Here is a 121,544-nt window from a genome sequence, read left to right as displayed (position 1 = left end):
AAAACTAGAATTGCTGCTTTTTTATGTGGGGTCCTAAGCTAAGGTTTTGAAAAATGACTAGTGATTTTGGATGCCTCAATTTCTGAGCGCCCAACTTGTGATGTCTTAGAGAGGACTGATTTTAAGAAAGTGCTGAGCAACCACTACATTTGAAAATGTAAGACTTTTGTTGCTGAATCTTTGAAACCTGGTAGGTAGTTCATTCATATTAACAATATAAGATCTGATATTACATGAGGCATGGCCTTTCTTTTACCCACTATCTGAGGCAGAGGAAAACCAAACTGTGAACCTGTGTGGCACATTAGTGAGTTAGAGAATGAAACTCAAACAGTGGTTTCAAACTCAATTCAAACCTTGAGTTTGCCCCCAAAATAGATCATTTGGTCTGGAAAGCGGGTCTTGAAAAGTATTTCTAGTGAGGACACTGTCTACAAATACACACAATGCATATTTGTCCTATATAGTAGCATACACATCTGCTTGACCCTCTCACACACATCTCCCTTCCCTGTCCCCCCCCTTGGCACTGACTAAACAGCTGCACAACAACCACAATCTCACCCATCAACACGTACTTCCTCTCACCCACATCACCCCTCCCTGACAGAACCACACAAACATCTATCCACATCCTTACACACACAGAAAAAATCTCAAATAATGGGGAAAATATATGTGTGTACTCTGGGAAATATGTCAAGTATCAGGGGGTAGCCGTGTTAGTCTGTATCTACAAAAACAACAAGGAGTCTGGTGGCACCTTAAAGACTAACAGATTTATTTGGGCATAAGCTTTCGTGAGTAAAAACCTCACTTCTTCGGATGCATCCGAAGAAGTGAGGTTTTTACTCACGAAAGCTTATGCCCAAATAAATCTGTTAGTCTTTAAGGTGCCACCAGACTCCTTGTTGTTTTTGTAGATACAGACTAACACGGCTACCCCCTGATACTTGACATATTTCCCAGAGTACACACATATATTTTCCCCATTATTTGAGATTTTTTCTGTGTGTGTAAGGATGTGGATAGATGTTTGTGTGGTTCTGTCAGGGAGGGGTGATGTGGGTGAGAGGAAGTACGTGTTGATGGGTGAGATTGTGGTTGTTGTGCAGCTGTTTAGTCAGTGCCAAGGGGGGGGACAGGGAAGGGAGATGTGTGTGAGAGGGTCAAGCAGATGTGTATGCTACTATATAGGACAAATATGCATTGTGTGTATTTGTAGACAGTGTCCTCACTAGAAATACTTTTCAAGACCCGCTTTCCAGACCAAATGATCTATTTTGGGGGCAAACTCAAGGTTTGAATTGAGTTTGAAACCACTGTTTGAGTTTCATTCTCTAACTCACTAATGTGCCACACAGGTTCACAGTTTGGTTTTCCTCTGCCTCAGATAGTGGGTAAAAGAAAGGCCATGCCTCATGTAATATCAGATCTTATATTGTTAATATGAATGAACTACCTACCAGGTTTCAAAGATTCAGCAACAAAAGTCTTACATTTTCAAATGTAGTGGTTGCTCAGCACTTTCTTAAAATCAGTCCTCTCTAAGACATCACAAGTTGGGCGCTCAGAAATTGAGGCATCCAAAATCACTAGTCATTTTTCAAAACCTTAGCTTAGGACCCCACATAAAAAAGCAGCAATTCTAGTTTTAAATGAGAAAAACGTTCTCCATTGGTTGTTGGCTTGCCTGTCACACAATCCCACATGCTTTAGGAAATGTGTTAACAATAAAAGAACCTTGACTAATAACTTATACTATCAGGAGTAGTGATGGGAGCTGTCGATTCAGATTCTTCTCTGTAAGTCAGAGAGAAAGTTTTTGGAAGTTTGAAGAAGTTGGGGGTGTAATTGTTCTGCGCTATTATGTTACTGTAGGGGCTACAATAAGTTGTGTGCTCTTTAAATATATAAGAAGGTGCAGTCACTGCCCCAAGAGCACTTGCAATCGAAGACAAGCAGCATATGAAAGGTGAGGGAGAAGGATAAAACCTACAGTCAATATTTTAAAAATAAATATCAGCTCTCCCCACTGGCTCTCTGCCTGGCCATTGCTAGCTGGCAGTTTCTTGTAGGCATCACAGGAGAAGTGGATCCTCTTTTAGGTAATTTCCTCTAACAATCAATATTTCTTGAAGTTCTGGGTTTCTCACACCCCTTGCTTTTTTGTGCCCTTCTACAATCTTATTTCTTGTTCCTCTTTACTGTAAATCCCAACTCTATACCTGGGATTTTCAAAGGAGCCTGAGTTTGGTGCCCAAATCCCATTGACTTTCACTGGGAGTTGGACAGCTAATTCCCTTAGGGCTGTCTGAAAAGCGAGGTGTGCATGCTGATCTGAGCATCTAGCTCTGGATTATGGGTGTCCTGTTGAGGTGCCCACATTCGAAAATTGGAGTTAGTTGCTGTTGAACCTTAAATGGCAATTATGATGCAGTAGCTGGAGACTTGTATGGTAATGATTATATTATTACTGGGGATAATAAAGGACAGATTCTGTTTTTTTTCAAGTTAGATTCCAGGTAACATGGTAATTACTTTTGGATCCACTAAGAGAAATATCAAGAGTTGGCAGAGTTTTTAATTGTGTTTAATATGCATTATGAATTTAGCCCTTCTTTCTGTTCACAAACCAATCCCAGTTTCTTTGAATGGCCGTGTTACTCCTTAGTATTCAGTAAATAGTTTATGCGAATGAATTTCACATTGTAGGCAAACTGTTCATTTGGACCAGTGGTCCCCAACCTTTTTGTGGCCAATAGCACATTCATGTTTTCAGAAGAGTGTGGCGGGCGCCAACAATTTTTCAAGGCTTATTTTGTATTTGTACATTAAATAATACGAAAAACATCATATTTAATATTACATAATATATGAATCCAGAGAGAAGGGAGAAGCCGGAGAGAAGCTGCGAGGCCAGAGAACACCAGCGCCCACAGCCCTGGAGTACTCTGTCCCCAGCAGGCGCGGGACCCCGGCTTCTCTCCCCTGCTGGGCACTAGGCGGGCCCCGCACCTGCCAGGGACCGAAAACACCGGCGCCCACAGCTAGCAGCCCCGGAGTTCTCTGTCCCCGGCAGGCGCGTGGTCGCGGCTTCTCTCCCCTGCTGGGCACTAGGCGGGCCCCGCGCCTGCCGGGAACAGAGAACACCGTGCCCGCAGCTTGAGTTCTCTATCCCCGTCAGGCATGGGGCCGCGGCTTCTCTCCCCTGCTGAGCACTAGGTGGACGCACATAAATGCCCCGGCGGGCGCCATTGCACCCTTGGGCACCGTGTTGGGGGCCACTGATTTGGACTATTTGTTCTGCGATATTTGCAGTGTCACATGGAGTTGTTCCCTGCTGGATGACAGAAATGTTTTACATAGGAGAGTAACAAACTCATTTTCCTATAGGAATTTTTGGATGTGTAATAATTTGTGCTTAAATTCCTGATTAACTTTCAAGATTTGCAAACATTTCAATGGATATCTGCTGGGCTTCTGAATACTCATGAATAACACAATCCTACAAATTATTATTTATTATTTGTATTATGATAGAGCAGGGGTGGGCAAACCTTTTGGCCCGAGGGCCACATCTGGGTATGGAAATTGTATGGCAAGCCATGAATGATCACAAAATTGGGGGTTGGGGTGCGAGGGGGGGTGAGGGCTCGGGCTAGGGTGCGGGCTCTGGGGTGGGGCTGGGGTTGAGGGGTTGGGGTGCAGGAGGGTGCTCCAGGCTGGGACTGAGGGGTTCAGAGGGCAGGAGGGAGATCAGGGCAGGGAGTTGGGGCACAGGAGGGGGTCATGGGTGCAGGCTCCCGGCGGCACTTGCCTCAAGCAGCTCCTAGAAGCAGCGGCATGTCCCTTCTCCAGCTCCTACGCAGAGGCGCGGCCAGGTGGCTCTGCGCGCTGCCCCGTCTTCAGGCGCCGCCCCTGCAGCTCCCATTGGCCATGGTTCCCGGCCAATGGGAGTTGCGGGGATGGCACTTGGGGGGGGACAGCATGCAGAGCCCCCTGGCTGCCCCTATGCATAGGAGCCTGAGGAGGGGCGGACATGCCGCTGCTTCCAGGAGCCGTGTGGAGCGGGGCAATCCCCAGACCCTGCTCCCTGACTGGAGTGCCGGAGCAGGGCAAGCTCTGGACCCCACTCTCCGGTAGGAGCTTGAGGGCCGGATTAAGTAGTGGGCTGTATAAGTAGGGGCATTGCCAGCAGATCGAGGAACGTGATCGTTCCCCTTTATTCGACATTGGTGAGGCCTCATCTGGAATACTGTGTCCAGTTTTGGGCCCCACACTACAAGAAGGATGTGGAAAAATTGGAAAGAGTCCAGTGGAGGGCAACAAAAATGATTAGGGGTCTGGAGCACATGACTTATGAGGAGAGGCTGAGGGAACTGGGATTGTTTAGTCTCCAGAAGAGAAGAATGAGGGGGGATTTGATAGCAGCCTTCAACTACCTGAAGGGGGGTTCCAAAGAGGATGGAGCTCGGCTGTTCTCAGTGGTGGCAGATGACAGAACAAGGAGCAATGGTCTCAAGTTGCAGTGGGGGAGGTCCAGGTTGGATATCAGGAAAAACTATTTCACTAGGAGGGTGGTGAAACACTGGAATGCGTTTCCTAGGGAGGTGGTGGAGTCTCCTTCCTTGGAGGTTTTTAAGGCCCGGCTTGACAAAGCCCTGGCTGGGATGATTTAGCTGGGAATTGGTCCTGCTTTGAGCAGGGGGTTGGACTAGATGACCTCTTGAGGTCCCTTCCAACTCTGATATTCTATGATTCTATGATTAAAACTTCTGGAGGGCCGGATGCAGCCCCTGGGCCACAGTTTGCCTACCCCTGTGATAGAGCCTACTGGTATGTCTACATTGCAATAAAAAAACCTCATAGCTGCACAGACACACTGAGTGGCTTGCTGCCCAGTGAATTTGTTACAGAGCGGGACTGGAAGCATGGGGTGAGATCCTGTCCTATTAAACACAACAGAAGTTTTGCTGTTGACTTCAGTGGAGTCAGTATTTCATCTCCAGTCTCATGAGTGCCAGCCAGTACCTTAACCACCAGATCTTCCTTCCTTATTCAAATAGTAACAAACTAACCTCCCCACTTCTACTTCTGAAAACAATCTTCAGTCACCATTTGTATTTTTCAACCAGTGCTATAATCGGCTAGAAACTTAATTACTATTCAGTTGCTGCATATTTTCCAAAATTAAGTTGCCCTAAAATGAAACAGTAGTCACACAAGATCTTTGGCCATGTAACTGAAAATACTTCCCATTTGTTTTGTTTAATTTTAATTAAAAAAAGAAAAAGTTAGGTTTAAAAAAAAATTCCCAGTCTTACCAGGTCCGCTTGCATGGTTTCCTGTTTCTTTATTTCAAAATTATACAAATGAAAAACGAGCAATAAAAATTACTTTAAAAAGTTGTGGCTGGGGCTCACATTGCAATTACATAATTTCCAAACCACCCTGTAATCACTTTTGTCTCATAACAAAGATCAATTGCATTACTCATCATAGCTGGCTAAATGACATTTGAAATCGCTATCATTTATACATCACTATAGGTTTACATGGCTCTATGAAAACTAATAAAAAATCGACAGCTCCCTACCTACAGGTACTTACACTCATGATTAGAAATAAGCAGAAATAATGCATAAGCAAAATTGCCATTGTCATGACATAAGGTAAATATTGTTTAAGTGAAAAAAACATATAATCAACTTCACACACTGACTGAGTGAAATAAGCATGCTCAAAATATATTGTTATATTTTTATTGGGCACAAGCCATCATGTTATAAGTGTAAAGTGTTTTGTTTTGTTGGACTAGTTTTTTTTCCCCTTTTCCCTTTTATATTCCTCTAAACCAGGGGTAGGCAACCTATGGCATACGTGCCAAAGGCGGCACGCGAGCTGATTTTCAGTGGCACTCATACTGCCTGGGTCCTGGCCACTGGTCCGGGGAGCTCTGCATTTTAATTTAATTTTAAATGAAGCTTCTTAAGCCTTTTAAAAACCTTATTTACTTTACATACATCAATAGTTTAGTTATATATTATAGACTTATAGAAAGAGACCTTCTAAAAATGTTTAAATGAATTACTGGCACGTGAAACCTTAAATCAGAGTGAATAAATGAAGACTCGGCACACCACTTCTGAAAGGTTGCCGACCCCTCCTCTAAACTAAGCTTTCACTGTGGCTTTTGTGAAAGACCGTGCTCAACTTTTGTAATGTTTTGTGAGCTCATTCAGTTGTGTTAGAGACAAATGCTGCATTCTCTGGGGAGGCAGCCATGGTAAGATTTTGTAGGTAGAGTGTATTCAACTCTGACATTTTTTTAAAGCTTTCAAGAGGAAAAAAAATAGTAACCTAAAGTTTAAAATTATTAGTCGTTCTTGGTCTAATTTTATTCTAGAGAGATTTCTATGCTTCATGTGGGTAAAGAGGCTAAGGGAAATAATTGGTATTGTAGGGATCTGAGATAAAGAATTACCTGTATTGATTTTTTAAGGCAATCCTCCTTTAAAACATCACCGACACTTCTTATGGAATATAAATAAGGAATAGACTTCCTGGTCTAGAGATTTCATCCTTCTTTTTTTTTTAATAATAAATTACATCATTTAATGAGTTGATAAAAGCAGGGGTATTGTTGAGAAATCTGGACTGGTCTACTGTTTTCACGTTTCTACATTTGTTCCTTCTCATGGGAGGGTCATGCAGTCAGGTAGAAGGCTTGTTTAGAGATAAGAGATACGGTGCTCTCCAGGAATTTCTGATGCGACAGGATTAGAATCTGAAGGGAAGCTTTGCCTGATTTCAACCGTTGTAGGTTTGAAAATAGAGAATAATAGGGTTCATACTCGTTCTGTGTGAGTATGAAAAAGGGAGCAAGGGGGGGAAAATCAAATGCAAAGAATAGGATGCAAAATGAAGCAATTGTGGGGAGGGGAAGGACACAGAGAAAGGGAGAATGTGTGTGGTAGGAAGATCAGAAAGAGAGGAAGAAGAGAGAGTCAGATTCTAATAGAAAAAGAAGTTGATTCAGTTGTTGATATTTTTCAAAGCTGTCTAGGGGTTTTAGCCACACATATATGGTTTAATCTCCCAGGCAACTAGAGCACACTTTTGTACAGGCTTAATTTTTGGCACGCTTTTCCATCCCAAAACTTAGCATAAATTTCCATTTTAGGGATGAGAAAACTGTTTAAAAAACCCCAAAACAAATAACTTAATGACTGCTACCCCATTAATTGCAACCGCTTGCAGCATAGCAGAGGAATAGCGTAGAAACTTTTGTTGTTTTTAAACACATCATGTGCAGGAGGATTTCCTCCCATAGCAGAGCTGCATCTCTTCACTTTAAATAGTTACAAATATCTATAAGATCTCTTTACTTATATTGAAAATCATGAATTGCAACATGTTCATTTTATCATATGGTGATGATTATCAAATTATTTCTGTCCTCTAAACCCTATTGTGGGTTTTGCAATAACTAGTTTTGGATCTAGAAAGGCTAAATGCAAAAGAAAAAAAGAAATAAAGAAAGATAAAATTGTAAAAACTCAGGAAATTGAAAAGGGAAGTATCTAATCTTTCAAATGGAAATCTCTAAACATTGCAAATCCTGGACGCTTTATGGTATAGATTTATTATTTTTATGACAAGCAATAGTAGATTAAGCTACATATTTAACAAGTAAAGCAGGAGTATGGGACATGTTGCAACACAACTGAGCTAACATTTCTGGTAGAACCTTAGTTCTCAGCATTTTAACTGTATAAACCTAACATTGGGCTAGCTTTTAGGGGTGAGTATTTACATGACTGGGCTTTTAAAATTGAAAAAGGGGGAGAAAATGAAAAAACATGAAATTAGTTGGCTTTACAGAATTTACAGTCCCAATCTGTGGAATTTACATGCTCCTCCAGTTTTGCCCATAGTGATAAAAAGAATCCTATTTGCCATTAGAGCTGGCACTATTTGGACAATTGGTGTGTTTGCTACAGCATATCAAATGTACAGTTCTATGGCATAGGCATTTCTAAAAGATCACTGGTGGTTTAACCACCAGCAAAAATTGCTGCAAACCTGTTTTCTGTGAATATTCTCTCACCTTTTTAACAAACTAACACTTTCCCCTCTTTTGTGTTCCCTTCTATGAACATTCATGTGACTGAATCTTGCTAGCATGAATGCTCACAGAAAACAAATTCCAAACTCAAGCATTCAAACACTTGTGGGACATACATTTTAATTTTGCTTTCCACGAACATCTGCACCAGAAACCTGACTGCAGCAGCTGCACTCCTCCGATGTGTGAACTGTAACAATACCAGGTGACTGAAATTACTAACTGCAGTAAGCAACACAAGCTGAATTTTGGATTTCAAACAATACAGCATTGACAACTCAAGCATTCAAAAATCATGAGTCAAGCCCCAAAAGATCAATATTTTATGAAAATAATAAATGTTGGGTTCTTTTTATTTGCCATTTAGCTTTGAGCTTCCAAGTTACACTTGGGTCACATTTTCCAGTTTTTCTCTGCAACTGTGAGGGCTAGAAACTTATTTTAAATGAAATTTAGGATTCTCCCATAATTTCATGCTTCCAGAAGCTGAAGCTTTAAGAAAAACATCAAATATTGTGAGAATCGTGATAAAACTGTGAGAGCTGACAACACTGGAATGAATAAACAAAATGCACAAAATCAAAAACCTCAACAAATTTTGAATAACAAATACATGTTGAGAAAATCATGACTACTTGGATTTTCCACAAACAAAAAAGAAGATGAACTCAATAAACACATTATTTTTTCTGAATTATTTGCTTCACTCTAATAAGCATTTCTGCTCACAGGCTTCCTGAGTGTGACAAGCTAGTTCTGAATCTGGTGAGTTGCTCTATAGTTTGTAGTTATTTGTGCAGAGCATTGGGATTTTGATTTTAAGCATTTGTGTGTATTTCTCTGTAGGCTAGTTTTAGATCTGCTCAATGTAATTACACGGTAATCTGCAGAACCCTGTAGTTACTCTATAGTTACAGTGTTATATTCCAATTATAACTATATAATTAAAGGAAATTAACATGATATTTTCCTCTGTAACTAGAAGTTCTACCATATTACACTCTCTCACTCATTCTCTCTACCCCTTACACTCTCACACTCTTTTTCTTTTTTTGCCTTCATGCTTTTTTCTGTGGACCTTTTCCCCCCATCATCTCTCCATTGGAAGAAATGTCTCCTTCCAAAGTCCCCGCTCCTCTCAGAATGACAGAGAGCGCCTCCGTTTCCTAATGGCATCCTCCCCATGAATAAAAGTGGACAAAGAGTAGCTGATGCGAGTGTCCAGGGTGTCAGAACTGCTCCCAGTGCTGTGGCCCTTCACGCATGGACACAGGCACTGTGAGATGTTCCTGCGGATATAGCCATCGAAGCAGTAGTAGATGAAAGGGTTGGCACAGCTGTTGGCAAATGCAAAGGGGCTGCTCACTTCCATGCCCGCCTGGGCAAGGACATAAGGAAAGCAGAAAGGTGGCTTCAGGTCCTGGAGCCCAGAGATGATAGCCAGAAGCCTGAAAATGTTGTAGGGAATCCAGGAGAAAACAAAGGCAGCCACTACAATGAAGACAATCTTGATAGATTTCCTCAGCTTTTTGTCATGTTTCCCAGATTTCTGAAAATGCATGCAGAGCTTCTTGGTGATGGAGCAGTAGAAGGTCAAGATGCTCAGCAAGGGGAAAAAGAAGGCCAGAATTAACGTTACCAGTGACACAATCCGTTTAGCAGGTGTGAGCTCCACATCTATGCAGTAAGCCTGGCCATTATATTGCCTGAGTTCTCTGGACAGAAGGGTGGGAAGCCCTAGGAGGCAGGAGAGAATCCAGACACAGATGCAAAGTCCATTAGTGTAGAATCTTGTTCTGACTTTCCTGGCTACAGAGGGGTACATGATGGCCAGGTACCGATCAGCACTCATGCAAGTGAGGAGGAAGATACTGCAATACATGTTGACTGAGATGATGTAGGAACTGCCCTTGCAGAGAAAGGAGCCTGATCTCCAGACCCCCAGCCAGATCTCCTTGTGTACCCAGAGTGGCAATGTGAGGAGGAAAACAAAGTCAGAGGCAGCTAAGTTGAGGATAAAGGTGTCGATCAGCCTGCGGACTCTAAATTTGAAGACCAGGGCTCCCATCAGGATGGAATTGCCGACGATTCCCACCAGGAACACAGTGGTATACAGAATAGGAAGGAAAATGCCCATATATGGCATGTGCAGAGCTTGGCAGTACTCTTCAGGACTCTCAGTGGGAAAGAAATATTCATAGCTATCGTTATAGTTGAAAGGTGTCTCAGACATCTTAAAGAAAAAAAATGATCGAAGCCCGTCTCTGGACGAGCTGACACCACCCTTACTATTATCATCAGAGATAGCAGTGTTGATCTTTCTTCTTTTTTTCGAAAGATCTTAAGAAACATCTTAAAAAAAAAACACACCCCCAGACACACCCCGCACACCCCCTCACACACTTTAATATTCACAATTCTGCATCCCTCTCAGCCAATCATGTAAAGACAAGCAAAAGGAGGGTCTGATTAGTCAAACCCACTCAAGTCAGACGTTCTGTAGGAGTTGATGGGTTGAGTTGTATTTTTTTGTCTAATTGATTTTTATCTGCATTTTGCATTTGACCATGATGCCTTTTAAGGTTGGCTTTTTTTTTTTTAAAGGTTTTGAACTGTTTGGGTAAGGTTTTTTTCTTTCTTTCTCTTTAAGCGGGATATTATTATAGGTGAGAAGGTTTGAGATGATGGAGAGAAACCAGGAAGTGGTTAATACAGCATTATGTTGTTTTCTCTCTCTCTCTCTCTCTCTCCCTCTCTCTTGACTAACTTGTTGTTAGTCTGTTTATATATTTTTCTAAGGCTTGGAGGTTTATACCTTGGCTTATTTTGTCAACTGATTTTCTGGTTACAGTGACTATCACCTATATAAATGTGACTAAGGAAAAGCTGTTTAAAACCCTGCCTTCTCCATTCTGACCTGTAGCAGCAAATCCTGCTATTCCGGCCCTTGGATCTGCACACAGAGTCTTGTCAATGCATATCAGTCCTGACTTGCAGCACTACCTGCTATTCCATTTCTGGATTCCTCTCTGTGTGGCTCAGAGTCAGAAAGGGTCCTTGTTTCCATTTTCTGCTGCAATTTCAAGTCTAAAATTGCTCTTCCTTCCCCATCGCCAGCTCTGCCTAACTACCTCACTCCTGACCTCCAAAATGCCTGTTTATTCCAGTCTTGCCTCCCCCTGGCACTACAAATTCCATGCAGTTCTGGTATGTAGCTCCTATGTTATTCTCTCTTGCTGTCATACTGAAAGCTTTGCTAATTCATTTAATCTCTTATCTGCAACATCTGCTGCTATTCCAATTCCAAGCTACCCCACGTACAGCCCTGTCAGCATTGCTTAGTCTCGATTTAGTCCTTGATTCCAGTACAGCTTTGCCAATGCCAATATTCCTAAACAGCAACACATCTGATTATTCTATTAATCTTTCCAGCCAATAAATCTCAGTTCTGATTTCCAGCCACTCTCCTCTGTCTTCTTCCAACATTCTCCTCCACTCAGCCCTGCAGCTTTAGATCTGCAAACTCCCCAGCTTTTCCAGCCCTGCACCACCACACAACTCTGTCAATGCACCTTAGGCCTGATGACCAGTACCCTCAAATCTGCAGTGGCCCCATGGATTCTGAAATCGTCTTTCAAGAGAAATGGGCTAAGCCTCATAGCTTAGAACATTTAAAATTATAGTGCACAAACTCCACAAAGTATAGTTACAGTGTAGTATCTGTCCTTCCCAGGCACAAGGATAGACTAGATTTATGAATCATCAGTGATCCAGGGAACTTTCCCATTGGTCCACTGAATGAAAGATGTTGAGAGCCAACTGATTTGGGATTTGGTGTTTTTTGGATATGAGATGGTCTGTGAAAAGATCTCTGTTATGAAGTGATCATAGAATAGAAAGGTTTGAGACCCCTTGGACTGAACAAGATAAAAGATCTTTCCCATCTCTTATTTCTGTGATTCTGTGGCACAGTGACTAGAGATGGCTGAAAAATAAGAATAATTTTCACAAAACTTTGTCCCCGTATTTCTTTTAAAAATGTTTAAATTCAGAAGTTTTCAACCAGCTCTAATAGTGAGTTGAGAACTGAGCCAGTTTCATTCATTTCTATTCAAAGGGACTTTTTCCTTCAAAAATCACTTGCAAAATTGTATACCCAGATGGGATGGGATGGGCATTCCTTTCCCTTCAGTCACTGTGTCAGGAAATATGCTAAATTAAAATTAGCTCCACAATAATTCCAGCATGCTAGCAAATACATATGATATATTCCTCTATAGTGTATTTAGAACTAGATTCAGGGGACGCTCATAAATGTATGCAGGGCTCTCTCCCCATCTCTCATCATTAACGATTTAATAGCAGTTTCTCCTTAAGATTAACTTTTTCCACAATGCTCACAAGAAGTGAATCAGTCATAAATATTTAAAAAGACCTTAACTGAGTCATCAAGATATGCATGTGCCCAAATTGAAAAACTACATAGTTGTACCTTTATAGTTTCACACTCCATCTCTTCCCTACAGTTTGTTAAGCACATTTGTTAAGTTAAAAATTAGAGTGTACGCTGTTTGCAACAGGGCTCATTTCTATTTGTTCTGTAGAGTATCTAGCATGCTTTCTGGGTGCTGTTGTGAGTTACCATATTACTAACAATTATTTTACAAATAATTCAGAACATTCACAAGTCCAATGTGAAGTATTATCATAAATAATTAAAAAGTGATCTATAATTGTCAAAAAGGCAGCAAAAAGGTATCTTGAATGTATTAGCCTTGCTTTTGTATTGTGTTGATTCAGTAAGGACTCTTATTCATGTAGGGCCAGATTTTCAGGCACCCACAGCTACAACCAGGTTTTCAATAGAGCTTAGCTCCCATTTATGCACCTAAATTAGGACCAGATTTTTCAAATGTGCTCAGTACTTCTGAGCCACCATTGTGACCAGATCGGTGGCCAGATTTTCAAAACACTCAGCTAAGATCGTTTGAAAATGCAGCCACATGGGAGCTGAAGTCTTCTGAAATCTGGCCCTAAATTCAGTCATTTCTACGCACTAGTTTGAATTAGCACCATTCTCCTTTAATGGTTATATTTTTGCAATGTTCAAAAAGGCATCTTGGGACAATTTTACATACGTTTGTCATGCTTAAAATGTACTAATTGCCTTAGCTATAGAACTAATGTTACCTCAATATTTGCAGTACTGTATTCCCAGTCTTCCCTATGGGAAAAAACAAGGTAATTTAAGGCAAAATTAGGATGCTCTTAAGCATGATGGCTGTAAGTTGAAGTGTAATTGTGTTTCCCCTAAAGCTGCAGCAGCTTTGCAGAAAATAGCGATCATACCAGTTGATTTCCTTGTTCTCATTGGTGAAAGGCTGATAGTACATTTGTGATACTAGCCTTCTGATTCTGTGATAAACTCAGAAATGAGATACATGGCCACACTATCGGCATAGGAAGTCTAAGGCAATATTGATTTTAATTTCTTGAATGCAAATAAAGTTTTCTGTAATCTTAGATTCATGATTCAGCATTTCCAACATCAAGATTTTTAATCGGCTGATAGTCTCTCTATTTATATTTACTTATTAAATGTGCTTTTCTTGTAAATTTACATGTGCCTCAAGCTTTTTGCCCCAGGGTGTTTATATAAAATGAAATAATAAATACATCAAATAAAAAGTGACAGTAATAAACAGTGAGATAATATGAGGGGAACAGAGGTAAATTCAGATATAAAACAGAATGCAATAACTCATAACCGGATACAGTTCAGAAGCCTGCACTAAGGGGAAAAACAGCAGGATCTGCCCACCCATTAAAAAGGAAAGAATTTATAGTCTTGCTGATGCTGATTATGGCAAGTTTGCAGGCACCCAGCTAATACAGATTCCAGCCTGGGGTCTCTTTAACACTTGTCATTGTAATAGCAAGAGGCATGCCAGCTGAGAGGGGTCATTTTCTCTGGTACCAGTTTAGGATACCTGAAATGCTGTTTATGCCAGATGTAGGACATGTTGTCCTCCGTAGGGTCTTGCAACACTGGGGAAACTGTAACACTAGTTAGGGTAAGAACTGCAGGCACTGAGTCAATATATAGGCAAGGGGGTAGTTTTGTGGATGGAGGTGCCAACCAAGGCTATCCTTCTGGATGGTTGTGGCAGATGTAGGGCACGTTCTCCCCCATTGGGTTTCTCTCCTAGTGGAAATTACAGTTGACAACTAGGGTTTGGAAAAACAGAATCAATCTGTTGGGTGGTTGGGTCCTGGGCCACTGATAAAAATAAAGAGGACAGAAGAAACCAACAGTGAGCAGTAAAATCCAAGAGTCTATCTGAAAAATTCTAATGGAGTCTACTGGCGTTTCTACTGTGGTTTAGGGGGATTTGAAATGATGGTCATTAGAGTGGGTTACAATTTTTTAACCAAATGTTTTTAATTAAAAATGCTCTTTTTATATAGATATTTTTTTTTAAATCTATTTTTGCTATTTTTTATAAAACTGTTGTATTAGCCTTCATTATCTTACCATACAAGTATTAACAAATCTTATTCAGAACCTGTATTTTTCTTTAAAAGACCAATTTATGCAAAACTTTTAATCACTATTTATTATAAAAAAATCATTTTTTACTATTTTAAAAATAGCAAATGTTCCAATTTTTTTTTATTTTTAAATACATTTTTAAAAATCTTGCTATGTGGCTAAAATGACCAATCAAATATTATCCAGAGGGGAAAGGGGGAAATAAGAGAAAATGAAAAACAGAGAAGAAAAAAAATTGTTGTCATCCGTGTAATTTTTATGTCATCTTAATGGTGGGATTTGAAAAAATCCCATGTGGATGGGATTTGAAAAAATGTTTCAAAATTTAAAATAAATCCTCTTTAAAAATTTCCATTTAAAAAATGAACAATGCTAAACAAAAATGTTTGAAAATCAATGTTAAAATATTGAAACAAATGTGTGTGAAAACTTTTGTAAAAAATAAAATTCTGCTTCAAATATTATTTTGAAACCAATCTCTCTCTCTCCCCCCCCTTGTCCCCCATTGTCAACAGCTTTCTGGGTCATGTGGACTGTGGAAGGCTTTCCAGCTGGTCAAGAGGTGGAGTTGAATGGGACTGTCCTATGAAAAGCCATTAGAGATGAGGAAAACCAGGATGAAGGGCAGGAAGGACATGCACTTTTGATTGGGCGGGGGGGAGAATTTAAAGATTCTGGTGCTATTCAGCAGGGTTCAGGGCAGGGCATATACACCCTGGCAGAAATCCTGGGGGCATCTGACCTCATGTGCCGCCCCTCCCACCAATCCCACACTGCATCTCTGATGGAGGCTTCTGTTTTAGTTTTGCACAATTGTGTTGGTCAGTTTTGGTTTTGTAAAACCAAAGCTGGGAGTAGTTAGATTCTAGGTTTCTAATCAAAACACACTTTAACATATGGATTCCTTTGCCCATTATAGGCCCCTCATTTAACCTGTGCAGGATGTATAGGAGGGGTGGGGATTTTATTAAATGGGTTGGGGAGGTAATTGTTGTCAACACTTGTGAATTTATTGCTGGTCTCACACACTTTGTTGTTTTCCTTAAAGCCCCAACTCATGCAGCCAGGGCAGTGTGTGAGAATCAGCTTCCATGTGACTGGGGCAGGGAACATCTGGGAGACGTGACATCATCTAAGGAATGTTTTTTAATTATGATTTTTACCATGCTGACTGGTGAGTTGCAGGTGCTCAGCCACACTGGGGGATTGCAGAGGATTTGCTCTCTTTCCTCAGGGGTGAGGAGAAGAGCCAACCAGATGCATGTGAGGAGTCCCTAACTCTGCTTTGCCCAGACACAAATGTAGCTGCTCCCTGCCCCACCAGCACCTAGGGGGCGCACTGCCCAGGCAGTGACAGACTACAACTCCCAGGATGCCGAGCGCTCTGCAGACTACAACTCCCGGGATGCGTTGCGAACAACCCTCCAGGTGAACGACAAGGCCCAGGATGCCCCGCGCCGGGCCCGCCGGGAGCGCCGAGGAGCCAACGGGGCACTACAAGTCCCAGGATGCCCGGCGGCCGGGGGGTGGATGAGCGTCTCTAGGCTGCTCCCTCTCCCCGCGTGGTGCGGGGGTGGGAGACGGAAACGGCAGCGCGGAGTCGGAAGGAGGGAATGAGGAGGTGGACGGTGAGTGCGGGGCGGGGAGGGATATGGGTCGTTGGGGCACGGGGGAGGGGGTAACAGGAGGAGTGCACTGAGGGGGTACATTGGGGGGAGTACAGACAGGGGGCAGGGTGCTGAAGTGGGGGCGGACAAAGGGAGGGCACTGAGGAGGGCTTGGGGGAGGATAGAGTGGGGGGGAGGGAGGACAGAGGGAAGGGCATAGGGGGAAGAGGGATAGCTCAGTGGTTTGAGCATTGGCCTGCTAAATCCAGGTTTGTGAGTTCAATCCTTGAGGGGGCCACTTGGGGATCTGGGGCAAAATCAGTACTTGGTCCTGCCTAGTGAAGGCAGGGGGCTGGACTAGATGACCTTTCAAGGTCCCTTCCAGTTCTAGGAGATGGGATATCTCCATTACTTATTTATTTATTTTAAGAGGGGCGGGGCAGGGCACCCGGGGGGGGGGGGGGAATGGTTTTTTTCCTCTTCTGATGTTTTTGTGCATATTGATTTTTATTCCCTTTTATTTATTTTCACTTTGAGTCACACCCCTTCTCAAATCCCTACAATAATCTTCTCTCAGAGGCTGGTGCCTCTCATGTTTCTCCTTCTACCCTGCCCCCCTGGCCAATTAAGTATAATGAAATACCTCTCAACACCACCATTGCCTTCGCTAGCCGCCTGTGTGAGATAAAGGACACTGTCAGGTTTAAAGTCGTATTCTCTCCTTTTGTTAACTTTCATAAATTTCCTTACTAGCATCACTGATTATCTGAGAAATCATCAGGACAGAATTTGAGGAACTTAACTACTCACTCACTCATTTATGGTTCATGTATCTTGGTCAGTGAAACTGGACTGGCTACTTTCACCTCCTGCTTCCTGGGTGTGAGCATGGTGGTGCAATATTAGGACTACACACAGGAATTTTTGTATTCAAGCAAATGTTTTCATTGACTTTTTTTTTAAATTAACAATTCTGTAAGGTTAGTTATTTAAAATAGAAGTTAAATGGTAGGCTTAAACTACTTCATTTATCAGAGGGGTAGCCATGTTAGTCTGGATCTGTAAAAAGTGACAGTCCTGTGGCACCTTATAGACTAACAGAAGTATTGGAGCATAAGCTGTCGTGGGTGAATACCCTCTTCGTCAGACGCATGTGGTGGGAATTTCCAGAGGCAGGTATAAATTTGCTGGCAAGAATCAGTCTAGAGATAACGAGGTTAGTTCAATCAGGGGAGGATGAGGCCCTCTTCTAGCAGTGGAAGTGTGAACACCAAGGAAGGAGAAATTGCTTTTGTAGTTGGCTATCCATTCGCAGTCTTTGGCTAGCCATTCACAGCATCAGCTCAGGATTAAACAAAGACTGCGAATGGCTAGCCAACTACAAAAGCAATTTCTCCTTCCTTGGTGTTCACACTTCCACTGCTAGAAGAGGGCCTCATCCTCCCCTGATTGAACTAACCTCGTTATCTCTAGACTGATTCTTGCCGGTATATTTATACCTGCCTCTGGAAATACCCACCACATGCGTCTGACGAAGTGGGTATTCACCCACGACAGCTTATGCTCCAATACTTCTGTTAGTCTATAAGGTGCCACAGGGCTCTTTGTTGCTTTTTACCTCATTTATGTCCCTCTAAATAGATCATCATTTGTGAAATGATGGTTTATAAAAGAAAGCTGAATGAATGGAGCCATTAGAGCAGATGGGAAACTTGCACTTCATTTTTCTGCTTGCTACAAAAAAACAAACAAAATGCTCAGTACCTTCGATAAATAAGTTGCTCCACAGTGAACTCAGCACCAGTGATCCCAGGGCAGTTCAGGGGCAGAATTTTAAGCTAGTTTTGAATAACCTCCCTTCCTCTCGTGGTCTTAAAAACAGGGCACTGCTTTTATCCTTATACAGAGGGAGGATCACCACACTGTAAGACTTCTGAAGAAAGTACAAAAGGGTAAATAGGGTATTCTGGGATTTTCCTCCCTCACTTCCAGAAAGAAGCACATTTTGTGTAAATTAGATGCTGCAATGTGAAAGAGGCATACTGATTTTAGTGCAATAGAGGAAACAGGAGAAAGTTGTTAATTGGAGGCTAGGGAAGGGGGGGGGTCAAAGCTAATTTGAGTTCTTTCATTATCTGCCTTCAGTTAAATTCTCTTGAGTGCTATTTTCCTGGATTTTTGGTCCTATGAGATTCAGTGCAGTCTGTCACAAACTCACAGGTCATGCCCACTCTTGGCCCATACAGCCCCCGGAGGGAACCCCCTTCAGTGTGACAGCCCTTCTCAAGGGTCCACTCTCTTTCGGGGGTTAGACCCCTCCACCTCCTGGAACCACACCTCTCTGAGCCCTAGCACACCTGTCTCTCGCCGTGGGCCCCCTCAGGGAGTCCACTCACTCTGGAACCCCGGGGCCTCCACTCTGAGAGGGAATAATGCAACCCTGTTCTCTAGACTGGAGTGACTCTTAGCCAGCGTAAAACAGGAGGGTTTGAGTGTCTGAACACAGCATAGGAAACTCTCAGGGCCCTCAGGCCTGGCCTCCCTCAGCACAGCACATCTAAGTCTCTCCTGCATCCAGGTGGGCTCTGCCTGCTCTCCCTCTCCAGTCCCAAATCCCCGTCCTTTCCAGCTGGGCATCTGATATCACCCCCCCCCCCCCAACCCCCCCCCCTTCCATTGCCTTCCATCCAGGTAAAGAGGGTTGTCTGGACTTCCTCTTCTCTCAGCTATCCTTTGCACCCCACTGGCCAGAACCTGCTGTGACTCCCGAGCTGGGTCACCAGTTGCTGGGGTATCCATTCTCCAGGCCATTGGCTGGGGTCCCAAGTGCCATCGCCAGTCCTCTGTAACAACAAACTCCCTCTCCCATCACCTCATTAAACCAGTAACACCCAGGGAAACTGAGTCCCACCCCCTCTGCATGCAAACCATTGAAAAAACCAAGAGACCCTCCCCCCACTTTGTCACACCGTCACTTTCTGACTGTTTTGTTAACAGGTGTAAAACTAAGGCCCTGATCAATACCCAAGATATTTTTCCCTAGTGTCCTGAGCAAATTTCAGTTAGGGCATTTACGTTCTCCCTATTCCAGTTGGATATATTATTTACTCCTGGGGGCATTCTGCACCAAAAAATTAAAAATTCACACAGTATTTTAAAATTCTGCCTATTTTATTAAAATAACACAATATAATCATGCCAGTTTCAATTATTTTGGTAATTCATTTCAAAATACCCATCAGCAAATATGTCTAATAATACAGATGATAAAGATTCAGGAATGTGTTTTTTACAAATATTCTTTAACAGGAATATTAATATAGAACTTTAAATTAAATACAATACTGAAATGTATTATTCAATTTCCTACACCTACTCAGAAGCAGTGCAAAGGCATGGGAGAGTCAGGAGTAATAGAGGAGCTGAGGGAGAGGGAAGTAATTGCTGGGAAGGAGCCTGGGAGTGAATCTGGAGGGTTGGTGGGTGTTGGTGGGAGACGTATGAAGTGGTTTTTTGGAGGGGGAGGGATTGTTAGGGAGTTGGTGACCCTCCCCCAGGCAGACCCTAGCTAATCCATAGTCTCTCGCATTGTCAGGCATATCTACACATGTTCCAGTGTGTCCCTGCACCCCCACTCAGCCACTCCCCCCTCCCAATGTGTCCCTGAACCCCCCAATCTCCTGCCTCCTTGTGCCCCTGCACCTCCACTCCCATTCAGATCCTGGCTCAATGCTGTCACCCTACTAGTTCCTGTGCCCCCACCTGTCCACTCCCACCCCCCTTGCCCTTTTGAACTTAGTCTATGTGACCCCCACAGCAGCCTTGTTTGCCCTGCGTTGTCTGACCCTGCCCTTATCCAGTACCTCCTCACCTGGTCCCACTGGCAGGGCACTGAGGAAAGCAGCCTTTCCTTCTCCCACTCTGTGACTGGCTGCTCCAGCCTGGAGCTTCCTGCTCTGTCATCTGGCACCACAGCAGACCCTGTTGGGCAACAGTTGTAATTACAGGACCTCCCCAGCAGAATGTATTTTTTGTGGGGTGGGGAGGAAAGCTGCATAGCAGTGCAGAATTCCCCCAGGAGTAATTTCACTTAGAACCCTGCCAGGCTGTGAGGCTGGTTTCACCTCCTCTTTGGCCTTGCATGCTCCTATCTTTCCTATCCGCCAGTCCTACTAAAATGTTTTCGTAAAATTCTCTTCCTTTCTTGTTACTCTGACTGTGACTTTCCCCTTTTTTCAGCTCTCTAGGATGACTTTCCCTTTTCTACTATATGAAATGTAAGCTGCTGCTTGCTGAAAGCTTTCACTCCGTTCTTTACTTGATCACCTCATCCCCAGTTTCATCACATACTGCTGTGAAAATAGCTTTTTTTTTCTTGTGTGCAGTTTCTCCTTCACCTACTCCATTCTTTGGGCATTCTCTCACTTCACTTCTCTTATTGTTGTAATCAGTGTACATCAATCTCCCTTACCTACTTTAATAAAAACACATAAAAACAAAACAATATTTGACAGAGCATTTGTACTTAAGGGTCCATATGCTGCTGTGTTGTTGTGTTTTGTGTCCATCATCCCTTTTTAGACTCTAAGCTCACTTATTACTTCTTGCCACTACCCAAATTGTATAGAACCAAGAACACTGACACACTCAGTGCTACTAAATATACCTTCTGTAAAGCAATTTTAGATCCTTGTGGACAAAAGAGAAAAGTGAGACACATCACTACCAAGCTTTATAAATCGTAATAATTCCCTCCACTCTCCCAGTCACTGTGGGTAGGTCTACACTGCAGTTCGACACCCACAGCTGGCCGGTGCCAGCTCATTCGGTCTCACGGGGCTCGGGCTAAAGGACTGTTTGATTGCGGTGTAGATATTCAGGCTTGAGCTGCAGCCCGAGCTCTGGGACCCTCCCACCTCACAGGGTCCTAGAGCCCAGACTCTAGTCCAAGCCTGAACACCTCCACAACTACACAGCTCCTTAGCCTGAGTCAGTTGTCATTGGCCAGCCCTTCCTATCTTTAAAGCACTTCCTATATGCTTTGGCACATAACTGACAATTTGTAAAGGATTTTATGGTATGACATAAATATTTAAAAGTGTGCATTGTACTCCTCGTGTTCTCTCCCAAGCAGTTATTTTACTGTGTCTGCTTCCTACTCCTACTGAGTCTTGCCTGGGGCTAGAAGCATGACAGTTTCTTTTCTGTAAACGAATGCACCTGTGGTAATTGAGCATGAGTGGATGTCTTTTGCAAATGAAGTTGCATTGGGTGTGGGCATTGTAATGGGCCGGACAGACAAGTGAAGTAGGATTACTGTGGTAGAAGGGACCTTGGTTAATATTTCATCTTAAATGGTCACTGAACACTTGAGCCGTTTATAATCAACTGAAGGTTCAGGATTTGGACGGAAACATTGCTTTTTCGTTGCTGCATGTTGAACAAGAAAAGGAAGAGATGTTGTTATGCATCCAGGGAGGGATTGGTCGATGGATAAAGGGAGCAGTTTATCCCAGCAGGGTCAACCTTGCGTTTGGTCTCGGGGGTTTACCATTATTATTAATTGAACCTCTGAGTTTCTCACCTTTCTCTCCCTCCTCCTCCCCCCCGCAGTTGGAACACTATGATGGATAACCGCTTTGCTACAGCTCTAGTAATTGCCTGCGTGCTCTGCCTCATTTCCACCATTTATATGGCAGCCTCAATCGGTACAGATTTCTGGTATGAGTATCATAGCCCAGCTGGAAATGCCAGCGAACTTGGCAGGAGTATTTTGGAGGAATTCATCAGTATGGACGCAGATGAGAAGACTTATACAGATGCACTGTTCCGGTGCAATGGCACAGTTGGATTGTGGCGGAGATGTATCACTGTTCCCAAAAACTCTCACTGGTATAGCCCACCAGGTAAATTAGTCCATCCTCCAAATAGCATTTTCCTCCACCTTCCCTGTTCCTTCCTGCCTTGAGCTGCAATTTAAGGGTTGGATATCAAACAGTATTTCCTCAAAATGGATCTCTTTTCCAGAAAGCTTCTCTGGTTAATAAACAGTTACAGCAAATATAAAGTTTTAAAGATGCAAAAGGAAAGCCTTATGCAGCTGCTAGTGAGTATTTAGAGAACCAGGATTTGATATGTTAAGGTCTTGTCTACACTTACAGTGGCTCAGCTGCACCGATGCTACCGATGCCAACAGGAGAGCTTCTCCCATCAGTGTAGGTATTCCACCTCACTGAGAGGCGGTAGCTATGTCAACGGGAGAATACCTTCTATTCGCATAGTGCTGTCTACACCGGGTGATGTGGATTTTCCTCACCCATGAGTGATGTAGTTATACCAACATAAGTGGTAGTGTAGACCAAGCCTCAGTTTCATCTTAAAGTGAGTCCAGTGTAATTTGGTTTTTTCTGCACTTTGTTTTCCAATTGAGAGAAATAGCATTGTTGCTTTTTCTTAAAGTTTAAAAAGTGAGAGTAAATATTACTTGCGAAAGTGAAAATGTTATTGTTTCTGACACTTTAAAAAAATTTTTTTTATTGTTTTTCCCACTTTTTTAGAGGAAACATTGTGGTTGAAAAAGTTGGCATTTTCTCAGTTTCTAAATGAAAAATTTTGAATATGCTTAAATTGTGTGTTCCTGAAAATTTTCATTTAGACTGTTTTTATTTTTTTTTTTTTTTTTTTTTTTTGAAAAATGAAAAATTGTCACAACGTTTTCCCATGGAGTCATTTTCAGTGAAACCCCATTTTTAATGAAGGATCTTTTTGATGGAAATTTCAACCAGCTCAACTCAAAAGCATCTTTTAGAACTTCAAAGTGGCGATGGACAAATTTTCAGTGGGAACAAATACCATGAAATATTAAAAAAATTGTTAAAAAAACAGAAATAGAAGTGTTTAAAAAGTGTACTTATGTTCCATGAAATGTTTAACAAGGCATTGAGCTAAACACAGCCGCTTTGTTTGGATATCTAATTTAAAGAATGGAGAGCACTGACCATACAATATTTGGGTATCTTGCATCACATTTATTTCAATCTGTTGTATCAATAAGCGCTGGCGTAGACCTCTAGATTGCCTGGGGGTGCGGCATATTTTAATTTTATGTCACACATTGAAATAAATGCACAATATGTTTATTTTAATAGAATATCAGTATAAAGAAAAAGTTATGGTTGCATAGTTAAGCACTCACTATAATAATTTGGTCAGCACTCACGCATATTAGATACTTTATTTTCAGCTACCACAACAACCTTCCTGAGGTGTCATGTAAGGGATGAGGCAGCTGGCTGTAAAGCTAGCTTGACACACAACTTGAGTGACCTGTATATGCCAGCACAGTTTTTCAATATTCCTCTGATGTAATACTTAATCTCTAGTAAATGCAGTTTACTATTGTAACTCCTAATAATGACTCATTAAAATGAGAGTATGACAAAGTTGTTTATCCTTCTGACAAGGGGACATATTTCTTTCCTGATTTAAGAGCACTGCGAGTGCTGAACTGTGAAGGAGTTATGGTATTTATTGCTTTGGCTGTAAATGTATGATGTGAATTGATCCAGGAAGAAGTGGGATAGGAGGGAGTGGCTAGTCTCTATAAAGATTAACTATTTTTAGGGTGAGAACAGTTCTCAGAAGTAAAGGGATTTCTCATGTAAAAAGAACAGCAGATACTGGATGAAGCAGCATTGTCAAATGAAAATAAGGAATAAAACTGATGGTGGTTATTGCATTTTTCCCCCCCTCCCTCCAGAAACTGATATGGTCAGAAACTGCGTCAGTTTTTCCCTCTCTGATCAATTTGCGGAGAAGTACATGGAGCCTGGGAACCACAATAGTGGTAGTGACCTGAACCGGACCTGTAAGTGCCTTTCACCTCTGGCAGATGTGCGGGATAAAGGAGGCTGGGAAGGAAAAGAAAAGAGGATATTTTCATTTTCAGATTCAATCATTAGTGAGAGAATAAGGAGAGAAGTAACTCTATTTTGATCTGCCCACCTCAGCTAATACTTCATATAATAATCCTGGGTTTTAGTCATGACTTGAAGGCAAGGGTAGGAGATTTGTTTGTTTGCTGTAGGAAAGGATTAATTTAGAGAACATTGTTGTGGGAAAACTCAATAAGTGAACACGCATTCAGGTTCCTCTCTCTCTTTTCACAGGAGGCAGGTTCCTCTCTTCCTAGCTCAGGTTGAAGGTCCCTGATGGCGTAGTGTATGGGAATGAACATAGATGGGCAAGGAGTATGCCAGACACTGACATGTTTTTAACATACCTGTGGATGTCTCTCATACACAGATCTTTGGCGTTTGCAGTTCCTCCTGCCCTTTGTCAGCCTAGGGTTGATGTGCTTTGGGGCTTTGATTGGCCTTTGTGCTTGTGCCTGTCGAAGCCTCTACCCTGCCATTGCCATAGGAATCCTACATTTCCTTGCAGGTAGGTCCTGTTCTGTGCTCCGGTCCCCTCTCTCTCTCCTAGCAGTGTAACTTCCCTGACCGTGTCAGCCAGGGCATCTGTACGGTGAGCTGATTGTCCTTTACTGTTTATTCCCCAGGTCTGTGTACGCTGGGCTCAGTCGGCTGCTACGTAGCTGGAATTGAGCTGCTCCACAAGAAGCTGCACCCACCTGATGAGGTGCAGGGTGAATTTGGCTGGTCCTTCTGCCTAGCTTGTGTATCTGCTCCTTTACAGTTTATGGCAGCTGCCCTCTTCATCTGGGCGGCCCGCACCAACAGGAAGGAATTCACGCTCTTGAAAGCGTACCGTGTAGCATAAATAGGACACTTCATTCATGGCCAGTTGCTGCTTCACAGTATTTTGTTTCAATGTTATAGGCCTTTTCCCATTCATATCCCATCCTTCTTTTGGTCAGGTATTTGCTCCATGCACTGCGTGCTTCTTGCCAGTTGAGTTTCAGTGGTCTGTAGGTTTTGAAGACAAAGACCTCTGGGCCAAATTACCAAACTTGGACAGCTTTCTCTTGCCAGAAGTCTGCAGAATTTTAAGACTTTTATAATATAATTAAAAAAAAATAAAAAATACCCTTTTTGTTTTGTTTGTGGAAATAGTCTTAAGAGCTCATCCCCCTTTTTTAATTATACTACCCTAACTGGACACTCGATCTAAATCTGATCTGAAAAAACTGGAGAGGCATTATGGGAGACAGGATGAATAGGGGAAGAAAAGAGGGAGATGCAGGAGAAGAATGAGAGAACTGCAGAGTGTGAATAATAGAGAATTGGGCACTATGTGTTATGAGATCCCAGCAGGTGATGCACCCTAAGAGCACCAAGCAGAGATGGATGTGCAGAATTGTGTGTAGAAATGTTATAGCTACATCTGTGTTGTTACCTAGTTTTTCTTTCTCTTACTCTCATTAGTTTCTCCTCTCAGCCTCTTCTGACCAGGTTGATGTAATTGGAGCAGTCAGCTGTAGCTTTTGTGCCTGCTGTAAAATAGGACCCCTCCTTTATTGTGTTGAAGGGACAGGCCTCATGCAAGGTTTGGATTTAATTTGGTGTGTGTACATACATACATAAATCTAACTTTTTTTTAAGCTTATTTATTTACCAATGTAGCACACAACAAGCTTTTTAAAAATGTGCTGCTTGTTTCCCACCTTGCCCCACACCTGTTTAAAACACAAATAAACCAGAGTAAAAGCTCAACAGTTTTATCAGAGTTGTTGTGAATTTGATTGAAAAAGGAAATGGCCTGGGACAGATTAATACAATCTTGTCTGGTCACTGTTGTTCATAGTACTCAAGTATGGGAGAGAGATGACCAGTTTCTATACAAAGTTTTTTTTCTCTTTGCCTTAGGGACTCTTTAACAGAGGAAGAGAGTCTAACTAGTTCCCAGTTAGCTCATCCCATATAGAAATCTGCCCTTCAATTGCTCAGAGTCCATTCAGCCTTTGTTGTACGTCTTGGAGGAAAACAAGCCCAACATTCAGAGAGTAAATAATTCTGTTCCCAGTTGGTTAACAAGCTTTAACCCCCCCTTCCTTGCTTGCTGCTGGTTTGATAAAAGAAACATCTAATTGAAAGTGAATTGAGTTGTAACAACTTTCTGAACAAGAGTACCCATCAGGATTGCATTTGCTGACTCAGTGAATCACACAAAACCGGATTCTTCTGTCTCTCTCACCTGTGTAAGTACAGTAATTCCATTTCAATAGAGTTGCTTTGGATTTACACTGGTGTATCTGATAACAGCAGAATTTAGCTCCTGGCCCTTTGTTGGGCAGACAGAATCTTTCTATTACTCTGATCGCAACTGTCAGAGTATGAAGAGATGAAGTTATTTTGTGTTCATTAGAAGAAAGCACTTCAGCAGAAGCAAGTGTAGTATTTAAACATGCGTACACTGATACATCCTGCTGCTTCAAACTGGCATGTGCTGAGTAGCAGTGTGTGTCAGCTAAACATTACAGTGCCTCTCCACCCTTTTGGAATTAATCATTTGAAAGATTTTTGCACACTTGTCTCTATTCAAAGCAAATTATTGTGTAAAGGGATAAATTTTAAAAAATAAAAATGACAGTTGGAAGGACATGCTGATCATGTGCAATACCTTCATCTACTGTGATGCACCAATATCAAACCAACTGCTAATGAGTGCCTGTATATAATTGTGTATACTTCAGCATCCATACTTCTGTCCAAAGGTACCATACACCCAGCATGAGTGTTCACTATGGAGTTGAGAAATGGACAGAACAGGCTTTGGAATTCTGCCAGCCGTCAGCTAAGGCTAGTATCAATTTCCAAAGCCTTTTGCAGCAATAATGTTAACACATAGCACCCATGAAGCACTGCGAGTACTAATAGAACAGCCATTATGGGATATAGAACTAAAAATCTGTGATATAATCACTGTTAGTGCTGTGTTGTAAATTTGGTGCGCTGATCCTTGTGCCTGTAGGGGTGGTGATTTATTATCAGTGCAGGGATCTTTACAAAATGAAAGGAGGGTAGGTATGTCTGTGATACCAGAAAGCTACAATCAACCTGAAATGTCAGTTGATGCATGTTGTTTGGTAGTTCCTTTCCCTCTGTTCCTAAAAGGTCTAGAATGGTGATGCCTCCTTCCTTTCCCAAAATGTCCCAATAGAGTCAATATCTACTCCAAGAGAGCGATGCATTCTTCTGTGCAGAGCTGAGTAACCAGAGAGCTTCTAGTTGCTAGTTCGTGACCTGATCTATGGTGGGGTGGTTTTTTGTTTTTGTTTTTTTTCTCCTCCCCCCGGATATGTTAGTTCCCTTGGTGGGAACTTTTCTCTGGTTGTTTCCTTCCCCTTTCTTCTTAAGAGCTAAGGCATTTGAACCCTTACCGGAACATTTGTCTGCTTGGGTCAAAAGGAAAAAGGAGGTGCTGCTATTCTCCCCCTTTGAAAAAGCAGAGGAGCTGCTATTGCCTAGAAGTCTCTGCCAAGTTCTCTCTCTACTCTTACTTAATAAATGGTTGGTACTGTAGCTCTCAGCTTTCCTGCATCAGGTCCGGGGCAGTGCAGGTTACAGGCAAGCTAGCTTCTTTTGTTTCAACCAGATGATTGTCAAGGTTCTGGATCCTTGATCCCTTTTCAGCCTAAACCATGGCACCCCTCTCTCTTTTTGGAGCCAGACACTTTTCTCCCACCAAGTGTAAAGCTGTAGATGTTTCTCAAATCCTGAAGCACTCTTTTTTTTTTTTTTTTTTTTTTTTGACACTAATGGGGGGTGTCCACCCCACACAAGGCTTGATTGAGTAAATTAGGCCAATTAACCTATAAGCAACACCTGGAGGAAAGCCAAGGAGTGCTAAGGCCTAATTGGCTGAGGAAGTCCAGCTGTGGGAGGAGCTGGGCCAGATTTATAAAGCCAGGAATCTGGCAACAGAAAAGGGCTCCAGGGAAGTAGTCTGCAGTCACTCCCTGGGAGAAGGGAAGTGTGGTTGGGGCTACAGAGGCAGGTAACCTATGGTTATTCCCTGGGAGGTGGGAGTTTGGGCTGCAAACCCAGAGGAGTAAGGAGAGCTAGAAGGTATAGAAGCAGCTCGGGGAGGCAGCAAGGTTCAGGAGGGAACAGATGACTGCTGACTAGTGTCCCTGCCCTGGAACCCCGAGTAGAGGGTGGACCTGGATTCTGCTACCAGCCACTGAGGGAGTGGCACCTGGGGCAGTGAAAGGGAAGGTTGTCTGAGACTGCTGGTGAGAAGACTTTGACTCACCCCCGGAAAGGGAAACAATGTAGCGACCTGGTCTTAGTCACAAAGAGGAGGCTGCGGTTCCTGGGACTAGAGAGGAGAAGAGATGGAGTGCCGAATGGGCTGTTGACCTGGCAGAGCTAATCCCCAGAACCACCACAAGGCAGTGCCATCCACCAGTGAGTAGAGCCCTCAGTCACACACTCATTACTAGGGCCCTACCAAATTCACGGTCCATTTTGCTCAATTTCATGGTCATAGGATTTTTAAAATGTAAATTTTCATTATTTCAGCTATTTAAAGTTGAAATTTCACAGTATTGTAATTTTAGGGGCCCTGACCCAAAAAGGTGTTATGAGGGGATTGCAAGGTTATTGTTGAGGAGTTGCTGCTACCCTTACTTCTGCACTGCCGCTAGTGGTGGCGCTGCCTTCAGAGCTGAGCAGCTGGAGAGTGGCAGCTGCCGGCTGGGCACCCTGCTCTGAAGGCAGAGCCGCCACCACCACCAGCAGAGCAGAAGTAAGGATGGGATGGTATGGTATTGCCACCCTTACTTCTGTGCCGCTGCCTGCAGAGCTGGGCCTTCAGTCAGCAGCAGCCGCCGCTGTCCAGCTGCCCAGCTCTGAAGGCAGCAGCGCAGAAGTAAGGGGGGCATGGTATGGTATGATATGGTATTGCCACCCTTACTTCTGCACTGCTGCTGGCAGGGCACTGCCTTCAGAGCTGGGAGCCAGGCCAACAGCCACCGCTCTCCGGACGCCCAGCTCTAAAGTCAGTGCAGAAGTAAGGGTGGCAATACCATGATTTTCCCCAAAATAACCTTGTGACCCCCCCCCTGCACCTTCCTTTTGGGTCAGGACCCCCAATTTGAGAAATGCTGGTCTCCCCTGTGAAATCTATATAGTATAGGGTTAAAAGCACACAAGACCAGATTTTTATGGTCCGTGATGTTTTTCATGGCTGTGAATTTGGTAGGGTCCTACTCATTACAGTATATAAAAGAGCCCCAAAACCCCAGTTTTTTTTTTTTTTTTTAATATCTACATAGATCTCCGTGCTTTTTAAAAACAAAAACCCAACAATGAAATTAATAAATTCTGAACAACAGAAACTCTAATTCTGTTGCGGGCTCAGGGCCTAAATAAGGTGAAAGAGAGGATACAACTGGAGGAAAAGATAAGGTGGGTGAGTAAAAAGGCAGGCTCTAAAATCTCTGAGCCTGATCAGATGAGATGCTGAGCACTCTTGATTCCTGTTGACTTAACATTAGCACCTCACATGATAGAGCCTAGAGAGAGATGAAAAAGGTAGAAGCTTTGGAGTGGGGGAGAAACTGCTTAATTATATCACTAAAGCACAGGCCAAGAGGAATGGAATTCTGAAGACACTTTAAGATATCTGGAGACACTTAAATAGCATGAAGGCAAAGGAGAGAAAGTAGCCCTGAGGTATTCAGCTGTGTGTTTGTGTTTGTTTATTTGAGAGCAAGCTGACTGAGTACTCTAACCTTTAGCATAGAGGGTAGCTAACTTAGTAAATTTAGTCACAAGTACCTTGCAGAGTTCTGTACCCCCAATGTTTTTCCGTTAGCAACTGAGAAGAAGATACTTTTTGTAACTCTTTGAACACTGGTCGTCTTTTCCTGTCAGCACAGGGAAACCATCAGGAATACAGAATTGCAAGGGGTTAGCAGAGACCTGCACAGAGGAGGGAAGTGGTTAAAATAACAGCATTTAAAAGCAAAGTTTCCCCTTCAGTGAAATAAACTTAAGGAGGGGCACTCAGCGCTGCAGGTGAGAATTAATCTTTATTAATGCAGTCATGCAGAAATTCCCCATCAGTGTTATAGGAGAGAGTGCCAAAAACACCCAACCAGAAGAATCTGTAGATTGCAGATCACTCACAAAAATCTAGAGACCAAGAACATAAAAATCTTGCGAACAAACTCTGTCCCGGCCTTTGATTCTTCTCTACCATTTCTTCATTATTTATCTGTGGAAATAATGGAGAGAAACCAAAATGTATTTAAGATTCAGTAAAGAATAGTGGAACTGTTCCTTGGGGAAATCTATGGGAATTACCAGCTGAATGTCAGCTTCCAAGCACACACTTACAGGTCTTTTGATGTCAGTGTAAATAAATCATTCTTAAAAGCGAAGCTCATCTTTTAATCTACTACTGAATGTGTTAATCATATGACCAAATTGGAAAAAATAAGGCACTTCACCTTAATTGGTAATATTAGATTAACCAGTGGAGATATGATCATTCATATCCTTTTAAGAAATTAGTATTAGAATACGGAGGAGACCTCTGGATCATCAGGTCCATATCTCTTCCAAGGTTTCCCACAGGTTGTTTTCTTGTATTTTGTACCATCTAAGTGTAGATGTCCCAGAGGCATTCACCTTTAGCTTTCCATTTCTGAATTTCACCCTATTATCTTTAGATTTTAAAGACCATACAATCTCAGTGTGAGGCCAGCAATGGCCAGTTCCCTCCTTATCAGTTTTTATATACTGTATTTGTCCGGCACATCTAACACCAAGTTATGCATTGACTCGCAATCTATTTGACCATACTCAGGACAGGTCTACACTAGAAGTGCTACATGGGTGCAGCACCACTGCTGTAGCGCATCTGGTGAAGATGCTGTATGCCAACGGAAGAGCGTCTCCCATCGACATAGCACCGGTGTGTACAGCACTTAGGTCGCTGCATCACTCGGGGTGTCTTTTTCACACCCCTGAGTGATGTAAATTAGATTGAATTAAGGGGTAGTGTAGACCTGCCCTTGGTCAATTCTATGATTTAGAACAATGAGTGTTGAAAACTAGCGTCCTTTAGTATTATGTGAACACATCTGACACCTGTTATTTATCATGACAATCTGAAATGAACATCCATGACTTATTGTCTTTACATTTCAGATTCTCTATTGCCTTAGATGTGTGTTCCCTGCTAGTGTGATTTGTGTATTTCAGCAGATAAAGATAACATTCCCTTTCTTTCATCTACTCATTCTTTTCTCTGTTGAAATAACTACACCTTGGAGTAATGTTTGCTCTTATTATTTGAATTACTGAGGAACTTAGGAGCCCTAGTCATGAACCAGTACTCCATTGTGCTAGATGCTGTACAAACAGAACAAAAAGGTGATTCCCTTCCCCAAGGAGCTTATAATAAGACAAGGGCTCTTGAGGTTTTTACAGCAAGGCACCCAATAGGGGGTGAGGGAAACTAGGATCAGAAGTCATTCTATGAAGTATTGTCACAAAACCCTCTCTTACTGCAAAAATGTTACTTCTTCCTCTATTTTTGAACTGGAGCTTTCAAAACCCCTAACATACATTTCTGCAGCAGTACTAACCTTGGTGGGAAATCAACTCTGTAATTATATAGCTGTACAGACACCACATATGTGGCAGTGAGAGCCACATGATAAACTGCAGAGCCATGTGATAAATTGTACTTATCAGGGAAATTTTTTTTATCAACTTTCTTTCTTCCTTCTCATCCTGTTGAAATGGATGTAGAATATTGGCTCGTGTATCTTACTGTTTGCAAAAATGATACAAAATACAGTGAGTTTATCATTTTATTTACGAAGGAAAAAAACCCTTAATATATTTTCTAACAAACCAATCTCTACAAATCTGTGCCTTTAAAATGGTAAACATATTTTAAAAGTATTTGAAATTGTCACCTAAAGAACAATATTGATTGTACTGTATTCTTTCAGAATTCTTTAATGGCTGGGGATTGCTAAAGCATATATGGTGTTGGGTATTGTGCACATCTTGTTGCTGTACAGCGCATTGGAACAAGATGCAATAAATCTGAGCTCTTGCAAGCACCCAAAGCACTGAGTGATACTGAAAATCACATCAGTCAAGAAGCCTTTCTGTGCCTCTTATCTCCCACAACTGTCTGTATTCTTAATATTAACTCTCTTCACTGTTAGCAGTATTCTATATATTTGAAATAGAACTTCTTGTTGTGTGATGGGCAGAACATTCTAGTAACGTAAATCCTAGTCTGGGACCATTCGCCAACAGTTATGATTTTACATTTACCATCTCTGGACTTAAAGGGTTAAACCATAGAGCTGCTAAAAGAAGAACAGGAGTACTTGTGGCACCTTAGAGACTAACAAATTTATTAGAGCATAAGCTTTCGTAGACTACAGCCCACTTCTTCGGATGCATATAGAGCTGCTAAACTCTCCCATTTCTAGAGCGAACCAGAAAGCCCTGGGAAGGAGAGAGTGGATGTCCTGCTGGAGGGAGCTTCCTGTGCCTGCCCAGCTGCCGGTCCCCTGGAACCTGGTTTCTGAGCCTTAGGCTATGTCTACACCAGGGGTCTCAAACACGCAGCAGCCCAGAGTTCTTCCCTGGGACTCGTGGAGCTCCCCACGCCCCCCCCCTTACTTCCTGTTGCCGCCAAACTCCCTCACCCCTGCCTCCCCGAGTTATCTTCTGTGCCTGTTAAGCTCCCCGTTCGCTGGTCCCCAATGTCTGCCCCCCCCAGTGTCTCTCGGCACCCACTTGCTGCCTCCTCACTGCCCCGGAGCCTGCAGCACACATTGAATCCGCTCCGCTCTGCAGGCTACTGGCTTCCGGCAGGTCCTAGTGTCCCTCTTACTAGGACCAGGACAGGCTGCCCTTCCCCTGCCCTTCTGCCATAGTCCTGAGCCTCTCTCTTCAGTGAGGTGCTGCCACCCTGGAGTCGCTCTGGGTAAGTGGTGCCAGGCCGGAGCCCACACCCCAACCCCCTGTCCGGAGCCCCCTGCCGCACCCTGACCCCCTGCTGCACCTCTCCTGCACCCCACACCCCAATTCCCTGCCCTGAGCTCCCATCACACCCCACACCCCTCCTGCACCGCCTGGGGGCAGAGCTGGGGTGAGGACTTCGGGGGAGGGGTTGGAATGGGGGCAGGGAAGAGGTGGGGTAGGGGCGGGGCCTCATGGAAGGGGTGGAGTGGGGGCGTGGCCGGGGGCAGCAAGGGGTGGGTGTCGGTGATGCGGCCCTCGTGGTCATTTGAGTTTGAGACCCCTGGTCTACACTGTAGCTGGAGCAGGGGTGATTTACCACGAGTGCTGATGGCAGCTGGTGTCCACGAGGGGATGGATCCCTGTCTCTGATGGAAACAGCCTGCTGTGCACAGACCACAAGGGACTTGCTGCACCCACTCTCCGGTGTGCTGACAGTAGGAGCGGTGAGTCTGGGCGAGGCACTTCCATGGGATGGGGAGCAAAAGGAGAAGGGAAATAATCCAGCAGCTGGGCGGGGGGGAGCTCTGTCAGTTTCAGCCAGATCGGGGGTAGCACAGGGAGAGGAGTGACGTGTCTCAGCTGCAGCCCAGCAGGGACCACTTCCCTCCAAAACAGCACATGCAGGGGTCTGTGTAGCTACAGGCCCCTACTAGCCAGCCAGCACAGAGAGTTTGTGGAGGCGTGAAGGTAATCCAGGGCTTGTATAGCAGAGGAAGCTGTGGGTCAGGGCTGAGATGCCATAACAGAGCTGTGAGGGGAACCAGGCCAGCTTCTCTAGCCTCCAACCCAAAAAGCTGGGTGTTCCCTCCCAGACCTAATCCTCTCCTTGCTGTAATGAGCACCAAAAGATAAAATAAGACAGTCAAGCAGGGAGACAGTGTAGGCCTGGTCTATGTTACAGAATTTCCCCCCAATTGAAGCCAGTTGTGAACAGTCACAATAGCTCACCACTCAATGTAGACCAGGACCAATCACACTGAGCATTACATCAGCTAACCATAATTAAGGCCATATCAAATTGCATTCTTCTTCTTGCAGCTGACCATGATTGAACTCCAGGTCTAAGCCCAGTTAGCAGATGTCGTGCTGGACACAGTTTTTCTTGGTCCACACAGATCACATAGTCGTGTTCAGACTTGTGCTAGCTAACTTGGTTTTTCCCATGCATGTTCAAACACAGTAACATTTAGTAGTGAAGACAAGCCCTGAGAGGGCATTTTCTACATTGACTGGGTACGGGTGGCTGGCATTACAGGCTTGGAGGAACATGTAGGTGAGTTGCGGTGGGACCTTTCCGTACTGACTGGGTTTCCTTGTTAATCCTCCGAGAGTCATTTCTTGCTCCTAGAAGTTTACCTGCACAAATAAAAATGCAAATTTACACTGACCTTGATTTAGTCATTGATTAAATCTACAATGTAATCATTGAGAAGACTTTACATTTATTATAGAGACCTGGCTGGATGATACGGGGGGGGGGAGGGGGCTATCTGGCTGGTAGGAGTGTGGACAGTGAGGCACGAGTTGCTCACCAGTGCTCAGCTGGTGCTGCATATCAGCTGTTTGCTGTTTAGTTTCATGGAGGCATTATTTCAAGAGGCTGCAGAACCATCTCCTCAGCCCCTTGAAATGGTGTTTTTTACCTGTTGGAGCTGAGCACTGCATGGTTGGGGGGCTGTACAGAGGATTCCCTTAAATCTACAATTCCCTGGTTAATGGACTTCTTCTCTGGCCTGCTGTTGGAGTCCTGTCATTTATTACCCTGAGTAACTTTAATGTTGATGTGGACAATGACTCTACAAGTGAGATGGTTTGGGCTGTGTTTCCATCAGTATCTGGGTAAAATTCAGTTCCATTTTCCCAGAACTGGAGGGCAAAGTTTCTGCTTTCCATGTTGTGATGGGTTGGATCACAGAAACCTCTTTGGGACTGCCATCTGATGTGCCTAGACTACCTCTGAGCCTGTTTTCCCTGCCAGCTTGGGACTTCAGTACCTTGTCTTGTTTGAACCAGACACGCTTGCCTGCTGCAAATACAGATCCAAGTCTGAACCACATCCCCCACAAGCTGCAGGCTTAACTGAAAACAGCTTAAGAAGTGTTCCTGTCTCCAGCACTCAGATACTCAGCTCCCAATGGGGTCCAAACAAATCTGTTTTATTCTGTATAAAGCTTATGCCCTCTAGAACACTGATAGAGAGATGCACAGCTGTTTGCTCCCCCAAGTATTAATTAATTAATAAGTAAAAAGTGTTTTTATTAAATATAAAAAGTAGGATTTAAGTGGTCCCAAGTAATAACAGACAGAACAAAGTGAATTACCAAGCAAAATAAAGTAAAACACGCAAGTCTAAGCCTAATACAGTAAGAAAACTGAATACAGATAAAATCTCACCCTCAGAGATGTTCCAATAAGCTTCTATCACAGACTGGATGCCTTCCTAGTCTGGGTCCTATCCTTTCCCCTGGTACAGTCCTTGTTCCAGCTCAGGTGGTAGCTAGAGGATTTCTGATGACTGCAGCCCTCTTTGTTCTGTTCCACTCCCTTATATATCTTTCGCACAAGGTGGGAATCCTTTGTCCCTCTCTGGGTTCCCACCTCTCCTTCTAAATGGAAAAGCACCAGGTTAAAGATGGATTCCAGTTCAGTTGACAAGATCACATGTCACTGTAAGATTTCATTACCCACTTGCCAGCGCACAGGTATACAGGAATACTTACAAGTAAACAGATCCATTTACAACCAATTGTCCTAGTTAATGGGAGCCATCAAGATTCCAAGCCACCATTAATGGCCCACACTTTGCATAATTACAATAGGACCTCAGTTATATTTCATATTTCTAGTTTCAGATACAAGAGTGATACATTTATACAAATAGGATTACCACACTCAGTAAATTATAAGCTTTGTAATGATACCTTACAAGAGACCTTTTGAATGAAGCATATTCCAGTTACATTATGTTCACACTCATTAGCCTATTTTCATAACATCAGATGTAGTGCACCGTCACACACGTATCTTTCCAGGGTTGTGGCACTAGCTTTTTTTTGCAGGCAATGAGCTTAGTTATATTTTGATGTGTTGTTGTTTTTTAATCTGTATTTATGTGCACCAAGGAGTTGTGATAGATGCACTGAAAAATAAATATATCCAATAAATAAGTATCTGATTTGTGTAAAGGTTTTCAGTCTCTGAAATGTCACTCACAGGTCCATAAATGATCAGGACATCCCAGATGGTATCAGCTGCAGGATATGACTAGAAGTGTTGACCCAACTATGGGACACTAAGGTATAAATCCAGAGGTTGGGACCAGTGCTGTTCAATATATTAATAAATGATCTGGAAAAAGGGGTAAACAGTGAGGTGGCAAAGTCTGAAGACAATACAAAATTACTCAAGATAGTTAAGTCCAAAGCAGACTGCAAAGAGTTACAAAGGGAGCTTACAAAACTGGGTGATTGGGCAACAAAATGGCAGATGAAATTCAGTGTTGCAAAGTAATGCACATTGGAAAACATAATCCCAACTATGCATATAAAATGAAGGGGTCTAAATTAGCTGTTACCACTCCAGAAAGATCTTGGAGTCACTGTAGATAGTTCTTTGAAAACATCGGCTCAAATTGCTGTGATAGTCGAAAAAGGCAACAGAATGTTAGGAACCATTAAGAAAGGGATAGAAAATAAGACAGGAAATATCATAATGCCACTATATAAATCCATGGTATGCAAACACTTTGAATACTATGTGCAGTTCTGGTTGCCCCATCTCAAAAAAGATATATTAGAATTGGAAAAGGAACAGAGAAGGACAACAAAAATGATTAGGGGTATGGAACAGATTCCATATGAGGAGAGATTAAAAGGATTGAGACTGTTCAGCTTGGAGAAGAGATGACTAAGTAGGGGATATGATGGAGGTCTATAAAATCATAAATGGTGTGGAGCAGGTGAATAAGGAAGTGTTATTTACCCCTTCACATAACAGAAGAACTAGGGGTCACCCAATGAAATCAATAGGCAGCAGGTTTAAAACAAACAAAATGAAATTCATCTTCACACAATGCATGGTCAACCTGTGGAACCCATTGCCAGTGAAGGCCAAAAGTACAACTGGGGTCAAAAAAGAATGAGATAAGTTCATGGAGGATAGGTCTATCAATGGCTATTAGCCAAGATGGTCAGGGATGCACCCCCATGCTCTGGGTGTCCCTAAGCTTCTGACTGCCAGAAGCTGGGACTGGATGACAGGGGATGGATCACTTGATAATTGTCCTGTTCTATTCATTCCCTCTGAAGCATCTGGCACTGACCATTATCAGAAGACAGAATACTGGGCTAGAGGGACCACTGGTTAGACTCAGTATGATCGTTCTATTATTCTGATGTTCTTATTCTCCACCTGGTATATGACTGAGGTATGGAGAGGTGATGACGAGAACACAGACTGTGGAGAAATGGAGTTGGCAGTCAGGACAAGAAGCAGCAGAGTTAATCCTTATGAAATGTAAAAATCCCTGCGCAGCTTGCAGACTCCAAAGGGACTCCTGTCACTGATCAGTTCATCAACATTTTTTATAAATGGAGGGAAACTCCCCATATGCTTTAAAGTGGAGTGAAGGTTGAAGATAAGTAACAGTAATTTAAGGGGAAAATATCTTATAGGAAGAGTAGTAGCAGATTCACATAACTATGATGTATCCAGGGTTGCATGTAGAATATACCGTCCATCTTGAACGGTCCCTGGCAAGTCTTCTTTCTTCAGCAAGAGTCAGTGTGGGAGGATTTGGGCTTTTTAAATTCCTCAATATTGTATCTTCCAACATCTTTCATGGTCAGCCTTATGCCTTACTTCCTTCAACCTCAGCGCTATAGACCTTCTGTAAAAGCATACCTTCTCCAGTATGTTGGATGTGACCCTACCACTGCAGCTGTCTTGTTCTCAACTGGTGCAAGATTGCAAGTTGCTGGGATCATCTAAGTATCTCCTTGTTGGTAACAAAATCAAATTGACAGGTGTTAAGAATACACCATAACTTCTGACACTGAGTACAGTTTAGTTTCCTCTCCTCAGCTCTTTTTTAACAGTCATGTTTCTGATCCATACAACAGGGTTGTCATCAATACCACACAGAATACTTTTATCTCAGTTGTCACACAGACATCTTGTCACCCAAACAGGTCTTTGAAGATGCTGAAATGTCATTGATGCAAGACTGATCTGATGTTTGAGTTCTTTGGTTATAGAACCTTCTGCTGCAACTAACTGCCCAGATAGATAAAACTATTCACTCATTCAATGTTGCCACCCACATGCAGCATTGGTAGGTCATTCATTGCCATCTATATTCAGCATCAGCGGGTCATCTGTTCCTGTTTTATAGGAAGCATGCATAGCTTTGGCTTTATCACCATTGATCTTAAATCCCATAGATTCTGCTTTTTTTTCACAGTTCTAGTATTAGCTGTAGTTGGTCAGTAGTGTCTCCAAGTAAGGCAATATTATCCATATACTTGAGAGCCTCTAAGGATGAATCTTTAAAGATCACACCTTCTACTTTGGCCTCATCAGCTTTGTCATCCATTTGTCCATTAGAACATTAAATAACATAGATAAGAGAATGTGTCCCTGGTGGACCCCTGAATCTCTTGAAAACCAGTCTGTAATACAACCATTGACCCTCACACAGTTAAATATACCATGGCATGGTTCCTCCACTAGGCACACTAAGTCCTCAGGCACCCCAAACTAGCATCACAGTATCCAAAGTGCTGATCCATGCACTGAGTTAAAAGCAGCTGCAAAGTCTATAAATGCATGTTAACTTTCTATTCTCTAGGAGTTTTTCAGTAACATTCCGCAGACCAAATATAGTATGGGTTACAGAATGAACGGTCTGGAAACCACATTGGTTGTCTCTCATTTTTGGGTTGAGACCGTATTTTAGTTAGTTCAGTAATATGTATTGTAAACACCTTCCCTGGACCGACAGCAGCATTATTCACCAATAATTTGAGCAAGTTGACTCCTTTCCTTTTTGAAAAAATGGATGATACAGCTGCTTATCCAGTCTTCTGGCTGTGACCAGTTTCCCAAACTTTCTAGACAACTCTGAAGCCAGTGAACTAAATCCAGGCCTCCACTCTTTAGCAGTTCTGATGAAATAGTGTCAAGACAAGGTGCTTTATCATTTTGTAACTGTTTGACCACAAGCCTCACTTCCTTTAATGTCACTGGCCTGTTTTCTGCTGGATTCATTTTGGATTAAGTTCTCATTTGAATCTTGGTGGCGATCTGTTCATTAATTCACAAAAATGCTCACACCAACGCTTAAATTGTGCATCAGTATCTTGGCAGCATTTCCCATTTTTGTCCTTAACTGGCAGAAAGTGCAAGAATGGATGTCCAGTTAGGACCTTTAAAGTCTCAAATATACATTTGTGCTCATGTGTTTCAGAGGCTTCTTCATTACACTGCACCATGCTATTCCACTATTGATTACAATCATTCTGACTGGCCCACTGCTCATTCTAGACATTTCTTTTCTTCTGTTGCTCATTTCCTCCTCTCTTCACTGACTCTGCTCTGATCTTCCAGTGTGCCCATTTTGCACCATGCCTCTTTTCTTCTTTCCTATAATTTAATGGTATTATCTGTAATCCAACATTACTTTTTCATTCTTCTTAGTCCTAGTGTTTTTTCAACACTCTCAGTGATAGAATTCCAAAATAGATTCTTCCATGATAGACAGCTGGTCACCCAACATAGAATATTTATTGCAAATCACTACCATGTAACTCTTAGCGATCAATTCATCATGAAGCTTATTAACAATGAAGCATTTTGATGCAGCAGATACACATCTTTGGAACTTTATTAAACAGAGGATCCCTATTGCTATTAGGAGTCAATGATCAGATTCTGGAGCAAAATCAGCACTCCCAAATATACGTACATCCTGGATAAGTTTAGTCAAGGGTTTCCGAACTAAAATGTTGCCCAACAGATATTGAAATGTATACTTATGGGAATTCTTGTGCTGAAATCAGGTAGCCATTAAAAGTAGTCCAGGTGTGGAAGCAAATTCTAATAGACACACACCATTATCTGGTTTCTCTTTTGGTAAGCTCTGTAGTCCCAGTACCAGTTCAAATCCAATTCGGCCAGTTCTGGCATTCATATATCCTCAGACAACAATGGATATAAACTGGACATTAGGAAGTTTAACTTGAAATTAGACGAAGGTTTCTAACCATTAGAGGAGTGAAGTTCTGGAACAGCCTTCCAAGGGGAGTAGTGGGGGCAAAAGACATATCTGGCTTCAAGACTAATCTTGATAAGTTTATGGAGGGGATGGTATGATGGGATAGTCTAATTCTGGCAATTAATTGATCTTCGATTATTAGCAGGTAAACATGCCCAATGATCTGTGATGGGATGTTAGATGGGGTGGGATCTGAGTTACAGAGAATTCTTTCCTGAGTGCTGGCTGGTGAGTCTTGCCCACATGCTCAGAGTTTAACTTAAAGGTGCCACAAGACCCTCTGTTGCTTTTTACAGATTCAGACTAACACGGCTACCCCTCTGATACCTGCTGAAATAGCTTCAATGACTCAGTACTCTTCTTTCTGCAGCAATACAGACCCCAGTGCCCCAGAATGGTACTAGGGTGCTGAGCCGACATGCTTGATGAGAGAGAAAGCAATTGTACTGAGGTCCTGAACTCAGGGCCCCCCCAACATCTGTATTAGGGTGAAAAGGGGGGAAGTCCCAGCAAACATGGTGTACTGGGGTGCCAAATTTCTTTCCGTGGGCTTCAGTGCTGCTGAGGGTGTTGTCTTTTTGATGGGATAAGTCCTGGGCATTGAGGGTCATTAGAAATCCCATTGCACTCTTTAAATAGGGTTGCCACCCATCCGGGTTTTACCCAGACAGGCTGGTTTTTGGCTTCTGTGTCCGTGTGCCAAAGAGTTGGGGTATTAATTAACCACACTGTCCTGTGAGTGCTGACACCATTACATTAATATAATCAACTTCTAAGCTACTTCAACTTAATTAAATCAGGTTTATCCGGGATACTGCAAGAAATTGCCATATCTGTCACAATCATGGAACTGCTAGCAATTACCTTGGCGAACTCATGGGGGATGGTGAGGTCCCAGAGGACTGGAGAAGGGCAAACATATTACCCATCTTTAAAAAAGGAACAAAGATGACGTGGAGAATTATAAAACTTCAATAACTGGAAAGATTCTGGAATAAATTACTAAACAATCCATTTGTAAGCACCTACAGAATAATAGGGTTATAAGGAATAGTGAGCATGGATTAGTGAAGAACAAATCATGTCAAACTAACCTATTTTCCTTCTTTGATAGGGTAAGTGGCCTAGCGGATGGAGGGAAGCAGTAGATGTGATATATCTTGATCTTTAGTAAGGCTTTTGACTCAGTCCCACATGGCCTTCTCATAAGCAAACTAGGGAAAATGTGGTCTAGATTAAATAATATAAGACTGGTGCACAACTGGTTGAAAGGCTACTCTAAAAAGTAGTTATCAACGGTCCGCTGTCAAATAGGGAGGGTGTATCTAATGGGGTTTTGCAGAGGTGAGTCCTAGGTTGGCTGCTATTCAATATTTTCATTAATGACTTGGATAATAGAGTGAAGGGTCTGTTTATAAAATTTGCAGATGATACCAAGATGGAAGGGGGCACTTTGGAGGACAGGATTAGAATTCAAAATCACCTTTACAAATTGGAGAATTGGTCTGAAATCAACTAAATGAAATTCAATAAAGACAAGTGCGAAGTGCTACAATTACGAAAGAAAAATCAAATACACAAGCACAAAACGGGGAATAAATAGCTAGGTGGTAGTACTGCTGAAAAAGATCTTGGGGTTACAGTTGGGTTAAATTGAATACGAGTCAACAATGCGATGCAGTTCTGAGGTATATTAACAGGAGTGTCACATGTAAGACATGGGAGGTAATTTTCCCATTCTACTCAGCACTGGTGTGGCCTCCTTTGGAGTAGTGTCCAGTTCTGGATGTCACTTTAGGAAAGATGTGGATAAATTGGAGAGAATCCAGAGAAGATCAAAAAAATGCTAAAAGTTTTAGACAACTTGACCCAAGAGGAAAGGTTAAAAAAAAACCCTGGGCATGTTTAGTCTTGAGAAAAGATGACTGAGGGGGAACCTGATAACAGACTTCAAATATATTAAGGGCTGCTATAAAGAGGACTGTGATCAGTTGTTCTCCATGTCCACTGAAGGTAGGACAAGAAGTAATGGGCTTAATCTGCAACAAGGGAGATTTAGGTTAGATATTGGGCTTGGCATGGGGGAGAGACTTTCTAACTATAAAGATAGTTAAGCACTGTAATAAGCTTCCAGGGGAGGTTGTGGAATCCTTGTCATGGGAGGTTTTTAAGAACAGGTTCCACAAACACCTGTCAGTGGTGGTCTAGGTTTACGTGGTCCTGCCTCAGACTAGAGGGCTGGATTTTATGACGTCTGGAGGTCTCCTCTAGCCCTACATTTCTAGCATTCAATAATAGTTAACAGTCCAGTGGCTAGGGCACTGGGATGGCAGTCAGGAGCACTAGGTTTTATTCCCAGCTTTGCCACTCACCTTGTGTGTGAGCTTGGGCAAGTCATGTCCTCTCTCAGCATCTCTTTCCTCATGTGTGAAGTGGGGATATTTACCCTCCTTTGAAAAGAACTTTGAGCTCCACAGTCAAAAAGCTGCTAGATAAGAGACAACTATTAGAATAAATTAACTTTATTTAGCACCATTGCACACCACTAAGGATAAGGAATCTGTAACTGCACCTGTGGGAACAGGAATAATGGGAAAGGGAAGTTCTGCAGGGCATGATCTGGCCATAAGATACTCTAATCCCTAGACATCATGCACCATAGCCTATCCCATAGCTGGGGTGAATATACAGACTATAATAGTGGTCAGGATATTTCCTCTCTGGCCTTCAGGAAGGATCTGGCAAAGCAGATCAATGCTTCCTCTAATTTTTTCCATCTATGTGCGGAATAAATTTTGTTATGTGCACCAAGGTATGTGTGGATGTGCGCCACCAGTAGAAACAAAAAACCTAGATATAATATATATTTTTTAAAAGTTACCATAGGCATAGGCATAGGAGCCCCCTCGGCAGCCCTCCTATCAGCTCCTCCCCACCCGCCCCCAGCGCCTCCCGCAGATCAGCGCCTCCCCTTCCCTCCCAGCACCTCCTGCCTGCTGCGAACAGCTGTTTCACAGTGTGCAGGAGGCTGGGGGGTGGGGGGCAGAGAAAGGATGTGGTGCACTCAGGGAAGGCGGGCAGAACTGGGCAGGAAGAGGCAGGGCAGGGATGGAGTGGGGGCAGGAAGAGATGGGTAGGGTCTTGGGGAAGAGGTGGAGTGGGGGCGGGCCCTGGGGCAGCCAGGACAGATTAGGCATTTTAGATCTCATTACTCAAAGAATTAAATTTAAGTGGAAGAGAAATAAAAATTATGAAATGCATAGACCAGTTAAAACACTAAAATAACAGACTTTAAAAGAATAAAATTACAGAGAATATATGTGCATTGTAGGAAGCACCAAGAAGTAACAACAACAGTAATACAAGTATGTGTTGGGAGGTGAGTGTGAAAGAGACTGTGTGTGTGTGTATCACAGAGACAGCATGTGTGTGTGTGTGTGCGCGTGTGTGTGTGTGACAGACACAGTGTGTTTGCTATCTTCTGGGGAAGTTTCTGAGAGACACTGTGTGCTGTCCCTTTAAGGCACTCACTGAAAGCTCTCCTGCTTTGTCCTGAGCCCTGTCTCCCCTGCCCCCGCTTTGCAGAGATGGGGTACGTGGGCAGCGGGAGAGAGAGAGAGTGTGTGTGTGTGTGTGTGTGTGTGAGGGAGAGGGAGAGAGAGACTGTGTGAGCTGGCTGCTGGCGAAGTTTCAGAGACAGTGCACTGTCTCTTTAAGAAAGGCACTCACTGCCCGGAGGCTGGAGTCTTCAGACCTCAGACCACAGCAGCTCCAAATCCTGAGCCCGGCTGTCCCTTCTGCCGTACTTTGCGGAGATGGGGTACAGGGGTGAGGAAAGGGGGACACCCTGACATCACCATACTCCCACATCAGCGGGGGGCTCTGCACAGCCAGCAGGAGGGTCCCGGGAGTAGCTGCAGGAGCAATGTGGCTGCAAAGTAGCCTGGGGAGGGGTACATGAACACACGCTGCCGGATGTGCACGCTCTGCTAATCAGCTGCATGGCACTTGAATCTCTCCTGGGCAGCTGCCTAACCACGCAGCTTACAGGGAACACAGAAGCAGATCTCTGATAGGGTGGACTACGTCCGGAGGCCCCCTGCTGGAGGCCTCGTGGCCCTGCCTCAACCCACCCCAAAAAAGAGCAGAGGAGAAGTCCTCCAGGCAGCTCAGAGTGGCTGCTGGGGAAGTAGCCAATCAGAGGGGCTGCTGGAGTGACCAGTAAGGGACAAGGAGGGCTATATAAAAAGGAGCAACAGGAACAGAGCAGTCAGTTGCTGCCTGGAGCTGAAAGAGGGAATACAGGTTCGTGGCTGGGTGGAAGAGCAGCAGGACCATGGACAGCTCAGTGTGGGCAAGACTAAGTCCAGGACGGCTGTGGAAGACTGGGGGAGCTAAGAAGGAGCGCCTTGCTGGCTGCGGGGATCGAGCAAGGACTGAACCTAGAGCCTAGTCAGACCAAACAAAGGTCCTGTGATGGGCCCTGCTGATCTAGGGGCCCAGGGAGGGCTGCCAAAAGGAACACGCCAAATGAGGGTGCTATGGTGGGCCCCTGTTGGACTGTTATAGAAGACAAAGTCTCCAGGGAGGAAGTCTTGGCAGTACAGCTCCATGCCAGGGCCGTGGGGAAAAAAAAGACCATATACCCCAGAAGGTACAGACAGTGTGTGTGCCTCCAGACAGTGTGTGTGACTCAGCCAGAGGACTGAGTCACTGAAGACCTGCCAAAGAAACCATCTGCCAGGGGTGCGCTCATGAGAGGTGGGTACCACCCCATTCCAAAGCAGAGATTGTAGACATATCACTGGCCAAAGGGGGGGCCGCTCATGAGAGGTGAGTGCTCACCCTGTTACAAGATCTTAGAGAAAACATCATTTGTAGGAGGAAGAAAATATTATTTCTTAGAGGTATCATCATCATCATCATATGGTAGAGCATTAAACAAGTTGCCAGCCAGGAGTTCACTCATCTAGAGAAAAATATCATCAAAGGTGAAAAAAGCGTAGTAAAATCTGTTGCCTTCTAAAATATTAGTTAAAACAGAAAGTTTTATTAAATGACAGAATAAAAGATTTCAGATCTTTAAAACCAAATGTGATTGCTCTGTGCTGCAGAGAGCAACATTCCCCAAGGACTCAGCAGGTTGCTTGTTATTGACAAAGAGTGTTAGTGACTGGTATAGCTGAACCCATGTTAAGCACGGTCAGTATAGATTAGGACAATGTTTTCAGCCCCATTTTAGTCTCTGTGGTTTAAGGGCACACATCACGTAGACCTCATCTACATTAGGGCACTCAGTCGACGGTGCTTCATTTGAGTGCATTGCGCAAGTGAGCACTACTGATTGAGTGCATCCAAGCTACTCACTTTAAATCAGTGCAAGGTTTGCACTTGTGTTCACATAAGGCTACCTTATATTGATTCAGTGATATCTTCTTCAGACACGCTACACATTGCTTAGAGCCCAATTTCTTATCAGCACCCAGCATTTTAGGGATCCAAACCAAACTGCAGTGGCACAGTCCTACCAAAAAATACAGCAGCTCTAATACACACGACCAGCTGGGTTGGATTTGAAGGGTTAAACACTGACTAACAACTGCTAAAAGTAGGGTAAAAATTTATTTTTAAAATTGCTGGGAGAGAAGTTATGGTTCTTCTGACCTACAGACTGCATTTGAGGACAGATGGAGTTTAGACTACAGAAAAGGGCCATTCAGCCAATTTTTGGTTCTGCATAAGGGACATGTGCCCCACTGATTACTGCTTTGGAATGATGTTCCTTAGTGGTTACTGCTTTACATAAAAACATAAGAACAGCCACGCTGGGTCACACCAATGGTCCATCTAGCCCAGTATCCTGTCTTCTGAAACTGGCCAATACCAGATGCTTCAGAGGGAATGAATGGAAAAGAGCAATCATCAAGTGATCCATCACCTGTAGTCCATTCCCACTTCTGGCAGTGAGAGGCTAGGAACACCTACAGCATGGGGTTGCATCCCTGACCATCTTGGCCAATCGCCGTTGCTTGAGTGAGTGAGAGTATTTACAACATCATGATTACACACACACACACTCTCCCAAGAGTGTAGAATTTCAGCTGCCATTAATAAAATCCATTTTAACCAACTCTGTGGGCTGATTGTCCCCATATCAATAAAAACGCCTGTTATGTACGCTTCCACACAGACCTACGCGGCAAAAAATATTTATACTTCAAAGCAGCCTGTTCTCAATTAAAGGCAGCACTCTGATGGCTCAGTGACCTTTGCTTTGACTACAGTTAGCAAGCAAATATTTTGAAACAATCAAACAGGGTGGTACTGGTTTACGTAAGAAACTTTTCTTAGGGTGCTGCTGAAATCTGCCTGCATTATGAAAACTAAGGACGATTCTAGCTGACCCATGCAGGCGCATGCAAGGAGCCTTCTGATACTCCCTGCCCCCCAAATGTTTGCACCCCACACTGGGGCTAGCTACAATTGTAGTTCCTGCACTTCACTGCCTGGACCTCCACCTGAAAAGTAGGTGATGATCATAGCACAACTGGGAGATGTTTACTATGCCCCTAGTGTCCTTGCAAAAGGCAAAGGTTAGGTCCAGGGTGCATCTCGCTGTGTGAGACCACTTGGGATAATCCTCATGGTCACCAGGGTGGACAAGAGATCCTGAGCCAGCTTGCTGGAAATGGCTTCCCTGCAGATACTGAAGTCCCCCCAGGCTATGGATGCACGGTATCTGCTTTCCCAATGTTGTGACAATTGAGCCTCTAACTTTTTGCCTGCTTGAGAATTAACCATGAAAAGTAGGTCAAGTTATCTTTAGTAAAAAATGCTATAAACAGTGCAGGCAAACCAGACAGAGAGAGTGAACTAGTCCAAACGAAAAGACCTAGTGATATAACTCAAGGACTGGGTTAAGATCTTCATCAACAAGAAGATGTGGATCTGGAACTTCATGGTAGATATGAGGCTTAATTGGTGGACAAAATAATGAAGGAGTGAATTATGTTGCCCACCTTACCTTCCCCTGCTTTTGGGGGTTCTTAAGAGAAGACTTTGAAACACTGTCATGGCTTCATTTCCTAGCTCGAGTCATCTCAACCCAGCTCATCTCATCTTCCCAACCCCAAGACAGTAGGAGCAGACTAGATAGAAGGACTTTCTTCCTGAGAAGCTATGGCTTGTTCTTGTGGCTGAAGGGTGCATATGGATAGCACTGAAGAAATGAGTTAGCTAGTTAGATCAGTTTAGAACAAATGGGCTGGGTATATATTTTGCTGTGGCATGGCCCAGAATAAACTCAGTTGGTTTATATAGACACTTGCCTTAAATGATATTTCAGTCAGATTTTATAGTTTTATATGTTCAGTGTTAAACAAAAAGGGATTATCTGCAAGGAAAAGCCCCCCCCCTCCACGCCCACACGCACCGTGCTACACCACAGCTATCAAAATCTGAAAGTCCAGGTCACAGAAGCCAGGACTCCGACTTCTCCTGTGAAGCAGCTAGGAGGTTAACTGGGGTCTGTAGGCAAACAGCTTAGAGAAGGAGCACAAGCTTAGAGACTTGTCTGTAAGAGACTGTGCCAGTCTAATTCCCTTCCAGCAGCCCCTCCCTACAGGAATGATATGCAAATAGAGGCACAGAGCCCTGCTGGCAGAAAAAGGGGAAAGGACCGTGCAGCAGGCTCAGCGCACAGGGCACTTGAGATTTCAGAGGAGAGTGTCTTACTTTTGTGTGTTTGTGTATGTATATATAAAACTTTGGAGCAGATATGGGAGCAGCAGCCTAGGAAGAGTGTCATACACACCCACGCCTTGGTTCACCTGGTATACCAGCTGAGAGCAGCTCTGCAGGGACACTTCAGCCACTCAGGCTGAGTGCACAAGACAGTGTTAGAAAGGGAGAGGCATACTGGGCGCTGACAACCCTCTAACTTCCCAATGGGGCTCTGGCTGCTGGTGCTGCTGGTGCTTCAGGCAGGTGAGTACAAATTCTGTACAGCTGCGGTTGCTGGACCCCTGGGAGCACCTATATCTCTGCCACCCTCTTGTTTCTCCCACTCTGTGTGCAGGGCAGCTTCCCCCTTCACTTTGACAGCCCATGTACTGTATTAGCCTTGCCTAGTTTTACTTGCCCAAGGCAAATCATTGGCATTTGGATCAGTGAGTTAACTATCGTTCATTTTCTCATTATCACGGTAAAGGAAGTCCGAGTATATTTTGTGCCTGGGCTGATTCATTTCCATGCTAATTCTGTAAGACTGTAACTGTAGGAACATGTTTTATTTTCTCGTCTAATTTAGAAAGTTTCCGGTTTTATTCTGAAAAGCCTTGTGTGTTGACTTTTCTTCTCTGAAATATTGTTTTCAGTTTCACCCCTTTTCTTTATACCAGTGACTTTTGAGCAAATTGTTTCCAATTCATCTAACATTCAAGAAAAAAAAGGAGTTAAAAACGCAGCTGTATTCTATAGCCCCTAACCACTGAGGTAGCATTAAGGTTTGTGATCATTAGTGCAGTACAGTTCGATTAAGTGCAAAATCCTGTACTAATGCACCATAAAGGCTGACAATTTAAACACCGGAAATAACAGGAAAGTTTAAGTTGTCAGATCCATCTTAACTCAGTCTGATTTCATATACAAAACAGATGAAAGTGCACAGTTAGTAGTTATTGAAAGTACTCCCGATGTGCCATTTGGCTACATTCAGATTGCTGTGGGGTTTCTCCAGCTTTTCCAAGGATCTCACAGCAGTGTTGACTCATTGACACATAAAGAGTCATTTCAATTACTGTTTAGGTTGCTAACTGTACAACTGAATGTATAGTGTGCTTGCAAGGCAAGCAAGTTAGAGCTGACTTCAGAACCATACAGGGATACTAATGTCAAATTGAAATCTAATCAGTTTTCAAAAAAAGAAAAGAAAAAAGAAATAGTAACGTCAGACACTGCACTGCCCCCTGTTGTGTTTTAAATGCAGGGGGAGCGCAGATTCTAAAGCAGCTCACTCAGGATCAGTTCACTGGGGTTCTTTTTGTCCCCCAGGAATAACTGTGATGTTGTTATAGATCATAGTTTCTCAGGGATGTTCTTCCGGGACTGGATGCATATTTCTGAGAAAGAAACAGCCTCCCTCCCATACATGCTGGATATGATCCAGATATAGGTTATCTGGGTGCAAATCCAGAGAAATGTTGCTAATTCCAGTGGAATTACTCTGGATATACCCCAAGGTAACTGAAAGAAGAATCTGTCTCTTACCCCCATTCACTTGGCACTTCTAGCAGGGAAATAGGGTCTTCTCTATGATTCCTAATAACTGAGCTGTTGTTTGCTTCCACCATTTTAAAAAAAATTGAATACTCAGGGTAGTGTTTAGTAAAGAGAAGTTGTTACTTTTTCAGGAATGTGTATTTAATCCCAGAGGGAATGGCATGAGAAACAGTAAGAAGCCTGTGTAAAACACTAACATCAGTGCACGGAATTCCTCCTGAAAAAGGCTGCTATGGTCACCTAAAATGCTGGAAAAGATTCAGTGTGTTGTCTTTTCCTTGATTGTGCTTATGCTGCTGTTGCACTTTTGTCAGAGGGTTCTTGATCATTTTAATGCTTAATATTCTGTTACTTTATGAGGTCGTTTTTTCCTCTGAAGAAATGAACCTCTAACTTTTCAGGACTGGGGAAAGATTCCCATTGACTTCAATGGGCTTTTGAATCAAGTCCTTAGAGAAAGCTACGGCATATGATACACGCAGGGAAGAAGGATTAGAACTGCAGGTTTTAAAAGGAAAGCAATGGTCTTAATAATAGCATCTAGTCCCTACCTCACATGGATGGTTTAGGGGATTAGTCAATGTTTGCACAGCACTTTGAAGATGTCAAGTGTATTCAAACAGCAGGGAATAAGTGGCCAGGCAACTTCAGTCTGGGGTTCTTGGTTCTGAAATATGATCCCACTCTTGAGTGAAGAATGCTGAAAAATCCATCCGTTTATTTTAGCTTTTACCTTAGGGGTGGGTTGAGTGGTTATGAATGGATGGAGAGAGAGAGAGGTGAAAACTGAAGAACAGAGGAGGTGGGTGGAAAGTATGGGAAGGGGCTAATGCTAACTGTTAGTATGATGCACCAGACCAATGGATAGGTGCACTGAGGCATCACAATAAGTGAAAACAGTACTAATTGCTGCTATTGTCATCATCATGTTAGGCACCAAAATCCATATTTAATCATCCAAATAAGAGGCTTGATTTTCAGAGGTGAGTCCTCTGACCTCCCACTGCAGTCTATGAGAGGCGCAACTTTGAATAGGAGGGATACAAGATAGAAATAAGTGTTTCAAATCAGGGTATTGTTTAAAGGCCTGCAACTGAAAAATGGTTTAAGGAGATTGCTTCAAACTATGCAGGCACATTCTCCCTTGCCTTCAGAATAAATCTGAATTTTTTAAGGCCAAAATTAGTGGGGTGGCCCTAAAATAAGGCTTTATAATGGAAGGTGGATATAACCTTTAATATTACCTTAATAAAGCTGCCACCTCTTCAAAATCGGGAATGGAATGTTATTGTATGTACTCAGTGACTGTTAAATGACGCAGGCCTCCCATTGCTGATAAAGGTGTAACTTTACAGTCTGTGTGGCTTGTAGATATTACTATGATACAACACTAATAAGGAATAATAAGGAAAGTGGCAGTGTGTTTGTGCACTGGGCCCAAACGCACAATAAGGCCTAAAATTTGCAGTGGGAATTTGAAAGAAATCAGCAATGAAAATCCTTAAAGGTGTTGTGCAAACCCTGTGTGAAACAACATCCTCTCTTTGCAGTTTGGAAAGGCGCACTGGGGAAAACCCATTCTTTGCATACAAGAGGACTCATTGAATTAGCAGGAGCCATATCCTGTGGCACAGGACGCAATGCTTTGGCGTATCTAGGTTACGGATGCTACTGTGGTCTGGGAGGACGAGGCTGGCCTAAAGATAAAGTGGACTGGTAAGAACATCACTTATATGTCCATGTATACTTCTGGTCTCTCCACTAAATTCTTCCCTCAGTTACATCCATGTATAGGGCTGCCAGGTGTCCAGTTTTCGACCGGAACACCTGGTCGAAAAGGGACCCAGGTGGCTCCAATCAGTACTGCTATCTGGGCTGTTAAAAGTCCAGCTGGCGGCGCAGCGGGGCTGGCATGCTTCCTACCTGGCTCCGCGCAGCTCCCAGAAGTGGCAACATGTCCCTCGGCTCCTAGGTGGAGGGACAGCCATGGGGTCTACTTGCATTGACCCTGCCCCACCCTGAGCGCCAGCTCTGCAGCTCCCATTGGCCAGGAACCACAGCCAATGGGAGCTCAGGGGCGGTGCTTGTGGGTGGAGGCAGTGTACAGAGCCACCTGGCCGCACCTCTCCCTAGGGACATGTTGCCGCTTGTGTGGAGCTGCCTGAGGTAAGCGCCACCCAGAGCCTGCACCCCGAAACCCCTCCCACACTTCAACCTCCTACCCCAGCCCTGAGCCCCCTCCCTCACCCAAACTGCCTCCCAGATCCTGCATCCCAAACCCTGTCTGCACCCCAACACCCTGCCTTGAATCCCCTCCTGCACCCAATCTCCCTCCTAGAGCCTGCACCCCAAGCCTCCTCCTGCGCCTCAAACCCCTGCTCCAGCTCAGAACCCCCTCCTGCACCCTAAACCCCTCATTCCCAGCCCCACCCCAGGGACCACACCCCCAGCTGGAACCCTCACCCCCCTACACCCCAACCCCATTCCCCAGCCTGGATCCCCCTCCCGCACCCTGAACCCCTCATTTCTGGCCCCACCCTGGACCCTGCATCCCCAGTCCAGAGCCCATACCCCCTCCCACACTTCAACCCCCTGCCTCAGCCAGAGCACCCCACACACACACACTCCAAACCCTTCAACCCCAGCCCAGAGCTCCCTCCTGCACCCCAAACTCCTCATCCCCAGACAACGCCCTCACTCCCTCCCGCACCCCAACCCCCTACCCCAGTCCAGTGAAAATGAGCAAGTGAGTGAGGGTGGGGGAGAGCGAGCGACAGAGGGAGGGGGAATGGAGTAAGCAGGGGTGGAGCCTCAGAGAAGGGGAGGAGCCTTGGAGAAGGGGCGGGGCCTCAGGGAAGAGGGGGGAAGGGGCGGGGCAAGCGTGTTCGGTTTTGTGCAATTAGAAAGTTGGCAACCCTATAAAACCCCATTGACCCCTTTACCAAATGCAAACCAAAAGAAAATTAGACCTGGTTTGGGACCAGAAACTTAATTTAAAATGTGGTAACACAGACACCATTGTAAGTGTATGTCGCATGGACATTGACAGCGGTATTGCCCAGCATATTCATGAGGACTTTTAACCTCTGGTGAATGGTGGCAGAGTTCCCTGGAGACAGAGATTCCACTAGGGGACCAGGTTGTGGCCACCCAAAACTGGTGCAACTTCACTTACTGGGGGTAACCAGTATAGTGGGTGGTGCTGACTGAAAAGGGGTCGCACCCAAGGTGAGTGGATGCTTGGCAACACAGGGAAGGGCAGTAGTGGAAACACTGCTTTTCCTCTCCTAAGAGAGAATCCCATATTGGTGCAGGAGCGACTCAAGTTCCTTGCCTTCACCCCACGTCCGTTTACTAGATTAAACCAACAAATGATTTTGGCGGAACAGTATATTGTAATGGGGTAATATTCTCTCCCTTCTCTGGCTTTTGTATTTGTTGAGAAGATGTTGAGCTATTTATTTTCAAAGCAGGAGGCAATGCTCCTATAAACAAGGCCGGCTTTAGGCCGATTGCCCGGAATCGGGCCCCGTGGGTAAGAGGGCCCCGCGCCTTAGGCTTATCCAGGGGTGGTTCTGCTCCGGGGTCTTCGGTGGCGGAGGGAGGTGTTTGTGCTCCGGGGTCTTTGGCGGCATTTCGGCGGTGGGGGGTCCTTCAGTGCCGCGGAAGACGCAGAGCGGACCCCCTGCCGCCGAAGTGCCGCTGAAAACCCGGACCGCGGAATTGGGCCCCACAGGTCCTAAAGCCGGCCCTGCTCCTATTCCACTGCAATACTTTTACTTCTCTTACGCACACTGACTGGCGTATATTTAATTATTTTGTCTGATAGGCTGTGATCCGTCTGAATGCCTGTGAGCTCTGATCCTTTTGCTATAGAAAACTTTTGCCCACGTTGTAGTCCATCTCTGCACCTTCAAGTTAGCCACACAATTCCATCTGCTTATCTAAAATTAATAAGCAGGGTGGCTCTTACACTTACCTTTTTCTTTCTTCAGGAAAGAAGGCAAGTGATATCAGCCCATTTAGTAAATAACTCACTGCGCTTTACCAACATATCCAGGTGTTGCCGGCACTTGCAATTTTTCTATACAGCTTGGCCACGTGGAAATCAATGGGAGTTTTGACATTGACTTCAGAGGGGCCAGAATTTCACCCTAAGTGGCTCAAATCAGGGACCCAACAAGTGAAGGCACCCAAAATTAGTGGCCACTTTTGCAAATTTAAACGTAACCCTTTAACTACAGATATTAATACTCCTTGCCTGCTTTGCTTGGTTCCAGAAAATTATTTTGTAGGCCCCCAGAAATTCTGGGTCAATTCCTCAGCTGATATAAACCAGCTCCGTAGCTCCACTGGATCTGGCCCTAAACATTTTCCTTCTCATATTTGTTGGAGAAATCTTCCGGGTTCCTCTCCCTGATGACGCCGTTACAAAAATCAACACATCATGCCATGTTAGTGACGATGAACACGGCTTTTGCAGTATTTCCCATTGTAAGTATAATGAACACCACAAATACAGTGGTAAAGCCAACTTCCTTGAGCAGTAAATGTTTAAAATGACTCATCCTTTAAACATTTCTGCTTTTGCTACTGACACCATTATAAAATCAGTCATCACTGTCTAAATATTAAAGTAGGTCTAAATATAGACATTTTTTATTCTATAAAAAGGCATATTTTGGAGCAACTCGTTTAAAAATGTTGGTTTCAAACATTGGCTTTGATGTGCTATTCTAGTCATTACATTTCCCCCCGCCTCCTTCCATCCTCTCTGTTCTTACAATGAAATGAACAAGTAGTGCTCATCTCCTGTAGGTAAAGGTCAATAGATTTCCTTCCCCATCGCACTCTGCTGGATGTTTTGTGAATTTCCCAGAACTTCAGATATCGCTGTTTAAGCTCAATGAGCATGCAGAGGACTCGAGTCACAGTCACCTAACTAAGGGCCTGATTCTGTGAGATACTGATTGAAATCAATGGAAGTTAGGAGCCTAAACCCCTTTGAGGATCTGGGCCTATGTGAATGAGCCATCTAGCCTTCTGCAAGACACAAAGAATTAAACAAAAAGGACAGAATCTGTTCCTCTAAAATTGCAAACAGAACCTATTGCCACAGTGACATTCGCTCATTGCACTGTTCTCCTAATCTCTAGTTGTCTTGGGCAAGGAGTTAGCCAGTCAGAGCGGCTTATATCCTTAAGTGCAGGTTTTCTAGCACATACTTTATGAATAAGCAGTTTCCAACTAGTAGAGGTTTGTATTCATCTTTCATTCCTGTTGCCCAGTGCTCAGCCAGCCTGTAATCTTGCTGGCTGACACTGATTGCATTTGGTTCTTCTCATTAGCCCTTTCTTTGCTGTCTCTGTCTGTTTCTCCAGCTCAGCCTACTCTCCTCTTCCCTGTGTTCTGCTCCTTCCTCTCCCTTTCTGCTGTTCTAGCTCCTTCCTTTTCTCTGGCTCCTCACTACTACTCCTTTTCTCTTGTCCTCTGGCTCCTTACTCCCCCTCCTCCTCCTCTCTCTTGTCACTCAGGTCAGGCCCTCCACCAATGGGCTGCTCCTCCTATGCTCACTGCTCCTGAATTACCACTCCTCCTTTCACCTCCACCCACATGGCCAGCACCTCTCACCCATCTGCCGGCTGCTGCTAATTCTTCCCTCCCTCTGATCTTGGCCTCTGAACTTTCAGAAAGAAAACCAGGAACAAGGTGATCTGAAAGTAGGGAATAATTAACCTGTGACTCATCATCACTACTATAAACCCAATAGAACCTTCCTTCTCTGTGTGTTGCATTGTGGGCAGCATACATTGTTTTGCTTAGCCATTAGCAAGTGCTACAGTATCCAATGGGAAAACAGGACCTCAGTCTGAATGTTCTGTTAGGTTTATAATGTAACAGGTGACCGGTCGCATTCTAATGTCCTTTAGGTGTTGGGTTGCTGCTTTTAAATTACGTTTCTAGAATTCTGAATGTAGCGAATAATCTTGTGGTCATCATTGCTGATGTCATACAGGCAAGCTCAGAATAAAACCTGGCATTTATCTGGCAGACAAATCTGTGGGATGAAATTGCTGCTTTACTAAATTGCGAGTGCAGATGGAAGGAAAGCACACTGGGCTAAATTTAGCCCTTGTATAGTCACAGGAGGTAAACGAAGGCTGAGTTTGACCCAATGGGCCTGATTCTCTTCTTGTTTTCACAAGATTTACCTGAGTCTAGCTCCATTGACTTAACTGACAAGAGTTACCCCAGTGTGGGATCCGAATCAGACATGTTATCTTTGCTTCTGATCACTTATGAACATAGGTGCGATGTGTGGCTAGGGCTAGAGGGGGCTCAGCCACCCCTCATCTATCTCGGCCTGCCCAGCTCAGCAGGCAAAGGCCTGCAGCTGGTGGCACCAGGGCCAGGAAGGGGACGGGACGTTGTAGAGGAGGAGCCCTACTGGTCCGGGGACACGTGCATCATGTGACGTGGTGAGCGCCTACGAATACTGGCGAGAGCCAACAGATGGCATGGAAAGCAAGGCCCAACCCTTCAGGAAAGGAGCTGCCACTGCAGGGTGAGCTTGCTCTCCAACCCACCCTCTAGTCCTCCCTTCCACACCAGGCTAGGATAGAGACTAGGACCTACATACGCACCAGAGAGCCGGGCTTGGCACACACACACATCCCACCCCCAGAGAGCACAGTAGTTATTAAGTTTTGCTCATCCTGCCAAATAATATTTTTACCAGCTGTCTATGCTTATGGACTATCCCCATTTCAAAGAAACCCAGCCTTCTGGGCTATCTCTTTTCAAATGACATGTTAGTACTCATGGCCATAATTTTTTTTTTTTTTTTACCATTTTGTTGGGGAAGGGAACAACACCCCAGAGATAAAACCAGCATTAATGATCTCCCCTAGAAGCTGATATCTGTCCCCTAGATGACTCCCCAGTCAACTACAAAGTAAGAAGGTAACAACTCTAGATGAGGAAAGGGGAAGAAGGAGACATGAACCTCTGTCAGATCCCTCACCCATCTGAGCAGATAAATAATACATAATACACATATTTTGTGTGAAATCTCTCTTCTATATAAAATATGATTAATTGTTTGTTTGCTTGGCAGACACAGAGCTAGTTTTAAGAACCAAATAATCAAAGGGAGAGATCTTTTTTCTGTCTTCAGAATATGGCTAGGCGTAAGGTCAGAACATGCATAACTTCTGTGAATGCTCACTGGATCTCGTCCTGTAATTCTGGGCAGGAATTGAACGTCTCATCCCATTGCTCTGAGTCTGGATCACAGCAATTCTGAAATCCACCAAAGAAGCCATATGAGCGGCAAAAAGGGTAGATTAGATCTAGTCTAGTTTAGAGGTTCTTATGCCACACTCATTACTGTAGTGTCTGAGCACCTTGCAGTACTGCATTACGCAAAATGCGACTAACATCTGCCACGTGATGTTGTTCTGGCACCCTCTTGCTAGAGGGAAAATTGTGCGCTGTGGGGTGTTTTGATTTGATTTTGTTTTTTAAATGAGAGAGGGAGAGAGATGTTGCTCTGTATTTATGTTAGAGAGGGCAGAGTCAAAGAAATGCACCTTGCAGTTAGAGCAGAAGGTGGTGAGGTTTGTGATGGCCCTTAGTTCTTGGGCGAGTCCATTGCACAGTCTCAGACTGGCCCTTGAGAAAGTTCTGTCTCCTGCACAGGCTTTACTCTTATTATACAAGTTCCATTGTGCCAGAGGAGCAAAACTATAAATCATGGTCTTCATCTCAGAGCAATAATTGATCTTTTAGATGCCCTGGGCTCAAGCCATTGAGGGCCTTGAAGATAAGGACCAAGACTTGAACTTGATTCAATGTTCTACGGGAAGCCAGTGTACTGAGCGGAGGATAGGCCTGATGTGCTCGCAGTAACCCATGTTGCTGAGTAGATGTGCTGAAACATTCTGTATTAGCTGATATTTCCTACATGCTGAAGGCTTCATGCCCTGGTATATTGCATTGCTGTAATCTAGCCAAGAAGTGACAAAGGCATGAAGTAGAAAATTTCTACCAAACATGAAGTGAGAGGGACAAGAGGGTCCTGACCTGTTACCCTCTGAAATAGAGAGATTCATCACAGAGATGGCTTCTAATTTTTTTTTTTTTTTACCATTTTGTTGGGGGAGGGAACAACACCCCAGAGATAAAACCAGCATTAATGATCTCCCCTAGAAGCTGATATCTGTCCCCTAGATGACTCCCCAGTCAACTACAAAGTAAGAAGGTAACAACTCTAGATGAGGAAAGGGGAAGAAGGAGACATGAACCTCTGTCAGATCCCTCACCCATCTGAGCAGATAAATAATACATAATACACACATTTTGTGTGAAATCTCTCTTCTGAAATGTCCGGATCTAAAAGTAATTACATGGCAGATGCACTTGAAATGCCATATAGGGATCTATACTGTTGCTTGGTGAGGAAAGGGGAAGAAGGAGACATGAATCTCTGTCAGGTACCTTTCTCATAGAGCTGGAAGAGACCCTGAGAGGTCATCAAGTCCAGCCCCCTGCCTTCACTAGCAGGACCAAGTACTGATTTTTGTCCCAGATCCCTAAGTGGCCCCCTCAAGGATTGAACTCACAACTCTGCATTTAGCAGACAAATGCTCAAACCACTGAGCAGCTTGGGACTTAAGTACCCTGTCTTGTTGAGCCAGACATGCTAGCCTGCTACAAACACAGACCCAGATCTGAACCACGTCCCCCAAAAGCTGCAGACGTAATTGAAAATGGCTTAAGAAGTGCTCCTGTCACTCTCACCCAGATACCCAGTTCCCAATGGGGTCCAAACCCCAAATAAATCCATTTTACTCTGTATAAAGCTTATACAGGGTAAACTCATAAATTGTTTGCCCTCTATAACGCTGGTAGAGAGATATGCGCAGCTGTTTGCTCCCCCAGGGATTAATTACTTGCTCTTGGTTAATTAATAAGCAAAAAGTGATTTTATTAAATATAAGAAGTAAGATTTAAGTGGTTCCAAGTAATAACAGACAGAACTAAGTCATTACCAAGCAAAATAAAATAAAACACGCAAGTCTAAGCCCAATAGAGTAGGAAACTAAATGCAGGTAAATCTCACCCTCAGAGATGTTCCAATAAGCTTCTTTGATAGACTAGACTCCTTCCTAGTCTGGGTCCAGCAATCACTCACACCCCCGTAGTTACTGTCCTTTGTTCCAATTTCTTTCAGGCATCTCTTTGGGGTGGAGAGGCTATCTTTTAAGCCAGTGGAAGACAAAATGAAGGTGTTTCCAGGGCCTTATATAGTCTTTCTCTGGTGGGTGGAAACCCCTTTGTTCTCCTGTGTAAAATTCCCTCAACAAGATGGAGTTTGCAGCCACCTGGGCAAGTCACATGTCTATGAATGATTCAGCTTTTTGCAGGCCAACACCATTGTTTACATGTTAGTTTGAACATTCCCAGGAAAGCTCAGATGTGGATTGGCGTCTCCCAGAGTCCACTGTGAGTTAAGTGTTTCTTGATTGGGTACTTACTGAGAATAGTCCTTTCTCAAGAAGCTTTCTTCACTTAGAATCAAACAAGTACTTAGCCAATATTCATAACTTCAAATACAAAAATGATACACCCATGCAGACAGCATAATCATAACCAGGAAACTACAACCTTCCCATAGACACCCCACTTGGCCTCCTTTGTATAAGAACTGGTGCAACCATAGGACCCTGGTTGCAACAATGATCTGTACGGTCACAGTTTATGTCAATAATGTCACATTTACAGCTGGGTTCTTCTCAGGGTCCTGATCTAGTTCCACATTCTGAACAGCATTTGACAAAATGAGTGGAGGGAATTTTGTTCCTCTGTAAATATTTGTATTTATGACTCAGCGGCTGAGAAAACGAGTGGAGAGAATCTATACCCACATGAGTGGAGTGGCTAACAACAAGTGATTTATTTATCCACAGCCCAAGTATGGCGCAATGCAAACAGCTCCACTTTTAATTCCATTTCCATTGTTCAGATAAACCTCTCCAGCATTTCCTGGCATTAAATCATTCTTCCCTTTTATTTGTATTGAGTCAGCCATAACACCTCCCTGGACCAGTAAGGACTGCTGTGCTCTAGGTTAAAGCAGTTGACTTGCCCTAAGGAGAATGCATGCAGTGTTTGCATCACTAATCTCCATTGGGGGTTATGTGAGGGAGGGCAGCTGTTAGCGGCTGCATTAGAGAAAGGCTAGTGGAGGCTGTCACGGGCCCTTGCCTTGGCTTACCATAGAGTTAGCTCAGTTCTATTTAACTCACCCTCCAAACTCACTGCTCTTAGCCCTGCCCCTCCTTCCTAGCTCAGTAATACCTGACCCTGCACTTGTAGGTGCAGGAAATCCCCTTGGAGGGGAGCATTTATTCTGGCTGGGTCCAGCTCCTGTGCTCCCTGGATCTCTCAACACCGAGGGCTTTCGCCTGTGAATTTGCTGCAGTGACCCTTGGCTGGCCACTTTACTTTCTGAGCTGAGCAATTCTATGGTAAATAGCCCATTGGCTGGCCCACCCAGCACCTTTCCCCCTTTATCCCTGTTTTACCCTTACTGGGATGACCTGGAGCTGAGCTGGGCTGGGCTGTGGTCTCACTGGGTCATCACGATGTCTGGGCCTATCCCTGTCCCTCTGACCCTGTATTTTCCCTTTCTCCTTTCCTGCCAGCACCTCAGGATCTCGTGGACACATTCCCCTCTGCTAGCGCGGCAGCCTCTTGGAGGGGTTCACACAGAGGCCTTCACAGTGCCCCTCGGGAGCTGTTTTAAGGGTTGTGTGTCCCTCATTTCCCCATGATGTCAGCCTACACCAGCTCCACTCATTGATTAATACAATTGCTCTTTTGTGCCCTTAGCTTCACCAGCTCCTTCTGGGTGCAGCCATTGGACTGGCCAGTGCCATTTCATCTCTGGCTGCAGAGGCTGCAGCTCTAGTCATTGTAGCAATGTCCCTGCGTCACCGGCAACGATGACCAAATATAAAAACACCTCATGCTAGAATCTTTCCCAACAAATTTTATTGCAAATTGTCAGCATAAAATCCCAAACCAAGCCAATTATCCTGCAAAATGTGGAGTCCTCAGGAGACTAAACTGTCCTTAGCAACAGCCAGAAAACAGGCAGGACCAAGGTGCCACCAGAGCCTGAGGACCCTGTCGTGAGAGGAAGCTGGTGTTTGTGTGATAGACCCAGGTGATCCTAGCAGATGAACCTACTCGATGTTGCAGAGGAAGGTGAAAAACCTACAAGGTTTGTGCCAATCTGACCTGGAGGAAAAGTCCTTCAGACCCCAAATCTGGCCATCAGTTTAATGCTGAGCCTGTGAACAAAGATCACACAGCTAATCCACATCTGAGTTCAGAAGATTTGTAGTTATTGTCTCAGACCATTGGTCCATTTGGGCTTGTGTCCTGCCTCCAGCTGTGACTAGGATCTGATGCTTCAGAGGAAAGAGAAAAAAAAAACAGATAGTTCATTCAGCCAGTTGTGAATTGGGGGGGGGGGGAATCCTTCCTGACCCCAGCAGAAAATCAGCTGAAGCTCTAAAGCATGAAACTGGATTCCCCTAATTATCTTACCAACGTGGATACAAGTGTGAACATTGTGTGGAGAAAAATAAGGTGTGGACATGGTGGATAGAGGAAGTAGAGGGATGGGGGAAGATTGTATTGTCTCTGGGGAATGTTTGTGGGTTTCTCCTCTTTACTTTGCACGTTCCTCAGGGCAGAGAAGTAGGTTATCCATGTTCTGTGAACTGTAATGCTAGTAAAAATACTGTCTCTAGCTCGGTAAATATGCATTGTGCTTTAGAGAACCTAGAAAAATCAAGTCCCCGCCACAAAAAACTCACAATACCAAATAGCACAAGATAAACACTCTGACTTCCTGCTTCTTTGTGAGCTGTGGATGCTGGTCAGGCTTTTCAAACTGCTCTTTGCTAATGGGCTCCAGTCTTTTGCTGCAGAGCTCTGCCTTCCCTCCCCCTCTGTAGGTTGGCGACGCTTGCGCATTGTGAGACCTATGGAGAGAAGTTGCATTATTACTGCAGCCCTGCTGTGTTCCCTGAGATTGTGCAACTACAACCTTGACGGTGATGTGCTCCCCCCGGGGTGCCACCTGGATCTGGGGGTACCACTGAGCCCTCTGATTCACCAGCTTGGGCTCCTTCTGATACTGTGCTGCCGCGACAAGCTGCAAAGCCCTCCAAGCTTGCACTTTCACCAGCATTCAGACAGGTAGGGGGACACCCAGCTGCAGTTACATGCTGGCTCTAACCATCAGCTTAGGACCCCAGAGCAGTACCATCCCACCCTGGTCAAATCTGGCCAGTATATGGGTTTAACACCCGGTCCGCCTCTCCCTCACTGTGAAGATGACCATGCACACTTGGTCACTTGTGGTAACCAAGCTGAGATTTTCCCCAGACACGCTCACTGGTTTCGATTAAAACATAAAACTACAAAAGGATAGATTAAGTGATTATAAGTGATAGCAAACAGATCATGGCAGATTACTTAGTAAATAAACAAAACCGTAAACTGAGCCTAACATACTAGATGGTAGGATATGAATTAGCAAATTCTCACCCTGAGTGATAAACAGGCTGGCAGATTCTTAAGGCACAAGCTGCCTTGGCTTTGCAGCTTGGGTCTCCCAGGTTGTCATAGACAGTCTAGAAATCCCTCTAGCCTGGGACCACCACTTCCCCCCTGTTCAGTCTTTGTTCCTCTGGTATTTCTAGGTGTGTTGTTATAGGGAGAGTGAGGTCCTCCCATGATGTCATTTCCCCACCTTTTATATCTTCTTCCCTCTTGCTGGAAAGCTCTTTTGCTGTGTCCTGGGTCAAACAGTTCCCATTGTGCAGTGCTATCTCTGAGAGATGTCTATTGTACACAGTTCCTAGGGTAATCCTTGTGCTTGTGTGCATTTCCTCAGTGAGCCATTAACATTGTTTGGCCTTTTTACTGTTGTACCTGAAAGGCTGCTTGTGGGTGTTTTCAACCTCACATGTTTCAGTAACACATACATAGCCAAATTTCATAGATGAATAGCACATACAATCCAACGAGATTTTTTGCCTTCGTCTGCAGTGTGGGACACGGGTCACTTGCTGGTGGATTCTCTGCACCTTGAAATCTTTAAACCATATTTGAGGACTTCAATAGCTCAGACATAGGTGAGGGGTTTGATACAGGAGTTGGTAGGTGAGATTCTGTGGCCTGCATTGTGCAGGAGGTCAGACTAGACGATCATAATGGTCCCTTCTGACCTTAAAGTCTATGATTCTATGATTACTATCTAGCAGATCAAGACTTTTAGAATGATATCTCACAAGGCATACTTTGTACAAAACATACCCTAATTACATGACAGTGGTGAATATTAGGGTGCCAGGGTGTCACAGTGACATTTGGCCTAAATTGCACCAAGTTCAGTGGTGCTGCTGCAGAGGGCCTGTGTCACCTTTGTACAGTAGCCAGGGGTCCAACGTTGCATTTTCTGCCTGTGCCCTGTAGCTGGCCATTGCTTTCCAGCTTTCCCCACAAGGGGAGTTAGTAGGATTGTGGTGCTTACTCCCTGCACTGTTCCAGGGAACTAGGCAGCAGGAGGTAGGGGAGACACAGAGGGAGTCCAGCTTGCAGTCAGGGAATGCGGAATGGGGGGTAGGCTGTGGGAGAAGAATGCCTGGACAACAGTGACAAAGGGACCAAAGAGATGAGCCGCAGAATCCCTCTCCCTTTCTGAGCCAGGCCACTTGGAAACTATAGCAATAGCCGGATCCAGGACAAGTGGAATAGTGCCCCTGGAGAACATGGCAGGAGACAGGTGCAGGGATGGGGCTGGGCCCCTGGAGGTCATGGGGATCCTGTTCATTACTGAAGATATTTATGAATGAAGTTTACACCCAAGAGTATTTTTTATCCTGACCCTGAAAATACTCATGGACCAAAGGCCCCTCAGTGTATATTTCTTGCAGTGATTATTTCTGACACTGGATTTCTTTGCTCTGTTCTCCCGGCTGCCAAGCTCCTCTCCCTGACTTCACAGGCCTTTTCTGGTGCCTCCCTTACTGGTTTATTCCAATTGTTCTCAGTATTAGTATATTTCCCCCATGTTTCAGCTAAGTGTTTGTCTCCTTAGCTTCAAGACATTGCTCCTGATTCTGCCACCATGCAGGGCTGTGAGAAATCCCTGTTCTCACTTATACTGTTCCCTGGAAGACACTTACAAGCAACGTCCTGTCCCCTCACACCCTTAGGACCCAATCCAAAATGCACTGGAGTCAACAGAAACACTTCCATTGACTTCAGTGAGCTTTGGATCAGACCCTTAGTTCCAAACCAGTCTCGTATTTTCTCTCAAGCAGCATCATTTCAGCCAGTATAGTCTGAAGGGGGCCTGGAGCAAATTCCTGGATCTAAAGACCCCCAAGCTCTGTGGAGGTTTGGAATCTGAGCCAGGATCTGGCTTGGAATATCAAAGCTCTTCCTCCCCCCGACCCATCCCCTGTAACGGATCAAACCCATACCTGAGATCCAGACACTGGGGCCTTTGAAATCTAGATCTGAATTTAGCACCTCGGCCCTTTCTCTATATATTTTATTACAGATACATCAGTCAGTGACCGCTCAGGGAGACCTGGGAGCCTCCTCTTTCTGCCTTACACAAACAGGCAGAGGAAGTGAGCACAGACCAGTTGGGAATGGGCAGCCATCCCCATTAACCCATGCTAAGTACCGTCCTGAGACTCGTTGTACTTACTTATTGGAAGATCAGGTGCTTTGCTGACAGCCCGCAATGCCTTGCTGTGTTGTTATCACTGTATCAATTAAAGATGGGCCTGAACCAAAACCTTGGAATCCAGCATCCCCATTCTTTGGGGTCAAAGTTCAGGTTGGGATCCAAATCTTTTTGCTCAGACCCATCTCTATCAGTGACAGAGCCTGGCTGGGAACGCCCTGGTGGAATTGAGAGAACTGACACTGAGGGGCAAGGACTGGCTCTGACAGAACATAGTGGAGAGATGAAGTCATCAGCATTGTGACTCCCATAATGATCTCACCCACTCTGATCTGCTGCTGACCAATGAGATCACTGTATTTCAATTGATCTCACAATCAAGATGTAGAGTAGTAGGAGGAAATGAAGCAGGTCCCTTCCCTTCTCCTCCTCTCCCTCTCCCAGGCTTGAGAGGCCCAGCTCCTCCTCATTGCCGACTAGTGAAGTGCGGACTCACCGGGCAGGGACATGGGAAGAGGGAGCAGCAGGAGGAGCTGGTGTCTGGCTGGGGAGATCCTGGGGCTCCCAGTGTTTTCTGCCAGTGGGTGGAACAAGAAAGGTGACAGATGGGGTAGAAGAGATGCCCAGCTGGGAGTCAGTCCCCTGTTCACCTCCTCTCCTCACTCAGCTGGCTCCCCAAACCCTATTGGGAAGAGGGGAAAAGGGACAGACTCCTGACTGCCTTCCCTGCCCTGCAGGGGAGAGGGGATGAAGTAGAGCAGATTAATAATCTGTGACTGATAGAGACTCTGCTGAAATGTCCTGATCTAAAATACAAGCATTGTCATGGAAGGTGTCACATTTCACCTTGTAGTATTTTGGCCCTGACTAATGGCCTGCTTGGCCGTTGCCGTAAGATAGAGCAGCTCTTGGGCTGAGAATACTTGGTGCGTGTAGTGCTCTGGCCCTACTCCGCTTCCCCATTTCCTGAAGTATGCCTCCTAAACCAGGAGTGCAAAGGAGTCTGGCCTAGAGCCATTCCGCCAGCTCTATACCGATTAGGAAAGCTTCTTACACTGGAGATGTTCCCCACGGTGGGAGATCCACTGCCCTTGAGCAAAAGAGAATCAGGCCCACATCCTGGACTAAGCAGTCACAGAAAGAAGTGTTGATGACACACGTTCATAAGCACCTGCTGTAAGTGTACACGAGAAAGGGCAGCACAGCCTAGTGGCACTCCTCTGTTTGCTCCATTAGCATCTGCAGAATATTAATAACAAACTCTGAAGGGTTTTGCTTTTCACTGTAATGATCAAACACTTGTCTGAACAATAGAGAATTTCCCCTCCAGCCTAGGGAAATACCCGTGCAAATAGAGTCATAAATAGTTTTGTGTGACCACATAGTTCCTGCTGCATACTGGGAAATGCCCTGAGAAAAGCCCACAGAAAGTAACAGACACAACTCAATCTCTTTGTTGCGGAAAGGTGTTGCCACAAGCATGACTGCTGCTATGACAAGGCAGAGCGGGAAGGCTGCAGCCCCAAGATGCTGAGATACGAATGGACTTGTGAACGCAATGCTGTGGTGTGCGGTAAGGAAACGACTCCACTTTCCTTGTGTGTTTTAGATTTATTCCATTCCCTTTACATTAGGAGCCACTTCTATTTAAATTCGTTTTGCTTGGGCACTGCAAATGGAACAGGAGCATTTAAAAAATATTTTCTAAAACGATGATTCTCTCTCCGTGGCCTCAACTCCTTCCAAACTCCTTTAATCCCTTCCCTCCAGATCTTCACCTATGGAGGGACTATTTTGATGTAGCTAGTCAAGTTCAACCCCAAATGTGGGGGGCGGGGGTAGTAGCTACAGTCAGGTAAAACTACCTGTGCTTTGTCTCCACTTTGATTTGACTTTGGGTTAGCTATCTTGATAACACACCTATTTTTTTCTGTGAAAAAATAACCATAGTGTGGCTGTGAGGCACAGCCATAAGTGCACCAAAGACAGGTGTGAATGTTGGGTGAGGATGCACTGATTCATGGTCCCTACAGTCACACAACAAACATGAGTTAAATAGAACTGAGCTAACTCTATGGTAAGCCAAGGCAAGGGCCCGTGACAGCCCTCACTAGCCCTTCTCTAATGCAGCAGCTAACAGCTGCCCTCCCTCACATAACCCCCAATGGAGATTAGTGATGCAAACATTGCATGCATTCTCCTTAGGGCAAGTCAACTGCCCTAACCTAGAGCACAGTAGTCCTTACTGGTCCAGGGAGGTGTTATGGCTGACTCAATACAAATAAAAGGGAAGAATGATTTAATGCCAGGAAATGCTGGAGAGGTTTATCTGAACAATGGAAAGGAAAATTAAAAGTGGAGCTGTTTGCATTGCCCAATGTGGTGGGGAGGGATAGCTCAGTGGTTTGGCCTGCTAAACCTAGGGTTGTGAGTTTAATCCTTGAGGGGACCTTTTAGGGATCTGGGGCAAAAATCTGTCTGGGGATTTGAGCAGGGGGTTGGACTAGACAACCTCCTGAGGTCCCTTCCAACCCTGATGTTCTATGATACTTGAGCTGTGGGTTAATAATTCACTTGTTGTCAGCCACTGAGTCATAAATACAAATATTTACAGAGGAACAAAATGGAAACTCCTTTTACAGTGGGACTTATTTTTTCCCCTTTTGCTGCTACCGTGCAATTTTGTTTGCTGAACGAAAAATGGAGATACCATTTTCTTCCATTCAAACATGCTTCACAATGTGATTTGCTCTGTCTTCTTCCCATCTGCGTGTGAGAATCGCATTCCGTAAACACTCAAAATGTATGAAATACTGCAAGCTGCAAGGCAGGCTTAAAGGTATGAGTCCGCTCTCGCGGCAATAAGTGCCAAGCCAAACTGCTCTAAGCACAATAAACTGATGATGTTGGGCATGCTGCAGAGAGAACTTGAGAAGGGGGGGCAAGGCAAAAATAGAAAATTTTGAGGTGGGGCTCCCTCACTCTCTCCTGTTGGTGTGGCACTCTGGATAACTGAAAGTCATTGGAACCCAAGAGTGAGAGAACCCAAGCATGAGAACGACTCTGAGCATTCACCCAGGATGCAGGAGACCCAGACTCCAGGCCTCCTACTCCAAGTACTCATTAAGTATTTATCTACAGTGGAAAAGTTTCAACAGCAGAGACTGAGGGAACACCCACCCCCAACACAATAGTGCAGCAGTTAGAGCATTTATGTGAGAGGTTTCAAATCCCTTCACCTCATTAGATGGAAGGGGGACATAAACTGAGGGTCACCCACATCCCAGGTGAGTGCCCTAGCCAGAGGGCTAAAAGTTATGAGGAAGCTGCTCCCCATCCCCACTTCTTGCAAAAAATGCCTTATGTGCCCACCTCCAAAGAGGGTTCACAGCTGAGAGTGGCTAGCAGCAGAGATAGGTGCCAATCTACACGAGATGGGCTTAGACAGCTTGTGGCACCTATTTCTCTACATTCATTGTATCAGGAGCCTGGGTGCCTAACTCAGGCTTTGGAGAGTGCAATGTGTTCCTGTGATTTTCTAGGTGCCTAAAAGTTTGGTGATGTGAACTGGGTGTCACAGCACCTACATACCTTTGTGATTCTAGGCCTAAGTTTTTACTGAGTTTTATTCTGTACCCTGCAAAGCCAGGAGAGCTCTGGAAGAGGAAGCAGGGTTCCACTCCTCCTTGAGCACCATCAATGGAATTGCTTACTAAGTTCCAACCAGTTATGCCTGTGCAAACCTGTCAACAACAAAGGGGCTATACAGGGGGCCCTTGAAAGTCTAATTTGGCCTGCAGATCCTTTATGACAGGGGTGGGCAAACTACAGCCCGGGGGCTGCATCCGGCCCTTCAGACATTTTAGTCTGGCCCTCAAGCTCCTGCCGGGGAGCGGGGTTGAGGGCTTACCCCACTCCATGTATGCTGTGGCTCCATGCGGCTCCTGGAAGCAGCGGCATGTCCCCCCTCTGGCTCCTATGCATAGGGGCAGCCAGGGGGCTCTGCACGCTGCCCCCACCAAGCGCCATGCCTGCAGCTCCCATTGGCTGGGAACTGCGGCCAATGGGAGCTGTAGGGGTGACACCTGCAGATGGGGCAGCGCGCAGAGCCGCCTGGCCGCGCCGCCATATAGGAGCCGGATGGGGGACATGCCGCTGCTTCTGGGAGCTACTTGAGGTAAGCACCGCCAGGAGCCTGCACCTCTGACCCCCTTCCGTGCCCCAACCTCCTGCCCCAGCCCTGATCCCCCTCCTGCACCCCCAACCCCTCATCCCCAGCCCCATCCCAGAGCCCACATCCCCAACCGGAGCCCTCACCCCCCCCTACACCAACCTCCAGCCCAGAGCCCGCTCTTGCAGCCTGAACTCCTAGTTTCTGGCCCCATTCCACAGCCTGCACCCCCAGCCAGAGCCCGCACCCCAAACCCCAATTTCATGAGCATTTATGGCCCGCCATACAATTTCCATACCCAGATGTGGCCGTTGGGCCAAAAAGTTTGCCCACCCCTGCTTTATAACCAGTTATGGTGTTTCTGAGAAGAAAAGAACTCAACTTGATTCTCAAATGCATGTTGAATTTCCAGGGCTGAGAGATGAGTAAAACACCTTCTTGTAAACGGATTCACCTTTCAGAACAGAAGCAAAGTTTAATATATGCAGCTTTTTGAGAAGTGGTGGAAGAAGAGGAGTAACCACATTACAGATGCTTATAATAAGTACAAAGTGAAAGGCTGGTTAAAAAAAGATTTAGGTGCAAATTTTCAAAAAGGGTTACTGAATTTGGGTGAAAACTGAGGCACTTAACCCTCATGACCACTTAGGAAGATGAGTTGAACATGTATTCAGTGGGTATCATATGGTGGGCATCGTTTTCTAGACACTGCCAATTTGCCGCTAGCTATTACTGTCTGATGCTCTGGGTCCGATTTGAACTGTTCACCCTCTCTTGTCATTTTCTTTTTCAGATACACTGACAGATAGATGCCAAAAAATGGTGTGCCAATGTGACCAAGAAGCAGCCAAGTGTTGGGGAACAGCCTCTTATAACCCACACTACGTCCTCTGGCCAGATTTCTTATGTGGACAGTCTACTCCCACGTGTCATGTTAGTTAGATATTGGGGGACAAGACTAATCTTCTGGAGACATTTTTCTAATTTCTAAGCTACTGTAATAAAATTGTTCATCTTTGATCAAGACTGATAGTGGTGTTTAGAGAATTTCTGGCAGCCTGGGGATGGTGGGGAGGAGAAAAGGATTGGTTAGGCACCTCCTCGGTCTTTGGAATTAAGGATCAACCCACCTCCTTAGTTGGGGAGGGCCAAAGACATCCAATAGCATACCACAGCAATGCCACACTGCAGTTATAGATAGAAAGAAAAAGTGTCAACAGCAGCCACTGGCATGCTGTCCTTTCACATTGCCTTACATTGAGTCCCCATATGTTTTGGAAAGCACAGGGATGCTCTATTTGGCTGTCTTTAATTAATTCCCACTGATGGCTACACTGTCCATCAAAGCCCCAAAATGGCCCGTTCTGGAAGTGCAGAAGTCATACTTTAAGTATGGGGGCTTCTGGAGATGGGTAGACAGGCATCCTCATTTTCTCTGTCATGGGGGACAAGCTGCCAAAGGGCATGGTCACTTCTGTTTGTAAAGGAACCTGGACTCCTGGCAGGAACCGTAGTCAGGGCAAGAACTGAACATTTATCAGATTTTTGTCTCTCTAAAAGTCCTGACCAACAGTCTCTTCTTTTTGTCATCTCACTTCACACAGCTGGGAACACCTCTGAGAAGAACCTCAGAGGTGAGAAGAGAGTCACATTTTTCTTTTTCTGTTGTAGGGGCAGTAACCATTCATGGCTTCTACCCATAGGCTCATCAAATCCTGGACACACCAGAGTGTATAGTTCCACTGCTTCACATTTTAGGCTCTGATCTGCTTCTGTCCTGTACAGATCTTAGCTTATCCCACTTTCTCTGCTGTATATGATTGCCTTCAGAAATATTAAATCATGCAGCTGAGGTTGTAGACAGCATTATTCATGTTAAAGCAATCAATTCCACCTCATGTAAAAGTTTCTCATTCTACTACTCTTAGTTGTGTCCTTTATTTTTGGGTCTCTATCCCATGTTTGAGTCATAGCACCAGAGAATGGACATGATGTCAGCTTAATCTCATCATCCAACATGAGACTGGGTGGAACTGCAGTGTGGTAGGTGACTAGTCATGAAGGTTTTAGCAGAGTGTGATAGCCTGCGTACCACAAGAGAGACCCAATTGTGTGACTGGAGCCTGCCCAGAGATGAGGGCCTGGGAATTTGTGCCTGAGGTGAAAATGTGGTCTCTTTACATGAGAGACCTTTAGGAGCGTCAGCGTGCATGTATAAAGGGTGAGATTTTCAAAAGTGCTCCACATGGGCCTAACTCTGCTTCCACTGAAGTCAATGATGAAATGCCCATTGACTTCAATAGGAGTGAAGTTAGGCCAATGTCCAGTGCTGTTGAAAATCCCACACAGAATCCCTACTGTGTTCCAGGGAACTCACTTGACCTCAGAGGACAGACCTTAACCTGGGAGATTTCCTGGAGCCTCTGAAAAGCCCTTGGCTAAATTACTCCCAGGCTTTGTTGAAGGTTCAAACTCAATCTGGAATGTTTCTGGACCACTGTAAGAGTATTAATGTTGCCTTTAATTATCTTATTTTGTTAAAGGCTTGAAATCCCTTTGTTTTCTGCCTAATAAATCCCCTGGGTGTGTAAAATCAACCCTCAAGAGTACTTCAATTCCTTTGGCCAGTGTATTGTAAAATGGCTCTTCCTCTACCTCTACATTCCTTCATTACAAGAGCTCACCATGACAACCAAGTCAACAGAACAAGGTAAACTATACTGGGTGGTGCTGATAGGTTAGAACATTGACTTTCCTTGATCCCCTGGAAGGAATGTATTCAGGACAAACAATATGAGGGTAACAGTTAGCAATTGGTGAGATTGAGTATTTCACTCATCCATCAGTCTCTGTTGAAACAGGTGCCAGGTTTTATGCAAGAATTTTGTAGCTGAAAATGCGAGGGCACTACCTTTTAAAACAAGCAACAATGCAAGGAAAGATCCAGGATGATGTATAAGAAATACACCTATTCTTCCAAGATACGTTGTCAGGTTAACCAGGACTATAGCTAATAATAAGGTTAACCTCTTATAAAAGGCTGTTTTGGTCTATGCCAGTGGTTCTCAACCGGGGCCCCCTCGGAGGCTGTGAGCAGGTTTCAGGGGGTCCACCAACCAGGGCAGCATTAGACTCGCTGGAGCCCAGGGCAGAAAGCTGAAGCCCCACTGCATGGGGCTGAAGCCTGGGGCCCTGAGCCCTGCCACCTGGGACTGAAACTGAAGCCTGAGCAGTGTAGCTTTGTGCGGGCCCCATGGCATGGGGGCCCCAGGCAATTGCCCTGCTTGCTACCCCCTAATGCCAGCCCTGGCTTTTATATGCAGAAAAACAGTTGTTGTGACACAGGTGGGCTGTGGAGTTTTTATAGCATGTTGCAGGGGAAAGAAAAAGGTTGAGAACCCCTGGCGCATGCTATCTGAGGCAGTTGACCATACTACTGTGTATGTAAAGGCAACAGTAAAGAGTCAGCATGTACTGAAAGCAGGAATGTGTACTGAAGCAAACATTTTTATTATAGCTATAGACAGCACACATAGATAGCTCAAAAAACTGCCCCTTTTGGTTCACAGAATGTGACAAGTTATGACACACATGGAAGAAACTGTTTAGTCTTCTGGTATTTTCTGTAACCATGCAGCTCAAGTTATGCTGTGCAGGAAGGAAGAGAGAACAAGTGAGCGATGCGGATATAATACAACACAACCAAGTATCCTACAACTGCAAAACTGTCATAGGCGTTGTAGAAACAAATGTGTTAGTGAAGTCTACCCATTCATGTGGTTTGGAATGCAAAGTCTTGAAGCAAAAGGGGCTATCACTTGGGTTGCTATTCCTAGAATCAGATAGAGGACTTAGGCTAGGGGTGGCCAACCTGTGGCTCCGGAGCCACATGTGGCTTTTCAGAAGTTAATATGCGGCTCCTTGTATAGGCACCAACTCTGGGGCTGGAGCTACAGGCACCAACTTTCTAATGTGCCGGGGAGTGCTCACTGCTCAACCCCTGGCTCTGCCATGGGTCCTGCCCCTGCTCTACCCCTTCCCGCCCCTTCCCCTCAGCCTGCACTGCCCTTGCTCCTCCCCCCTCCCCCCCCAGCCTCCTGCACGCCAGGAAACAGCTGATCAGGAGGTGCAGGGAGGGAGGGAGAGGTGCTGATCAGCAGGGCTGCCGGTGGGTGGGAGGCGCTGGGAGCAGGGTGGGGGAGCTGATGGAGGGCTGCTGATGTATTACTGTGGCTCTTTGGCAGGACCGGCTCCAGGGTTTTGGCCGCCCCAAGCAGCCAAAACAAAACAAAACAAACAAATAAACAAAAATAGCTGTGATCGCGATCTGCGGCGGCAATTCGGCAGGCGGTCCTTCACTCCCAGGCGGAGTGAGGGGCCGTCCGCCGAATTGCCGCCGAATACCTGGACCTGCCGCCCCTCTCTGGAGCGGCCGCCCCAAGCACCTGCTTGAGAAGCTGGTGCCTGGAGCCGGCCCTGCTCTTTGGCAATGTAAGTTGGTAAATTCTGGCTCCTTCTCAGGCTCAGGTTGGCAACCCCTGACTTAGGCAGCCAAGGTGGTAATTAATATTCAATAGAGTGGAATGAAACAGAGCAGTGTGCGGACTGCGAGCCCTTTCTAGGACTGACCATAAGGTGGCAGCACTGCTTTAGAGGAAGAGGTGTGTATGTGTGTGAGTGCGTTAGAGGAAGAGGAGTGTGTGTGTGTGTGTGCACATCACTTTGGAGGAAGGTGTGTGTGTGTGAGTGAGTGAGTGAGTGCATTGCTTTGAAGGCAGGTGTGTGTGAGTGGCCATGGCCAGACTTCAGAAGTGCTCAGAATCAACAATTGGCCAGATTTTCAAAAGAGCTCAGCTTCCATTTGGCCAAATAAATAAGTTTTTCAAAGGTGCTCAGCTCCCATTATGACACTTAGCTAAGCACTTTTGAAAAATCTGGCCACTTCTTTTGTCGCCTAAACAGGAGTGAGCAGCTTTGAAAATTTGGCCCTCTGTATCGCTGGGATCTTTGCAGCCACTGGGAGAAAATCCATGTAAGGTCTTAAAGAGTGAGGGTAAGAATGGTGGCTCAGACCGAAGGGGGCAGGGGAAGGGATTGAAGACAACTCAGTATTTCTGAACGGTCTGTGTCTGTTCAATGTGTACCTTTGTGTGGGAGTTTGCGGGCAAGGCAATCCTTCCAAGTTTTTTGCAGGTAAATGTTGTGCTGTGTCCACACAGGCTGTTACATCCAGCGTAGGTTTGTCTGAAAAACAGACACAGACTTACATCTGTCTTGGTCACTGGATTTCACCAGGACTGTCCAGCTATCCTGTTCCTTGCATGATCCCTGCCCAGTCTGTGACTGCTAAGTGGCTAAATCTACAGGAGTTCTAAAGGTACTTTGGACACATGTAACATGTTGTCTGTGTTTTATGAGACGCTCATATTTTTATAGTAACTGATCCGAGAATTCACTGTCTCCTCCATACCTTGGTGAGGTGCTTGTTTTATGCACAGGAGACACTTCCTCAACCGAGGAGTTAGAACTATAATCAGAACCACCAAGCCTCCTATACCGGCTGCCACAACCCCGATGATTGTTCCAATGGATTCTTCTATGCCAAACAACCCTGAGGAAAGAGGCACAGTGACACAAGACATATTACATGGAGCTATATGCCCATGGAGGATAGTACACAGGAGAAGTTACTGATTTCTACAGTATCTTGCCGAGGATGCTGCCTACTGTGTTACAAATTATATGGATTTCTTGATGGGCAAGAAACTGCAGGTCTCTACAGCAGAAAGAGAGAGTATAGTCCACTGCAGATCATGTGGATTTATTTCAGCATAGGCAGGAAGCAGCAATACACTATGGGGACTGAAGACAGTGTATTGCACACTGATTTGTTTCAGTGCAGGGCTGTAGGCTGTACTATGCTGTGAGGTGATAGTGAATTATGAATCAGGCTGCATTTATAGGGATCTCCCCTGTATTCTTCACGCACTCGTAAGGTATGAGCAAACAGTAAAGAATACTTTACAATATTCTGAGTATTGTAACTTTTCTGCAACTTTCCAAAGGAGACAGCACCAAAGAGGGGTAAGATCTGAAGATGTTTGTTTCTCACTGGGACATGGGGGCCTCCACCACCACTTGACAGGTAGGTAGAGATGTGACAATTCCACATTCTTTGGGATCATTACATCCTGAGGTTCTGGGTCAGAATTCACTGGAACTGAGTACTGCTTGGGGGACATAGAAGGTTTCTGATCTGGGGAGGGTGGTAGAATGGAGAAACAGCAAGAGGAAGTATGTCTTTAGGAGGAAGGAAGTGAATGGGAGAACAGGTCAGGGATCAGCAGAGTGTGGCCAGACCAGACTTAAAATGGCATTTTATCTTTACATCTGAAATGCAATAATTTCCCCAACAAAACTGCCAGATTGATGCACAATCAGACCTAGGTCAGGTATTCATTACATCCCTGTTTGCTGATTAACTTACCAGGCACTAGAAAATGTGGACAACATTGTTCACTGTGATGGCTGCAGGACAGATACTGAGGTCCTTACTCAGTTTTAAATAAGTCCTCAATTAGGAAAGCTCCCACTGACATCAATGGGAGTTGTCTGAGTAAAAAAAACTAGACCTCAGAATTTGGCCGTGATTCATCATTTCTTAAGTTAATTCCATTGACCCACTCATCTGCTTAAAATTAAGCATCCTTTGCAGAATAGTGATAGGGTTACTCCCCATGTGCTAAGATAAGCACCTGTTTGAATGCTTTGCTGAATCAGGGCCTACATGCAGAGGAGGCAGCTTATCAGCAGGTGTCACTAGTTTAAAGGCCTTTGCAATGGACCTCTTTTACAACCATGTAAAATGGGACAGAAGGAAAGCAAAGTGCTGGAAGAATTTGTCTGAAAGGACAGTCAGAAGGGCATGGAATAGAGGAAAAGGAATTGCTTAAGGGAGATACAAGAATAAAGGAATTAAAGCGAGTTAAGGCGAATATTAGGCTGAGCTTCAGGAAAAAAGTCTTAATATGAGATCTATTACAATGTACAAAAACCTCCTATGAAAGGTGAGGAAATGCCAAAACTAGTGTGGGCATAGCCAAGAGAATATATTATGGGGAACAACCCTGAAGCTTGATACACAGTTTGGCCAAGAGGTGGACTAGTCAATATAATAGATCTTTTCCACCTCTAAAGTTCTGATTTATTTAGATCAGTTTTAGGAGGACCAAGTTTTGTGGTAAATAATGTCCATTGTGAGTTAGATTTCTCTCAGGGCATGTCTACATTTTGCACTGGATCAACGGGCAGCAATCGATCCAGTGGGGGGTTGATTTATCACGTCTTGTCTAGACGCGATAAATCAACCGCCGAACGCTCTCCTGTCGACTCGGGTACTCCACCGGAGTGAGACGCATAGGAGGAGTCGACGGGGGAGCATCAACCATCAACTTACCACAGTGAAGATACCGTGGTAAGTAGATCTAAGTACTTCAACTTCAGCTACATTATTCACGAAGCTGAAGTTGTGTAACTTAGATTGATACCCTCACCCGCAATGTAGACCAGGCCTCATTCTCTGGTCCCTTTCATTCAAGCTTATTGCTGAACTGATGCATTCCACTGCCCCAGAAAGATGGAAAAGCAGCTACATTGGTCATGAAGCACATCTTGTGGGGATGACGTGTTAATGAAGCTATCAAAACAAACAATGTGAGATTTCACCAGACAAAGGCCAAGATCTTCTGAGAGGCATGCACTATACTGTCACAGTTATTTTACCAATTAGTATCAGCTCCAGACCTCCTCTTCCATCTACTAGTGCACAAACCAACTTCAAGGGGGGAAAAAGAAGAATTGAAATGAACAGAAAATATTACCTAGTGCTCTCCTGATCCTGAGCTTTGTACCACTCCCCATCACCTCCTTCCCACTGGACAGCGTCACCTGGCAGAAATAAATGCCGTGATCACTGGCTGTCACATTGAGGATAGTCAGGGAGGCATCTCCTTGGGATAAGTTCCCATGTATGAAAGCCCTGGAGTAGTTTGTCAAGACAGTCACATTGTTCTCCAGTAGGTCCCTCTGCCCCTTTTCATCCACTTTGTACCACTTCACTGTCAGCTTGCTCAGGGACGGGCCCCAGGGACTGTGAAATTGGCAATTCAGGACCACAGTTTCACCCTCTTTGGCTTTCTCCTTGGCTGGGATCTGAGCCACAAATGGATGCCATGGCTCAGGGGTGGTCACCACTAGGGGCAGCACCGCTGTGTGAGCAGTAGCAGGAGAGTTGAGGGTGATGATTGCGTTCTCTTTTGCTGCACAAATGAAGACAGCTGCACAGAGAGAAAGATGAAAGGTGTTGAGGTTAACAATAGGGTTGCCAGGAACACCCAGTCGAAAAGGCAGGCTCCCTCCCTGCCCTGGCTCTGTGTGGCTCCCGGAAATGGCTGATATGTCCCTGTAGCCCCTAGCTGCAGGGGCAGCCAGGAAGGATCTGCATGCTGCCCCCGCCCCAAGTGCCGGCTCTACAGCTCCCATTGGCCGGGAACCGCAGCCAATGGGAGCTGCAGGGGTGGCGCCTGCAGGTGCGGGCAGCGCGCACCATGCAGAACCACCTGCCCACCCCTGTGCCTAGGAGCCAGACATGCCAGTTGTTTGCAGGAGCCGTGCAGAGCCAGGGCAGGCAGGAAACCTGCCTTAGCCCCACTGTGCCGCCACCTGGGAGCTGCCTGAGGTAAGCACCGCCCAGCCGGAGCCCACCCCCCTAAAAACCCTGCCGCAGATTGGAATCCCCTCCTGCACACTAACTCCCTCCCAGAGCCCGCACCCCAATCTCCTGTCCCAGCCTGAGCCCCGTCCTGCACCCAAACTCCCTCCTGGAGCTAGCACCTCTCCTGCACCCCAACCCAAGCCCTGAGCCCCTTCCCCCATCCAAACTCCCTCCCAGAGCTTGCACCCCCTCTCGCACCCCAACCCCCTGCCCCAGCCCTGAGCCTGCTCCCACACTCCGAGCTCCTTGGCTCCAGCTCGGAGCCCCCTCCTGCACCCTGAACCCCTCATTTCTGGTCCCATCCTGGAATCTGCACCCCCCAGCTGAATCCCTCACCCCCTCCCACATCCCAATCCCCTGCCCAAGTCAAGAGCCCCTTCCTGCACCCTGAACCCCTCATTTCTGGCCCCAACCTTGACCCCGCACCTCCAGCTGGAGCCCTCACCCCGTCCTGCACCCCAACCCCCTGCCCTAGCCCAGTGAAAGTGAGTAAGGGTGGGGGAGAAGTGAGCAACAGAGGGGGAGGGGTCTTGGGGAAGGGGCAAGGGTGTTCGGTTTTGTGTGAATAGAAAGTTGGCAACCCTAGTTAATAGTGGAACAGTGGGAGCTGCTAGGTACTTAGCACAGCTGAAAAGCAGGTCACTTAGGTGCCTAGATATGGACTTAGGAGCCTAAGTTTAGGCAACCATTTTTTAAAATCTTGGCCCAATTGCATGTGTAAGCAGAGTCAGGATGAGCTCTACCCTGACATCTGGTGGTGAATTATGGCGAGTGTGGAAAAGAACTCCAGGGGCTGATCTTGTTTGCATAGGCACACCCACTCGCCTGGCATGAAACCACAGCAACTCAAAGTGGTTACTTTGGCTGGTGTGGGATCCCCAATTTCTCTGTTATTGGGGCAGGAAGAATAAAGTTTTGTTACCCTGATTCTGTGAATCAAGGCCAGTGGAACTGTTGTATGACAGAAGGACTGAGTGAGTCATTCACCATTACCTAGGTAGCATTTGCTTGTCAAGGGGCATGGGTTACAAAACCCAGTGAATTGAGAGAGGATGGGGATAGGTATTTGTACCTGATGGTATGGGCCCCTTCCCTGAGGGGGTTGAAACACCAATTGCACTACCTCCTCTCTCCACTGTTGAATGTCAGAGCTAACTTTGATTCCTTTAGGAGTCTAGTTACAGACTGCTGAGCTGAGTTCACTTTGGGCCAATCGTGCACCAGCACTGGGGCTCCCCTACTACTAGCTGAAATCACTAAGAGCTGAAATCACAAAAGAGCTAAAGCTATTTAAGAGCTGAGATCACTGAGGCTGTGTTAACTAGTGGGGGAGCCTGAAGCTATTATGTCTAAGCTAACTTAGCTTAGCGGGGGGGAGCGGAGCGGCTCACAGGTCGGTGAGCGGAGTGGCTGGAGGAGCAGCTAGCAGAGCAGAGCCTTGTGGGAGCAGCCCAAGGGACGGCTGGAGCGGAGCGGAGCGGCTCACAGGTCGGTGAGCGGAGCGGAGCGGCGCGGCTCACAGGTCGGTGAGCGGAGCGGCGCGGCTCACAGGTCGGTGAGCGGAGCGGCGCGGCTCACAGGTCGGGGAGCGGAGCGGCGCGGCTCACAGGTCGGTGAGCGGAGCGGCGCGGCTCACAGGTCGGTGAGCGGAGCGGCGCGGCTCACAGGTCGGGGAGCGGAGCGGAGCGGCGCGGCTCACAGGTCGGTGAGCGGAGCGGAGCGGCGCGGCTCACAGGTCGGTGAGCGGAGCGGAGCGGCGCGGCTCACAGGTCGGGGAGCGGAGCGGAGCGGCGCGGCTCACAGGTCGGTGAGCGGAGCGGAGCGGCGCGGCTCACAGGTCGGTGAGCGGAGCGGAGCGGCGCGGCTCACAGGTCGGTGAGCGGAGCGGAGCGGCGCGGCTCACAGGTCGGTGAGCGGAGCGGAGCGGCGCGGCTCACAGGTCGGTGAGCGGAGCGGAGCGGCGCGGCTCACAGGTCGGTGAGCGGAGCGGAGCGGCGCGGCTCACAGGTCGGTGAGCGGAGTGGCGCGGCTCACAGGTCGGTGAGCGGAGCAGCTGCCAGAGCAGTTCGTGGGACGGCAGGAGTGGGACTGCGGGTGGAATGGAGCAGTTCGTGGTGAAGGCTGCGGTGGAACCCCACGGAGAAGCAGCCGGTTGGCCTCGGATCACGTAAGGTGCCCCTTAACACCCTGCTCCCCCCCCCCTTTGAACTCTGGGGCTGCACTGATCATGGACAGAGACTTTGGGGGGTTGTCGGACTTTTGGGACTTTTGTGATTCTTGGGTTGCTGGACCCAAGAGACTTTGGGATTGGTGGACTTTTGGGACTTTGGTGATTCTTGGGTCGCTGGTTTCAAGAACCAACGGGAGAGGACACGGCCTAATTTGCTGGGGTGGGTCTAAGAACTCTAGTTGTGGTGTTTTTTCCAATTTAATGCTGATGTTGTTTACCTCATGTTATTAAACATTTTCTGTTACACTCAGACTCCGTGCTTGCGAGAGGGGAAGTATTGCCTCTTAGAGGTGCCCAGGGGGTGGTATGTAATTGTCCCAGGTCACTGGGTGGGGGCTCGAGCCGGTTTTGCATTGTGTTATTGAAATGGAACCCCTAGATACAGAACCCGGCCCTTGTTGCTGCCAACTTAGATGGGCAGAAGGGTTACACATGTGTGAACGCATGGAACCTCCAGCCCAAGTCTCTGTTCAAATGAGTTTAAGGGTGAATGTGAATATTTCTCACAGCTCTCGTATTTCCCTCCCATTAACTTTTAAATACATCATCTGCCCACTTTCTACCTGGGAGAACCTGCTTTTTATCCACACTGCCCTCAACTCTAAGTGCACCAGGCAGAGTAGAGCACTGCTCAGAGGGGAGAGGGGACAAAATGACAGAAGATGAGAAATTAAAAGGGAGGGAAGAAGAGAGCTCAACCAGCCAAGAGAGCCCAACAAGGAAGGCTACTGAGCTAAATAACATTAGGTAGTTCCTTTATGGGTCATGGTATGGCAGGAAGGACAAGGATGGGACTTGCTTTGATGTTTGCTCAACAGAAAGATGATTGGTAATCAGCCCATTCATGGTCTCTCTCCTTCAACAGCATGAAGGTTGGAATCCGACAATATCCTAAGGTCCCACACTGTTTTGACAGCTGGCATCTTGAAAGACAGAAGAGGTACTCAAGAACACTGCCAACAGACTTTTATCTGTTTATTAACAAGTCTATTGACAGTACCCAGGGTTATGTTCAAAACCAGAGAAGAGGCAGCACTACCCTGCTGCTATTTATATGTATAAATAGTAGAGATGCTATGCAGGGATTTCAAACCACATTTCCCCGGGCTGCTAATCATAGTATCAAACAGCCACAAGCTCTGGGACAGCTGAGTGCGCCTCATTTCTGGAAACAAACCTCAGCTCACAAAACAAGAGGAATCTTTTCCCTCTGAAATGCCTAACTGGAACAACTGGATGGGGTGCCAAGCACGAAAACAAAACAGCAGTAGAGGGTTTAGAATCCATATTTAAAATATTTTTTATTTTCTTTAAAATACAGTTCCCATTCCCCCAGTAACCGCCTATAGAATATCATGGAATACAAGACATTACGTGGTGAGGGGCTGATTTTCCATTGCCTTGAGACTGCTGTTGCCATTTACAGAGTGCAGAGTGAGTTAAGAGGATGTCAAATGCTATCATTCTCCTTTAGTAGTATTTGATCCTCATGCTGCCCTCATGCACAGTTGAACATGATGACCCCAAGTGCAAGGCAGTGGAGAATCAAAACTCTAGTCTCCAGGTTAAGAGTGATCAATTAGAGTGGTTTCTTCATACACACACACGCAAAATCTCTTTTGTGTTTATGTGATGCTGTATGATTGGATATGACCATGACCATTTATATCATTGATATTGCCACTTTATACAGTTGCAACAAATCTTGGACAAATTATGTCATGTAAGGTGTCAATGCAAAAGTTATGATTTGCTAAGTGTGATTATCCTGTTTATATGCGTGTATTATCTTTGCATCTGATATTATGAATATTGGCTATGCACTGGTAGCTTACACTTGTGCAGGGCCGGCTCCAGGCACCAGCCTAGCAAGCAGGTGCCTGGGGCGGCCAATGAAGAGGGGGGCGGCACGTCCGGCCCTTCAGTGGCGGGGCCGTCACTCCCTCTGGGAGCGAAGGACCTGCAGCCGAATTGCCGCCATAGAATGAAGCGGTGGTAGAGCTGCTGCTGATAGCGATCGCAATTGCGATCGCAGCTTTTTTTTTTTTTTTTTTTGCTGCTTGGGGCGGCAAAAATGCTAGAGTTGGCCCTGACATGTGTTGTATTCGTGGGTAACACCCACCAGATAAGATTTACATCGAGGCCAGACAGCTATGTGTTGATGGCCCACTAAGGACACTTCACTCTAACATCAGAGGGGTAGCCGTGTTAGTCTGAATCTGTAAAAAAGCAACAGAGGGTCCTGTGGCACCTTTAAGACTAACAGAAGTATTGGAGAAGACGCAAATGAGTCTGACAAAGTGGGTATTCACCCACGAAAGCTTATGCTCCAATACTTCTGTTAGTCTTAAAGGTGCCACAGGACCCTCTGTTGTTTTTTCACTCTAACAATAGGCCATAGAAGAAACTCATCCCACCCCGTAAGCCTGCCTGTGGATTCCTCAGCAAGAATATGGGCAATGGCTGCCGCTGTGAGTATCAACGTGTGCAAGGACATGTGATATGCTCATGTGACTCTGGACTCCATCTTGAGCCAGTAACTTTCCACAAACTGGGCTGTGAGGTTTTTTTTTTTTTTTTTTTTTTTGAGACGGTAAATTTCCAGGCACCTGGCAGAGGATATAAAAGTCCCCTGAGATATCCCCATTTTTCTTCTTTCCTGTCCTGATTCTCTGGATTTACAAATAAAAGGAGTATTTTGAACTATGTACTAAGGACCTTCCAATCTTTTGGAAGTTACCAGAGACTTTACAAGCTAGCAGTGTATATCATCATTGCTACAAACCTGATATAAGAACTTTGCAATTATTTGTATGTATATGATCTATTAACTGTTATTAACTCTCTTCTTCTTTTATTACTAAACTTTTAGTTTTTAGTTACTAAAGGATTGGCATCAATGTGATTATTGGGTAAGATTATCTGAGCTATATATTGACCTGGCTAAGTGGCTGGTCTTTTAGGATTAGAAGAACCCTGTTTGATTAAATTGGCTTTCAATAACCACTCATCATAGAGTCCAGCTTTTGGCTGGTGAGACTAGGGCTGGAATGCCTAAGGAGACTGCATTTTTGATTTCTGGTGAGACAGAAGTTTACTTTTGTTACTGGCTTGGTATAATCCAATGAAAGAATAACCACCAGTTTGGGATGAGTCTGCCCAATTTCTCAGCAGTTTGTCCTGAATCTGGCATCCTCAGCTGTGACCCACTGAGGCACAATGACAGTTTATAATTAGAATGATTAATTATTTGTGTTATGGTAGTGACTAGAGGGCCCAGTCATAGGGCCCCATTATGGTAGATGCTGTACAAACACAGAACAAAAAGACGGTCCGTGCCCTGCACCAAAAAGCGTACAGCCTGCGTGTAAGACAAGAGGCAACAGATGGATATAAAGATGGGGAGAGTACAAGGTAGTTGTTAGTAAAAGATTCTAATTGGTTACAAAATCAATGTTAAACAGTTATATGGTGATTACATTCTGAAATGCTTTACAAAATGTGCCGTACAACAGACAAAACAGTTGCCTGTGAGGTAGCAATCCACATACTAGAGAACAGCGTGGTAGTAGCACAGCATACCAGTGGCTGTTGTGTCCCCTGTGATATAGAAGAGGCAGGACTCAGTTGTAATGAATATAAAAGTGATTTTTTTATTAAGGCAACCAGATATATACAGTAGCTGTGATTCTCTCAGGCTCTCTTGCTCCCAGATTGGTTAATACAGCCTGTGCTGCCTCATGTCACCACGCAAGATGGCTGCTGTGTCATCCCCCCAGAGGTGGCTGCATTTCTGTGGTGAGTGAGTAATCACTGTACATGTAGTCTATAAAGCTCTTTAGAATGAAAGCCATTTCAGTTAGTAACAATATTCTTTACTTCCTATTCCTAACAGTGACAGTTCTCTGTCAAACAGCTACCCCATTCCACTCCAGAGCTCAATGTCAGTGCTGTTAGGCCATATTTTAAGGATTCCTATAAAGCACTTTGGAATTAAAGGCATTTCAATGGGAAAGATATTCTCCTTCACTTCCTGTCCCAAACTGTTCTGTAATGTTGCTGTGTGCTGTTAAACAGCTGCCACATTCCACCCCAGAGGTGGCTGCATTTCAGTGGTGGATGAAAAAGATTACTATATAGTTAGGTAGGAAAGTTTGTAAAATGCTTAGCGATCTGAAAGGTGTTATGGAAACATAGAACGATGATTATAAATGCAAGTTATCTTCATATTTTCTGCACATTTTCTGACCCTTGATATACATTTGCTCTGTCAGTATCATAACATTGTGAGGGATAGTAAGGTGCCAGTGAGTCAGCCACCTTTCCTTGCTTGTAAAAAGCTGCCTTGGGCCATAATCAGAATGCATTGTAATAGATAATAAAAAAATCTCTCAAAATGGTTGCATGTGATTAAAGTCTGCTGTACCAAGAGTTTATCTCCCAGGATTTCAGAACTATAAATACAGGCATCATCATAGTTATACGTAGGGCCCCATTGTATCCCCACTTCTAGAAGGGGGAAGGAGGTAAAATCCATGGCTATAGCTTGGGAAGACACAGACAGGGCCGGCTTTAGGAAGGGCGGGGCCCAATTCGAACATTTTTGGTGGGGCCCCGGCAGGGATGACTAACAAAAAAAATAATGTAAAAAAAAGCCTTTCATTTCTTCCATGTATTATTTACTTTCCATAACTATATAAATAATAAAATTATATATTCTGTACATTGCATCATATATGCTGTTGATTGGTTATTAATGAGCTCCATTTCACGTGTCTGGGTCGCCGCCACTCCCTGGGGGTGTGCTAGGGTGACCAGATGTCCTGATTTTATAGGGACAGTCCCGATTTTTGGGTCTTTTTCTTATAGGATCCTATTATCCCCCACCCCCTGTCCCGATTTTTCACACTTGCTGTCTGGTCACCCTAGTGGTGTGCACATGTGTGGGTCCCAGCTGCTCCCTGCCCCCCTCATTGAAGCAGGTGTGCAGGGTTACTGCCCTGGGAACTGCAGGGCACCAGTGGACATGGGGCTGGCTGGAGGCAGGGCAGGGGCTCACTGGAGGTAGGGTCTGGCTGCAGGCAGGGCAAGGGGTGCGGGGCTGGCTGGAGACAGGGGTGTGTGGGGCTGGCTGGCTTTGGGCAGGGCCGCAGGGGGGTGCGGCAGGGGTTGCCTGGAGACAGGGCAGGGGGTGCGGCAGAGGCTGGCTGTGGGCAGGGGGTGCAGGGCTGGCTGCAGGCAGGGCAGGGGGGCGGGGCTGGTGCGGGCAGAACAGGGGGGGCGGGGCTGGAGGTAGGGCAGGGGTGCAGCAGGGGCTGGCTGCGGACAGGGGGTGCAGGGCTGGCTGGAGACGGGGCTGGCTGCGGGCAGGGGGGGCGGGGCTGGTGCGGGGACGGGGTGCAGCAGAGGCAGCTGTAAATAGCCCCCGCTGCTTCCCCAGGGCTCCCGCGGCTATTTAAAGGGCCGGGGCGGTAGAAGCAGGGGAGCCCTGGGCCCTTTAAATAGCCCCCAGAGCCCTGGGATAGCGGGGGACTCGGGGGCTATTTAAAGGGCCGGGGCTCCAGCTGCCTCTGCTGCACCCCGTCCCCGCACCAGCCCCGCACCCCCTGCCCGCCCCCAGCCCCGTCTCCAGCCAGCCCTGCACCCCCTGTCCGCAGCCAGCCCCTGCTGCACCCCTGCCCTACCTCCAGCCCCGCCCCCCCTGTTCTGCCCGCACCAGCCCTGCCCCCCTGCCCTGCCTGCAGCCAGCCCTGCACCCCCTGCCCACAGCCAGCCTCTGCCGCAACCCCTGCCCTGTCTCCAGGCAACCCCTGCCGCACCCCCCTGCGGCCCTGCCCAAAGCCAGCCAGCCCCACACACCCCTGTCTCCAGCCAGCCCCGCACCCCTTGCCCTGCCTGCAGCCAGACCCTACCTCCAGTGAGCCCCTGCCCTGCCTCCAGCCAGCCCCATGTCCACTGGTGCCCTGCAGTTCCCAGGGCAGTAACCCTGCACACCTGCTTCAATGAGGGGGGCAGGGAGCAGCTGGGACCCACACATGTGCACACCACTAGGGTGACCAGACAGCAAGTGTGAAAAATCGGGACAGGGGGTGGGGGATAATAGGATCCTATAAGAAAAAGACCCAAAAATCGGGACTGTCCCTATAAAATCAGGACATCTGGTCACCCTAGCACACCCCCAGGGAGTGGCGGGGACCCACACACGTGAAACGGAGCTCATTAATAACCGATCAACAGCATATATGATGCAATGTACATAATATATAATTTTATTTTTTATATAGTTATGGAAAGTAAATAATACATGGAAGAAATGAAAGGCTTTTTTTTCCATTATTTTTTTTGTTAGTCATCCCTGCCGGGGCCCCGCCAAAAATGTTCGAATTGGGCCCCGCCCTTCCTAAAGCCGGCCCTGCTGGAGAGAACAGGAGGATTCAGTCAGCAGGGGCTGCCGATCCGTCCCATTCACCAGGGCTGCCATCCTGCGGCTTCAGCATTAGTGGCTGGGGTGACTTGGGGAAAGGTCTCAACCTCCCCACATCCCACTTCACTGCTGCCAGAATCCCTCCTGCCCCCCCCCCACAGTCCCCTCCCTACCCAACCTGGGTGGGGCTGGAGGAGAGGGGTCTGAGAACTTGAGCTGTGGATTGGAGGTGGAACAGCTGTCAGGGGCACTGAGGGGGAAGTGGCAGGAGCTCCCCGTACAAGGAGGGGGGTTGCCACTGGAGGTCACTAGGAAGGACAACAAGACTCCATCCTGGGGGTCAGGAGGGGGAATCCATCCCTCAGAGGTGGGCAGGGGCTGGGTGGAAATGCTGCTGGTTCCAGGGGCCGTTAATCCCCCCTGATTCCTCGGAGGCGTCTGAGTCTCAGACAGGTTCTCGTTCCCTTGCAGCAGGAGGACGTCACGGCCAATGTGATGCGCCAGCTCCGTATCATGCGGCACTTGCGCCAGGTGCCCGAGGCGCTGCAGGGCCTGTGCCTCTGAGGCCACCAGCAACTCCCGCTCCCTGCTGCAGGTACTGCTCTGGCTCTCTGTAAATGGGGAGCTAGTGGAAGGGGAAATGGAGCCCCCTGGCACTCACAGAAAGCTGATTACAGAATGAGCCCGAACTGAGAGGCACCATATCCGCCCCCCTAAAGAGCCAGACTTCAGTGGTGATACAGCCCAGCTGGGGTAGCAACAGGATTGAGAACGAGGTAGGAAGTTCAGAGCAGCAAGGAAAGCCTGGAGGGGAACTTGAGAAGAGAGGTTGGAAAAGTGCAGCAAAGAGAAAGGTGCAGACCTAGCTGTTGGGTCCAGGGCCCTGAGCTGCTATCAATGTCAGGGTGGGACTGGGTTCCCCTACCGGCCCCAGAGGAGGCGGCGTACACGCACCTGGAGAGGGTTCCCAAGCCCAGCAAGGGGGCTACAGGCTGAGCAAGTGCCCCAGCGATGGCAGAAGGACTTCTGTCTGTGGAAAGACCTCTTTGGACTTTTAGTGTGAGGCAAGCTGGGCCCCAGAAGGGTGGACTAAAGGTGGTGACCTGGCCGGAGTTACCAGGCAGAGAAACTGCCGTGGTGCTGGAGCGACCATGGATGGGGGACGCTAGCCCAGCGAGAGGGCTGTGATGCCATGCCTGGCCGCCGGGGGGCACCTAACGATGAGTAGATTCATTTATGATTGGCATAGTTGGCAGGATTGAGTTCCCCCTGTGATCCGTGAGGGAAGTCTTGGTTGCTGAAGGAATCATAGAATATCAGGGTTGGAAGGGACCTCCGGAGGTCATCTAGTCCAACCCCCTGCTCAAAGCAGGACCAATCCCCAGACAGTTTTTTGCCCTGATCCCTAAATGGCCCCCTCAAGGATTGAGCTCACAACCCCGGGTTTAGCAGGCCAATGCTCAAACCACTGAGCTATCCCTCCCCCAAGCAGGTGTATCAAGGGACCAAGCTGGTCGCTGGATTTCCCACTTCAGTTCCAGGGACTGGCTAAGCAGCCAAAGCAGATCTAGGGGTTTCTCCAGCAGCTCCTAGAAAACCAACAGACGCAGAAGGAAGTGCAGGTGGAGCTACAGACGCAGCAGCAGCAATACCTGTGAGAGATCCTGCAAAGGGAAATCAACCCAGGGTCTGCTATGCCCATGGACAAAAAGAGCAGAGAAGGAGAGCATGCCTGGGCTGTGCTGAGAAGGTTAGCCCAGGGAGAAGGGCATGAGAAAGTGTACAAGCGTGGCCTAATGCCAAGATGGGAGCAAGAGTTCTTTGTTTTGGGGGCAGAGAAGCAGGCCATATCAAAAGACACGGCCTGCTTAGGAAATTGCTGAGTGGCTGAACGAGGGGCCAGGGCCCTAAGAAGTTAGAAAGAAAGGAGAAGGTGTCCTCTGACACAAACCCCCATGAGGCAGGCAAGGTGGAGGTGGCTGGGGTGGCCATGGACCTTGCAGACCCTCCACCAACACACCCTGTCGGGTGCTGCAGGGAGATGAAGGACGAAATGATTGGCCCAGAGATGAAGCAGACTGGAGGAGGGACAAACACAAGGGTGGAGCAGTCCATGGTGGGTTCTCAGACCCTGACCGAAAAGGTTTTGGCATATGCAGCGGCAGTAGCAAAAAGGCAACAGAAGACGCTAAAGGCTTCAGAAGAGGCTCTGCAAGCAGCTGTTCATGAGACTGAGTGGCTGCAGGAAGAGCGTCGGGATACTGCAGAAGAGAAGGTTTGCCCCGAGCGAGCTGGCAGTGGAGCTGCAGACACTGCGCACAGGCTGTACAAGCGCGCAGCCGGTGACAGCGATGAGATGAGGAGGGATGAAGCTTGGAGAAGAATAGAACTTGCCCCCGCGTGGGCCAGGTTCTAAGGAGGAGGGTATATAACGGGGGGCTTGGCCTGTGGGCTATAAAGCCTGGAGCTAGGCCAAATGGATTACAGAGTGAGCTCCAGCTGAGGGGAAACCAGGGGAAACCGCAACAAAGGTACAGGAGCAGGCCTAGCTGTTCGGTACAGGGCCTTGGGGCAGAACCTAGAATCCAGGGTAGGACTGGTTCTCCCACGGTCTCTAAGGAAGGGGATGTACAGGGCCATAGAAAGGGCTACCAAGGCCAGCAAGGGCAGGCCGAGCCAAAGTCAGGCTGAGGAAAAGCCCCCAAGGGACAGAGGATCTTGTTTCAGTTAAAGACATTTTTTGACTTTTCGTTTGGGATGAGCGCGACCCAGGAAGGAGTGGACTAAAAGATGGTCGCCTGGCCCAAGGGCTGAGTTCCCAGCCAAAAACCTGCTGGCGGGCGTGCTAGCCCAAGAAATCTGTGACCCCAGGCCTTGAAGGAAGGGGCACCTATCGGTGAGTGAACTCTGTTACAAGCCTGCTTCCATTGTGGAAACAGCCTGGTATTGGAGAGTGGTGGGGATGGCCTGTGGGCGAGGATGGCTGGAGGGGTCATACAGGAGGGGCAGCAGCGTCCAGTGAGGAGATCAGGGAACGGGTTGTTTGCAGTCCTGCCACTGAGCGGTAACGTGATCCTGGCCAGGTCACTCTCCCACCTGGTGCCTCACTTTCTCTATCTTTGAAATGGGGATCATCCCGACCCACATTAAGAAAGGGTTTGATCCTCTGCTCTTGCTTCCCAAATCCCTGCCCTCCTTGCCCCACACAGGCCTCTGCCCTGTTGCTCAAACTCCCATGCACATGTTAGTGCCTGTGTCACCCCCGCAACTGCAAGGTCTCATGTACAGTCTCCTGCCAGCAAACTGAAGCTGCCACTAGATCCAGAATAGGAATCGCAGTTCCTGTGCGCTGCCCTGAATGGAGTCTAGACCCTGGGCATGGGGAAGGCCAACGCTCACATCCAGGTAGATCATCAACCTACTCCTCTGTCCCAGGAGCAGGAAGGCCTCTGGTTCGTGCTCCCTTCGGTAGCTGGAGCTGCTGAGTTGGGAGTGTGGTGGGCAGAGATGGGAACAGGCCATAGGATGAATCAAGTGTCAGGGGGAGACTCCCTGTGTGTGGGAGATGATGTTGCCCCTCTGTGGGGAATCCCTTCCTTGCAGATGCTGGGCTTTGGGTGCTGGACTCTGCCAGGAAGCCCAGCTCCCATCCCTAGCAGCTTGGCTGTTCCCTACACTGCTGTGCACCAGGCCCTCTGCAGAGAGCTGCTCTGGGCAAGGACTACAGAGCCTGCTGTCATCCTGGCAGGTGTCACCCCAGGTTCCATAATCCTGACCCCTGGTCTCCCTCCGCTGGCAGGCTCTGAGCAAGGCCTGCCCAGAGAACATGGATGACGAGCTCTCGATCCTGCTGACAGCACCCCCCAGCACAGACAAACTCCAGCACATCTTGGAGGTGAGCAGAATGGGGAGGGGCAGCAGGGGTTTTACCTTAGCCCTGGGGACTCCTAGAAAGAAGAGACTGGAAAATCCATGTTTCTATTGGATCCTTCCGAGTATGCATTCGTGATATAAACTCACTGGGTGACCTTGGGGTAACTCACTTCCCCCTTACGGCATCAGTCTTCTCCACTATCAAATCTACACTGGGGAAGAAGGACAGAAGCCCCGACAATCACCTTCACCTCTGGGTGTCTGGTCCTGGGAGCCGAAACCAACTGGACTATCTGCCCCATCTCCTAAACTGCCCTGTCTTTCCCTCCTAGGGCCTTGTCCTTAGTGCTCAGCCTGGCCCCTTCCCAGCTTGTCCCTGACCTTTAAAGGACTCTCCAAGCCCCTCCCATGCCTGCTTCCCTTGGGGTCTCTCTCCTGGCTGAGCACAGGCTGCCCTTCTATCTCTCAGCAGGCCTGGGTCCTAGTCACAGGCTGCGTCTTGTCACGTGACCCCCACACTTATTCCCTTCACCCTAGGGAGCTGCATCACCTGGGCCAGGTGCAGTTGAGCTCCAACCCCTTTCCTGGCCATCTCACCCTGGGACAGGTTGAAACTGGTAACCTGTGGGTAACAGTAACTGGTTGCTCGCAAAGGTGCTGAAGACACAATGGAAGAGGAAATCCTTTGGCCTGGATTGAAATTATTCCGACTGAAAGTGAATGAGAGAAAATAGGTCCAGAGTTCTCTTCCTAGCAGCAGAAAATGTAGCGATTGATAGAGGTTCAGGTCAGAAAGGACCATTATGTGCATCTAGTCGCCCCTCCTGTATAACTCAGGGCCTAGAATGTGACCAAGTGGTTCCTTCAGCCAACCATAGCATGGGACTGAGCCAGAGCACGTCTTTTGGAACGACATCCACATGCAGGAGAGCCAGCTGGCTACCAGAAAATCTCTCTTCTGCAGTGACGTGGGGTTAAGGGACACGGGGGAAAAGACATGGAGGCTGTGACTAAACTTAGAGCAGCAAGGCCAGGAAAACCAGGGTTAGGTCCCAGGCCTGGCTATCAGATCTGCTGTTTTCTATTCCTGGCTTTGGGACCATGAGCGAGTCTCTGCACCGCTGGGTGCCTCGGTTTCCCCAGCTATCAAATGGAGCTAATCAAGGTTTTGTTTGTTCTCCCCATTTTACAGGGTGGGAAACCGAGACACAGTTGGGACCTGTCTACACTACAGGTCTGTCGTGCGTTTGTAATCTGCTGACCCCCACATGTTGTTCAGAGCCTATGGACAACACAGCTCCTAAAGGTACGTTTGTTCTGTGCTTATCCCCTATGTACCAGCAGGGCTGGACAGCATTTCTCACTGTGATGTGGGGAGCAGGTCCTGGGTACTAAGGGTCTGAAGAAGCTCTCAAGGACTAATTTTTTAAAATAATTGTTATCAATGAATTGGGAGAAAACATACAATCACTGCGGATAAGATTGGGGGGTGACAAAATACAGGCAGAGTGGTAATTCCTGATGGGGAGAGGGCAGTGATACAGAGCGATCTGGCTCATTCGGCCAGCTGGACCCATTCAAAGAAAACAAGTTTGAGCAGAGCCCAATGCAAGGTCCTATACGTAGCCACAAGGCACGCCGGCCACACCTCCAGAATGGGGACGTGTATCCAGGAAAGCAGTGACTCTGAAAAGGATTTAGGGGCCAGAGTGGAGAAGCCACTCAACATGAGCTCCCAGTGTGATGCTGTGGTGAACAGGGCTAAAGCCATCATTAGACGTAGGAGCAGAGCCGTGAGTAGGATAGGGAGGTGACACAGCAGCAGTGAGACTGCTATTGGAATACTGCCTCCAGTCTTGGTGTCCTCCTTTGAAAAAGATGGTCCTAGAAATTGGAGCTGGGGCAGCAAAGAGCCACCAAATGTTCTGAGGGCTGGAGAAAAATGCCTTCTAGTGAGCTATTGAAAGAGCTCAACCTGTTTAGCTTATCAAAAGAAGATTGAAAGGTGACTTCACTGAAGTGTTGAAATGCCTTAATGGAGAGAAAATATTGGGTATTAAAGGGCTCTTTAATCGAGCAGAGAAAGGCAGAACAAGACCCAATGGCTGGAAGGTGAAAAGAGACAAATTCCTATGACAAATAAGGCACAAATATTCAACAGCGAGGATGATTGACCACAGGAAGAAGCTACCATGGAAAGTGGTGGATTCTCCATCTCTTGATGTCATTTAATAAAGACTAGATGCCTTTCCGGAATGTGTTTGCCCCAAAAGTAGCTATTGTGGTAGACAGGAGGCCTGTGATATGCAGGGGGTCAGATTAGATGCTCTAACGGTCTCTGCTGCCCATAAAGTCTACTCATTTCTGAGAAACCGAGTGTAGCATTGGGAGCAGCCTCTGCTTATTAAACAATCAGTTTGTCAGCACCTGCAGGACAATTTGGTTCTTAGGACTAGTGAGCATGGACTTGTCAAGAACAAATCATTCCAGACCAATCCTAGCTCCTTCTTTGGCAGGGTTAGGGGCCTAGTGGAGGTGGGTAAACAGTAGATGTGATCTATCTTGGTGTTAATAAGGCTTTTGACACAGTCCCATAGGACATTCTCACAAGCAAACAGATGCTGCTTAGCACTGTCAGAGCAGCTTTTGCTGGGGGATTCTCCCAGCACTTTCCAATAGTGGGAAAGTATGAAATCCCCATTTGACTGCTGGGGACAGAGCCTAGAGGGGGCAGCAACTTACCCCAAGTCCCACAGGTCAATAGGAAACCAGCAATGGAACCCAGGAGTCCTGACTCCCAGTTCCCTGCTCCAATCACTCCAGCGGAGCACACTCCCTCTCAAAGCAGGGGGACCGGACATGAGGGCCTGGTTGTAATTGCCAGCTGTGGGAGGGAGTGTGCAGCAGTGGTTAGTGAAGGGGCCTGGAAATAAGGACTGCTGGGTCTATTGGAGAGTGTCACTAGGAGCAGTGCATAAGATGAGGTGTCCTATCATGTTTACTCAGATCAGATTAGGACATAATAGAATGGCTGAAATAGTTTATTTTATTTGTATTGTATTATTTTGCAATTGTTAAGAGCAGCAACTACTTAGCTCAGACTGAAGCATCTTATCTAATTTTTGAGATCTAAGTGTCTCCTCTTTGAGTGCCACGAGACAATTTAACACATTGTGACAAAGAATTTTCATTGCCACTTGTTATGATTTCAAGAAACAAACTGGTTTAGTTTGAATAGGATTTTCGGTCAGAAACGGTTTCAATGAAATTTCCCCACCATCTCGATTCCTGGGCTCTATCTCTGCCTTTCGGGGGGGGGGGGGGGTTTGCTGTCTGTTAGAACAAGAGTCTGATTTGGATAGGGATAGAGACCTCTTCAATGTTTTTAATGAAGTAAATACTAATGGGAATTGTGTGATCATGGGAGACTTTAACTTCCCAGATATAGACTGGAGGACAAGTGCTAGTAATATAATAGGGCTCAGATTTTCCTAGATGTGATAGCTGATGGATTCCTTCACCAAGTAGTTGCTGAACCAACAAGAGGGGATGCCATTTTAGATTTGGTTTTGGTGAGTAGTGAGGATCTCTTAGAAGAAATGGTTGTAGGGGACAGCCTTGGTTTGAGCGATCATGAGCTAATTCAGTTTAAACTAAATGGAAGGGTAAACAAAAATAGATCTGTGACTAGGGTTTTTTTTTTCAAAAGGGCTAACTTTAAAAAATTAAGGAAATTAGTTAGGGAAGTGGATTGGACTGAAGGACTTGTGGAACAGATGGATCAGACTGAACAGGTTCCAAACCTCTCGGAGGCTCTTACCTTCTAAACAGGGACGTCTGTTTTCTAGTAAAATCAGGAAAAAGAAAGGAGAAAACTCAAAAGAGGTTCCTCCTGGCGCTCACGTACGTGACCCCTAATACTCTCTCAGTCCTCAAAGAGAGACCTCGAGAAGGAGACTTGCGGAAGCAAAGCTACAGGGGACTCAGAGGTTTCCCTGGCCCTGCGCCCCTGTCCTGCCTGGCTGATGTCAGCATCTCTCTGTGAGGTCACCACCTCCCCAGCACCTTTGACCAATAGGCTGAGGTCCTGCAAAAGGCCTTTGTGATGTCACTGTCACACCCACCCCTCCCCTGCAGTGCTAATGTCCTGCCACAGGGCAGACACTTTGGAGGTTTGAGCTACACAAAGAAGAGACACTTAGATCTCAAAAATTAGATGAGATGTTTCAGTCTGAGCTAAGTAGTTGCTGCTCTTAACAATTGCAACATAATAAAATACAAATAAAATAGACTATTTCAGCCATTCTATTATGTCCTAATCTGATCTGAGTAAACATGATAGGACACCTCATCTTATGCACTGCTCCTAGTGACACTCTCCAATAGATCCCCATCCTCCACCTGTCGGGAGGTAGGTAGGAGCGGATTGTTATCCCTACTTGAAAGAGGGAGAAGCTAAGGCTGAGAAAGGAGAATTGACTTGTCTTAGGTCACACAGCCAGTCCGTGGCAGAGTTGGGAATAGGACCCAAGAGCCCTGATTTTCAAACTAACCATCGGATCTTGAATTTCAGACATTGAATGACCTGAATAAAGTGCTCTCAAGTGAGTTCCAGACCAGCAAGAGTTCATAGTAATTATTCAGCAAGTATTTTAGGAGAACTGGAATGGTAGAGAAAATAATGAACTGCAGAGAAGCAGCAAAATTTGTCGAACATATGACTGGTTATGACTATTTACTTGGTCTTAAAAGAAAACAACAGGGACCTGAGTCTCCTCCCTGTCAATAACCCCCTGCTCAGCCAATCAGGGTAGAGACCGAGGGGCGGGAGGATGAGGGTTCTCACCAGAGAGCCCAAAGGATGGCCCAGGTCACCGCTGGGGATCACTGTCTGAGCACTATTTCAGCCCCACATTTTTCGGTGGACCTCCCACAATGGGAGTTGTAGAGCACCCCCCACGACACACACACACCCCTCCTGGTGGTGGGAGGGGAACAGGGAAAGGACAAAAGAAGTAAGAGATGAAAAGAAAGGAGGGAGGGATGGAGGAAAAGGTAAAAGAAAAAGGACAAACCTTAATGTCCCCAGAGATTCTAAGGGACAAAATCCCAGGTGGGGAATAAAATTTGGCCACCTTAAGCTAGTGTTTTCCATGCCTAAAATTCAGCTGGCGCCAGATGCATCAGACTGAACAGGTTCCAAACCTCTCGGAGGCTCTTACCTTCTAAACAGGGACGTCAGTTTTCTAGTGAAATCAGGAAAAAGAAAGGAGAAAACTCAAAAGAGGTTCCTCCTGGTGCTCACATACATGAACCCAAATACTCTCTCAGACCTCAAAGAGAGATCTCGAGAAGGAGACTTGCTGAAGCAAAGCCACAGGGGTCTCTGAGGTTTCCCTGGCCCTGCGCCCCTGTCCTGCCTGGCTGATGTCAGCATCCCTCTGTGAGGTCACCACCTCCCCTGCACCTTTGGCCAATAGGCTGAGGTCCTGCAAAAGGCCTTTGTGATGTCACTGCCACACCCACCCCTCCCCTGCAGTGCTAATGTCCTGCCACAGGGCAGACACTTTGGAGGTTTGAGCTACTCCCTGTGGATCACCCCACTCAATGAGTGTTCATTCTAGGAAGCAAGCCGGCTAGACAGTAAAACATCACAAGCTGCTCCCAATGCTACACTCGGTTTCTCAGAAATGAGTAGACTTTATGGGCAGAAGAGACAGTTAGAGCATCTAATCTGACCCCCTGCATATCACAGGCCTCCTGTCTACCACAATAGCTACTTTTGGGGCAAACACATTCCGGAAAGGCATCTAGTCTTTATTAATGACATCAAGAGATGGAGAATCCACCACTTTCCTTGGTAGCTTCTTCCTGTGGTCAATCATCCTCGCTGTTGAATATTTGTGCCTTATTTGTCATAGGAATTTGTCTCTTTTCACCTTCCAGCCATTGGGTCTTGTTCTGCCTTTCTCTGCTAGACTAGAGAGCCCTTTAATACCCAGTATTTTCTCTCCATTAAGGCACTTCAACACTTCAATGAAGTCCCCTTCAATCTTCTTTTGATAAGCTAAACAGGTTGAGCTCTTTCAATAGCTCACTAGAAGGCATTTTTCTCCAGCCCTCAGAACATTTGGTGGCTCTTTGCTGCCCCAGCTCCAATTTCTAGGACCATCTTTTTCAAAGGAGGACACCAAGACTGGAGGCAGTATTCCAATAGCAGTCTCACTGCTGCTGTGTCACCTCCCTATCCTACTCACGGCTCTGCTCCTACGTCTAATGATGGCTTTAGCCCTGTTCACCACAGCATCACACTGGGAGCTCATGTTGAGTGGCTTCTCCACTCTGGCCCCTAAATCCTTTTCAGAGTCACTGCTTTCCTGGATACACGTCCCCATTCTGGAGGTGTGGCCGGCGTGCCTTGTGGCTACGTATAGGACCTTGCATTGGGCTCTGCTCAAACTTGTTTTCTTTGAATGGGTCCAGCTGGCCGAATGAGCCAGATCGCTCTGTATCACTGCCCTCTCCCCATCAGGAATTACCACTCTGCCTGTATTTTGTCACCCCCCAATCTTATCCGCAGTGATTGTATGTTTTCTCCCAATTCATTGATAACAATTATTTTAAAAAATTAGTCCTTGAGAGCTTCTTCAGACCCTTAGTACCCAGGACCTGCTCCCCACATCACAGTGAGAAATGCTGTCCAGCCCTGCTGGTACATAGGGGATAAGCACAGAACAAACGTACCTTTAGGAGCTGTGTTGTCCATAGGCTCTGAACAACATGTGGGGGTCAGCAGATTACAAACGCACGACAGACCTGTAGTGTAGACAGGTCCCAACTGTGTCTCGGTTTCCCACCCTGTAAAATGGGGAGAACAAACAAAACCTTGATTAGCTCCATTTGATAGCTGGGGAAACCGAGGCACCCAGCGGTGCAGAGACTCGCTCATGGTCCCAAAGCCAGGAATAGAAAACAGCAGATCTGATAGCCAGGCCTGGGACCTAACCCTGGTTTTCCTGGCCTTGCTGCTCTAAGTTTAGTCACAGCCTCCATGTCTTTTCCCCCGTGTCCCTTAACCCCACGTCACTGCAGAAGAGAGATTTTCTGGTAGCCAGCTGGCTCTCCTGCATGTGGATGTCGTTCCAAAAGACGTGCTCTGGCTCAGTCCCATGCTATGGTTGGCTGAAGGAACCACTTGGTCACATTCTAGCCCTGAGTTATACAGGAGGGGCGACTAGATGCACATAATGGTCTTTTCTGACCTGAACGTCTATCAATCGCTACTTTTTCTGCTGCTAGGAAGAGAACTCTGGACCCATTTTCTCTCATTCACTTTCAGTCGGAATAATTTCAATCCAGGCCAAAGGATTTCCTCTTCCATTGTGTCTTCAACACCTTTGCGAGCAACCAGTTACTGTTACCCACAGGTTACCAGTTTCAACCTGTCCCAGGTGAGATGGCCAGGGAAGGGGTTGGAGCTCAACTGCACCTAGCCCAGGTGATGCAGCTCCCTAGGGTGAAGGGAATAAGTGTGGGGGTCACGTGACAAGACGCAGCCTGTGACTAGGACCCAGGCCTGCTGAGAGATAGAAGGGCAGCCTGTGCTCAGCCAGGAGAGAGACCCCAAGGGAAGCAGGCAGGAGGGGCTTGGAGAGTCCTTTAAAGGTCAGGGACAAGCTGGGAAGGGGCCAGGCTGAGCACTAAGGACAAGGCCCTAGGAGGGAAAGACAGGGCAGTTTAGGTGATGGGGCAGATAGTCCAGTTGGTTTCGGCTCCCAGGACCAGACACCCAGAGGTGAAGGTGATTGTCGGGGCTTCTGACCTTCTTCCCCAGTGTAGATTTGATAGTGGAGAAGACTGATGCCATAAGGGGGAAGTGAGTTACCCCAAGGTCACCCAGTGAGTTTATATTACGAATGCATACTTGGAAGGATCCAATAGAAACATGGATTTTCCAGTCTCTTCTTTCTAGGAGTCCCCAGGGCTAAGGTAAAACCCCTGCTGCCCCTCCCCATTCTGCTCACCTCCAAGATGTACTGGAGTTTGTCTGTGCTGGGGGGTGCTGTCAGCAGGATCGAGAGCTCGTCATCCATGTTCTCTGGGCAGGCCTTGCTCAGAGCCTGCCAGCGGAGGGAGACCAGGGGTCAGGATTATGGAACCTGGGGTGACACCTGCCAGGATGACAGCAGGCTCTGTAGTCCTTGCGCAGAGCAGCTCTCTGCAGAGGGCCTGGTGCACAGCAGTGTAGGGAACAGCCAAGCTGCTAGGGATGGGAGCTGGGCTTCCTGGCAGAGTCCAGCACCCAAAGCCCAGCATCTGCAAGGAAGGGATTCCCCACAGAGGGGCAACACCATCTCCCACACACAGGGAGTCTCCCCCGACACTTGATTCATCCTATGGCCTGTTCCCATCTCTGCCCACCACACTCCCAACTCAGCAGCTCCAGCTACCGAAGGGAGCACGAACCAGAGGCCTTCCTGCTCCTGGGACAGAGGAGTAGGTTGATGATCTACCTGGATGTGAGCGTTGGTCTTCCCCATGCCCAGGGTCTAAACTCCATTCAGAGCAACGCACAGGAACTGCGATTCCTATTCTGGATCTAGTGGCAGCTTCAGTTTGCTGGCAGGAGACTGTCCATGAGACCTTGCAGTTGCGGGGGTGACACAGGAACTAACATGTGCATGGGAGTTTGAGCAACAGGGCAGAGGCCTGTGTGGGGCAAGGAGGGCAGGGATTTGGGAAGCAAGAGCAGAGGATCAAACCCTTTCTTAATGTGGGTCGGGATGATCCCCATTTCAAAGATAGAGAAAGTGAGGCACCAGGTGGGAGAGTGACCTGGCCAGGATCACGTTACCGCTCAGTGGCAGGACTGCAAACAACCCGTTCCCTGATCTCCTCACTGGATGCTGCTGCCCCTCCTGTATGACCCCTCCAGCCATCCTCTCCCACAGGCCATCCCCACCACTCTCCAATACCAGGCTGTTTCCACAATGGAAGCGGGCTTGTAACAGAGTTCACTCACCGATTGGTGCCCCTTCCTTCAAGGCCTGGGGTCACAGATTTCTTGGGCTAGCATGCCCACCAGCAGGTTTTTGGCTGGGAACTCAGCCCTTCGGCCAGGCGACCATCTTTTAGTCCATTCCTTCCTGGGTCGCACTCATCCCAAACTAAAAGTCAAAAAATGTCTTTAACTGAAACAAGATCCTCTGTCCCTTGGGGGCTTTTCCTCAGCCTGACTTTGGCTCGGCCTGCCCTTGCTGGCCTTGGTAGCCCTTTCTATGGCCCTGTACATCCCCTTCCTTAGAGACCGTGGGAGAACCAGTCCTACCCTGGATTCTAGGTTCTGCCCCAAGGCCCTGTACCCAACAGCTAGGCCTGCTCCTGTACCTTTGTTGCGGTTTCCCCTGGTTTCCCCTCAGCTGGAGCTCACTCTGTAATCCATTTGGCCTAGCTTCAGGCTTTATAGCCCACAGGCCAAGCCCCCCGTTATATACCCTCCTCCTTAGAACCTGGCCCACGTGGGGGCAAGTTCTGTTCTTCACCAAGCTTCATCCCTCGTCATCTCATCGCCATCACCGGCTGCGCCCTTGTACAGCCTGTGCGCAGTGTCTGCAGCTCCACTGCCAGCTCGCTCGGGGCAAACCTTCTCTTCTGCAGTATCCCGACGCTCTTCCTGCAGCCACTCAGTCTCATGAACAGCTGCTTGCAGAGCCTATTCTGAAGCCTTTAGCGTCTTCTGTTGCCTTTTTGCTACTGCCACTGCATATGCCAAAACCTTTTTGGTCAGGGTCTGAGAACCCACCATGGACTGCTCCACCCTTGTGCTTGTCCCTCCTCCAGTCTGCTTCATCTCTGGGCCAATCATTTCATCCTTCATCTCCCTGCAGCACCCGACAGGGTGTGTTGGTGGAGGGTCTGCAAGGTCCATGGCCACCCCAGCCACCTCCACCTTGCCTGCCTCATGGGGGTTTGTGTCAGAGGACACCTTCTCCTTTCTTTCTAACTTCTTAGGGCCCTGGCCCCTCGTTCAGCCACTCAGCAATTTCCTAAGCAGGCCGTGTCTTTTGATATGGCCTGCTTCTCTGCCCCCAAAACAAAGAACTCTTGCTCCCATCTTGGCATTAGGCCACGCTTGTACACTTTCTCATGCCCTTCTCCCTGGGCTAACCTTCTCAGCACAGCCCAGGCATGCTCTCCTTCTCTGCTCTTTTTGTCCATGGGCATAGCAGACCCTGGGTTGATTTCCCTTTGCAGGATCTCTCACAGGTATTGCTGCTGCTGCGTCTATAGCTGCACCTGCACTTCCTTCTGCGTCTGTTGGTCTTCTAGGAGCTGCTGGAGAAACCCCTAGATCTGCTTTGGCTGCTTAGCCAGTCCCTGGAACTGAAGTGGGAAATCCAGCGACCAGCTTGGTCCCTTGATACACCTGCTTGGGGGAGGGATAGCTCAGTGGTTTGAGCATTGGCCTGCTAAACCCGGGGTTGTGAGCTCAATCCTTGAGGGGGCCATTTAGGGATCAGGGAAAAAAACTGTCTGGGGATTGGTCCTGCTTTGAGCAGGGGATTGGACTATATGACCTCCGGAGGTCCCTTCCAACCCTGATATTCTATGATTCCTTCAGCAACCAAGACTTCCCTCACGGATCACAGGGGGAACTCAATCCTGCCAACTATGCCAATCATAAATGAATCTACTCATTGTTAGGTGCCCCCCGGCGGCCAGGCATGGCATCACAGCCCTCTCGCTGGGCTAGCGTCCCCCATCCATGGTCGCTCCAGCACCACGGCAGTTTCTCTGCCTGGTAACTCCGGCCAGGTCACCACCTTTAGTCCACCCTTCTGGGGCCCAGCTTGCCTCACACTAAAAGTCCAAAGAGGTCTTTCCACAGACAGAAGTCCTTCTGCCATCGCTGGGGCACTTGCTCAGCCTGTAGCCCCCTTGCTGGGCTTGGGAACCCTCTCCAGGTGCGTGTACGCCGCCTCCTCTGGGGCCGGTAGGGGAACCCAGTCCCACCCTGACATTGATAGCAGCTCAGGGCCCTGGACCCAACAGCTAGGTCTGCACCTTTCTCTTTGCTGCACTTTTCCAACCTCTCTTCTCAAGTTCCCCTCCAGGCTTTCCTTGCTGCTCTGAACTTCCTACCTCATTCTCAATCCTGTTGCTACCCCAGTTGGGGTGTATCACCACTGAAGTCTGGCTCTTTAGGGGGGCGGATATGGTGCCTCTCAGTTCGGGCTCATTCTGTAATCAGCTTTCTGTGAGTGCCAGGGGGCTCCATTTCCCCTTCCATTAGCTCCCCATTTACAGAGAGCCAGAGCAATACCTGCCGCAGGGAGCGGGAGTTGCTGGTGGCCTCAGAGGCACAGGCCCTGCAGCGCCTCGGGCACCTGGCGCAAGTGCCGCATGATACGGAGCTGGCGCATCACATTGGCCGTGACGTCCTCCTGCTGCAAGGGAACGAGAACCTGTCTGAGACTCAGACGCCTCCGAGGAATCAGGGGGGATTAACGGCCCCTGGAACCAGCAGCATTTCCACCCAGCCCCTGCCCACCTCTGAGGGATGGATTTCCCCTCCTGACCCCCAGGATGGAGTCTTGTTGTCCTTCCTAGTGACCTCCAGTGGCAACCCCCCTCCTTGTACGGGGAGCTCCTGCCACTTCCCCGTCAGTGCCCCTGACAGCTGTTCCACCTCCAATCCACAGCTCAAGTTCTCAGACCCCTCTCCTCCAGCCCCACCCAGGTTGGGTAGGGAGGGGACTGTAGCGGGGGGGGGGCAGGAGGGATTCTGGCAGCAGTGAAGTGGGATGTGGGGAGGTTGAGACCTTTCCCCAAGTCACCCCAGCCACTAATGCTGAAGCCGCAGGATGGCAGCCCTGGTGAATGGGATGGATCGGCAACTCCTGCTGACTGAATCCTCCTGTTCTCACAGAACAGGGGCAAGATACAGCTCTGTAGCATACTCCCCACTTCCTCTCCATTAGAGTTCCTCCAGGATCCAGCACCAAGTGTAGGGAGGGGAGCAGAAAAGGTTGGGAGGGATCAGGATGGGAAGCGGGGGGGTTACAAATGTCCCCATTGCCTTCCCAGTAGCGCCAGGCTTGCTGCAAACCGAGTCTGCAGTAACATGTGCAAGGGACTTGTGTCTGAAGGTGACTTGGGAGAGTGAAGGTGGAGAGGGGACAGCTGCAGTCTGGGAAATGCTGAAGAGCAGAAGTTCCTGGAGCTCTCTCTACTATCTGGGATAAGCCCTGCCTGACCACTTCCCCCCAAAAAAACATAGGAGAGGGAACTCCCTAGGGGAGAAAGCAGCAGGTAGCTCAGCTGCTGAAAAGATACTCTTCAGTAACTGAGGGGTCAGGGAGAAATGTAAAGAGCCCTGTACAATTAGGTCCTTCAGGGTGTGTCTACACTGCATCTGGCTGTGAGCCTCCCAGCCCCACTCCACAGACTTTTTGTCCTATAACTACAGAGATGTTAATGGACCCCTTCACCTTGAACAGGTGCTAACTACATATGCTAAACTATCTGCTCCACCTTGTCCTTACCTGTGACACTCTGCGTACCTTTCCCAGACCTGAGGAAGAGCTCTGTATAAACACAAAAGCTTGTCTCTCTCACCAAAAGAAGTTGGCCCAGTAATAGATATAACTGCATCCGCCTTGTCTCTCTAATGAACTGTTGCTTTAATAAGAGTGGAGAGCACCTGTGCATGCCCGCTTTCAGGAGAAGTCAGAATTGTTTTGTCATTAAATAGCCATTCTTTCTTCCTATCTATTTTGAGTATCTTACTCTTAGGGCAAATCTACACATAACCCGATGCAACTGCGCCACTGTAGCACTTTGATGAAGATGCTCTAAGCCAGTGGTCCCCAACGCAGTGCCCGCAGGTGCCATGGTGCCCGCCGGGGCATTTATGTGCGCCCACCTAGTGCCCAGCAGGGGAGAGAAGCCACGACCCCGTGCCTGCCGGGGACAGAGAACTCCGGGACTGCAGGCTGCAGGTGCTGGTGTTCTCTGTCCCTGGCAGGTGCGGGGCCCACCTAGTGCCCAGCAGGAGAGAGAAGCCGGGGCCCCGCGCCTGCTGGGGACAGAATGCTCCAGGGCTGCAGGCGCCAGTGTTCTCTGTCCTCGCGGCGTCTCTCCAGCTTCTCTCTGGATTCATATATTATGTAATATTAAATATGATGGTTTTTTGTATTATTTAATGTACAAATACAAAATTTTGAGGGGAGAGATAGCTCAGTGGTTTGAGTGTTGGCCTGCTAAACCCAGGGTTGTGAGTTCAATCCTTGAGGGGGCTACTTAGGGATCTAGGGCAAAAATCAGTACTTGGTCCTGCTAGTGAAGACAGGGGGCTGGATTTGATGACCTTTCAGGGTCCCTTCCACTTCTATGACATAGGTATATCTCCATAATTATGTTTAAAATAAACCTTGAAAAATTGTTGGCGCCCGCCACACTCTTCTGAAAATATGAATGTGCTACTGGCCACGAAAAGGTTGAGGACCACTGCTTTAAGCCGACAGGAGAGCTCTCCTGAGAGGCAGTACCTATGTCAGCGGGAAAAGCTCTCCCACTGAAATAGCACTGTCTACGCAGGGGGTTAGGTCAATATAATTACGTTGCTCAGGAGTGTGGATTTTTCACACCCTGAGTGACATAGTTATACCGATAGAAGTCTGAAGTGCAGACCAGACCTTATTTCATATATCCATCTGCAGTATGATTACTATCTATTTTCCATTTATTGAGTAAGAAGGTACCATTTTTACATTGGCACTTTTCTGATCATAACTGCACATTAATTGTGTTTTCTAACATCATCGCTGTTCACCACGAGTTTTACTTCCACCTTGATAGATCTGACCTTGTCATCTGTTGTGATCCTGTATCTTTGTCTCAATATACACCACTGAGATTGCAATTAATCACTAAGAATCAGAACCCAAAAGAGTGGTCTGTGTCTTTTAGTGCCAGCTGTGTTTTGGGTCTTCACTGTGAAGGTCACAGCACAGACTTTTTTTTTTTTTCCATGTTGCGCAACTGGGAAGCGACTAGTTCATTGATATTTAAATAGACAATGCCCTTATGTTGGCATCCAGGAATATTTCTTGCCAAATGCTTTGTTGACTCTGCCAATGAGCTCTTTTTATTCCATTCTCTTCATTAGTATAGAGATGGGTATCTCCACCTGCCATGTGGAAGTCAGGTGGACAAGCTCTATGTTTTTTTGCTTTTAAGATACTTAAAATTAGGCTGACCAATGCACTGGGAAATATAGTGCAGGGGACTATCCCCTCGGGCCAGGAGGAATGCATTAGGGAACCTATAAGTAATTTTAATATAAAGCTGAGATTTTCATATCTAGGGCCCGGTCCTGAGGAGCACACAAGGCAGGTTAAAGGGGGTGGGGTGACTCAAAGATGGAATAAAGTTTACTTTTGCTCTACCCCAAACTCTACTCCCTGGAGTAAATCAGAGCAGCCTATGGGCATCTTTAACTTACGCCAGATGCAAACAATCTCAAGGAACTAAAATGGTAGCTGGAGATTGGCAGAGGGCATAGGTCTCCTGGTCATGCCCCCATTCCTTTGGCCACACCTACTAAGTGGACATTTGGGAGGGGAGTGGCAAAAAGTCACTATACCAGGTCTCCACCATCAGAGAATTCCCCTACACTACAGCAACTGGTTATGTTGGCTTTACAGCTGGGATCTGCCAGCAATCCAGTGCAATACGGTCACATCACATCCCAGGAACTGACCCCTAAATTCTATAATTAAGTGATAAATGACTGTATATACCTCTGCTTAATTTATAAGAATTTTTGGCTGAGGTTGGCTTTGGAAAATTAATATTTATGACTGTTCTGCAAACACAGTGGGTAGCTAATATGTCAGAAAAACAAACAAGCCATAAAACTTCTACTAATGAAGCAGCCTTCTTGAGAACTAATGGAAATGGAAAGATACATTTCCCCTTTGGGATGAAACACAAACAAACATGCCTATGAGCTAAATAGGAATGGATCTATAAACAAGAATGTGTTTTTCAATGCAAAATCCAGTACTGAATTTGACCTACAAAGTTCCTTCTGTATCCTGAGAAATCCTTAGGGGAGAATGGCTTAAAAAAAAAAAGCCTCACAAACCAAATTTCAGAAATAAGTCAAACTCCTCCATATTAAGGAAGATGTTTAAACAGATCAGCACTTACCCATCTGCAAGGAGAACAGGAGAAGAGGCACTGCATAGACGTAGAATTTCCCAGCTTGCTGTTTCATAGCTGTTGAAGTATATAGTCACTTTGCCCTACCCTGTCTCTCAGATTGTATGGGCAAAAAAATATCTCTGCTGTTGCAACAGGAGTTCGCATTCTGCCCAACGAAAGTCACACTTTCTAAAGTTACTACAGCTTCAAGTTCACAGCATGCTACCTGGATGACTGCCACATTTTAACTTGTTATAGTGGCTTCCATGCTGTCGAAATGCAGGGGAGGAGAGGAACACAACAATTATTCTCTTTATTCCTTTGGACTTGTGTACACCAGCACCGGAACCTGGGGCTGATGAGTGCATAGTCAATAGAGGGTTCCTTGTCTGTTGAGCCCCAAATGGAAGTGAAAAAAATCCAGCATTGGCTTGATTTTCTCAGCAGCTGGGCCTCCGTAGTTCCTATTGATTTTATTGGGAGTTGTGGATACTCAGTGCCTCTGAAAATCTGGCCATATGTGCTGTGCGTGTGATGAAAATATATCCCCCCCAAAGTATTTTTTTTAGTGTAGTAGAAATCCTGATTAACCAAAGGTTGGTTAGTGTTAACCGTTGGTTAACTGAAGCTTGGTTATGGGTTATATCCCTGGGAATGGGGAAGCAGGTTGAAAATAACAGACCTGTCTGCAAAGCTGACTAAGGTACTGTCTTGTTGTTTGTGGAAGGTAAAGCCAGGCTCGCACATAGGAACAGATCCAACACTATTTTATGGGAAGAACTCCAGTAGCCAGCTCCACATGTTGCAACAGCTCACTCAGTACCCACTGATCCTGCTGGCAGTGTTACAGCTGCATGGTGGACACACCGTGCCAGCTGCCTGGCTGGCATCTCTTCCCTGAGCTCTGGGATTGTGAACCCAGTGAAGCTTTCTTGAAGCCCACTGGCTGTTTTTCCTATTTCTGCAATGATAGCTGAAGATTTTGGCTGTTCCCCAATGTCCTTCAGATAAATGGGAACGTACTATTATGGTCTGGTGAAGATTCTGTTCCACATCCGTTTAAAAGTTTGCAGAAAGGGAGCCTGAGTACTTTTTTTTTGTACTGGGTGGGCTGGGGGAGGTGGGGGTGCACAAAAAGATTGAGGAATAAAGCTGTAGTGCTATTGAATTGTATTGGTATTATCATAGGCCTGTTTCTTAAACACCCGTGGACTATTCTAGTGGTTTCATTTTTAAGACAATGACACCCAAACTCTCACATACTCATTCCCCTAACTCCACATCATATTCTAGTTCCTGGCTTCCCAAATCTGGTGACCCGATACTATGTAGGAGGTTACAGGTTTAAGAGTGATTGCTTTCTTGCTGTAATTTTGGGCTGTGTTCATAGGTGCTGGAACCAGGGATGCTACTGCACCCCCAGGTTTGAAGTGGTTCCCCTGATATACAGGATTTACAGTTTGGTTGAATGGCTCTCAACACCCCCACTATAAAAGTTGTTCCAGCACCCCTGGCTGTGCCCAGATACTATGCTGATAGCTAGACAGATGGATGATGGCTCCAAAAGGTCCCCTGCAAGTGTTTTAAAAGAGCTGAAAAAGGCAATATTTTCTTTCATGATTTAAGCTTTTAAAAATAATTGTGAAATCTTCATTTTGCAGCTTTGTTGTCAGGGTCCAGGTATTTTCTTTTATCTCCATGTTTCTCTGGGGAAACCCAAGAGCTCTGAGGAGGAATGACAGCATTGGATTGTCTGGAGTCCTAGAACTCGAGAGGACTGCAACTCTATAACCCTGCCTAGTGCTGTACAAGGGGGCCCTTCGTCTTCCAAGCCCTGGTGCAGCACTGAAGAGTTGTCCCTTTTGACAAATAATCATTCGGAACTGGAAGGAGTGGAAGTCCACACTGACGTTTTAAAACAGGAGGCCTGTATTTCTGCAACAGGGGGCTCTGAATGATGCTGTATGATGAGCAAAAGGAAATATTGTCAGGGATCCTAGAAATGCATTTGCCACGGGAAAATGCGGAATTTGCCTTTTACAGAGAAGCTTTAGTTTTTACATTTTGTGAAAAAATAAAAACATATACAATAGAACCCCCGTTTATCTAAGCCTCCATTACCCAGCTCTCCATATTAACTGAACCACCAGCCGCTTGGGGCAGATAGCAGCAAGGGCTCAGGTGGTCAGCCCCCACACGGTGGAGGCTTGGGCGGTCAGCTGGAGCCCAGCTGCTGTCAGACCTTGGCAGCTGGTGGTTCGGTTAATATGTATAATGAAGGCTTGGAAAAATGCAGTTCTACTGTATATCAATAAAATATTGTGTTCAACTGATACCTTTATATATTGTGGGGAGGGAAACTAAAGTTCAGCATTTCCTTTTAGTCACAAAAAAAACATGTAAAAGCAGCAAAGAGTCCTGTGGCACCTTATAGACTAACAGACGTATTGGAGCATGAGCTTTCGTGGGTGAATACATGCATCCGAAGAAGTGGGTATTCACCCACAAAAGCTCATGCTCCAATACATCTGTTAGTCTATAAGGTGCCACAGGAATCTTTGCTGCTTTTACATATCCAGACTAACACGGCTACCCCTCTGATAAAAAAAACATGGATTTCTATGTTTTTTTATCAGAGAACTTTTTTTTCCACAGAAAACTAGGAACCCTGATGATCACATAAAGGAGTTAAACACCAAATTTGAGGAAGTGGTACTGAGACATAAAAACCTCGTGTGTGCCCTGAAGGAGTAGTCCATGCTGAATCATTATTGCAGTGGTTTTGTTTATGCTTACCTCATCCTGTATTCATATTTTGTTTGTGCATCTCCCAATACATTTGTTACTCCTGAGAAAAAAGATATACCAGCAATTTCTAAACCAGAGAACAAGGAATTGATCAGCTGTTGCTAAATCTCATGATTTTATTGCGAGTCTTGTGATATTTGGTGTTTTTCTTGAAGCACCAGCTCCTGGAGTCATGGGATTATGAGAGATCTCAGCTTTCACTTAACATTTTTTTTTCCAGCCCACTTGATTGTGGAGAAAAGCTTGAAAACATAAACACTAGAGACTCAAAAGAATCCAGATTTTATTATTTTTAAACCAATTTCATGATTTTTGAATGCTTGATATTAGCAATACTGGCACTGGCTTGTCTGCTCCAGCAGCTGGGTGGGGACTCCAGTCACAGAGATCATTATCACCTTGAGTAATATGACACTGGGGACTGCCAGAGCACTGTAGTTTATGGCCTATAATGCTTCCCACAGCAAGGGCCTCAAATGGCCTCCCTGGAAAGCAGCAAGAGAAGCAGATTTCTCTGCCTGGAGCACATGTAGGCTTCACTATCACAGGACAGGCAGCGCTGCTGGGTTTGGGGAGGAAAAGGATGAAGAAACACAAGTTTGGGGGAGGAGGGCTCTGCTGGAAGAGGGGTTCCCAGGCTACGGGAGTGGGATCTGCTGGGGATCCCAGGGGGAGGGAGCAAAAGGGGTCAGGTTGTGTCAGGAGAGGAGGTTCCTCAGACAGAGGAAAGAGGCTGTATTGGATGGCTGCACCCTTCCTGGGCTGTGCCTTGGGGTTTGGGTGGGGAGAGGGGCTGTATTGGGAGGGTGAAGTCTGGGGGGATTGTGCCCTGTGGGGGTGGGGTTAATTAAAGAGAGGCAAGTGCAACGTACACGTGTAATCCTTTTGCTACCACTAGCTTACACAAATAATCAAGGAAACAAAATGGCTGCCGAGCTTGGCTGGGTGGGGGAGGGCGGAACCCGGAGTGGCCTCTAACGGCTGCTAGAGGGAGCCACGCAGGTGCACCAGGTGTTTGTGGGGAGTTGGCAGGAGCATCCCTGCCCATTGCGGAGAGACGGCGCCTGCGCACGGGCTGTAGGCGGGAGACTCGTGTTCTGGCAGGAGAGGCCTTTGGGCCCAAGATTGAAGCTGCAGGGGATGGAACCTGCCGAGACTCCTCTGAGTCCCCAACAGGTAACAGGGCTGCAGGGCTGTTGCCTTCCATAGGCCAGGATGGGGGTTGTGGACCCTAGGGGAGAGAAGTCGCGGAGGACAAGACCCACAGCACTTACCATGCACCTCCCTATCAAATCCCAGTCCCCCATACCCATTGTATCCCATACTGCCCATAACCACACACCAGCCTCACCCTATGACCCATCGTATCCCACGCCTCCCTCGCCTACGGCATCTCAGTTCATGAATCCTGGCCACTGCAACTGGATGTTCCTCTCTGACCTGAAATACCTCAGGCCCCCTGCATGGTCTGCTGTGCTTCAAGCCTCCCTGATTCACCAAGCCCAGTCCCCTGAATGATGTCTGATACATTGCTCTCCGCCGCCCACAGTTTGAGGCATCTCTGCCCCCATGCAGCTTCTCACTGACCCATTGGTCACTGAGGTGGAATTTTTCCTCTTTGCCACACTGCTCAATTTGTGTTTATACTGTAGGGATTTAAAGGCACAAATTTGTAGGCATGTATTTTCAAATGTGCCCACTAATGTTGGGTCCCTCTATTTGTGGTCATCCAACTTGAACCTCTTCTGGCCTGATTTTCAGAGATGCTGAGCACTCACAGTTCCAATAGAAATCAGTTGGAGTTGTCTCCAGACAGGTCCCCAAAAACCGACTGCCTGAAATTATGGAAATTTTAGTCTTTATTGATAAGGATACTGACTAGACACACCTATATTAAGAATATGCCTTACCTGAGTTAATATTAATATATTCAGCTGGAACTGAAAGTACTAAAAATATAACCTACTTTTCATTATGCTGTTTGCGTTCTTTGTTTATTTTACTGACCTCAGATAGTGAAAAGAAGCATGTTTTCTTTTTTTACTATGTATTTACATATTTTATTACTTAACAATGAGTGAAGTGAACAATTAACTACAGTTTGTACAGCACCTAGCACAATGGGGTCTCGGCCCCATGACGGGGGTTCCTAAGTGCTACTGCAATACACATAATAAATAAAGATAATAATCAAGAGAAAGAGACACCTGATTCTAGAGGATGTCTTCATACATAAAGGAGAGAGAAGTGAGAGTGTTTCTCTACTTTCATAGTTAAAGTACATACATGTCAAATGTGTCTACTTAGGAGAAAAAGTCTCTATTTTTACCAGAGACACAACAAGTATGATAGATGTGAATGGCTTTTTAAAGACATTTAAACAAGTCCATGCTGCTAAGGAATTTGCAACTTACAAGGCATAATTCTGCTCCCATTGAAGTCAGTAGCAAAATAATAATAATAATTAAAACCACCTAGCTCTTACATTGCATTTTTCATCAGTACATCTCAAAGTAGGTCAGTATTATTATCCCTGTTTTACAGATGGGGAAACTGAGCCACAGAGCAGCAAAGTGACTTGCTCAAGATGATCCAATGGCCAAGCTAGGAATAGAAACCAGGTGTCCTGAGTCCCAGTCCAATACTCTTTCCACTTGTCCATATTACCTCCCAAAAGTTGACGTGATCACAGCCTGAGGTGGCACAACGCCAAAACTCCCATTGCTTTCAGTGGGAGCAGGGTTGGGCTCTAAATTAGACCATGGTAAGAGATGACAGACAAAGTCCAGGGGACATGAGACGGATGGGGGTTGTAAAACAGCAAAACAGTATGAGATACGCTTTGTTATGTACAAGTCTTGGTTGCTTTTCTGTTTTATTTATTTATTTATTTTGGATATGCTATTAATATACTTACAGCCTGAGGGAGTAAAATCCACCAGTCAGGCAGAAGTGGTGGAGAAGAAATTACTCCTGGCCCAGTATTATTCAACCAATGAGCTCATGGCTTCGGGAGGTATTTAAAGAAGAATGTGGTTGCATGGGGCCAGCTTTTCAAGTGAGCTCAGCAGCCAGTCATTTTTTTCAAAAGAGCTCAGCAGGTTGGGTGCAAGGCACATCCTGAGCTCTTTTGAAAATCTAATCACAAGCATCACTCTGTGAGCTGCTGGGTGCTGAACATGTCTGAACATTTGGCCCCATTTGGGAGCGTGTAACTGTTGAAAATCTCACCCAAAGTGCCTAGGATCAAGAGGACTATTCCAGGAATAATTCCAGTGTGAAAAAGAGAGTTAGCTATGGGAGAAAGAGACAAGGGGAAGAAGATGCATTAATTTGGCAGAGTGTAGGGTGCAACTGAAAATCTGTCGTAGATGTAACCAAAAGCTGGAAAGCATGGATGGTAAATCAAAACATTTACCGAATAAAGTAATTCATGATGATTGCTCCCTCAGAGAACACATCTTCAGCAAGCTCTTGTGCGTGCTTGAATCTAAAAACCATTAAGCCCAGTCATTACTGTTGTTTTTTATTTACTGTCATCCCCATCATAGGTGCCGACTCCGTGGGTGCTCACCTCTACCTCCGCTCCGCCTCTACCTCTTCCCCTGAGCGCGCCGCTGAGTCCTGCTTCTCCCCGCTTCCTCCCAGCACTTGCGCCGCGAAACAGCTGTTTTGCACAGTGGGAGGGAGGGGGAGGAGGAGGAACGCGGCGCACTCGGGGAAGAGGCGGGGCCGGGGTGGGGATTTGGGGAGGGGTCCAGTGGGGCAGGGAGGGGGGGGGTCGGGGCGGGGCTGGGGCCCGGGGGGCGCGAGCACCCACCGGCGCTAAAGAAAGTTGGCGCCTGTGATTCCCATATACTATATTACTTCACCTTGTTGTTCCCCTGCACTGGCAAAATTCTGTTTCCAAAATACCAGGGCAACATTTAAATCCAGTTATGTTTTCACAGATTTTTGTTAATTTCATGAACATATTTCCATTTCTATTAGGTTTAATAACCCTTGTTTTTCTCCTGGAAACATGTTGGGGCTAGACTACTTTGAAACATCGTTCAGTTATATATCAAGTTTACTTTCTTCAACTTGAAGGCAGGTTTTCACTCTTTTCCCTATAGGTGGCTCTGTGGAGTAGCATTTAAAATTCATTTTACATTTAAACTAGGGTAATCCATTTGTGTAATAGACCTGCAGTATCAGTCAACGCTACGCACAGCTCATGAGGTGCCTCATGGTCTCAGACACTATCCGATGGCCAGGGACCTCTACACCGAACACATCACCAGCCACCAACAGTACCCGGAGGCGTGAACCGGAGCGACATCGAGCATCGACTATGAGAAAGGGACCGAGAGACTTTTTCCGTTGGACCATATGAACCAGAACCATAAGATCACTGAACATTAAATCTCACCAAATGAGGGTCAATCCATCCTCATCATCATATCCACTCTTTATACTCCACACCTGAACATAGCCATTATATGAACAACATGCCCTCATATCTCAATGTCTGTATTTTGACCTGTTAACCTTTTACCCCCAATCGGGGATATTGCAGATTATGTATTCCTTACGCCATCCGATCTTAAACCGAACTTCGCACCCCTTGATAATCTGTATGTTATTCCCTGATAACCAGAAACTCCTACGCTTAAACTCTGTACCGTTCACTTTTTTTTTTTTGTAAACATCATCTTAATAAATTTTTTAAATCAGATTGATGGACTACATGACATAAAATGCCTACTATCACTCCATATTTAGACAGGACCTTTCATTCACAAGAACTGGTCCCCAAGGTGCTTTTTAAACAGCTAGGGATCAGTTCATCACATACCATTAAAACAACACAAATAATAAAATAAAATAAAATAATAATAACACCTAGCTCTTAATCACTACAGAAGTTGGATTTCTGAATTCTTTTTATTGATTTTACTTTATTCAGGTTTAAATCTAGTTACAAAGTTAACAGTGAAAGAAAACAGAAATGAAGGTGTGCTGGTAGAACTACAGCCCAGAACATATTCTTCCTGTGAAACTATTTGTGGGGCTGGGGAATGGGAAAACCCAGTGAGGGTCCCCTCATGGAGTTTTTCTTGGGTCGTCCCTTTGAGGGCAAGGGCCATGGTAACAGTCCCCTCCAGATTCCCAGGAGAGTAGGGCCTTCTGTGCTGGAAGCTTTGTGACCCTGCACCAGCTCTGGGATACCCCTTAGTCTCCCTTCTGAAACCTTTGGAGACAGGCTGTCATTGTCCAAGGGACACACCTTTTAAGGGGTGTTTCCCCACTGCAGAGAGGGTCACAGAAGAGTTAAGGCATCCCCAGGCTGTATTAGTGCTCTTTTGCTTCTCTTTGGGACTGGTGGGACATGCATCCCTCATGGTTCCCCCTCACAATACTTTCTTCCAGCTGCAGATCCCTCTCTCCGCAGAGTGGGCTTTGGGGAGTTAGGGGGGATGAGATGGGAAGAGTGCCAGGGAGGCAATCAACATCTTTCCTTTGTCCAGGAAGTGGAGACCATGCAAAGGAGCTATTCCACCAAACCACTCACTCATAGGATACAGGAGTCTGTAGGCAAAATGTGATTTATTTTTCAGGCTGTGAACAAAAATTTAGATGTCCCTGTATACAATATTAAACATGTTAAGGAAGGTGCTAGCTGTAAGGGAAGCTCTATATCAGGCCCTGACCCTCAGGTGGCTAGCTTCATATCTCTTTTCATTAGCCAGCTTGTTCTCCATAGCACTTAGATATCAGCTAACGCTCTTAGTGTCAGGTTTACTCCTTTTATATATAGAAGCCTTTCTCCACATAGTCTTCTTATTGCTGCTGGCCCTTTAAATTGCAGATAAGGCTGCAGCTGTAGCCCTATGGTGCTCATTTTCGAGGCAATCAGCTTGCAGGTTACATCTCTTTCTCCTCTCTATGGTAAGCATTTGATTGTTCTTTCTTAATTTTTGCTTTCTAGCTTTGCTAAGGGCCTGCTCCTTTCTGGGGTGGTTTTTAAGGCATTTGGCTTTTTAACCAGAGCTTTAATAGTCTCCTCAAACTCTGTGTATGTGAGACCAACGCTGAACCAGTTTGTTTGCTTCATCCTGAGTCCTGTAATGCCAGCTGCTGGGCTATTGTTCCCTTGCCAACTAGCTACCCAATAACAGCTGCTAAAGCAACAAGCTGCCTAGATAGGGCCTACTACAGGGGTGGCCAAACTGTGGCTTACAAGCCACATGTGGCTTTTTTATTGTTAAAGTGTGGCTTGCAAGCCCCCCACGTGCCCTGCATTCTCTGCCTACCAGACTGGGTGGGGGGAGCTCAGGACAGGACCTCTGCCTTGTGGTGGGGTAAGGGCTTCTGTCCAGCAGGGAGGGGGGTCTAGGGGCTTCAGCCCTGTGGGGTGCACCTGCCAGGGCTTGGGGTTTCAGCAGGAGTGGAGCTGAAGCACCGAGCCCCAGCAGATGTGACCTGGCTCTCAAACTTCTGCAGGTTGTTGTGTGTGGCTCGGAGGGCCAGTAAGTGTGGCCACCTCTGGCCTATTGTGACTAAGAGGAGTGGTGTTGCTCGCAGCCCCTCATCTCTGCTATATGTGAGGGTTCATTGGCATGGGGCTGTCCATCTTCACTCAGGGCTCTGCAGGGAAGGACTCCTTTGCTTGCTTCCTCATAATTCCTGTATTTGTGAATGGGGACTGGGGATGGGGGGTAGTAAGTCAGCTTGCTTTCTGCACTTCATCTCACACATACAGTCAGTGTCTTCAGGGGAATGAGCTGCCTGCTTGTCCCACTCTTAGGCAGCAACATTCAAAACTTGACTTTGCCTTGCAGGCTGGGGACTCGCTCCCACAGCACTGTTCTGTTGGGGTCCCTGGATCCTGGCGATTATGATGTCTTTGCTTAAGCTGGTTAGCTGCTGTTTTGCTGAGGGTAGATTTTGTACAAATTTAGGACAGGAAATGGAGCATGAATATTCCACATCCCTTTTGCAAGTATCTATAGAATATGTGTTTTTAAAGTATTTTTAATGATAGCTGTGCTGGTGAAAGGTATGCGAAGGAATGAAGCTTTGGAAGCAGTAATAAACTATCTACAGAGCATACAGCACGGGCAGTGGTGATGTCTGCTTCCCCACGCTAACCTGATGATTGGCCTCTGTTCTACAGGGACTGCTTTAGGAGATGGCTGTCCTGGCTTTGCTGAGTCTGCCAGTTTTATGGTTTTCCTCCTGCCTACTAGAAACTGGCTGGCAACCTGCCGTCTCCTTTCTTATAGCCACCGAGCATCCATCAGATAGTAACCACTTTTGGTCACTAATGATCTGGACTGGGTTCTAAACCACAGCCTAGTGTTGATCTGTCCTATGGCCTTTCTAAGCTTCAGACTTTCCAAAAGGAGATTATTTTAGCTAGCAGTGTTGCAAGCTGTACTCTGAAAGACCTCACTGTAATGAATACACACAAGAGAGCTGAGTTAAGATTGCTGTGAGAACCTCTTAATTTTAATTGTACAAATGGTCAGGAAATTCAGGCTCCTCGTGTTGCACTAACAAGTTTTTCGGGGTGCTATGTAGACAATAGCCGTGGTGAATCCCAGCTGTTTAGAATGAAGGTTGTGCGCATGTAGGACATTTTGAGAAAACACTCTTCTCTTCTCATCCACCCCGTGCTTCTCATTACATCTCATCAGGGAGGTGAGAGCATCTCATCTTTCTCTCTCCTGTGGTGGAGAAGGCTGGTGTCTATTGCTCTGTGACAGGTGTTCCTGTTACTGGAGGGCACACAGCAGCTGCCCTGGTGGCTGAGTGTTCCCCCTATTCTGTCTCATTGCAAAGGGAGAGCTCCTGTGATTGTCACTTGGCCCTCTCCGCTTGAGCTCAAGAGCACTGAACATGAGTGCTTCCCCTCAAAGCAGGCAGAGTAAGGAGTGCTCCTGTGATTGGTGCCATGCTCATCCTTAGGCAACCCCAGCAGAGAGTAGTATGGTGCTGATCAGTGGGCTTATCCCCCCTCCCTCCCCAAAGTGAGCTGATGAGCAGATCAAGGTGCCTTACCCATGGCAGCTCCATTTGTTAAAAATGGGATAGTGCAGGGGTGACCAAACCGCGGCGTGTGAGCCATATGTGGCTCTTTTACAGTTAAAGTGCGGCTCACGGACCTTCCCCCCATTCTCCACCTACCAGCTGTGTGTGTGTGTGTGTGTGTGTGTAAAACTCAGGGTTTCTTCCCTGTGGGAGGGTAGTGGAGCTAGGGGCTTCTGTCAGAAACAACTGGTGCCTGCTGGGAAGGGGACACAGTTTAAAGGTTTGCCCCCTCCCAACAGCTTGAGTCACGCCCCCTTAGGTATGCCCCCCTCTTACCCTCAGTGGCCCCTCCCTGCAGCTCCCAGGTATTAGTTCTATGTGGAGAGGCAGCAGCAAACAGCTGGGAGCTGCAGGGCGGGGCCCCTGCTTTAGCTCTGCAAGGAGAGGCAGCAGCAAAAGCAGTAGCTCTCCCTGCAGCTCCCAGCTGTTTGCCACTGCCTTTCCCCATGGCCACAGCTCCCAGCTTGCTGGCTCCAGCAGCTGCCGCACAGGGAGGGGGCCTGGCAGCACCATGTGACTGAGTGGGGCCAACAAACCCTGGCAAAAATCTGGGAGGGTATGTGACCCCATGTGATCCCCACGTGTCGCCTCTGGCTTCTGCCCAGTGGGGAGGAGGTTTTCAGAGCTTCAGCCCATGGAGCAAGCCTGCCGGGGCTTGAGCAGGAGCAAGGCTGAAGCCCTGAGCCCCGGCAGGCATGCCCTGGCTCTCGAATTTCTGAAGACTGTCATATGCAGTTTGGAGGGTCAATAAGTTTGGCCACCCAGTGATAGTGTCGTGTCTTTTTTTTACAGGCATTATTGGATATTATAGGCAATGTGATTAAGTGGTTAGGGGCCTGGACTGGGACTCAAGACTTGGGTTTTATTCCTGGCTTTGCCACTGGTCTGCTGGGCAAGTCACTTTGCCTCTCTGTCTGTTTTCACATCTGTGAATAGTGCTATGGATCACCTTTGTAAAATACTATGAGATCGACTGATGAAAAGCTCTATATATGAATAAAGTGTTAATAATAATACAATTTGACATTTCTGAAGTTCTGTGTTTATGTACATGTGTATGGACAGTGAATAATTAAGATTGGAATCAGTAAAACCAGATCTCCCCTCTCTTTCTTTTTTTTTTTTTTAAAGGATTCCTTTGTAGTTTATTTTTTAATAATTTGCTTTGAGATTGTCAGTTTAATGGTGGTTAAAATAACATTTATGACTGCCTTTTGATTGTTTGCAAAACACTGATGTAATGGGTTGAGGGACATTAGGGAATAAAACCTTAATGTTTATAATATAATTGACATTGAAAAATGTTATGCATTAGTTAAGAATCAATAAGTGGGAAATGTTTCCCCATCATTCATCCTGTTAAATGTAGCCCTTTAAGATTTTATTTATAAAGCCTGCAAACTTTTATTCCAACACCTTTCCCCTCCATTATCAAACTACATGGTATGCTTGCTTGCTTGGTTCACAGGAAATCCATGAAGTGGATCATGGTCTTATCCGCCAGTTGCTTGCAGATTCAGAGGAGACTCTTGGTGCATGTACTGAGAAAATGCAGGCCCCCGCTCCATATAACTGGAGTGCTGACTGGAGCTTTTGGGTAACTCGATTGTTTTTTCTCTTAATTCATTGTTATAAATTCTAACCCCCGAAGGGACCATTGTGATCATCTAGTCTGACCTCCTGTATAACGCAGGCCATAGAACTTCCCCAAAGTAATTCCTAGAGCAGATCTTTTAGAAAAACATCCAGTCTTGGTCTAAAAATGATCAGTGATGGAGAATCCACTAAGATCCTTGGTAAATTGTTCCAATGGTGAATTACCCTCACTGTTAAAAAGTTATGCCTTATTTATATATAAACTATAAGTGCTTTTTCTGTTCAACACGAAGGAGTGGGGAACATGCACTGTGCCCAGCCAAAGTTAGATTATGAGGAAAATATCCTGACCAAGGGGCTAAGGGTCTCACTCCAGAACTCAGTCATTGCAAAGTAACTCATGCTCCACCCCATGTGGCATTGGAGCCTGAGTGGTAAATAATCACAATGCTGCAGCTATAGGTTTGGGAGCATTAACTGTAACAGCTCTGGCGGGAGTCATGTGAGGTGAGTAAATAGTATTAATCACATTTTTCAGATGAGAAGAGTGAGTCAGAGAAGTTAAGTGACTTGCCTAAGGTCACACAGTGAGTCAGTGAATCAGTGGAATAACCAGGAATACAAGTCAGCAGTTTGATTCCCAGTCGCATGCTCATATCTCTAGCATATATCTTTCTTTTCCCACTCCCCACCTCTCTTTCTCTCAAGCTGGAATGTGATATTTTAAATAATCAAATCATTGACGTTGAAATAAAAACCTCCTGGAAACTTAAACCTATTAGGGTTGACTCCGCCCTTCCCTCTGCTGAAGCAAACAGAATGTTATGTTTTGTACTGTGTATCTGATGAAACCTTGCAAAGTCAAAATGCATCCTAGAGTTCCTTGTTTATCCTATGTTACTCCAGATCAAATTTGTTCAGTTTAAAAGTAAACCTGTTTTTCTGTCAGCCCTGCAAACATACATGTGAATCTCAGATCCTAGTGTATTTCTTTTCTTTTCTTTTCTTTTCTTTTTCTTTTCACATGTTCTCACCCATGTTAAAGATCCTACAGGCAAATATTCTGCCTGCTCAACTACATCTGTGTACCTGAATTAAGGGCTAATCGAGATGTAGTAGCTGTTAACTATGTTTTGTTTACGGGGCTAAATGAGGTTGCACATGTGTCATTGTGTAATTCAGCCTACACAACTTTGTTGATAATTCATAGAAAGAAAAAACCCAGTTTGACTCTCAGATCTCAGGGGCAGTTTGATGGTCTGGCACTTAGAAAAAAACATCTGAGTTTTACTTGTAAGCTTGGCAAATCTGAGCTGAAGTCATTGAGTTACAAGTTTGTACAGTGCCTAACACAATGGGATCCTGGCCCTTGACTTCCAGGTGCCATGGTAATACAATGAATAATAAATACAGCACCTCATCATGCCACTATCACAGTCACCTCTTCAGGCGGAATTGCACTTTTAGGATCCTGTGGCATTTTGCCTAAAGGTAGAAGCTAGGCCCAAATTTTCCCTCCTGCCCATTTTTGTACAGTGTGTCATTCATCCATGAAGTGCTGCAGTCTGCTTCAGAAATGGTTAAATTTCAGTGGTGCTGTCTGTGTGTAGTTTGTCAAGTGTTGGGGATTCTTTGCTGTGATGAAGGATGCTATGTAGGTATTCTAATATATTATGTATCTCTGTATTATCTAGTGAAATAAAATAACACTTTTTTGTGATTGCTATTTCCTGAACTCCTGGTTGTATTTAAGCCTGTAATTCACGTTTACCTGTTTATATAAGTATTTTCCTGTATTTAAAACAGGGGACTTGTATAATAGTTCCATATACTTGGCCATTGAAAGGCACCACTGTGGTCTGAAAAGCAATACCTATGCTGCAGGAGTCAGATGCTGTCATAGATTATCTAAAAAAAGCCTCCCAATTATTTACTTAAAAAAAAAAAAAAAAAGAAAAACCCATAATTTAAGGTGACAGCATAATTAGTGGGGATTGAATGAAGAAGCATCAGGAGGCATAAAGAATGATGTCGTGAGCTACGTCAGACAATAGCATTCCTGTGCTAAAATGAAATCATTAGACTCCCCTGCCATTAAAATGGTCTTACGTCATTTTCTGCTTCTATCCCAGGGAATGAAAATCACATGTTTCACTAATGTCTTGCCTGGTTGGCTATCAGCTGATGGATATAAACTGGTTCTTATAGCTCCCGTGAATCATAATAGATGTGTAGGTGATGACACAGCAAACGATGTGTGCCATTACATAAAGCATATGCCAGTAACATTCAGTCAAAGATGATGTAGCTTTCTATGAAGGGTATAGACTTTTAGTAGGCTCCTTCCCACTCTTTTAGCCAATAGAAAAGCTGGGATATTGCAATAAACATGGGGCTACTCCATAAACATTAGCATACACAACACTGCACAGATGGCAGCTCTGCTAACTGGAATATTTGCTGCACAAAACTGTACTTTGCTGACTAGCCACTGACTTGTTCCAAAGGCTTTTCTACTTTTCTTCTCCAGGTAAGTACAAGGATTTCCTTGAAGATGAAAACCAGGCACTTCTCTATAAAATCCTGATTGGTCTGATTTTCAAATCTGCAGTGTCCATTGACTTGAGTAGGGGTTGGGGGTGCTCAGCACCTCTGAAAGTCAGGCCAGATGTGACTGCCATTTTACAGAGACATTGTGATCTAGTGGAATGAGCACAGGATTGGGAGTCAGGAACTCCTGGGTTCGGCTCCTTGTTCTGACCCTGGGTGATTCTGGGAAGGTCACTTAATGCCCCATACCAATTTTCCCCCACTCGTCCCCCAGTCTCTAAAATGAGGATAAATACTTACCAGCCCTACTTCACACAGATGTTGTGAGAATTAATTGGTTAGGGCCTGATCACCTTACTAATGTAAGTAGTTCTCATGTGCGTAGACTTCTCACATGTATAAAAGTTTTCAGGACTGGGTCCTTAATGTCTGTACTGCTCTTTGAATGTGTAAATAATTTCTTAAATGCCTTGTATTATTTTACTGCTACAGAATTTTAATAGCAGCGTTTCAGTTTACTCAAATGCGTTTTTACTAGAGATGGGGGGGAAAGCAGAGGTGCTTTAGATTTGGAGGTTGTAAGGTACCATTTTTATCAGAATTTCTAATCTAAAGCTTGTGTGTGCTTCTGGATAACTGGTTCTGGTTGGGTATAATCTAATGTTCAAATATAAATGGGGAAAAACAGAGGGGCATTGAACATAGCAGTTATATCTGGGAGCTCTGTCCCAAGATTCTCTACTTTTTATCTTTTTTATTATCTTCCAACAATATAATTACGTTCAATTTCCTGGGGTGAGGAAACGTATAAAAACCTAACACCTCACTTAATTAAGGGGATTTCAAAACAGTGAAAAAACTAGTCAAAAGGACCTTCAAGTAGGGTTACCATACGTCCGTTTTTTCCCGGACATGTCCGGCTTTTCGGCACTCAAACCCCCGTCCAGGGGGAATTGCCAAAAAGCCGAACGTGTCTGGGGAAAATGCCGGCCAGGCACTTCCCCTCCCGCGGCAGCTCTGCTCCTCCCCTGACTCTTCGGCTCTGTTTAAGAGCCAAGCTGCCCGAGCGCTATGGGCTTCAGGCAGCCCCCTTGCCTCCGGACCCCAGCCACCGGCCGGGCACTTCCCCTCCCAGGCTCCGGCGGCACAGGGTCCGGAGGCATGGGGGCTGCCCGAAGCCGATAGCGCTGGGGCAGCTTAGCTCTTAAACAGAGCCGAAGAGTCAGGGGAGGAGCAGAGCC

At 46.2% G+C, this 121,544-nt stretch overlaps 5 protein-coding genes and 1 long non-coding RNA gene across 10 annotated transcripts in view; 4 read left to right on the top strand and 2 right to left on the bottom strand.

Annotated features, from left to right (window-relative positions):
- Positions 1-9,269: 9,269 nt before the first annotated feature.
- GPR15 (G protein-coupled receptor 15) lies at positions 9,270-10,364 on the bottom strand. Its single transcript, XM_034767422.1, has one exon. The coding sequence runs from the start codon at positions 10,362-10,364 to the stop codon at positions 9,270-9,272; it is 1,095 nt and encodes a 364-aa protein (XP_034623313.1).
- Positions 10,365-15,983: 5,619 nt separating this feature from the next.
- On the top strand, positions 15,984-25,973 carry CLDND1 (claudin domain containing 1). Its single transcript, XM_034789273.1, has 5 exons — positions 15,984-16,312; positions 21,905-22,197; positions 24,051-24,158; positions 24,596-24,733; positions 24,852-25,973. The coding sequence occupies exons 2-5, from the start codon at positions 21,915-21,917 to the stop codon at positions 25,070-25,072; spliced, it is 750 nt and encodes a 249-aa protein (XP_034645164.1). The 5' UTR covers positions 15,984-16,312; positions 21,905-21,914; the 3' UTR covers positions 25,073-25,973.
- Positions 25,974-48,125: 22,152 nt separating this feature from the next.
- Positions 48,126-71,252, top strand: LOC117887026 (phospholipase A2-like). Of its 2 annotated transcripts, XM_034789260.1 has the most exons (4): positions 48,126-48,517; positions 51,361-51,526; positions 66,059-66,165; positions 69,557-71,252. In XM_034789260.1, the coding sequence occupies exons 1-4, from the start codon at positions 48,478-48,480 to the stop codon at positions 69,703-69,705; spliced, it is 462 nt and encodes a 153-aa protein (XP_034645151.1). In that variant the 5' UTR covers positions 48,126-48,477; the 3' UTR covers positions 69,706-71,252. The 2 variants fall into 2 exon arrangements, with proteins under 2 accessions (XP_034645151.1, XP_034645144.1); XM_034789253.1 differs by lacking the exons at positions 48,126-48,517; positions 51,361-51,526 and adding an exon at positions 61,849-62,086.
- Positions 71,253-72,289: 1,037 nt separating this feature from the next.
- Positions 72,290-105,349, bottom strand: LOC117887009. Its single transcript, XM_034789245.1, has 4 exons — positions 105,280-105,349; positions 76,644-77,099; positions 74,234-74,374; positions 72,290-72,411 (listed from the first exon to the last, which is right to left on the bottom strand). The coding sequence occupies exons 1-4, from the start codon at positions 105,344-105,346 to the stop codon at positions 72,407-72,409; spliced, it is 669 nt and encodes a 222-aa protein (XP_034645136.1). The 5' UTR covers positions 105,347-105,349; the 3' UTR covers positions 72,290-72,406.
- On the top strand, positions 86,800-91,369 carry LOC117887015. 2 transcript variants are annotated; one of them, XR_004648100.1, is made up of 3 exons: positions 86,800-89,086; positions 89,939-90,085; positions 91,256-91,369. It is a non-coding gene; the product is annotated as an uncharacterized LOC117887015 (long non-coding RNA). The 2 variants fall into 2 exon arrangements; XR_004648099.1 differs by having other exon boundaries at positions 86,800-90,085.
- Positions 105,350-113,947: 8,598 nt separating the features above from the next.
- The window catches only part of GRAMD1C (GRAM domain containing 1C), a 76,957-nt gene continuing 69,360 nt past the window's right edge, over positions 113,948-121,544 (top strand). Inside the window, exons 1-2 of one of the 3 annotated variants that reach the window (XM_034789183.1) lie at positions 113,948-114,012; positions 117,626-117,754. In XM_034789183.1, coding sequence (XP_034645074.1) covers positions 114,010-114,012; positions 117,626-117,754 — 132 coding nt within the window. In that variant the 5' untranslated portion in view covers positions 113,948-114,009. Of the gene's footprint in view, positions 114,013-117,625; positions 117,755-121,544 lie in introns of those variants that run through there. The other 2 variants (XM_034789210.1, XM_034789193.1) reach the window with 2 other exon arrangements.

This window comes from Trachemys scripta, chromosome 1 (genome assembly GCF_013100865.1).
Source record: "Trachemys scripta elegans isolate TJP31775 chromosome 1, CAS_Tse_1.0, whole genome shotgun sequence".
Lineage (NCBI taxonomy): Eukaryota > Metazoa > Chordata > Testudines > Emydidae > Trachemys > Trachemys scripta.
Note: the sequence above shows the minus strand (reverse complement) of the source record. Positions and strands in the feature narration are given on the sequence as shown.

Bases quoted from the DNA above. Each gene is read 5' to 3' on its own strand.
- GPR15 (XM_034767422.1), bottom strand. From the start codon at position 10,364: ATGTCTGAGACACCTTTCAACTATAACGATAGCTATGAATATTTCTTT.
- CLDND1 (XM_034789273.1), top strand. From the start codon at position 21,915: ATGATGGATAACCGCTTTGCTACAGCTCTAGTAATTGCCTGCGTGCTC. The intron at 22,198-24,050 runs GTAAATTAGTCC...CCCTCCCTCCAG, and splicing joins TCACTGGTATAGCCCACCAG to AAACTGATATGGTCAGAAAC. The intron at 24,734-24,851 runs GTAGGTCCTGTT...TTTATTCCCCAG, and splicing joins AATCCTACATTTCCTTGCAG to GTCTGTGTACGCTGGGCTCA.
- LOC117887026 (XM_034789253.1), top strand. From the start codon at position 61,872: ATGGAGAGAAGTTGCATTATTACTGCAGCCCTGCTGTGTTCCCTGAGA. The intron at 62,087-66,058 runs GTAGGGGGACAC...TGTTGCGGAAAG, and splicing joins TTTCACCAGCATTCAGACAG to GTGTTGCCACAAGCATGACT. The intron at 66,166-69,556 runs GTAAGGAAACGA...TTTCTTTTTCAG, and splicing joins ACGCAATGCTGTGGTGTGCG to ATACACTGACAGATAGATGC.
- LOC117887009 (XM_034789245.1), bottom strand. From the start codon at position 105,346: ATGAAACAGCAAGCTGGGAAATTCTACGTCTATGCAGTGCCTCTTCTC. The intron at 77,100-105,279 runs GTAAGTGCTGAT...CTCTCTGTGCAG, and splicing joins CCTGTTCTCCTTGCAGATGG to CTGTCTTCATTTGTGCAGCA. The intron at 74,375-76,643 runs GTAATATTTTCT...CTCTTTCCTCAG, and splicing joins CAGGATCAGGAGAGCACTAG to GGTTGTTTGGCATAGAAGAA.